Genomic DNA, 144,179 nt, shown 5'->3' on the forward strand with positions numbered 1-144,179 from the left:
TCAAACAACCAGAACCATTTAGAGTGTTAACAAGGCAAATGTTGACGCCGCACAACGCACGCCGGACAAATGACGATCCGGATCTCAAAAGCTCATCATAAGCACATTGTGCTCAGGTGAGCTGAAAAGGACTCGAAAATTACCAATTGTGAAGTTTCTAGTAAAGATCTCTCAATAAACATTTTTTTCCTGATGTTTATTGATATTTCTTGTTTCTATTCATGCGACAGCTGATAACGCTTCTGGAGTAGATCGAGTAACAACACTGAGTTCGTACCCTGCGTATAAATGGATATATTCGTTTCGCACCAAGCGCTTATAAACACGAACATAACTAAATGTTTTACTTAAAAAGGAAAGAATTTTCAGTGACTAAGTGTCATTTCCATCAGTTGGAAATAATGTTTTATTTTCGCATTGATATTTGTTCGGTTTACATTTGTTTTAAAATACTGTTGATATAATACTGAAACATAAGTACATAAGAACAAAAGTAACTATGCGAATGTCTAAATTTATATGTATCTAGCTGGTCTGTCTTTAGTGTCTGTATCTTTGTCCGTACGTCTGCTTGTCGTACTGTCCAACTGTCCTTAAACATGTTGTTATATTTCGCAGTGGCTCAGTGGGAATGGTGTCCGCCAAGCGTTCGTCATAGCTTTCTCAAGGACACAATATATAAACTTAAAATAGCCGTGTGTTATTGGTCTTTGTGCTGAGAATTGAAAATGGAGATTTGGACAAAATAACTACAACTCAAAAAAAGTGTTGTGGTTTTGTTTATCGCTTTAACATGATTTGGTTCCATATACAATCTCTATTGAGGATATATCTTAAGGAACTGTGGTCATTCTGATTTTTTATCAACTTTTAAATGAGATGCTCTGTCGGAAAAAGGGACGTAATGCATGTGCGTTAAGTGTCTGTCGTCCCAGATAAGCCCGTGCAATCCTAACATTCTGCCGGAAATCACTGACGACACTTTCCGAAACTTGATTTCGCTAAAAAGATACTTCTTGGAAATGAAAAATACATTAAAGCAATAACTGTCGTCCTAAATTAGCATGTGCGGACTGCCAATCTGGGACGACACTTAACCAACATGTATTAAGTCACATTTTCCCAGAATGCGGCTCAATGGGCTGAATGACCGACATAAAAGGACACGTATTAAGTGCTAAAACATGGTACTTTGAATGCTAAACAAATTATATAGTATTATACATAAGTACGTATATACATTGAATAAAATGCATAGAAAATCCACAAAAACTAATGCGACTGCACACGGTATTTCTTTCAAAAAGAATAGGCATTTCGTCAAAATGAAGTGAGTATATACAAATATTATGATATGGGTTTCGTTAAAAATTACTATGCTTTATTGTACTATATATGTATCACGACGTTAATTCTATTTCCAGTATTTCAAATTAAGATTAGAATAACATATTATTTTCTAAATCTAAATGTGTTACTTTTCATTTCAAGAAAAAGGATGTTAAGATTTTGTTTTTCTGTTTTGGTACTCCTGACAGAAATATCCTGCAGTATTTTTCCGACGAAACAATTGATTACATTTTAGTTAACAATGTGTCGTTTATTTTTTATTTAAAACCTAAGCTGAAGTACTTTAGTTGTCGACATTTACAAAACAGATTTATATGCGGAATATTATGCTAGTCAATTGTTCCAAGAGTTTGTATCAATCGAGTGACTTGTGTCATGACGTATCACACGAGATGCGAGCCTCGAGTGTGATGCGAAATAGCACAAGCCACGAGACTGATACAGTTTTACTTGAGCCACCAGCGTAGTAACATCATTAAATAGTATAGCGCCTATAAGTATGTGTTATTACTATGATTATTCACATGAGTGAAATAATACATTGAACACAAGTTTAATATCAACTACACATAACATCAAAACATAAAACAACTAGAAATGGCGCGGCAGAGGCCGACGCGTATCCCCACGCCGAATGTTTGACCTAGGTGTGCCCCAGGGTTGGTAATGGGGCCATGCATAGCTGAGATTGACCGTATTGTCATAAGAGAAGTTCATCATCAATTAGAAGTGAATTGGTGTAGAAATGAAGAAGTTATAGTAAAAGGCAATTTTGGGTGGGTGTGACATATGTGGGCAGGGCGCCCCAGGGTTGGTAATTGTGCCATGCATAGTTGAGATTGACAGTATTGTCATAAGAGAAGTTCAGTATCAATTTGAAGTGAATCGGTGCAGAAATGAAGAAATTATAGTAAAAGGCAATTTTGGGCGGGTGTGGTCTATGTGGGCGGGGCCCCAGGGTTGGTAATGGGGCCATGCATAGTTGAGATTGACCGTATTGTCATAAGAGAGGTTCAGTATCAATTTGAAGTGAATCGGTGTAGAAATGAAGAAATTATAGTAAAAAGCAATTTTGGGTGGGTGTGGTCTATGTGGGCGGGGCGCCCCAGGGTTGGTAATGGGGCCATGCATAGTTGAGATTGACTGTATTGTCATAAGAGAAGTTCAATATCAATTTGAAGTGAATCGGTGTAGAAATGAAGAAATTATAGTAAAGGCAATTTTGGGTGGGTGTGGTCTATGTGGGCGGGGCCCAAGGGTTGGTTATGGGGCCATGCATAGTTGAGATTGACCCTAATGTCATAAGAGAAGTTCAGTATCAATTTGAAGTGAATCCGTGTAGAAATGAAAAAATTATAGTAAATGGAATTTTTTGGTGGGTGTGGCCTATGTGGGCGGGCGCCTCAGGGTTGGGACTGGGGCCATGCATAGTTGAGATTGACCCAAATGTCATAACAAAAGTTCAGTATCAATTTGAAGTGAATCCGTGTAGAAATGAAAAAAATATAGTAAATGGAAATTTTTGGTGGGTGTGGCCTATGTGGGCGGGGCGCCCCAGGGTTGGGAATGGGGCCATGCATGGTTGAGATTGACCGTATTGTCATAAGAGAGGTCCAGTATCAATTTGAAGTGAATCGGTGTAGAAATAAAGAAGTAAATGTAAAATAACCTAAAAAAATGAGTGATAATTTCTGACGCGGCCCCACCACAACCGCTATAACTTTTGACCCAGGGGTCAGATCAAAATTCCAAATAGTGCAGGGTCGCACATATGCTCATAGCTACCATGTGTGTAAGTTTCAAGGTTCTTGTGCTTTTAGTGTAGGAGGAGATAGTGGCCAGGACGGACGGACAGACAGACAGACAGACAGACAGACGGACGGACGGACGGCGGAGATAACCACAATATCCCCACCTTTTTTTCAAAAAGCGTGGGGATAATTACTATGCATGAAATTAATACACTTTCTTATGACTGTATCCTATCATTCAAACTTAACAGAATATTCCTCTGACATCTGGGGAACAAATTAACTATTTAATATTGTTACAAAGTCTGCAATTTGAGACATTTCAGCACTTTTTCTGCCAACTTTACTGTATACCATGCATTGCACATTAGCAAGTATATTTATAAACAACGCTGAACATAAAAAGGACATTTTGGCAGAGTTGTATCCTAAATAAATATGCCATTATCCTGAAAAAAGTAAACAAACTTCAAACAAAATGTTCATTAACGTGAACTTTTTGTATCATGTAAAACTTTAAAAAAAGTTACTCTACAAAATACTCTATATGTACAATTATTTATATAGATCCGAAACTACATAATCTAGCAACAAATGTGTACAATAGACGGCAAGGATTTGCAAACTGTGCATGATCGCCAAAAGGTCAAGTTTCAGTTACTGAAAAAAGACATTAATCGGATACATAAATTTCAAACATCAGGGAGACTCTGATTTCCGTATTCAAGCCCCCTCCCTTCACAAATTACTGTTATATGGCCTGTGCAAAGCATTGAATTCGTAAAAAAAATCTCGTACAACATTATGATTTTTAACACTTGCTCTGAATAATGCATGTTTGCAACATAATCTGACGTATCTTATTTGCATCTTGGCCATTTTAGTTTTATAACAGTTTATATTACATCCCCGAAAAAATACTTTGATGAGTGTAGCACAATGTCTGCAACAATTATTTAAAAGTGGATACTAAGTAAGGTGTTTTCACCTAAAAACTTAACAACATGTTAGTGTAGTACAATCCAAATGCCCTGAACCAGATATTGTCTATTCAATCAATCTTTGTACTGGCGGGCATTAATATGTCTTGGTCTCAATGACTTATATGAATATTTTGTGCTAGCTTGATCAAGCAGCCACTTTGCATGAATGATTCAAATGTCAATGTTAAATGTTCAATAGGAAAACCATGCTTAATTCATGTAGTCTTTTCCAAACGAGAAATCTAGTCTGGGCAAACAATATCGTCCCTGATTAGTCTTTGTGGACTGCCACTTAACACACATGCATTAAGCCATGCTATCCCACAGACAGTCTATTTGCATTATACAAATAGCGGCTTGACTTGATACACGTTCATGAACCCTAACCCTACATTGAAATACAAAAAGCACCATCCTGCGTTTCGTCTGTCACTCCCTAAGTGCAACAACATCCACTATAAATGACTTCAACTCTAGCTGACACAGAGTGGACGACGGGGACTGAATTGAAGAAAATGACGCCCCCAGATAATCCGACAGAGAGTACCGTCCCTCCTGAGCAGTTCTGAACGAGAAGTATTGTTTCAGGACCTCCCAAACTGTCTCGCAGTTTAAGTCCCTGTCTCGGTTCAAGTCCTGGTTACGTGGCATGGTTTAAGACGGAGGGGTCTGACTTCTGGGTGGGGTGGACACGGGGCATGGTAGCAAGCCGCGGCTTGGTATCTTGGTGTTTTTGGTATCTCCATCATGGGCCTCTCAGCTGGAAAGTGGTTGTGTTTCAGATATTGGACCTGAAATGAATTATAAACATTAAACTTTAACTCTTAGTCATTTCAAACCGATGACCAGACAAGGGCAAGTATACATTTTTACACAATTATGCAATTTAAGATAAATTGTACTAATAAAAAAGAAATTATTAAACTTTCTGGTAACACTTGCAGCAATCTGATGCAAGGCAGATAATGAGTACAGGGAAAAAGTGACAACATTGCCACATGGTTAAATCAAAAAGCAGGATTTTACTTAACTGATTGAAATCCATAATAAGGTAAGCATCATTTTAGCTCTGACTTTCATTTGGGATTTATTATTTCATTAATAATGTGGTTCAATGTATTTATTTATTGAATAGTAATTGTTTTGCTTTATATTTTACTGCATTAACTCTTATTTACAAAAATGAAAGGTTGTGGTTCTTGTGCAAGCACATTTAGTCATTGATATCTTTGAAACCATGAAGTTTCATGTCAAAAGATTGTATCATATCTGAGATATAGCCATGAAAAGTAACATTATATAAAATCAACAAATGGCAATAACTCTTATATAAGACAATGTTGGGTTATGGTTCTTGTGCAAGTTACTTATCTTCATCTACTTAGTATTCAACCATAAAGTTTTATGTTAAAATCTTATATATTTTCTTAGATATAGCCCTAAACAGTTTGTGACAAAATGACATACAGAAAATGCCAAATCTAGATAACTCCGGGTGTGGCTGGGTATAAACAGGGGCATACATTATGTCACTTTCACAGAAGGATGATAACATGTGCACATATAAATAGGGGCCATCTACTGCCCATGGCGAATGCACATGTGAATCAGTCAATTGTTGACGGGTAATTGATTGGAAATGATTTAATGAAATACACTTAATGTGACAGTGACCTTGACCATTGACATAGTGACCCCAATTTCAAAGGGGTCATCTACTGCCCATGTCCAATCAGCAGTGGAAGTATCAAGCCAATCAGTCAATTGGTTGACAAGTTATTGATGAGAAACGATTTTGACACATATTCAGACAGTGACCTTGACCTTTGACCTAGTGACCACAATATGTAGAGGTCATCTACAGTCCAACGCCAAAGCACATGTGAAGTATCAAGTCAATCGGTCAATTCGTTGAAGAATTATTGATCAGAAACGATTAGAAACTTATTGTGACAGTGACCTTGACCTTTGAGCTAGTGAACCCAATTTAAATAGCAGGCATCTACTGTCCAAGGCTAATGCACATGCGAATTATCAAGTTAATTGGTCAATCCGTTGACGACTTATTTATCAGAAACGACTTTCACTCTTTTTGAGACAGTGACCTTGACCTTTGACATAGTGACCCTTATTTCAAAAGGGGTCATCTACTATCCAAGGCCAATGCACATCTGAAGTAACAAGCCAATCAGTCAATTTGTTAACGAGTTCATGATCGGAAACGATTCTCCCACTTATTGTCACAGTGACCTTGACCTTTGACTTAGTGAACCCAATTTCAATCGTAGTCATCTACTGTCTAATGTCAATTCACATGTGAAGTATCAAGCCAATTGGTCTGTTCTTTGATGAGTTATTGATCATAAATGATTTTCACCCTTATTGTGACAGTGACCTTGACCTTTGACCGCGTGACCCCAATTTCAATAGGGTCCATCTACTGTCCAAGGACAATACACATGTTAAGTTTCAAGCCAATCTGTCAATCCATTGACGAGATTTGATCGGAAATGAACTGGTCTACGGACAGACCGCCCGACATCCAGCAAAACAATATACCCCCTCTTTTTTGAAAGAGGGCATAATAATGCTTAAATAGTGTTCATATAGTAAAGTAGGTAGTAACAACTATCAATCTTTCAATAACAATCAATTTTATAGGAACTAAGCGAACAGACAAAACTCGCCTGTCAAACATCCCCATATCGCCGTGTCCTTGAACCTGAGCTTGACCCCCAAGCTATTACTGGGATGACAACAAGACGGGTAAGCATATTTTGACTCCATTGATTCAACACAGGTTGTTAGCGTGTGGCTATAATATTAATTAGTTAAAACATCATTTTGAATGATAAATAATCAAATTATAACAAAAAATAAAATTTTCTGAAAAAAAAGTTCAATATCAAAAATACATATAATGTATAAATGTATATATAACAAGGTTATTAACTCAAAATCACCCAAAACCGGGGTACATCGCTTTGAACAACCAGAACTTCATTAATTACCGGGTATGCAGCGATTTTCACAAACGTGGTCTTGTTCAATGCAGAAATGAATTTCCTTTCTGGAAAGGTACATATCTTGCAAGATTTTTACAAACGCTGGGTCAACGTTTAACAAACATCACGATTCGCAACACGCGTTACCTACTCGTTGTCAATCGGACCCGATCTCAGACTCTTTACGTAGTGAAGGGCATTTTCCCTGCAAAGTTCACGGACCTCGGCACCATAATTTAACAAGAGCACCGCCTTGCAGGTGAAGACCGCTCATCTTTTTTTTTTTTAAACGTGAAGGGGCCTATATCAATTTCAATCACAAAGGAGGGAGGGGTGGAGTGTAGAGGGGTGTATAGTATGGGTGTGTGGTCATTTATTACATTATCTTCCAAAAATGCAAAAAAAAATTTGGGGGGGGGGGGGTATTTTTGTTTGGGTAGGATGGTTGGACGGTATTTCAAAAATAAAGTAATAAAAATAACTAAAAAAAATTATTTTTTTTGGTGGGGGGGTAAAGTGTGAGGGTGTGGTGGCCATTTATTAGATGATCTTTAAAAAAAATTGAGGGGGGATTTTTGGGGGGGGGGATTCGAAGGGGGGCGTTGGGGATGGTTTGGGTGGAGTCTATATTGGTATGTCAGGTAAGAGTTGTTTTGTCATAGTATCAATCAAATCTAATCATAAATAAAGAAGATATGGCAATTTTAGCAAAATTAATAATTTGACCTTGAGAGTCAAGGTCATTCAAAGGTCAAGGTAAAATTCAACTTGCTAGGTATAGTACCCTCATGATAGCATAAAAAGTATTTGAAGTTTGAAAGCCATAGCCTTGCTACTTTAGAAGTAAAGTGGATCTAAACACAAAATTTTACCATATATTCAAAGTTACTAAGTCTAAAAAGGACCATAATTCCGTAAAAATGACAACCAGAGTTATGCAACTTGTCCTTTTACTGTACCCTTATGATAGTTTGCGAGTGTTCCAAGTATGAAAGCAATATCTATGATACTTTAGGGGTAAAGTGGACCAAAACACCAAACTTAACCAAATGTACAATTTTCTAAGTATAAAGGGCCCATAATTCCGTCCAAATGCCAGTCAGAGTTACATAACTTTGCCTGCACAGTCCCCTTATAATAGTTAATAAGTGTTGCAAGTATGAAAGCAATAGCTTTGATACTTTAGGAATAAAGTGGACCTAAACAGAAAACTTAACCAAATTTTCAATTTTCTAAGTAAAAAAAGGGCACATTATTCTGTAAAAATGCCTGTCAGAGTTACATAACTTTGCCTGCACAATCCCCTTATGGTAGTTAGTAAGTGTTGCAAGTATGAAAGCAATAGCTTTGATACTTAAGGAATAAAATGGACCTAAACAAAAAAAAAATCAATTTTCTTAGTATAAAAAGGGCACATAATTCTGTCAAAATGCATGCCAGAGTTATCTTACTTTGCCTGCCCTGTCCCCTCATGATAGTAAGTAAGTGTACCAAGTTTGAATGCAATAGCATTGATACTTTAAGAGAAAAGTGGACCTAAATGCAAAACTTAACCGCACGCCGACGCCGACGCCAAGGTGATGACAATAGCTCATTTTTTTTCAAACAAGGGCTGTTTGTAAAACATGCATGCCCCCCATATGGGCTCTCCGTTTTGGTAACAGCCATTGTGTGAATATGTTTTTTGTCACTGTGACCTTGACCTTTGACCTAGTGACCTGAAAATCAATAGGGGTCATCTGCCGGTCATGATCAATGTACCTTTGAAGTTTTATGATCCTAGCAATAAGCGCTGTTGAGTTATCATCCGGAAACCATTTAACTATTTCGGGTCACCGTGACCTAGACCTTTGACCTAGTGACCTGAAAATCAATAGGGGTTATCTGCGAGTCATGATCAATCTACCTATCAAGTTTCATGATCCTACGAATAAGCGTTCTTCAGTTATCATCCGGAAACCATTTTACTATTTCGGGTCACCGTGACCTTGACCTTTGACCTAGTGACCTGAAAATTAATAGGAGTCATCTGCCAGCCATTATCAATCTACCTACGAAGTTTGATGATCCTAGACATAAGCGTTCTTGAGTTATCATCCGGAAACCATTTTACTATTTCGGGTCACTTTGACCTTGACCTTTGACCTAGTGACATGAAAATCAATAGGGGTCATCTGCGAGTCATGATCAATCTACCTATCAAGTTTCATGATCCTAGCCCTAAGCGTTATTAAGTTATCATACGGAAACCATTTTACTATTTCGGGTCACTGTGACCTTGACCTATGACCTAGTGACCTGAAAACCAATAGGGGTCATCTGCGAGTCATGATCAATCAACCTATTAATTTTTATGATCCTAGGCCTAAGCGTTCTTGAGTTATCATCCAGAAACCATTTTACTATTTTGGGTCAACGTGACCTTGACCTTTGACCTAGTGACCTCAAAATCAATAGGGGTAATCTGCGAGTCATGATCAATGTACCTATGAAGGTTCATGATCCTAGGCCTAAGTGTTCTTGAGTTATCATCCGGAAACCACCTGGTGAACAGACCGACCGACAGACCGACCGACATGTGCAAAGCAATATACTCCCTCTTCTTCGAAGGGGGGCATAAAAATAGATGAGCTAGTAAAATGTACCAAAAAACAATCTTACAGTTCTTTATATTAGATTATGCATCAAAACTAACTGCCCAGCGCCATGTTAAACCATTGTTTACATATGTTTTAACTGGCTGACATTAAAACACACAAGTGATTTCAATGGTCCATTGTGGAGTGTGTCTTTACACCTGGCGATTTCATTCATTAACCGGGTCCGATCGACAATGAGTAGCTCACGCGAGTTGTGTATCCTGTTATTTGTAAAAATTTGAGACACAGGCTAACCACCTGTGATTCCACACTGTATGGCGGGTTGACCTGCTGTAAACCAGGGAGTCGCATGGCAAGATGAGAAGCGCATCAAGGCAACTATCCTGGATATAAACTCTGCTTAGTGATTATGAGGTACCATGTTCATTACCTACTCGATGTAGCCATGGCTTAGTATGTATGGTGTTCACGCAGGGACAAAGGGGTAAAGAGTTAGATCTTCACTATAGGAGTGTTTTTAGATCTACTCAAGATACACACAAAGTACTGGTTCTACCCAGAAAACGGACTCAATAGCCTCAGGCTTTCGATGCAATGAAGCTTGAATAAATATACTTTTAATTAATATATTGAAATATATTTTGAAACAAACACATGTTCCAATTTAAACCTTAAAATCATAACAAAATACAATTCTTATATGTACATTTTGACATCACAATCAACGCTTTATGTAAGTTTACATGATCCATACAAACGTAGGATAATACAAATGTAATATGCATAATTTGATATCACAAGGAATGATTCGTGGAAATTTGAAACATGCACGTGGGATATAAATATAAGGCTTGTTCTGGGAAAAGTGAGCTTAAAGCCTGTGCTTAAAGTGTTGGCCTAAATTGTGCAGTCCAACCTATGGTAATTAGGGAGGACACTTTCCTTTTGAATGGTATTTTTCGTTAAAAGAAAGTCTCTGGGACAACAGTTTACGCTCAAGCATAAGCCCAGTATTTTACATACTGAGCAAACGTTTCAATAAACTGCTGTCCATACATTTGAGATGGCTGATCCGCGTGATGTTGTTGTTGTTCCTGTGTGGATGGCTTTGTTGTTTGGATACTGTGGGCTCGCTGAACGAATAAAGCTGATTTTGCAACGTCTGAAGCTGAACGCCACCAGACAATTATAGGTGACCGTTGTTATAGTGTGATATCCCCTGCTGTGAAAGGAAGATAGAGATAAAAATCAATTGAACTCCACGAAAAATGACTTTTCAGAATTGTTTTAGGGACATTATCACAGTTTGATGAAATGACAAGTTTCAAAATAATTGGCATTATCACTATAATGTGATAACACTATTCAAAAAAGAATTTATTCATAATGTTTAAACAAGTGAAATAAGCACCGTGATGAATGGGTGTTAACATTTAACAAGCATTAAAAATAATGTTTGTTCTTAAATGGATAATCAACTTTCAAAATGGCAAAATAATACAGCATTTGTAAATCTTTTCCTCGATAATTTTGAAAATGCTATAAGAACTATTTTATTTTAATATGATGGACTTGGTTAAGGTTTCTTGTTGTGTTCTTAAGTTGGGAATATAACCATGTTAGCTGTATTCTTCAAGGGGATGACACCGATGAAGGTAAAATGCAATTGCTTAAGAGGAGTGGACAAAGTTTGTTCAACAAACTTATAACACAAAATGTATGCAGACCAACAGACGAAGCATTTGACAGCGACTGATTGTACCCCTTTGAACTTTTATTACCAGAGAACCATGATGTATTTATTATTTATTTAACATTTATGCTAAACCCCTAAATTGTTTGCGATAACTAAGTCCTCTATACAAATAGTAATGAAAGAGCAACAGTAGGCTTCTGTGGTCAAAATCATTGAATTAAACCGGCATCGTGCCCGAAACATGCATCCACAGCTAACCTGGGATGCCATGTTGTTCCACTGCTGCTGGAAGAAGCCTCGGGACAAACAGAGTTGAGACCTCGTGGGCATCTTGACCCCTTCCCAAAGGCTCACAAGGCTTGGACTGGGGGCGGCTGTTGTTGGAGCCCTGATTGATACTGGGGTGATATTGGTCCTAAAATTCTATTTCTCTGAAGGGTCACGTTAGTCGCATTGGCACTGTTCATTCCGGAAAGGGCACCATGTTCATTGGCAAGATGTCCTGTACAATTAAATATAAACACAGTATAACTCAAGTTGCATCTGTAGGAAATCATTCTTAGCATCACTAAAAGGTACTTCACTAAAATTAAGACACAGGACAAAAATAATACACAGCACTACAAAGTTTAGTGTATGAAATGTTGAGATAATGACGCCTTATTACATACATTCTGATGGCATTTTGCACTGACAAGGGGCAAGATTTCAGACGGCTTACCCAGTTGTTTAATCAAAACAAGAAAGCCAACAAAATACACTTGTTTAAAAGACTGGGTTAAATTGATCGTGAGTGCAATGGCAGAAAAGTTTATTTTGGTCATTTGTTTTTAGTTAAAAAAGTCATATTTTGGAAGTGCTACATGCATTCTGGCTTGTTACTAAACTGGTTCGAGATATTTTGACCACAAACATTATCAACAACTTTCATGATGATCCAAGTTAAACCAACCTTGCACACCTGGAACCATACGTTAACATCGCTCACCCCGACAATTAGCGGTGTTAACATTTCCCAACAGTAGACATTCATCCTGCTGATGAAGTCCGTAGTACACGGACGAAAGATACAGGTATAGCTTTCAATAACTAGTGTGTGTAAATTGACAGTTTAAAACTTTATTGGATTTAATGACCAACTTCAGGCTAACATTAAAGATTATTGGAGAAAGATTTTGTTTAAAATTGACGGAAATGTATTTGTGTTATAATCTTATGGTAAAGTCAAATATACTTCCTACACATAAAGGTTAATACGCTTATATTTTCCTTCTGAACACAAAATATGTAGACATACCCATATAATAAGAGTATTTCGCCTCCAGAGTAAAACAACCACCTTTTCTCTTGGAGATTACACCCTTCTGTGTACTTCTTTCCAGAAAATTAGTACCTTTGTGACAACCACCTTTTCTCTTGGAGATTACACCCTTCTGTGTACTTCTTTCCAGAAAATTAGTACCTTTGTGTATTTTTTAAAGATGACACATGTCCATCAAACATGATAAAAAATTCGTACACTTGGGACAACACAATATTTGTCTTGCAAAAAAAGTTCACAAGGTTTTTGGCATCAAACTTTCAGTACATCTTGTGATAAGCATTAATGGTTTGAAGAAAATGATGTAAAACCTTGAAAATTCTATCTTATGAAAATTTCAGAAGAATTTTCTTACAAAGTTTACACTTGGGACAAATTCTGACCACATTTAGTATTCCGCTGTTCAAAAGTTACATGAACAAATAATTGTATAAATACATGTACACATGTGTAGAATAAGCATGTGACATGTTAAAAGGACACTATTTGCCTATACATGTTGAAGCACTTTATGATGCCACCTCTAAATATGTGAAGAGAGGTGAAAATTGTGGCACAAAATTGCCAAGAACATCATTGTTTGAACACATGCTACAAGAGATGTCAACCTAAGCAAGACGCAATGTTCTATGTTTCTTAAAGTATATACATTTTCCTATTTATTAAATGATGGAAATACCTAATATTTCTTAAAATTTTATTTAAGTATAGATTTGAAAATTGCCTTTTACTTAAAATGTCACTCAAAACCAGTACACTTGGGACAATTATAAGAATATCTTTTAAGATATTTTGGTAATGAAGCAAGTTACGGAGAAGAATTTTCACATTTAAGTTAACCACATGGAAACGCTTCTGTAAGAAAGCAAAATAAGTCAAACATGCTTAATGGTTAGAAAATAAATGCATGTTTCATTTAGGCTTCATTATTTTTGAAATCAACAAAATGTATCTAACTGTTCAATAATTGAAATTAAAAATCTGAATTTTCCTTAGTTGTAAACAATTTAAATGATTCTTAATTGAAAATTATCTAATCGGTCTGTATTTACATGGATTTATTAGTAGAAGAATGCCTGAGGATAAGCTTGTGTTTACGAACAGACAGACTGAATGACAGACAGACATATGGTCAAGGTGATTCCAATATACTCCCTCTTTCATTTGTTACTGGGTAATAATGAACATACCAACAGGCACACATTCATATGAGAAGTAACCGACATAATGTCCAAGGTAACGCCCTTTAATTTGCTGCTTTTCTGCCCAAAAACATAAAACAAAATTGCCCTCACCTTTTATGATTTAAACTGTTTTGATGTAAATTTAAAAACACCCTTTTATAGCTTTTTCCCACAAAGATCAGAAGGAGGTTTATAGAACTATATGAGCCTTGTACTGGGAAAACATGCCTTTATGCATGCGCATCAAGTGTCAGCCCAGATGAGCCTATGCAGTCTGCAGAGGATAAACAAGGACAACACTTTCATGTGCATGAAGTGTCATCCCAGATGAGCCTGTGCAGTCTGCAGAGGATAAACAAGGACAACACTTTCATGTGCATGAAGTGTCATCCCAGATGAGCCTGTGCAGTCTGCAGAGGATAAACAAGGACAACACTTTCATGTGCATGAAGTGTCATCCCAGATGAGCCTGTGCAGTCTGCAGAGGATAAACAAGGACAACACTTTCATGTGCATGAAGTGTCATCCCAGATGAGCCTATGCAGTCTGCAGAGGATAAACAAGGACAACACTTTCATGTGCATGAAGTGTCATCCCAGATGAGCCTGTGCAGTCTGCAGAGGATAAACAAGGACAACACTTTCCACATTTATGGATTTTTTGTTTAAATGAAGTGTCTTCTTCGCAGAAAACAAGTTAAAGCTAATCTGGGAAGACACTTTACTCACATGCATTAAGCACTATTTTCCCAGACTCTGACTCAATGACTACTTGCATTTATTATTGTTGTTGCCACTGCTGGTACTGCTGCAACCAAGCAATAGATAGAGATGGAGCGAGTCCATACACTGACGGCGCCATCCCAAACTCGGCAATGTCCAACAACATCTGCTGCTGAATGGTGACAATATAAGTTTCATAAAATACACGAGATACAAAATGCTAATTTTTATTTGTTTGTGTCACAATATATTCCATTTTAATTTCCCACAACGATATCTATTCATGCAACACACTAACATGGTACATGAACCTGTGTTGAACATATTGTCCCACAAAGACATTTTGTATCTTATTAAAACAATGTTACCAGGCCAAATCTATCGTTGACATTTCGGCTATTGCTCTACGGAACACTGATTTTGTACGTGTGAACTTTACGTTTCGAAATATTGTTAGAAATATTCGATGATTTTGAGTGTCTATTGGCTTTTAACAACTTCTCTTTGCCTCAGGTTCAAAATATTTAAGAGTATTAAGGTCAGTGACGTTAACAAGTCACTCAGCACCTGCTCTATCTGTTAGATCAGATCATTTCCACTTAAGTGACAGCATTACAAAATTACTTTGTTGTAGTGTTGCACAGGGACTTTTGTATTACAAGTTAATGAAAAATACTTACACTTTTGGTTTACGGCTGAATTTCAGCCCAAACATGTATGGAAATATGTCTTGACTCTTTATAATTTAAACTTATATTAAATCAACTGTTATATGTATTTATTCACTCAGTTTGACTAATTTAAAAACACAAAATTCCCGATTAGTGACAGGTACTTTTATTCAAAAAGGTCAGAAAAAGAACTGATGTTACATGAAATAAATGTGAAACTCTAAACTCTTTAAACACTGGGCTTAATGCATGAGCCTAAAGTGTGTCCCAAAATAGCCTGTGCAGTCTGCACAAACTAATCAGTTATGACATTATTTGCTTTAATGGAATTTTTAGTTTAAAGGTTTATTCACAAAGTGTTGCCTCTGATTTGCCTGAGCAAACTTTACATGCTTTTCTGGGACAACACTATCCACATGCCTGAGCAAACTTCACATGATTTTCTGGGACAACACTATCCTCATGCCTGAGCAAACTTCACATGCTTTTCTGGGACAACACTATCCTCATGTATTAAGCCCCGTTTGCTCAGAATGAGTCTGAAATACTACCTGTTGTTGTTGTTAATGCTGCGGCTGCCGTTAATGGGATACAGACAGAGATGGTGCAAGTCCAGGTCATTCCCAGAATGAGGCTGAAATACTACCTGTTGTTGTTGTTAATGTTGCGGCTGCTGTTAATGGGATACAGACAGAGATGGTGCAAGTCCAGGTCATTCCCAGAATGAGGCTGAAATACTACCTGTTGTTGTTGTTAATGCTGCGGCTGCTGTTAATGGGATACAGACAGAGATGGTGCAAGTCCAGGTCATTCCCAGAATGAGGCTGAAATACTACCTGTTGTTGTTAATGCTGCGACTACCGTTAATGGGATACAGACAGAGATGGTGCAAGTCCAGGTGCCGAAGTCGCCACCCCAAGCCCGGTCATGTCACTTGAGGAAATCGTCTGGAACAAGTTGTCCATCGAATCGTTTCTAAGCAACAACAACGATGGGACGAAAGTCGGACTCATCAAGGCTCTGCGATTTGAAGTGTTGCTGTAGCCAACATTGGAGAAGATGTGGCGTGCTAGGCTGATGCAAGACGTCTTGCTACTTAATTTCTTGAGCAAGTTGTAGTATTTGTTAAAGAAGGGGGCGCGGATTGCCATCAACATTTACTTCAACGAGGTTTGTCTTGTTGGAAAATACTGTTTGCTGAAAAGGAATACTTAACATTTGAGATAAAAAAAACTTCAAATAACGGCCACCGGAAAAACTTTGCGAAACCGAAATTTCGCAAACTTAAGTACCCTTTTTCTTGAAGGTTTGCTTATTTGTGATAAAGTATAAGATAAAAGTCTAACTTGTGATTAATAATTGGTTATTTTTGCTTGTTAAATGCGTTTTCTTCACTATGAACTTTATTTGCAAAGTTGTGGGTCCCATGGGATTTTTGTATTTTCCCATGGGATTTTTCATTATCCCATGGGAATTTTGGTTTCTCCCATGGGATTTTTCTCCAGCTTTTTTATGGGAGAAAAAATCCCATGGGATTTTCAAAAACATAAAACACGTTCGTTTGTGCTTAGTTATCGATTTTAAGCATTGTTAAAGTATTTCTGCTTATTTTCGTTCAATTTACTTTGATAGAAAAAAAATCCCATTTTTTTATGGAAAAAAAAAATCCCATGGGATTTTTTTCTGATTTTTAGAGATTTAGTCATGTAACCTTCAGAAACACTACCTTTTAACAAATGATGAGCATTTCTCGCCATTTCAACGCGTTAAATCGTGTTTTAAAAAAAGAAAAAAATCCCATGGGTTTTTTTTCCCATGAGATTTTTTTGTCCCATGGGATTTTTTTTCCCATGGGATTTTTTTTCCAATGGGATTTTTTTTAAGGTATATGTTTCTAAAAGCTATATAATAATAATAATAATAATAATAATAATAATAATAATAATAATAATAATAATAATAATTATCGTGCTCAATATGATGAATTTGTACTTTTAAGCGACTAACATTTTTATTCGAGCCGATCTTCGAGTCCGAATGGTGAGTATAAGAGCAATTTATCAGTACAAATAAATCTCACTTGTGTAGAGAACGCTACCGTACTATAAAATAATCTTGATAATAAGTCATATCATTTCTCGACAGAAAATGAAAACAGTATCCATATTGATGTCAGCAATGTCCCCTGCTATGATAAATATTGACAAAATGAAAAACCTTGACAATAATTCCGTGTCGAATACGCATTAGATTATAGCAATCAAATTCATATAAGCATTGATAAGATAATATGCGAAAATGGGTCTTATGTCAAATACGGCCAGCGTAGCTCCATTCCATAATGTCCGGTATTAAGTCACGTCAAGTTTCGTGGTCGAATTATAGCATAATAATCATTTTCACATTACGCGAATCATATGAGTTTCCCTACATATATTGTGTTAACATTTATGTTACACTAATGTGCGATGATGAAAAGGTATTTCGGTAATTCTACATTCGCCCGCCTAGTACCGAAATCCCCATATTTACGCCTTAAAGGGTCAATAGGTCATCGGTATGAATGGTTTTTGACTTCACATGAATGTTAAGGTGCAAAAAAATGATATTTATTTTAATTATTAAGCACTCTTGACAGCATTAAGTTGCCTCTCAGTGGGGATTTCGGTAATTCTACACTAGAACTTAAACGCGCGCCGGTATCGAAATCCTGCTGTACAAACCTTCAAGTGTCAACAAAATTATTATAGTGTTTTTTTTTCATTAGCAACCAGTGACATGTATTATCTCCCATTCGGTTACTTCTTTTGGAAAATAATTAGCGGGGATTTCGGTACTGCTACATTCGTACGCCCAGAGCCGAAATCACCCATGTTTACGCCAATCCCCCATATTACGCCTTAAAGGGTCTATATGTCATTATGTTTGGGTTTTGGCTTTGCATTAATGTTGATTTGTACACAATCATATTAGTGTTAATCATTTAAACACTCTTATCAGAATATTTTTTCCATTATTAAATAGTTTATTAATGTGAAAAATGTGTAAACGAATGTAAAAAAAGGTAAAATGTACATTTAAAACATTGGTTACACAAAAGTATATGTAAATATAACATGACATAGTAATAATAAGTCTTCAGAAAGTATTTTTCAAACAAATTTGATGAAACAAATGATATCGTACTACCTTATTTACAATATGCTATACACTTTTGCAATTTAGCTATCAATGTTTAATCAAAGCATAAATCAGCATATGTTGCCTCTTAGCGGGGATTTCGGTAATTCTTAACAAGCACATAAACCCGCGCCGGTACCGAAATCCCCGCTGTACAAACCTTCAAGTGTAAAAAAATACTGATTTAGGTTTAAATAAAGGGAACAATAGTATTTTTGGCCACCAAAAAGCACTTCCGCGTCAACAAAACTATTGAAATTATGTCAGAAACCCAGCTTTTCATTGTATATATTGCAATACACCATCGGCCGCCGAGAGCGGAATACTGCGCTTGGCCGCTAAACAATGTGGATTGCATCAAATTAAATGTCAATTTTCAATTTTATTACAAAAATAAACACTGCCTTTTTATAAATATGTCAAGCACGTACACTTAACACAAAAATAGATATATCTTTATGTAATGTAGAAAAGTAAAGCGCTTTATATATAACAATGTTTTATAATGTCTCTCTGGTTGAGAAAAAAAACTAAACAAAACCATGTAGAACATATAATATGTTTTCATAATTAAACAAAAAAAATTTAATGATGCACGTGATGTTTTATAATTGATATAAGTTCACGTGTCATTGAACGAGTTAAGGGAGAGATGCGAATTAAATTACACATAATTAAAAACGGATACTATACTGTCAGCTTGATTTATAAATTGTGTTCCATCGCGCCAATATATTCATTGTTCCATGAAATTTTGTATAAAAGCAAAACGATTGAAATTATGTCAGAAATCCTGCTTTTCACATGAAATGATCTTTAACACTTTATTTATTCCAATCAGGTAAATAACAAATACAATAATAGGGGAAGTCTATACTGTGTATTAGAAACTTGTTGTGGTGATCCCTATCTTATCCGCTCAATACACATCCACCTGGCTACTGTACAGAAAAAATTAGATTTACTTCCAAAATAACTGATTTCATTAATTGCTAACTTGTTGTCTACATTTTAAATTAACAACGATAATGGATCAACATCACCGTTGCACAATTATTAAGTTCACAGTAATCTGTACTTTAAATAGATAGCCTAATTAAAGACGGTGCTAATAAAGAACAAAGCGTGAATGTGGATATTAAGAAATTAGATCCTTTTTTGCATGACACTGGCAGTATATCATTTTATCTTATATAAATAAGCCACATTTAAGACATGGATAAAATTAAAATAAGACACATTTGCATCTTTCATTTCTTGAAAAAAAAAAAGCACGCAGTCACATATAAATAAGATACATTGAAGACACAGACAAAAATAAATAAGACACATTTGCATCTTTCACTAAATTTTCTTGAAAAAACATGTGAAACTGAAGAAAAACATTTATTACTGACACATTATTCTAAAAGTCGACTGACAACTTAAGTTCAAAGAGGGATTTACAATTAAATAAGATCCATTTTCGCATGATGCTGGTTGTAGAGCAAGCAATACATTTCTTACTGACACATTATTCTAAAAGTCGACAGGCAACATAAATTCAAAGAGGGAACCACAATTAAATAAGATCAATTTTCGCATGATACTGGTTGTATAGCAAGTAGTCACATATTAATTACAGCTTGCATTAGTTGCAATAATTTTGTTAAGTGCGCGTGCTTCTGAACGTTGCGTTAAGCGAGAGTGTTGTCATTTTGTTAGTTTTATATTTTGGTATTATGTATGATTATTGCTTGTTTTGAATTTGAAATAAACGCTTTCTGGCAAATAAGCATCGTCTTAATTTTAATAAAAATAATGAACATTTGACATACAAAATGTCCAATAACATACCGGCAATAACATTATATATATGTTAATTTCTTTGCATGTTTATACCGAAATTATAGCCGACATCGGCAGTTAGGGAAATTTTGTGACACACTTTAACACATCAAACATGCATGATAGTTCTTTTTTCATATGATATTCCCCTGGTTGCTTAACGGTGTATTGGTGCAGTTGATAACCCCGCCGGGACTACAGTAGGGTGCTAATACACACGTGTATCGTGTTCAATACCCGATCCATGCTACAACGTGTAAGAACGGGAATTTCGGTAATTCTACCTTTTTAAGCTTGCGCACCTCTAATGGGCATATATCCAAATATAATTTAATTAATTATTTTCCTAATCAGCATCATTTCACTAAACTACATGCAAATTTGAAGGTAGGCTTTCCACGCTTAAAAAAAATAAACCGATTTTTTCAAAACCACCCTCACGCTCGGCTTTTGTCCAGTTTATTTTCACCCCTGGGGTATATAAAAGTTCCATAATTCATTCAAATTTCCAAATATGGGCATGCAGTTGGTGTGTACAGATGCAGTAAAGGTGTTTAAAGTTTAAACAAGATGAAATAAGTATTCTTTTACAGACATTATTTTTTTACAAATTTTAATCTATGGAATAGCGCCATGAAATGTAAGTGATTTCAGCCAAGTAAAAATTGGGTCGGTTAAAAACAAAGTGTCATAAAATTCAAAATAGTATCATTTAAGTTATATTTTAAACTAAGTTTTTATAGAAACACTATATACAGCAAAAATACCAAAAAATAGACAGATTTACCGTTTACTTTTTGAAATAAAAATAAAAATGCAACATGCATCATTCGTATTTTCAGCAGTAAATTAATCAATTTAGCCATAACGTTGTTTTAATTTTAAAATTGAAGGATGTGCATACAATTTTTAACATATTTAACAATAAACATAGCTTATGTGCTATATTAAATCAAATTACGTTAGAAAAGAAATAAAACGCGTCGCAAAAAGTATGCGATGTCTGCAGGAATCGAACCTGCGCGGGAAAATCCCAAAAGATTTCTTATTCATCGCCTTACCCACTCGGCCACGACAACTTCACATCTGTGTACCCTTAAATTAGATATATATAAGTAAACAGGTAAAAAGGCTCGCTCGATCTTTGAAGAAATCGCGAAATCGTATTTTTCAAATGATAATTGGATCAAAGTCAATATTTATAGTGAAAATAATGTAATCTAAATGAATAAGTTAAACATATATCAAAATTCGAAGTTTGAAAAAAATAAAATGCATCTCTCGGAAATAAGCGATTTGAAGATCGGCAATGGCTTATGTATGAAGTGAAAGGACAGTTGAGAGTTTCCATTTTGCACGTTAATGATTCTGATAATATGGTGACAAAGGCAGCAGTCCTATGTAGTATTGTGTTTGACCGGAGAGTAGCGTGATCTGTGTCGGTGTTGGGCGCTCTGAGGGCGCAATCCGGCTACATAGGTACATAGGAACCTCTTGTGGCTATAGTCCATGGATCGGGTTCGGCAGACAGGGAACATGTAAATTTTTATATGTATGTTTTATATCTTAATTACCTAAACGTATATTTATCCTGATTACTTATTTACTGAGGTTTGAGTTAGTCGCAATGATTGTAGATACGTTGTACTATATTTAGTAAGTATTTGGAGGACGAGTTGCACGGACACGCGCTTTATTATCACTTATGCAAGGAACGCGTTTTGTTTATATACGTATTTTTGATATTCCGATAGGCTTAAGGGAGGTAACTTATTCAAGTAAAACGCGATATTTTTTGCGATGCCTTTTTATAACTCTTGTTTAATTAATTACATACGAATATACAGCTAAATTTAAGATGATTTTAACCAGAAAAATTTTTCGGAGAAAGATATATTGAGATTTTGATATTCCATAGAATGCGAGTCTCCAAATATATTTTCTATTGCAGGGGAGGTAATTTAAAAATTTTAAAGTCTCCGAATTGGTCTTTGTTGTATCTATTTACGTTTATTTTCAAGCTAATGGCGATTAAAAAATTAATTATTATTAGTATGTGCTCACATGGATATTGGTACGGATATATCGTGTTCATATAACTGTTATTACATCCATTTCATTCATCATTCAGGTCGGGCTACACAAATCTCGTGAAGAGGCCAGGAGGACCTGTAAACAAACTCTCATACACACTCTTCACTCATCGTGGCGCTCTCGCATGTCTGAGGCGATATATAATACTGTTTTGCGCTGGTATTTTCGGTTGATATGTTTGATTGCTTAGGACGCAATGAATATAGTGTATTTATATTTAATGGAAGTGAGCTCATTGTTGTTTCTGGCGGTATTCAATTTCTGGTAATAGTTTCGCGATTAAAGACGTCGGTTCTCGGTTAGGTGTGGAATGTTCTTATTTGTTAATGTGCCAAGTGCTTAAAGGCGGTTTATCGCACTTTATTAGTCGGCGTTTCAAGAGAATGGGTAATAAATGCAAATCAGTAGGTGCTTAGAAGACTTAAGTACGGCAAGAACCACAACTCACTCTGCTAGGAACGATTACCACTGCCTGTCTGCAGCAGACGACAAATGATTCTGCTCTAGCAGTGAATGTATATACCAGCTTGTAAACGCCATTGGCCAGTCTAGTGTTTATCATTAAAATATGCACATATTGGCTGCTTTCATGGAAAACGAGGCTTAATGCACGTCAAATAAGATTAGCCTGTGCACAATGATAAGCATATGCAATGCGAACAAGCTAATCAAGGACGACAACAGCGAACAACTTCAGTGCCTTCAGCGCTTTGATTTATAATATACATTATGTCCTATGTTATATGGCGTATAGCTACTAATATATGTGTGTATAAAATATGTTAACCGTCTTTATTTTTTAAATAAATGAAATCATACTGAAACTCTACGAATTGAGGATTTACATGTTTTTATGAGCTGTCAAAGATTATTACGAACAACAATTATTATCTTTTTTAATGCAGACACTTTAAAAGACTGTGGGTGCGGACCCAGGATCCTGCGATAAATCAAACGGAAAGGTACTTTAGGTACTTAAGCTACGTTGAAGAAACTCGGACATTGTTGACGCCCTGTCTTCAATAAATACTGTTTTTGAGTGAGGTAAAACTTACAAATGTATTTGTTAGCCAATTGACGTGTATCGTGGTATTTTGAAATTATTTTTAAAATAACTGGGCTAAGCATTGGTTTCGGTAGAAAAGTACTGCAACAATTTCGCTAGATTTGAACACATTTTAACACTCCGCATTATGATATTTTGATTCAATTTTTCATATTTATACCAAGTGAGTTTTCATTTGACCGCCTTGCGGATACAGATCCATTAGCATGTGCTTGTGTATTATAATAACAATTAATGAGTTAATTTACTACTTACAGTATCGTTATTATCATCATCATCAACATAATCATCATCTCATCATTATCATCATCATCATCATTATCATCATCATCATCATCATCATCATCATCATCATCATCATCATCATCATCATCATCATCATCATCATCATCATCATCATCATCATCATCATCATCATCATCATCATCATCATCATCATCATCATCGTCATCATCATCGTCATCATCATCGTCATCATCATCATCATCATCATCATCATCATCGTCGTCGTCGTCGTCGTCGTCGTCGCCCTCGTCCTCGTCCTCGTCCTGCTCCTCCGCCTCCACCGCATCATCAGCAGCAGCATCGTCATCAGCAACAGCAGCAGCATTATCGTCACTATTACCAACAACATCGTTATGGTCGTCATCGTCGTGATCATCATCATCAGTGTCATCATCATCATCATCATCGTCATTGTTATCGTCGTTGTTCTCCTCCTCGTCGTCGTCATCGTCATCATCGTCGTCATCGTCATTCTCATCATGAACAATTTCAACAACCGTAAAACCTATCGCTCAGCTCATTTTTGCAGTGAATTCGGATGTTATATCAAATCTTTTTGATTAATAGAGTTTGCTGCTTAATATATTAATAACTAAATAATAATGTTGATAATATTGAAAATAAATGGTTTCAATTTTATTTATCCGTTTAAGATGCAGTATTTGACCAAGTCAATTTGTCTCTAAAAGTATTCATTACACATTCAATCCAAAAAGCGTTACGAGTTGCTATTGAAACTATAATCGCATTCCGATAAAAATGGTGTCTGTATTAGGGCCTGTTTAATTTCTACGCTTCATTGCAATTCATAAAAATATTTTTAAGGGTACCGGTATATCTAGACACACTCTGTTATCCAAACAATCCTTGTGATCATAAACAAATAAACAATGAAATATAAATAAAATTAGATGATAAAAAATGGTATCTTCCTTTTTGCTGTTGCTAGTTATCAACAGAGTAGCAAAACTTTTAAATATAAATTATATTCAATTCATAGCACGCTTAAAGATGTGAAGTTTATCTAAATCTATAAGCACAAACATATTTATGTTTGTTAATACAAAGCTGTAGCAGTTTTCTGATTGCGCTTGAAAAGATGTGATTGTTGTTGTTGCATTAATAGTATCATTAGTTTGTATTTCCAGATTAGGTATTCCACCATACATTTTGTTTTTAATCAGATGTCTTATAATTGGCATTGCAATATTTCAATAACGAGTAATCAACACAATTGACTTTATGTATTTTTAATTGTTTATCCATATTATCATTAACACTTGAGGGAAAAATAAGCTGTGTCATTTTTTATTTTTTATTTTACTTATGGTTCAGACAACTCTGCTTTTACTCTATGCCGTAATAATTATAAGTTTCCGTTCACTTAAAGATATTGTTTTTCGTGTTGGAAAATTTAAATACGAAAAATATTTAGAGACAAGTGTGTTATGTTTGTTTGTCAATTATTTAATTGAAGTAGAAATAATACATCAGTGTACATAATTTTATTGTGTTGTTCCCTTCGTTCTTTACTTTAAAAATACAACTTAACAGCTTTGCAATCAACTGAAATAATATATAAAAAGTAAAAACAATAAACGTTTGGCTTTCTTAATACGATATCATTTCAAACGCTGTTGGAAGGAACCATTGCTTATTAGAGGTTTACAAGGTAATTTACCCAAGTACGCAAATGTAATGGTCGATTGCCCTTAGGCATGATTCTGTTTTATTACTTTAATCCGGTTGTAAAAATGCATGACCGAAGGGTCATCAGATAAGCAAAAACAGGGCCAAAATCTGATAAAATAGCGCTGTTTAACTGACTGTACGAAAATCCGTATGTCCGAAAATTTAGAATCATGAAAACATAAATATTTTGGCTTAAAAAGGAAATGTAAGAAAATTTAGAATGTAAGAGAAAATACGGTGGTTTTATGGTGTTTAAATCGATTAGAAATAGCAAAACCTAAAGACATTATCTCAAGTGTGTTTTTCAAAAGATTTTATATGAATGTACACACACGGTAAAACTAGTCTATTAAAATGCAATACCTTCATTGGTTCTCATGTTTTTAATATTTATTAAACATAGGTATTTGTGAACACTTGTTGTTATATAATATTGAAATGTACACGCATACTGAACATAAAATCATTAGCATAACGGCTAAGTTGGTTTTTACTAAGATTGCAATAGTGTTTATTTTATTATTATGAATCTTATGAGGATAATTTTGAAAGTATGACACAGAGTATCTGAAGAAGATATATACATAATCACATATGTTGTTGTTGTTGTGGTTATTGTTTCAATATTTTTATGAGTATCAAACATTCAATGACGAATAGCTATTAATTTGTCATACAAACACCGTAATTATTATTGGATTGCGGAGATTAAACACATCGATTCCCTAGTAACTGATATAACTGATACATTTTTTGAGCGACAATTTAAAACTAAATCTAGTATTATTTAAATTTGATAATTTTAATTGCAGACTTTTTTTATTAACCCCAATTAATGTGTACGCAACGTTTCTTTTATTTAAATCGCTGAGTACGAAGAATCAAGCTATTTTTTAATTAATTGACAGTGATCTTTAATGTATGTCATAATATAAATTGAAATCAATCTTAATTAAAGCTTGAGTGGTTGGTTTGTAATAAGTTTTGTAAATGTTGCTGTAGGATATGTATGCACAATAAATACTAACACTCTGGCATATTTTGATGGTGATATGATTATATATTGCACAATGAATATGTGATGATGTTCTTGTGATAATATTGAGGCTATAATTAGTTTTTGAATTAAGCTAGCTAATTTCAAATAAGATACAAACACATCCCAATCCTAAAATTATCAGTAAGTTATAGTATTGTTTGCCTCTAGGCGCATAATTAATTGAAGGCCTAGTTTATCTGTTAATCCTCGCCCCATGTGGTGTCCCAGTGGGTACACTGATATTAATACACGATGTATTGGTCCACAATTAAATCTCTTATAAAAACATGTCTCTCAGGTGACTGAAAAATGGCTGTGTAGATACAACAAATACTACTACAACGGAGACTAAGATAACACATGTTACAATTAATTTGTCTTCCTTGCGTTCTTCTTATACGACAAACACTTCTAAAACAAAAAAGCAAAAAGCCGCTACTGCTACTGCTTCGGCTACTCTTACTGCTACTGCTGCCGCTGCCGCTGCCACTGCCACTGCCGCTGCCGCTGCCACTGCCACTGCCGCTGCCACTGCCGCTGCCAGTGCTGCTGCTGCTGCTGCTACTGATAGTGCTACTGCTACTGCCACTGCTACTGCCACTGCCACTGCCGCTGCTGCTGCTACTGATAGTGCTACTGCTACTGCTGCTGCTGCTGCTGCTTCTGCTGCTGTTGCCACTGCTACTGTTACTGCTACTGATACGGCTACTGATACGGCTACTGCTACTGCTACTTCTACTGCTACTTCTACTGCTACTGCTAGTGCTACTGCTACTGCTACTGCTACTGATTCTGCTACTGCTACTGCTGCTGCTGCTGCTGCTGCTGCTGCTACTGCTGCTGCTGCTGCTACTGCTACTAATGATAATAATTCTCCTTCTACTTCTCTTTCTACTATTGCTAGCGATGCTTCATAATTTATTTTTAAATGTATCATTATGTTAAAACAGGAAAGAACTGTTATATATATTTTCTTAAAGGTGTAAAGAATCTAAACTTTTCTGCGATTAAAGTTTTATTTAACTGGATTAGTATAGGCCACATAACAGACGCTATTGTACTGATTTGTACTAAACACCATTTTGTCATAATCAACAGTTTTAACATGCCGCAGTTTCCTTGGAAGTTAACCTTTGATTGGAGTTATGTATAAAACATTAACAAGGTATTTGTTGACAGTTTGTCCTGTCACAATTATATATTAGTTGAGCCAAACGTGTGATAAAGATCCCTTTTGGGGTGGCGATAAATACTATTTATATTGTTCAACAGTGGGAGACTGAGAAAACATATGTTACAATTAATTTGTCTACTTTGCCTGCTTCTTCTTTATATATTTTTCTTGCTAATCGTTTAAGTTTAGTTTTAGTTAAGTAGGTATATCAATTTACATTTTTTGATAGATATTTATTTGGATAGTAATAGTATGTTTTATTTGACTTGACATCATTGAACCGGTTTATTCATTGATAAGATCGGGATCTCCACAGGTGTTTAATCTCGATTGTTAGGTGGGGAGAAGGGTCCGAATGATAATGTTGTCGTCGGCTTACGAATCACATTTCACAAGTTTTAGACAAATATGCATACGTTATAAACCTAATTTAAGTATTACATAGATAATAACTTATCTTTATTTTGATGAACTACGTTTAAGGCATACAACTATAATTATCTATGTGTTGTGTGCCGCATACATACCATCTTGCTTTTTTAAATTTGATCACAACGGTCCGAAGTCATTAACATTCATTATGCATGGTTGCTAAAGCACAGTGTATACTAACTAACCTATGTTTATTGTTGTTTGCTAGGGTTATTATTATTTTTTTATTGGGGCGGGGGGGGGGGGGGCTTTTATAGAAGATTTCAACTAGTCCTTCAATTAACGAAAAAAAAATATTGGTATAGGAAATATAAAAGAGTAATAGACAGCTTCATTCATGCTGTTCTATTATGGTGTTTTAACGCATATAATTATGTATGGTTGATGAAGCACATTGTATGCTACCGATGTTTATTGTTGTTTGATGATGATGTTAAGTTGGTGTTGCTGTTGTTGTTAATGATGATGATGAGGAGGAGGAGGAAGAAGAAGAAGAAGAAGAAGAAGATGATGATGATGATGATGGTGGTGGTGGTAGTAGTGACGACGACGACGATGATGATGATTTTGATTATGATAATGAGATTTGAATTAAATTAATGCGCAAAGATTTTTCTTTTTAGCGGCCAAGTGCAGATATCTGCGCTCGGCCGCTGTAAGGGTTATGTAATATTTGCAATCTACATAGGAGTCAATAGCAGATACCAAGCACCATATGCTTATGAGAAACAAAAGCAAAATATTGGCAATCGCTGAAATCTCGAATATGACTTAATCATTTTATTAAATGAAAACCGGTAACTATTTTAAAAGGTTATTATATTGCAACAACTTAGCGTTGTTTATCCAAAAGACCATTGTTATAATAACAGGGACGTCAATAGGCCAAACTATTCAGGTAATATGATTTGAGTCGTCAAGGATAGATTTTGAGATCAATGTACGTCCGATGAGATTTAAAGGGAGTTGGAGGCGTAGGGACAGATTCGTTCGAGTACGCGATCATTTGAGAACAAATAATGTTGAAGCTTTATCGGAATTCCGGAAATTTGCGATCGGTACCGATTTTTCCTGGTTCTTTTTAATTGATTCTGATAAGTTAGCGGCCGGCACGGACATGAATATTAACTGACGAAAACTTCTTCGCTACTTTCCGAAAATCTTCGACATGTTGCAAATATCCGTAATATTCCGCATTGTACTCACCAGAAATTGCAACTAGAAAGACTACAATAAATCAATTAGCTACGGCTCGGGCGGGGATTTACCTTTTATCCCTGTAAGGGACCTAATGCCCCAGACTACCGGCTATTTTTTCCGGAATTCGAACTTGATACACTTGATATCCCTGAATTAAATATTTATATCCGCAATTTTGATCTCTAAAGTGCTGACTGTTAGTATTGTATTTGACTGGAATGACTGTCGATTATGTGTTTTTAAAATTAAAACAAGTTTACGAAGAACTTTGTGTTTGCTTTTTTGTACGCTTTCTTTTTAAAAATGTATTGTCCGCCACGGACGCAACAATTGACCAAATGTACCAGATTGTGGTCTCTTTAAAGTGCTATGTTTTTACTGCCGTGATATCTTTAACAAATTACACATTATTGATCGTGGACGTTTTATACTCTTATTGAATTTGTTTCCCCAAAATATGCTCTTCTATTAGTAGATGTTTAGGTGACGATGTTCTAATTATAGATCTTACACGGCCAAGAAACACTAGATAGGTCTTTGCAAAGAGAGCTGTTGGATATCGTGAATGCGTTCAATGTGGCCTGTTTATTTCAGAAAGCTATGTGCAATGTTTTATGGGGATTTCTATCAAATTGCCAATTGCAAAATTTGATTTAATTCATTCGGACCTACAAGCGGGAAACTTCTTCATTAAAATTCAATGGGCTTTTAAGAAGTTCGTTGAAAGGCCAAATTTGACGTTAAACAGCAACGCCGAAAAAATTGCTACTCAGTCTTATTTATCACTTTTTTTGTAAGATTTACCAGTAGACGTTCTTCAGTGAAATTAAGCAAACACACAGTGCCGACAAATATGGAAGGGTATTTAGGTAAAAATTACATCTGTCTTTGTGACTGTGTCATGATTCTTGATGGTACTTTCAATTAGTTTGTAGACACCTTTTCATGCTTGATGACACTTACATCTTGCCTGATGTCCAATGTCTATTTACATTCTGCTTAATGGTATCATGCATGTGTACAGATGCAACATTTTTTTTCGTTAATTGCATGCTGCATATGTGTATGTTGGTTTGTGCAGAGAGACTTGTGCAATAGGCGCAGTGCATAATGGAATCAAATAATAATGCGTTTAATAAATTAACGCGATGGTAAGATGTGAGTTTCACCCAAGCACAAAGCAACATACTATCATGCATGATACAATGATGTCAATTGACATTCATTCCGAAATGCTACGGAGGACTACGGAAATTTACGGCGTATAACGGAAATGTTATGTTATAGGAGAAGTTGCGCACCTTTGTAAGATATTTGCTACTGAACCGAAATTAACCGCGTGTTTGTAGACTTAACTTTTTTTTGGTTAATGACTAACCATAATTTTTGTACAGTAATTTACCTTCAATAACCAAAGAAAGTCTATGGATATATTTCAATATATGCTACTAATGCATGTATGCAGAGCTCCAGATAAGACGCTTAAAGGGGCCTTTTCACAGATTTTGGCATTTTTTAACTTATTCATTAAATGCTTTATATTGATAAATGTAAACATTGGATCGTAAAAGCTCCAGTAAAAAAATCAAGAATAAAATTAAAAATAGGAAAAGAACATTGCCCGGAGCAGGTTTCGAACCAGTGACCCCTGGAGTCCTGCCAGAGTCCTGAAGTAAAATCGCTTTAGCCTACTGAGCTATTCCGCCGAGTACACATACTTGACGTATTTTATACATTATATAAGCAATCGTCGTAGTTTCACAAAATTTAACGACAAAAACAGAACTCTCCAAATTATTCAATCGTTTCGCGTTGCAACGCTTTATAATTTTTAGGTTTTAAAATCGTCAAAAGATGCATATAATGGCTATATTAGACCATGGTAAATGTTCAGTATTACTGTTTCCTCACAAATATCATAACTAAAACGAAAATTTGCGAATCTGAAACAACTTTTTTCAATTTTGTCAATTTACCAAAGCGTGAAAAGATCCCTTTAAAGTCGTAAAAAATTGAATTAAATTTAGTAAACAAGTAGACTTAAATTCTGTGCGTACGGTTACACATTGGAAAAATAAAATAAGAATTCAAAATGTGTGATCATTCGTAAAACTCAATATCAATGCATATAATGTAAACATTTTATCAATGAGTTCCCACTCGTCTAGGCCCTCATTACAATTATGAAATCAACAGCACTTTAACGTTATAATGAATAACAGACCATCTTTACAACAGTCGAAAAGCCGAACGTTTTCCATTATCTGGTCCTTTTATCGCAAAAAGTCTGCTGTAACCCGGCAATTGTCATGAGCTCTTCTTAGACTATAAACCTAAATGCGGATGTGCCAAAAATTATATTTACCTGAAAAAAAAGAATTAATAATAGACTTTAAGGCTGGATTATTATAGAGTGTAAACCAAGATTTTGCTGAAAAAGTTATCTGGAACTTTGCATGTATGTTGAGAGGAAATCGATTACATAATTTCAAATTTACTAGAGTACTTTTATATTGCACCACATAAAATGCTATAAAACTATTATATTGAAGTGCACATATAAACTTTATTATAGATGGGTAGGTATTTCGTGTCAATCTCTTTCACATATGAAAGAGCTGTTGGTCATGCTGCTTTAAGTACATATAGATGCATGACACTATTTAGATTAAGCAAAATAAAACACTAGGTATTTGCCAAGAGTCAAATATATACGAGCAGTAAGAGCGTAATCGTGCACAGCGAGACTTACTCATGTAGAATTGAAACTCTTATTGCTTTCTTTCGAAATAATTTCATGTGTCCGATCTAATATGCAATATGCCCGGTGTTTTTTTTGCGGATTAATGTTCCGTTTTAGATCTATAATTAACGAATGCCTCAATATTTTCAAAAATTAACACCGGAATAATGTTCACCGACATTTTTTCATACAGATTGGATATAAATATTATAGAGCTTAACAAAAAATACATTAAGCCCTGTTCTCCCGGTACACGTGCTGGACACACAGGTGGTTAGCGTGTGGCTATGATAATAATTAGTGAAAACATCTTTTTGAATGATAAATAATCATATTAAAACGAAAAATCAAATTTTCTATAAAAAAAATCACTATCGTTTTATATATAACAAGGTATCCAACTCGAAATCATCCGAAAACGGGGTGCATCGTTTTGAGCAGCCATTACTAAATTAATTTTGCAGCGATTTTCATGACCCGGTCTTATTCAACGCAGAAATGAATTTCCTTTTAGGAAATGTATATATATATTGTTATATTTCTACACATGCTGGGTCAAATTTTAAGAAATAAAGCTATACATACTTCGCTTGACCCAGTTGTGATCGATCAGACCGTATTTATGAATGAAATCTCCAGTTGTAAAGACACAACTCCGCATTGGAGCAATGAAATCACTCTTGTGTTTAAAATGTCAGTTGGTTGAAATGTATGTAAACAAAGGTTTGAAAATGCTCTGGACAGTTAGTTTTGATGCATAATTCTACGGCAAGCACGGTAAGAATGTTTTTTTTCATACGTTTTATTGAATTATGGTATCGAGGTTCGTGAACTTTGCAGGGAAAATGACCTTTTCCCCGTGAAGATTTCAGTCATGAATACTGTCTGATCGATCACAGCTGGGTCACGCGAGTTGTGTATCGTGTTATTTCTTAAAAGTTGACCCAGTATTTGTAAAAATATTGCAAGACATATACATTTCCAGAAAGGAAATTTATTTCTGCGTTGAATAAGACCAAGATCGTGAACATCGCTGCAAAATTGATGAAGTAATGGCTGTTTAAAACGATGCATCCCGTTTTCGGATGATTTCGAGTTGGATACCTTGTTGAATATATATTTAACTTATTTTTTTTTAAGAAAAGTTGATTTTTCGTTATAATATGATTACTTATCATTCCAAAATATGTTTTCACTAATTAGTATTATAGCCACACGCTAACCACCTGTAGCTGGACACTTTTAAAAAACACTATACAAATTCAAGTACTTATGCACTTAATTGATTGTAAACAATGACGGTTGAAATCCGTGCGTGGGAATTTTTCTGGTAACCAAGAGCGACGTCAACGTTCATGACAAACCTGTTTATATGACATTTATTTATTGTTTTTTTCCAATTTGATTGAAAATTATGTTTTATGATATTTTAATACATGTAGATGAAGTAGTTGTTTTCTCAACGAGGAGTACAATAGTTGTACAGTACTAGACACGAGTACTTGTAACTTTCAGGTTTCTCTTTATACCACAGACATTATATAGTCATAAAATGATAAATATGTGTTTATAGAAATTGTAATTATAGCATGGTAAACAGACTAGAGAAATCTGAAAGTTTCACGCACAGGTCTGTGGCAATGGGGGTTTGGGCTACTTTATAAATATGAGGTCGATATGCAATGCACATCGGTAGATTACGTCTACTGTAATTATTTGGACTAGGGAAGGGCCACAATTCCAACACATCAGCCCCGTTATGTTCTGAATAAAATACATGTATAATTTCTTGAGTGCCAATTGCATCTTACAAATATCAAAAACATTCACGGCAGTCAATTCATTGTGTAAACCTACTGGTCTTCATGGCAATAATGAACGTATTTAGTTTAATGGAGATTATATAACGAAGGGAACTAATTCAGCTTATTCAGTTTACTAGTCAAAATGATTCGGATGTTTTCGCTTTTTTTTCCGAAAAGTAATTTATTCAACATACGGAAAATAAACGCGCGCCACCTGTTGTCATAATTTAGTAACTTGCATTCTGCTTACTGCCTGTTGCTAACTGCCGTTGTTAATGACGCTTAGTGGCAAAACCGATTATGAATGGTTTCAGGAATAATGAACACACAAACATTGGATAGTCACCAAGCATGTTGAAACAATCATCAAGTATAACCGATAGAGAACAAGCATGTTGGAACTGTCATGAAGCATGTTAGAATAAACATCACGCATAATGTAAATATTCATCATGAATGATGTAATGTTGCAGCAATCATGTACACTGTTTAAAAACTATAATTCATTTGGTCAAATATATATTTCAAGTGGACAAATTACAAATTAGTCGTTGAAATTTATTCACATAAATGTATACGCTCTTTTTCACACAATCTTTATTAAACACACATCACGGTTGATTGCGACACATACTTATCAAACCGAAAATGACACAGTAATACACGAAACAGTCATACGTCGGTTAAAGATATATATATATATATACATGTGGTATAGTGGTTGATTAATATGTATGTCGTAAAAGGGAACACTTACTTGATGCAAGTGTAAGATACCAATTCAAATGTAGATGTGGAATTATGTGACGAAATCAACATTTATATCGAGTTAACCAATTTAAGCCTAGCGTCTAGACAAAAGGCCCTGGCAAACAGCGTAGACCCAGATCAGGGTAGTGCTGGTTGCTTAAAAGAATTTCTGTAAACTTAACAAATAACGTGTCATTAAGCAGATTTAGTATAAGTTGTGCTCTCAATATTATTACACAGTAAAAAGATGATCTTGTTTAATACACTTACATGTTGAATATGAAGCGCCGTTACCATCCGTACTTCAGATATCAATAAAACTGTAATTGCTTGAGGAAAACATACTTGATGTTGCACATTTGGAGCAATTACCTCTATATAAACTTAATAAATATTACTTATAATTGCACGATAAGCATTATTGAATTGAGAGCATTTGACTCGAATTAAATGGATTTAATTTAAATGAATATGTAATTGTTTGCAAAAACATGAATTATATTTGGAAAGATCCAAATACCAACCGATGTATTGTCTGTTTATTACAAGTTAAATATAGCAATGACTAAACTTTGGATGGCAATGATTTTGTAAAATTAAAGGATATGTATTTGGTAAATAGTAGATAACCATGGTGAACTTACTGGTCGCATTTTTAAAAAATCCAGAACATGTAAACGTATTTCGCGTAACATATGTGAACAATGTTTAATTGGCACGGACATAAACAATTATACTTTCTAATACAAAAATAGGTTTCGCATAATATGACAATCGTGAAGATAAGACCCTATTCAAGTTTTAATTGTCAAATGATTGTTCTGTTTAAGTATTGATTGTATAAATGTAAGTGTACATTTTTGCGTATGGTCCTGTGTAAAATAAGTTGTAAACAGAATCCCATTGAGTAAATTTAAATGTTTATTTTGTTAAATTTAATGATTGTGTACATTAGATTTTACATTTGTTTCTGATATTCCTCTGTAATTGCTGTTCTTTAAAAGACAGTTCACTTCCTTGGAGTAGATGACAATTCTTTATGAATATCAATGGGTCGGTTCCTTTAACATATTTAATGCCTGTCTAGTAGTGTAAGCAGGCGCAACAAAAATGCAATAATTGTAGTACGTTATCATTCAAATAAACACTAATCGGGCGATCATCAACCTTTATCGACATTTCCTTGATATTATTCCTCGATTTTCAAACATAATATGCCCCGTGGTAAGTGTTTGAATTGTTTGATTAATGATCCACGCCCTACTGTATGGTCGGTTTAATGTCGCTTGGTTACAATATCAAGCTTGTTGAGAGACAGAATAAGTTCAAACTCAATTATTATATATAAAACGATTGGAAAACCATACGCTTATGCATATCCTACTGGCTTAGTTTCCTTAAGAGAACGAGCAGTAGGTGTCGTAAAAGAAGGTGTTAATGACGCTTCCATAGATTGGACGACCCGAACGACTTACGTACACCATAACCATTACGCCACTATTTTGTTTACGACAATACGTGGACATTTAATACCAGATAATCAGATTTGTCAATATATAGTACTAGACGTTATGAACAAGCATAAAACAAATTTAATGAATTGCTTACCGGCTGGATAATAAACGCACGTGCAAATTTTTTATTTCCCTGGAAAATTACTTGAACAAATCCCTTGCGCCATGAGTGCGTATAAACCCGGTTATTGTTAGAAAAATATATTTAAGTATGTATTTTACGTGTTTCCGAAATCAATGTATTTTGTTTTGTATAACCGATAGAATAATTTTGAATAATGCAGTGCCTTACTAACTTTGATTTTATAACAAGCATACAATTAAAATAATGTAATTTTGATCGTGCATTATTATTTGATTATCCATCGAAACTATTTAATCTTGTGCTTTAAACACACTGTTGACACACTCTTGCTATTATTTTTGAAGATGTTATGGAGTTTATACTAATATAATCTTCGTTGCTATTTAATATACAAATGGCGATAACTATGTAACTCCCATTTATTAAATCAACTCAACCTTCCTATTATTTTTCCAGTTCAAGTTGTTAACTATACACTCAGTGATATAATAAGAACAAAAAATCACGGGACAGTTACTGATCAATAAATATGATTATTGTTTTAAGCAGTCAGCATACTCTGAGTAAAATATAAATACCTTATATAAAGTATCAAACTGAAATCATTAAATATTGACACGCTAATCCATGGGTAATTGTTTGTAAAATCAACAAAGTGATATATTACGGGTAAAGGAGGGATAAGCGTTAAGGCTTTAAATAATATTGCAAGGAGAATATACACACGCTTCTAACATACTAGGCCTAATATGTAGCCAATTGATTCTGATGCAAACTTTATGTTATGTAAAGACAGACTCGCCTGATAATTATTTTTTAAACTTTGTATGTGCCAAATGCACGCGCCATGCGCTACTTTTGCCAATGCCAATTCGTTTGCCAATTCGTTTCGTTTATTTCAATATGCACATATTCACAACATGTGAATATAATGAGCAAATACACTTTATATAACATAATAACATAGTCACGTCACTTACAGGAAACAACAATAAATTACATCTAATAGGGTGTGTGAAAACCATAAAACATGCAGGATGAAATATCGGTTAAAGTTTGTTATTTATAGTAGCAAAATGGGCCAAGTTTATGAATAATAAGATGTTAACTTGTAGGTTATCATAATTAATTTATTTTAACTCGGATTCCTGAGTGTTTGTTTTTATAGTATAATGTAACCTTTTTTCATCGATTTAACACTTTAGTGTATTTTTACCTTTGCTCTCAATTAGGCGATACCGTCATGTATTGCGTGTAGTTGTATTGAAACACGTGTGTAACGGTTTTGTAAATCGGGGATTTAATCATTTAATTACGTATTTTGTAACCTTTAGGGCATAATTTACGATGGAGTACAGTGGATTTGCTTGTAAGGAGTTCTTCGTGATTCAGGGAAAGGTATTATGGCTATCATTTTGTTACGGTTGATTAAGGATCAAAGCATATCAAGACAATCAATACTCAAGCGAAGAGGAACATAATGTCTTTTTTCAGTTTCAGCGCATATTTCTGCATTAACATAAAGGAGAAAGAGCATATATACACATTAACATAAATACAGAAAAAAATAACAGCATAATTTATCATATATACAAATTTATAATTATTTACATGTGTGCATATTGATTAGATCTACATAAGTTTCAAATTTCAAGTGTCCGGTTATTTGCAATGATGTTTTAGCATGGTTTAGTTGTATTCCATTTAATAAAGATTTGATTTATTTAATTTTCAGGATATCAGATTTGCTGACAAACTTTACTATTCACCAGCCCAGCAAAAGTATTCACTTTGGACTGGAGATAGCAAGGTTGGTCAAATCAACAGACTGGCACTTTGACATGAGGTTGGAGTTTTAGGCTGGATGGGGTTGGGTTCGTTACATTTTTCTTCTTTTGTGTTTCCGTTAATTTATTTTTGTATAGGATTAAGTACCCCATTGTATTGTCTTAGCATACTGTAAGACTGCACATGGGGTAAGTCTCACTTGGTTTTTACAAATTTGCATATTTATTTGAGATCCCCTATCGAAATAAAATATAGGAGTCTCACATGCGTGTAATTCTAGCGTGTACGCGTCCGCTTAAAGTATTGTGTGATTTTATTGCAAAATAAGCTGAGATTCTTAAGGCATTTGTAATTTTCGCTTGATGCCAGCGAGTGAAATTTGATTGTATTTGGATTTGTATAGTACTTTCTTTTTAGATATTTTTCTCTTTCTGTAATAAATATTGGGCATTTGAATAAGTAGTGAAATTCATCACGTATGTCATCACAGAATGGGCATTTTCTCTCATGTATCTGTATATTTTGCCATCTTCCAGTTTCAATAGGTAGTGTGTGGTTTCTAGTGAAGAAGGCGATCAGGTTTTGGGTAAGTATCTGGAGTAATACTTTTAGGTACGAACCTTGCGTGAAAGTTTGTTTGATAATTTTGTAAGTATTTGTATTTGAAGTTCTGTCAAGATCTGCCTTCCAGCTCTGGATATAAATATCTTTTAGTTTTATTGTCAGTGATTTGTTAAGCCATTTGCCATTCATGAATGATTGGCTGTACCAGATTCCTGAGTAACCATGGTTACATAATATTGTTTTTATGTTTTCTATCCAAGGCGAATTTAATGAATGTTTTGAGTGTAGGTCTAAGAGTAAGTGATATATCTTGGAAGAAAGTTTTAATGTTTCGGCTGATTCTGTGTTATCTATTAGGCGAGTCCAGAATGCAATTGATTTCTTTTGCATATCTAGTTTTATTGGTGTGAGGCCAGTTTCACCATATATCATATATGAGGGTGTGGAGCTTTTTATGTTAAATATATATTTGAGGAAGCGGAGCTGCACTCTATCGATTATATCAACATTTCCCATTCCCCAAATTTCACTGGCATAAAGGAGTATTGGTTTTATGGTTTTTTCAAAGAGATCTATCTGCAGGTCATAAGGTAATGATAGTGCTTTTATCTTGCGGAGTAGGGCAAACATGGCCTTAGTGGCTTGTTCAGCAATATATTTTTTGGTTTTGACAAATGAACCGGTTTTTGTGAAATATATGCCTAGATATTTGTATTCATTTACAGTTTCAATATCTGCATTTCCAATTTTGAATTTATGTGTGATATTTCGCCTTGTGTTGCCTTTTTCAATGATCATTACTTGGGTCTTATTTAAAATAATGTTAAGCTTCCAGTTATCACAGTATGTTTTGAAATTATTTAGTGCGTTTTGTAGATCTGAAGGGTCATCACTGAATATCACTGTATCGTCCGCATAGAGAAGTAAAAACATTTTTAGGTATATTTGTAGACCGTTAACAGATATTTCGTTATTTAGTCCATTTGTCCCGCATGAATTTGGGTATTGGTGAAGATCATTTAGGAAGATATTAAACAGGAAAGGACTTAAGTTTTCACCCTGTCGTACTCCGACTAGGCAATCAAAGAAGGCAGTTTGTCCTTGGCTTGTTATGACTTGTGATTTTATATTATTATACATGTTGGTTATTATTTTAAAACATTTTCCATTTATTTTCTCACTTTGTAGTTTCTGCCAGAGGCCTTGTCTCCAGACAGAGTCGAACGCTTGTTTGAAGTCGATAAAGCAACAGTAAAGTTTCTTTTTGTTTGCATGTGTTACATCAATAAGTGTTTTGAGTATGAAAATGTTATCTGTAGTAGATAGTTTTTTGCGGAAGCCAGCCTGGGTTTCGTTGATTAGATAATGTTTTTCTGAAAATTTGTTTAATCTGTTGCTAAGGATGCATGTGAAGAGCTTGCCGAAGCAACTTAACAATGAGATTGGTCTGTAGTTTTCTGGGATAGGGGGGTTGCCTTTGTTTTTATAGATGGGTTTTATCTGGCCAATTGTCCAGTTTTCTGGGTTAATTCCATTATCAAATATTGCATTGAATAATTTGACATATATGGGCAACATGGTGGTAATAGATGATTTTATATGTTCGTTTACTATATTGTCGGCCCCAGGTGATTTGTTGTTTTTTAGCTGTTTTATTGCCTTGGTTATTTCTTCAGAAGTAATTGGTACATTTATTTCATAATTGTCGTTTTGTTGTGTAGATTCATTTTCGGGATTTATTTGTTGATCAAGTGTATCTTGATCGTCTATGTTTTCCGAATTAATTTTTTGGAAGAAGTTGTAGAAATCATTCAATGTTGCCTCTGATTGATTATTTTTGCTTTGTGTTGAGTTATTTATTGTTCTCCAATATAATTTTGGATTTTCATGTTTTAATGTTCTTAATTTTGAAATTTTTGAAGTGTTGTACTTGTTAAATGATGATTTCAGTGTGCTTTTGTATTCTTTGCTGATTTTTCTGAGGTTGCTTTTAAAATATGGTGTTTTATGTCTGTTATACATTTTTCTGGCAAAGTGGTATTTATTTCTTATATGAAGACACGTGGTGTTGAACCAAGGCTTTTTAAGTGTGTTATGCTTATAAGTCTGGTTATTTTTGTTTTTATGTTTAATTGTGCCAAATGATTCGTTTGAACATTTAATGAATAGTTGGGTTATATCATGTACGATACTATTTATGTTATTTTGATCATGTGGTTGTTCTCGATAAGCTGGTCTATTTTATTTTCTATTTGGATTGCGGTTGTAATATCGAAATTTTCATTAAATGTATCTGCTTTGGAGTTGTCCCATAGTTTGGTTTTTGGTATGGTGTTTATATGTTGCGTGTTATTGCAGTGGCTTTTATGAGAAGTTTTAGTTTTAATTTCAAGTGTTATTGGTGAGTGAACATCCGAGTACAAATCACAAAAGTCTAGGATTTCAAAATTACTTATATCCTTTAATACATTGGCTGTGCACAATGCATAATCAACAGTGCTAGAGTATCTACAGGTTAAGCGTGGGGTTTTACTATCACTGCCAATTCTACCATTCAGTATAAAGTAGTTACTATTTTTACAGAATTCAATCATTTTTGTGCCATAATTGTTAGTATTATAGTCTACAAATTTTCTGTCTAGAGGTATTTGATATTCTTCGAAGGTTTTTAATATCTCAGATTGTTCATTTTCCATATCTTCTAAATCGAATAAGTCAGTTATAAATCTATCAGTTAGAGAATAGTCACTCAGTCTACCACATCTTGAGTTGAAATCTCCTAACAACAAAACATCTTTGCAGTTGAGATTGTATCTAAATATTTCGTTTTGAATTGAAAAGTATGGGTCTTCGACAGCAAATCTTGTGCCTGTTGGGGGAATGTAGATTATACCGCATTTCAGGTCACTGTTATTTTGAGGGTCACCATATAATTGCCCTGAGATTGTGAACAATTTGATCAGATAAGATTCGCTTTTGTCGTCAAATTGTATAAATGGGCTGAACATTTCTTTAACTAGGATAGCTATTCCACCTGATTTATATCTAGATAAGTCCTTTGTATGGAATATATTAACTTTGAAACCTGGTACATTTATATTATCAGAAATATCAGTTTTTGTCTCCTGAAGACCAATTATGTCAAATTTGTTAATAAATGATACAAATTCAGGGCATAATAGACGAGATGATAAACCACAGACATTCAGAGACAACACATGTAAAGTAGTATTATTCCAGCTTATAGAGTTTTTTAGAACATGTTGGTCATTGTTAGTAATATTTGCTGGAATCTCATTTTCGTTGTTTCCTGTGGGTTCCTATTATTGACTGTTCTGATTGTCACCGAGTTTTAGTTCTACACCACTGTTGTTCCCACCGATTTCACTTACGGTATTGTTTGGGGGTGCTTGCGTTTGGTCAAAGATCTTGTTTGGGGACTGCATCGCTTCTGTGTGCATGGGGCTGGAGATCGGTTCTTGTGTTAAGTCTGTATTACTGTTTTCAATTTCACTGTCACTCGAGACACAATAGTGTTGTTTTTTAAAATGGTTCTCGCTATCGAGTGGCGATGTTGCCTTCTTCTTTCCCGCATGTTTCGAGAAGCGTGTTGAGGTCTCACCAATAGTGGGCGTGCTAAGTTCATTGAACTTATTGTGGATTGTAATGCCTGTATTTTCTATAAGTTTATGTTGGCTTTGGCGGCGGTAGAATGTCCTGCTCTAATGAGTTTCATCGACTGCTTGGGTATTCATTCGCTGTCTATTGTTGCTTGTTTGGTTCCCGTTGCTTCTTTTTTGGTTGCTCGTGCTTGTCCTGGTGTTTGTGTCGGCTTTTGTAGCGTTGTCTGATTGCTGTTGTGTATATACTTGTCCGTTTACAAAGAGTCACAAGAACAACTTTGTTGTCTTTGTTTTTTCTGAGTTCGTCAGCGATTTGGTAGAGAGAGCGTCGCTTGTCCTCCATTTCTTTTGGGTATTGGTCTTTGACCCAGTAGTCCGAGTTGGGGAGTTTTTCATGTCCTGCTTGTCTAATCATTTCTTTCTCTTTATAATATGTGAACTTTACAACTATTGGTCGAGGTCGGATGTGGTCTTTCCTGAATCTTCCTAGTCTGTGTGCACGATCTATTGATATTGGGCAATTAATGGCAAGTTCTTTTTTGATGAAATTTTGAATTTTCTGTTCACAGTTTTCTGAAACTTGGCAACACGGTAATCCAGGTATGTTAAGAATAATAATTAAACTGTGATAATAAGAATCAATCGCAGTTGTAATGACACAATACGCGTTATTTGAATCATAACATATGGTTAATTAAAATCATTTCGTTGCATGTTCCATTTATATTCTAGCAATTCGTCTGCGTATATAGAACAAGTCATTTTCGTTGTATACTTTTCGTTAGAAAGACTTGCCCGATCTTCTACTTCAGAGAGCCACATTATGCTCATGTTTTAAGAAAATTTGTCAGGATTTTTTTGACATGTAGGCCAATACCTGTGGTTTCAATGTTAATACATAGTTGTTTCAAATTGGACTTTTTTTCCAAATTGAATTTACTTACCCTAGGTAAGTTCATGCCAAAATACACAGCACTGTCCCCCATGGTATTACACGACTTACAAGGTATCGGGTTTCCTGGGGTGATACCGAAGCTAAATTAAAAAACAAAACTTTCTCTGTTTTAATCCCTATAAGCACCCATTATCTTATATGCATCTGAAATATGGGGAATGTACAGTAGTGATGAAGTTGACAAAAAGCATTGACAAGTTTGTACATTTATTCTTAGTGTGCGCTCGCAGACTTCTAATGCCGCTGTCTTAGGAGAACAGGGAGATTGGCAGATTTCCGTTGTCTACTATATGTAAACAACGGGCACTTATTTATTGGGATAAAAGCAAACAAAATCCCGAATCGCTTGTGCTCACTGTTTATAACGAACAATGTCATATTTACAATGATTCTATTGGGAATAATACAAGCAAAAATTCATCTATGGTGTGCAATTGTTAGAAAACACATAGCACAACTAGGGCACTTAATTTTATTTAATAATTGTATTTAGAACTTTAATTATTCTAACATAAACCAAAATTTATGATACCAGCTCATTCAAAGTGGCATGATACAATTTATAACCAACCGAAACCAGATTGCTTTAGAATGTTTAAGACTGAATTCGCGTATACATTGCATCAATACGAAAGATCACAAACATCACAATTTAGACTGAGTGCTCATACATTGGAAACATATCCTGGTTTATATAATTACATAACACGACGTCAACGCACATGCACACTACGTACTGCATACGCTGTTGCCAAGGTTTCATTACCGATGCCATGAAACTCTGTAAATAAAAATTAAAGCATTTGATTCTTCTAAAATAAATAGTGTTTGTTACACTAAATATATTGTCTATATATTACTTGCATACTCTTGTGTGTAGTTCATATGACACGTTTGTACAGAATATTTGAACACGTTAATTGTAGTTTGTGTTTATTTTCATGATTGGATTTGTATCTTACTGATGCACTTTGACTATACTTTGTTTGCTTGTCTGTATATCGTCAAATGCGATTTACCGATATTCCAATAAAAACAAATTACAACTTGATACCAATGTTGATGCTGCTGGTGTTTGTTTTTAAATATTGACTTTAAATAAGAATGTTGCAAAACTAGTAAATGTATAGAATACATAGGCACAATTTGTGTATTTAAAAGTGAGATGTTTTACTTATGTCTTAAACGCCGTGTATTAATTGGAAACTATTATGTTTAAGGAACAAATCTTAGTTTTAATAACCGTTTTCGTGTAATTAAATACGGGCGGCGTGGTGAACGTAAGATCAGAGATGATTATCGGTATAACAACAACGTTTTAACTACGTAATGAAAATGCTATAAAAACGTCGAAACCAATTCAGCATTCCTGGAAAGTCGGAGTTAACGCACGCCCAAATACTTATTTATTGGTAATGGTTATAAACGTTGAGCTCAAGTTTAATTACATTATAAAAACAAAACACAAACTGTAAAAACCGCAATTTCTTTACGAAAAAAAAGGTTGTGAATCTCGTAAAAGATTGAAAAGTATAACGTAGGACCTAACAGCAGTAAATTGAACTCGTTTATTTTGTATCGAATGCACAATGATGGAGAACACTTTTATAAATTATTTTCAATATTTGTTTTAATAGTTTTGCGGAGAATGTTTAGGCTATCAGTAATCGGCTTGAAATATAAAATAGTACACTAATTTAATGTCAACGATTACATTAATATAAATATGATAAACGGTTGAAAACTTAAATAAGTATGGCTTAACATATCAGAAGACTCTAAACTCCGTTGCCACACCATAATTGTTTAAGAACCACATGATACAAACAATAAAACGTAACATCTTTGGTATGCGTTACTTCCTTTGGCTGTGCTTAAACGAATATGAAATAAATATCATCCATATGCACTCACGGGAAAAAACATTTTACATAACACTTTTTTTCAAGGCAAGTAATTGATGGACAAAAAGACAATCAAACAATTAAAACACAAAACAATATACACCTATTTATACATTGATGGTTACTGCCTTGGCACTGACAGTTAACGGCACAGAAATTCGGGTTGAAGCGCAGTCTCACAACTCTCAAATTTAGCCAATATTGGTTTGCATAATACATGTTTGTGTAAATATTATTAACCCCATAGCATCAAGATGTAAGTCCAATAGCAATAATATGTTTTAGTTGTATAATTTCCTTTTCATTTTACCGCTTTGCCGTTTAGGAAAGAAGCATTATTATTGTTATATAATATGTATTGACTGTATTCATCTCTCATCAATATTAAAGTATTATCGCTAACCGCCTCGAAATGATATGCTTTTAAAATACTGACATTCCAACATGTTATATACCACCATTGTAACAACCCGTTGTGCAATAAACCCGTTTTGCAAAAGTTTTTTGCAAAACGGGTTGGAGTGTCTTATTGCAATTTAAATTTTTACAGCAAGCCGTTGTGCACTAAACCCGTTATGCAATAAAATCATCGCACACTTATTTGCAATATGTTTATTGAAAAACGGGTTGGAGTGTCTTATTGCAATTTGAAAATTTAATAACAACCGTTTTGCGATAAATTACTGGATTTCTAGCTTTAATTCGCTTAATCATGAAAGTGTTAAGATCACTGTTTATATACATTCTGTGTTTGTTTATCACATTTACTCATGAAATTTGTCACTTTCAATATCTGTTAGTTTTTGTTCGAATCTTACAACTCTGTCTTATTATATGTATACAAACTCCCTAAATACGACATTTGAATCTTTCTTTTAAGCGTTTCAAATCAATATAAATCAATAAGTTCATGTGTAATTATTTTATTGCAAAACGACTTTATTGCAAAACGGGTTGTTTAAAAAATGCACATTGCAATAAAACACTGCAACACATTTTGCAATAAAATTATGCACTTCTGGGTATTCTTCACTTAATTCCCGCATTGGTCAACATCACTGTATATATATATACATTCAACCTTGTTTTATCATATTTTCATTTGAGACGACATTTAAAACCTTCTTTATACCGTTTCAAATCAATATAAAACAATAAGTATATATGTGATGATTTTATAGCAAAACGGGTTGTTACACACAATTCACATTTCAATAAGACATTTCAACACGTTTTTCTATAAATTATTGCATGTGTGCGTTATCTTAACTTTAGTACTAAATTGTTTGAAATCACGTTCGATAAACATTCTGTGTTGTTTTATCGTATTAAATCTCAAAATTCATCACCTTCCATGCATTTTAATATAATTCAAAACTCAATTTTTTGTATATTTTCTAAAACAATTTTGTTTAAATACAACACTTAAAACTCCCTTTTAACTCTTCCAATCCATTTGAATAAATTAATACAAGAGTGATGATTTTATTGCAAAACGGGTAAAATTTTCATATTGCAATTAGACACCCCAACCCGTTTTGCAATAAGACACTCCAACCCGTTTTCAAATAAATTTATTGCAAAACGGATTTATTGCAAAACGGGTTGTTGTAAAAAATCAAATTGCAATAAGAAACTTGAACCCGTTTTGCAAAAAAAATATATTGCAAAACGAGTTTATTGCACAACGGATTGTTATACACCATCTTTGTCTGAATCTACATTAATCTATTATCTACCATATAATATTATATCTTTGTGCTGATTGACGTGTTTATAAGTCATTTATTATGATTGTATTAATCTTATCTGCAACTCTTTTCAAATTGCGTCAGGTTTGTTTATCAGAAAATATATCATTTAGCAAAAGCGTGCATGTACACTGTTTAAAAGCTATTATTCAGTTGGTCAAATATATATTGCAAGTGGATCAATTACCAATTATTCGATGAAATTAGTTCACATAAATATATACGCTATTTTCCACACATTCTTTATTAAACGCACATCACGGCTGGAATCAATCCACAAAGGTTGAATGCGAACAACACTTGAAACTCCCTTTTAACTCTACCAACCCATTTGAATTAATTAGGGATGGCAACGAATACCGATTTCGGTATTCGAATATTCGGTCACCCTTCCGAACGAATATTCGGATATTCGGTCAACATCTGTTGGAAAAAAGTCAACTTTGTTTACCGTACCATTACTCCATGAATTCTACTTTCGTTTTTACCGGAAGTTCACCGGAAGTGACTAAATATTGACACAGCGTTGCCGTCGCTAATTCGAAGCTGATTTTGTTGATTACTTTTTATTGTTAAAATTGAATGACAAAGACTGTTTTTAAACTATTAATATCGTTCATCAACAATAGAACGAGAAACATTATATTACAAGACGACAAAATAATTACATGACAAAAAAGTTAGATCTACATATAGTTAAAGCTAAACTTAAACGAATTATGTACATAGCCACAACACACTTTGAACATGTTTAACAGACTAAACAGTCAGTCTTTTAAAGTTGCCACGTTTAAAAGACAGTTGGATCGGCGACTTCTTATCGGATGATGTCGTGAAATACTTCCAAGCAGCGGAAGGCGTAGGTGGCATTTTGCTTGGACAGATATTTACTTTATGCGTGTAGCAATTATAATATTTTCAATTAAATGAGGGTGCAATTACAAAAACATTTCTTTTAGTATAATATCTGATTGAATATTGAGTAATTAATTAATGTTTGGACCATACGATACGCAAATACTCATTAGAGGTTGAGTAAATTATTTTCTTAAAGCTTTTTTGATTGGACAACGTGTTTATAACCATACGATCTGTTTTGTTGTTCACACCAACTCGGCTCTTTCTTTACTCATTTAATCTTTGACCATTTTAAATGTAATTCGAGTTATTAGATCATGACGGGTCGGTGTTTTAATTGCCATACGGTCTAATTTGTTTTTTTACACAAACTTGGCTTTTCCTTTACTCATTTAATCTTTGATAATTTTAAATGTAATTCGAGTCATTGGATCAATTGCAGGTCGGTGTTTTGATTGCCGACGCAATTTGCACCTATCATAATTTTGACACAAAGTGTCTGGCTTTGTTAGCGGGATTTATGACCGGTATACTGTCATCACCATAGCGACGCATTATCGCGCCAACCGGAATAAACATTATGACACGAGGAACAACTTTTTTGACAATGTTTGAACGATTTTTACGAATACAAATTCTTTGAAATTACTCGATTTTTTTTTCTTCCGAATATTCGATTCGGAAAACAGTATCCGAATATTCGGTCCGGGACCGAGTATTCGAATATTCGGATATTCGTTGACATCCCTAGAATTAATTAATACAATAGTGATGATTTTATTACAAAACGGGTAAAATTTTCATATTGCAATTGGACTCTAACCCGTTTTGCAATAAGACAATCCAACCCATTTTGAAATAAATTTATTTCAAAACGGGTTTATTGCAAAACGGGTTGTTGTAAAAAATCAAATTGCAATAAGACACTCCAACACGTTTTGCAAAAAAATATATCAAAACGGGTTTATTGCACAACGGGTTGTTATACACCATTTTGTCTGAATCTACATTAATCTATTATCTACTATATAATATTATATCTTTGCGCTGATTGACGTGTTTATACGTCAATTATTATTATTGTATTTATGTAATCTGCAACTCTATTCAAATTGCGTCAGGTTTGTTTATCAGAAAATATATCATTTAGCAAAAGCGTGCATGTACACTGTTTAAAAACTATAATTCATTTGGTCAAATATATATTTCAAGTGGACAAATTACCAATTATTCGTTGAAATTAATTCACATAAATATATACGTTCTTTTCCACACATTCTTTATTAAACGCACATCACGGTTGATTGCGACACATATTTATCAAACCGAAAATGACACAGTAATACACGAAACAGTCATACGTCGGTTAAAGATATATAGATATACATGTGGTATAGTGGTTGATTAATATGTATGTCGTAAAGGGGAACACTTACTAGATGCAAGTGTAAGATACCAATTCAAATGCAGATGTGGAATTATGTGACGAAATCAACATTTATATCGAGTTAACCAATTTAAGCCTAGCGTCTAGACAAAAGGCCCTGGCAAACAGTGTAGACCCAGATCAGGGTAGTGCTGGTTGCTTAAAAGAATTTCTGTAAACTATACAAATAAATGTACTAGACATCCCTAATTTTGGAAATAAAATGATGCATTATTTAGAAGGATGTGATAGTCAACTAGGCATACATGAGTTATGCGTCTGCTAAAGCAACATGTAAAGCCTGATCCGGTTATCTAACAGTAACAGACCAATAGTCATGCCTGTACAATCTTCAGGAATGGAAATAAAAACGAAAGTTTAAATCTCAAAGTATAATACAAAGTTGTACAGACGACGTTTCATTAAGCAGATTTAGTATAAGTTATGCTCTCAATATTATTACACAGTAAAAAGAAGATCTTGTTTAATACACTTACATGTTGAATATGAAGCGCCGTTACCATCCGTACTTCAGATATCAATAAAACTGTAATTGCTTGAGGAAAACATACTTGATGTTGCACATTCGGAGCAATTACCTCTATATAAACTTAATACATATTACTTATAATTGCACAATAAGCATTATTGAATTGAGAGCATTTGGCTCGAATTAATCGGATTTAATTTAAATGAATATGTAACTGTTTGCAAAAAACATGCATTATATTTGGAAAGATCCAAATACAACGGCCACCGGAAAAACTTTGCGAAACCGAAATTTCGCAAACTTAAGTACCCTTTTTCTTGAAGGTTTGCTTATTTGTGATAAAGTATAAGATAAAAGTCTAACTTGTGATTAATAATTGGTTATTTTTGCTTGTTAAATGCGTTTTCTTCACTATGAACTTTATTTGCAAAGTTGGGGTTCCCATGGGATTTTTGTAATATCCCATGGGATTTTTCATTATCCCATGGGAATTTTGGTTTCTCCCATGGGATTTTTCTCCAGCTTTTTTTATGGGAGAAAAAATCCCATGGGATTTTCAAAAACATAAAACACGTTCGTTTGTGCTTAGTTATCGATTTTAAGCATTGTTAAAGCATTTGTGCTTATTTTCGTTCAATTTACTTTGATAGAAAAAAAATCCCATTTTTTTATGGGAAAAAAAAATCCCATGGGATTTTTTTCTGATTTTTAGAGATTTATTCATGTAACCTTCAGAAACACTACCTTTTAACAAATGATGAGCATTTCTCGCGATTTCAACGCGTTATATCGTGTTTTAAAATAATAAAAAAATCCCATGGGATTTTATTGTCCCATGGGATTTTTTTGTCCCATGGGATTTTTTTTCCCATGGGATTTTTTTTTCCAATGGGATTTTTTTAAAGGTATAAGTTTCTAAAAGCTATATAATAATAATAATTATAATAATAATAATAATAATAATAATAATAATAATAATAATATTAATAATAATAATAATAATAATAATCGTGCTCAATATGATGAATTTGTACTTTTAAGCGACTAATATTTTTATTCGAGCCGATCGTCGAGTCCGAATGGTGAGTATAAGAGCAATTTACCAGTACAAATAAATCTCACTTGTGAAGAGAACGCTACCGTACTATAAAATAATCTTGATAATAAGTCATATCATTTCTCGACAGAAAATGAAAACAGTATCCATATTGATGTCAGCAATGTCCCCTGCTATGATAAATTTTGACAAAATGAAAAACCTTGACAATAATTCCGTGTCGAATACGCATTAGATTATAGCAATCAAATTCATATAAGCATCGATAAGATAATTTGCGAAAATGGGTCTTATGTCAAATACGGCAAGCGTAGCTCCATTCCATAATGTCCGGTATTAAGTCACGTCAAGTTTCGTGGTCGAATTATAGCATAATAATCATTTTCACATTACGCGAATCATATGAGTTTCCCTACATATATTGTGTTAAAATTTATGTTACACTAATGTGCGATGATGAAAAGGGGATTTCGGTAATTCTACATTCGCCCGCCTAGTACCGAAATCCCCATATTTACGCCTTAAAGGGTCAATAGGTGATCGGTATGAATGGATTTTGACTTCACATGAATGTTAAGGTGCAAAAAAATGATATTAATTTTAATTATTAAGCACTCTTGACAGCATTAAGTTGCCTCTCAGTGGGGATTTCGGTTATTCTACACTAGAACTTAAACGCGCGCCGGTACCGAAATCCTGCTGTACAAACCTTCAAGTGTCAACAAAATTATTATAGTGTTTTTTTTTCATTAGCAACCAGTGACATGTATTATCTCCCATTCGGTTACTTCTTTTGGAAAATAATTAGCGGGGATTTCGGTACTGCTACATTCGTACGCCCAGAGCCGAAATCACCCATGTTTACGCCAATCCCCCATATTACGCCTTAAAGGGTCTATATGTCATTATGTTTGGGTTTTGGCTTTGCATTAATGTTGATTTGTACACAATCATATTAGTGTTAATCATTTAAACACTATTATCAGAATATTTTTTCCATTATTAAATAGTTTATTAATGTGAAAAATGTGTAAACGAATGTAAAAAAGGTAAAATGTACGTTTAAAACATTGGTTACACAAAAGTATATGTAAATATAACATGACATAGTAATAATAAGTCTTCAGAAAGTATTTTCCAAACAAATCTGATGAAACAAATGATATCGTACTACCTTATTTACAATATGCTATACACTTTTGCAATTTAGTTATCAATGTTTAATCAAAGCATAAATCAGGATAATATGTTGCCTCTTAGCGGGGATTTCGGTAATTCTTAACAAGCACATAAACCCGCGCCGGTACCGAAATCCCCGCTGTACAAACCTTCAAGTGTAAAAAAATACTGATTTAGGTTTAAATAAAGGGAACAATAGTATTTTTGGCCACCAAAAAGCACTTCCGCGTCAACAAAACGATTGAAATTATGTCAGAAACCCAGCTTTTCATTGTATATATTGCAATACACCATCGGCCGCCGAGAGCGGAATACTGCGCTTGGCCGCTTAACAATGTGGATTGCATCAAATTAAATGTCAATTTTCGATTTTATTACAAAAATAAACACTGCCTTTTTATAAATATGTCAAGCACGTACACTTAACAAAAAAATCGATATATCTTTATGTAATGTAGAAAAGTAAAGCGCTTTATATATAACAATGTTTTATAATGTCTCTCTGGTTGAGAAAAAAAACTAAACAAGACCATGTAGAACATATATGTTTTCATAATTAAAAAAAAATATTTAATGATGCACGTGATGTTTTATAATTGATATAAGTTCACGTGTCATTGAACGAGTTAAGGGAGAGATGCGAATTAAATTACACATAATTAAAAAATGATACTATACTGTCAGCTTGATTTATAAATTGTGTTCCATCGCGCCAATATATTCATTGTTCCATGAAATTGTGCATAAAAGCAAAACGATTGAAATTATGTCAGAAATCCTGCTTTTCACATGAAATGATCTTTAACACTTTATTTATTCCAATCAGGTAATTAATAATAATAGGGGAAGTCTATACTGTGTATTAGAAACTTGTTGTGGTGATCCCTATCTTATCCGCTCAATACACATCCACCTGGCTACTGTACAGAAAAAATTAGATTTACTTCCAAAATAACTGATTTCATTAATTGCTAACTTGTTGTCTACATTTTAAATTAACAACGATAATGGATCAACATCACCGTTGCACAATTATTAAGTTCACAGTAATCTGTACTTTAAATAGATAGCCTAATTAAAGACGGTGCTAATAAAGAACAAAGCGTGAATGTGGATATTAAGAAATTAGATCCTTTTTTGCATGACACTGGCAGTATATCATTTTATCTTATATAAATAAGCCACATTTAAGACATGGATAAAATTAAAATAAGACACATTTGCATCTTTCATTTCTTGAAAAAAAAAATAAGCACGCAGTCACATATAAATAAGATACATTGAAGACACAGAAAAAAATAAATAAGACACATTTGCATCTTTCACTAAATTTTCTTAAAAAAACATGTGAAACTGAAGAAAAACATTTATTACTGACACATTATTCTAAAAGTCGACAGGCAACATAAATTCAAAGAGGGAACCACAATTAAATAAGATCAATTTTCGCATGATACTGGTTGTATAGCAAGTAGTCACATATTAATTACAGCTTGCATTAGTTGCAATAATTTTGTTAAGTGCGCGTGCTTCTGAACGTTGCGTTAAGCGAGAGTGTTGTCATTTTGTTAGTTTTATATTTTGGTATTATGTATGATTATTGCTTGTTTTGAATTTGAAATAAACGCTTTCTGGCAAATAAGCATCGTCTTAATTTTAATACAAATAATGAACATTTGACATACAAAATGTCCAATAACATACCGGCAATAACATTATATATATGTTAATTTCTGTGCATGTTTATACCGAAATTATAGCCGACATCGGCAGTTAGGGAAATTTAGTGACACACTTTAACACATCAAACATGCATGATAGTTCTTTTTTCATATGATATTCCCCTGGTTGCTTACCGGTGTATTGGTGCAGTTGATAACCCCGCCGGGACTACAGTAGGGTGCTAATACACACGTGTATCGTGTTCAATACAATCGTCTTAATTTTAATACAAATAATGAACATTTGACATACAAAATGTCCAATAACATATCGGCATTAACATTATATATATATGTTAATTTCTTTGCATGTTTATACCGAAATTATAGCCGACATCGGCAGTTAGGGAAATTTTGAGACACACTTTAACAAATCAAACATGCATGATAGTTCTTTTTTCATATGATATTCCCCTGGTTGCTTACCGGTGTATTGGTGCAGTTGATAACCCCGCCGGGACTACAGTAGGGTGCTAATACACACGTGTATCGTGTTCAATACCCGATCCATGCTACAACGTGTAATAACGGGAATTTCGGTAATTCTACCTTTTTAAGCTTGCGCACCTCTAATGGGCACATATCCAAATATAATTTAATTAATTATTTTCCTAATCAGCATCATTTCACTAAACTACATGCAAATTTGTAGGTAGCTTTCCATGCTTAAAAAAAAATAAACCGATTTTTTCAAAACCACCCTCACGCTCGGCTTTTGTACAGTTTATTTTCACCTCTGGGGTATATAAAAGTTCCATAATTCATTCAAATTTCCAAAAATGGGCATGCAGTTGGTGTGTACAGATGCAGTAAAGGTGTTTAAAGTTTAAACAAGATGAAATAAGTATTCTTTTACAGACATTTATTTTTTACAAATTTTAATCTATGGAATAGCGCCATGAAATGTAAGTGATTTCAGCCAAGTAAAAATTGGGTCGGTTAAAAACAAAGTGTCATAAAATTCAAAATAGTATCATTTAAGTTATATTTTAAATTAAGTTTTTATAGAAACACTATATACAGCAAAAATACCAAAAAATAGACAGATTTGCCATTTACTTTTTGAAATAAAAATAAAAATGCAACATGCATCATTCGTATTTTCAGCAGTAAATTAATCAATTTAGCCATAACGTTGTTTTAATTTTAAAATTGAAGGATGTGCATACAATTTTCAACATATTTAACAATAAACATAGCTTATGTGCTATATTAAATCAAATTACGTTAGAAAAGAAATAAAACGCGTCGCAAAAAGTATGCGATGTCGGCAGGAATCGAACCTGCGCGGGAAAATCCCAAAAGATTTCAATTTCATCGCCTTACCCACTCGGCCACGACAACTTTACATCTGTGTAACCTTACATTAGATATATATAAGTAAACAGGTAAAAAGGCTCGCTCGATCTTTGAAGAAATCGCGAAATCGTATTTTTCAGATGATAATTGGATCAAAGTCAATATTTATAGTGAAAATAATGTAATCTAAATGAATAAGTTAAACATATATCAAAATTCGAAGTTTGAAAAAAATAAAATGCATCTCTCGGAAATAAGCGGTCATTGAAGATCGGCAATGGCTTATGTATGAAGTGAAAGGACAGTTGAAAGTTTCCATTTTGCACGTTAATGATTCTGATAATATGGTGACAAAGGCAGCAGTCCTATGCAGTATTGTGTTTGACCGGAGAGTAGCGTGATCTGTGTCGGTGTTGGGCGCTCTGAGGGCGCAATCCGGCTACATAGGTACATAGAAACCTCTTGTGGCTATAGTCCATGGATCGGGTTCGGCAGACAGGGAACATGTAAATTTTTATATGTATGTTTTAAATCTTAATTACCTAAACGTATATTTATCCTGGTTACTTATTTACTGAGGTATGAGTTAGTCGCAATGATTGTAGATACGTTGTACTATATTTAGTAAGTATTTGGAGGACGAGTGGCACGGGCACGCGCTTTATTATCACTTATGCAAGGAACGCGTTTTGTTTATATACGTATTTTTGATATTCCGATAGGCTTAAGGGAGGTAACTTATTCAAGTAAAACGCGATATTTTTTGCAATGCCTTTTTATAACTCTTGTTTAATTAATTACATACGAATATACAGCTAAATTTAAGATGATTTTTACCAGAAAAAAATTTCGGAGAAAGATATATTGAGATTTTGATATTCCATAGAATGCGAGTCTCCATATATATTTTCTATTGCAGGGGAGGTAATTTAAATTTTTTAAAGTCTCCGAATTGGTCTTTGTTGTATCTATTTACGTTTATTTTCAAGCTTATGGCGATTAAAAAATTAATTATTATTAGTATATGCTCACATGGATATTGGTACGGATATATCGTGTTGATATAACTGTTACTTCATCCATTTCATTCATTATTCAGGTCGGGCTACACAAATCTCGTGAAGAGGCCAGTAGGACTTTTTTTTATGAAAAAGAAAAAAAAAGGCCAGTAGGACCTGTAAACAAACTCTCATACACACACTCTTCACTCATCGTGGCGCTCTCGCATGTCTGAGGCGATATATAAGATCGATGTCATATATAATACTGTATTCGCTGGTATTTTCGGTTGATATGTTTGATTGCTTAGGACGCAATGAATATAGTGTATTTATATTTAATCGAAGTGAGCTCATTGTTGTTTCTGGCGGTATTCAATTTCTGGTAATAGTTTCGCGATTAAAGACGTCGGTTCTCGGTTAGGTGTGGAATGTTCTTATTTGTTAATGTGCCAAGTGCTTAAAGGCGGTTTATCGCACTTTATTAGTCGGCGTTTCAAGAAAATGGGTAATAAATGCAAATCAGTAGGTGCTTAGAAGACTTAAGTACGGCAAGAACCACAACTCACTCTGCTAGGAACGATTACCACTGCCTGTCTGCAGCAGACGACAAATGATTCTGCTCTAGCAGTGAATGTATATACCAGCTTGTAAACGCCATTGGCCAGTCAAGTGTTTATCATTAAAATATGCACATATTGGCTGCTTTCATGGAAAACGAGGCTTAATGCACGTCAAATAAGATTAGCCTGTGCACAATGATAAGCATATGCAATGCGAACAAGCTAATCAAGGACGACAAGAGCGAAAAACTAAAGTGCCTTCAGCGCTTTGATTTATAATATACATTATGTCCTATGTTAAATGGCGTATAGCTACTAATATATGTGTGTATAAAATATGTTAACCGTCTTTATTTTTTAAATAAATGAAATCATACCTAAACTCTAGGAATTGAGGATTTACATGTTTTTATGAGCTGTCAAAGATTATTACAAACAACAATTATTATCTTTTTTAATGCAGACACTTTAAAAGACTGTGGGTGCGGACCCAGGATCCTGCGATAAATCAAACGGAAAGGTACTATAGGTACTTAAGCTACGTTGAAGAAACTCGGACATTGTTGACGCCCTGTCTTCAATAAATACTGTTTTTGAGCGAGGTTAAACTTACAAATGTATTTTTGCCAATTGACGTGTATCGTGGTATTTTGAAATTATTTTTAAAATAACTGGGCTAAGCATTGGTTTCGGTAGAAAAGTACTGCAACAATTTCGCTAGATTTGAACACATTTTAACACTCCGCATTATGATATTTTGATTCAATTTTTCATATTTATACCAAGTGAGTTTTCATTTGACCGCCTTGCGGATACAGATCCATTAGCGTGTGCTTGTGTATTATAATAACAATTAATGAGTTAATTTACTACTTACAGTATCGTTATTTTCATCAACATCATCGTTATCAACGTTATCATGATCATCATCATCAACATAATCATCATCTCATCATTATCATCATCATCATCATCATCATCATCATCATCATCATCATCATCATCATCATCATCATCATCATCATCATCATCATCATCATCATCATCGTCATCATCATCGTCATCATCATCATCATCATCATCATCATCATCATCATCATCATCATCATCATCATCATCATCATCGTCGTCGTCGTCGTCGTCGTCGTCGTCGCCCTCGTCCTCGTCCTCGTCCTGCTCCTCCGCCTCCACCGCATCATCAGCAGCAGCATCGTCATCAGCAACAGCAGCAGCATTATCGTCACTTTCACCAACAACATCGTTATGGTCGTCATCGTCGTGATCATCATCATCAGTGTCATCATCATCATCATCATCATCGTCATTGTTATCGTCGTTGTTCTCCTCCTCGTCGTCGTCATCGTCATCATCGTCGTCATCGTCATTCTCATCATGAACAATTTCAACAACCGTAAAACCTATCGCTCAGCTCATTTTTGCAGTGAATTCGGATGTTATATCAAATCTTTTTGATTAATAGAGTTTGCTGCTTAATGTATTAATAACTAAATAATAATGTTGATAATATTGAAAATAAATGGTTTCAATTTTATTTATCCGTTTAAGATGCAGTATTTGACCAAGTCAATTTGTCGCTAAAAGTAGTCATTACACATTCAATCCAAAAAGCGTTACGAGTTGCTATTGAAACTATAATCGCATTCCGATAAAAATGGTGTCTGTATTAGGGCCTGTTTAATTTCTACGCTTAATTGCAATTCATAAAAATATTTTTAAGGGTACCGGTATATCTAGACACACTCTGTTATCCAAACAATCCTTGTGATCATAAACAAATAAACAATGAAATATAAATAAAATTAGATGATAAAAAATGGTATCTTCCTTTTTGCTGTTGCTAGTTATCAACAGAGTAGCAAAACTTTTAAATATAAATTATATTCAATTCATAGCACGCTTAAAGATTTGAAGTTTATCTAAATCTATAAGCACAAACATATTTATGTTTGTTAATACAAAGCTGTAGCAGTTTTCTGATTGCGCTTGAAAAGATGTGATTGTTGTTGTTGCATTAATAGTATCATTAGTTTTTATTTCCAGATTAGGTATTCCACCATACATTTTGTTTTTAATCAGATGTCTTATAATTGGCATTGCAATATTTCAATAACGAGTAATCAACACAATTGACTTTATGTATTTTTAATTGTTTATCCATATTATCATTAACACTTGAGGGAAAAATAAGCTGTGTCATTTTTATTTTTTATTTTACTTATGGTTCAGACAACTCTGCTTTTACTATATGCCGTAATAATTATAAGTTTCCGTTCACTTAAAGATATTGTTTTTTGTGTTGGAAAATTTAAATACGAAAAATATTTAGAGACAAGTGTGTTATGTTTGTTTGTCAATTATTTAATTGAAGTAGAAATAATACATCAGTGTACATAATTTTATTGTGTTGTTCCCTTCGTTCTTTACTTTAAAAATGCAACTTAACAGCTTTGCAATCAACTGAAATAATATATAAAAAGTAAAAACAATAAACGTTTGGCTTTCTTAATACGATATCATTTCAAACGCTGTTGGAAGGAACCATTGCTTATTAGAGGTTTACAAGGTAATTTACCCAAGTACGCAAATGTAATGGTCGATTGCCCTTAGGCATGATTCTGTTTTATTACTTTAATCCGGTTGTAAAAATGCATGACCGAAGGGTCATCAGATAAGCAAAAACAGGGTCAAAATCTGATAAAATAGCGCTGTTTAACAGACTGTACGAAAATCCGTATGTCCGAAAATTTAGAATCATGAAAACATAAATATTTTGGCTTAAAAAGGAAATGTAAGAAAATTTAGAATGTAAGAGAAAATACGGTGGTTTTATGGTGTTTAAATCGATTAGAAATAGCAAAACCTAAAGACATTATCTCAAGTGTGATTTTCAAAAGATTTTATATGAATGTACACACACGGTAAAACTAGTCTATTAAAATGAAATACCTTCATTGGTTCTCATGTTTTTAATATTTATTAAACATAGGTATTTGTGAACACTTGTTGTTATATAATATTGAAATGTACACGCATACTGAACATAAAATCATTAGCATAACGGCTAAGTTGGTTTTTACTAAGATTGCAATAGTGTTTATTTTATTATTATGAATCTTATGAGGATAATTTTGAAAGTATGACACAGAGTATCTGAAGAAGATATATACATAATCACATATGTTGTTGTTGTTGTGGTTATTGTTTCAATATTTTTATGAGTATCATACATTCAATGACGAATAGCTATTAATTTGTCATACAAACACCATAATTATTATTGGATTGCGGAGATTAAACAAATCGATTCCCTAGTAACTGATATAACTGATACATTTTTTGAGCGACAATTTGAAACTAAATCTAGTATTATTTAAATTTGATTATTTTAATTGCAGACTTTTTTTATTAACCCCAATTATTGTGTACGCAACGTTTCTTTTATTTAAATCGCTGAGTACGAAGCATCAAGCTATTTTTTAATTAATTGACAGTGATCTTTAATGTATGTCATAATATAAATTGAAATCAATCTTAATTAAAGCTTGAGCGGTTGGTTTGTAATAAGTTTTGTAAATGTTGCTGTAGGATATGTATGCACAATAAATACTAACGCTCTGGCATATTGTGATGGTGATATGATTATATATTGCACAATGAATATGTGATGATGTTCTTGTGATAATATTGAGGCTATAATTAGTTTTTGAATTAAGCTAGCTAATTTCAAATAAGATACAAACACAACCCAATCCTAAAATTATCAGTAAGTTATAGTATTGTTTGCCTCTAGGCGCATAATTAGTTGAAGGCCTAGTTTATCTGTTAATCCTCGCCCCATGTGGTGTCCCAGTGGGTACACTGATATTAATACACGATGTATTGGTCCACAATTAAATCTCTTATAAAAACATGTCTCTCAGGTGACTGAAAAATGGCTGTGTAGATACATCAAATACTACTACAACGGAGACTAAGATAACACATGTTACAATTAATTTGTCTTCCTTGCGTTCTTCTTATACGACAAACACTTCTAAAACAAAAAAACAAAAAGCCGCTACTGCTACTGCTTCGGCTACTCTTACTGCCACTGCCGCTGCCGCTGCCGCTGCCGCTGCCACTGCCGCTGCCACTGCCGCTGCCGCTGCCACTGCCACTGCCGCTTCCACTGCCGCTGCCAGTGCTGCTGCTGCTGCTACTGATAGTGCTACTGCCACTGCTACTGCCACTGCTACTGCCACTGCTACTGCCACTGCCACTGCCACTGCTACTGCCACTGTCACTGCCACTGCCGCTGCTGCTGTTGCTTCTGATAGTGCTTCTGCTACTGCTGCTTCTGCTGCTGTTGCTGTTGCTACTGTTACTGCTACTGATACGGCTACTGATACTGCTACTTCTACTGCTACTGCTAGTGCTACTGCTACTGCTACTGCTACTGATTCTGCTACTGCTACTGCTGCTGCTGCTACTGCTGCTGCTGCTGCTACTGCTACTATTGATAATAATTCTCCTTCTACTTCTATTTCTAATATTGCTAGCGATGCTTCATAATTTATTTTTAAATGTATCATTTTGTTAAAACAGGAAAGAACTGTTATATATATTTTCTTAAAGGGATCTTTTCACGCTTTGGTAAATTGACAAAATTGAAAAAAGTTTATTCAGATTCGTAAGTTTTCGTTTTAGTTATGATATTTGTGAGGAAACAGTAATACTGAACATTAACCATGCTCTAATATAGCCATTATATGCATCTTTTGACGATTTTAAAACCTAAAAATTATAAAGCGTTGCAACGCGAAACGATTGAATAATTTGGAGAGTTCTGTTTTTGTCGTTAAATTTTGTGAAACATTGAGTTATGTATAAAACATTAACAAGGTATTTGTTGACAGTTTGTCCTGTCACAATTATATATTAGTTGAGCCAAACGTGTGATAAAGATCCCTTTTGGGGTGGCGATAAATACTATTTATATTGTTCAACAGTGGGAGACTGAGAAAACATATGTTACAATTAATTTGTCTACTTTGCCTGCTTCTTCTTTATATATTTTTCTTGCTAATCGTTTTAGTTTAGTTTTAGTTAAGTAGGTATATCAATTTACATTTTTTGATAGATATTTATTTGGATAGTAATAGTATGTTTTATTTGACTTGACATCATTGAACCGGTTTATTCATTGATAAGATCGGGATCTCCAAATGTGTTTAATCTCGATTGATAGGTGGGGAGAAGGGTCCGAATGATAATGTTGTCGTCGGCTTACGAATCACATTTCACAAGTTTTAGACAAATATGCATACGTTATAAACCTAATTTAAGTATTACATAGATAATAACTTATCTTTATTTTGATGAACTACGTTTAAGGTATAAAACTATAATTATCTATGTGTTGTGTGCCGCATACATACCATCTTGCTTTTTTTAAATTTGATCACAACGGTCAGAAGTCATAAACATTCATTATGCATGGTTGCTAAAGCACAGTGTATACTAACTAACCTATGTTTATTGTTGTTTGCTAGGGTTATTATTATTATGTTTTATTTTTTTTTATTTTGGGGGGGTGGGAGGGCTTTTATAGAAGATTTCAACTAGTCCTTCAATTAACGAAAAAAAAATAATAGACAGCTTCATTCATGCTGTTCTATTATGGTGTTTTAACGCATATAATTATGTATGGTTGATGAAGCACATTGTATGCTACCGATGTTTATTGTTGTTTGATGATGATGTTAAGTTGGTGTTGCTGTTGTTGTTAATGATGATGATGAGGAGGAGGAGGAGGAAGAAGAAGAAGAAGAAGAAGAAGAAGAAGAAGATGATGATGATGATGATGATGATGATGATGATGATGGTGGTGGTGGTAGTAATGACGACGACGACGATGATGATGATTTTGATTATGATAATGAGATTTGAATTAAATTAATGCGCAAAGATTTTTCTTTTTAGCGGCCAAATGCAGATATCTGCGCTCGGCCGCTGTAAGGGTTATGTAATATTTGCAATCTACATAGGAGTCAATAGCAGATACCAAGCACCATATGCTTATGAGAAACAAAATCAAAATATTGGCAATCGCTGAAATCTCGAATATGACTTAATCATTTTATTAAATGAAAACCGGTAACTATTTTAAACGGTTATTATATTGCAACAACTTAGCGGTGTTTATCCAAAAGACCATTGTTATAATTACAGGGACGTCAATAGGCCAAACTATTCAGGAAATATGATTTGAGTCGTCAAGGATAGATTTTGAGATCAATGTACGTCCGATGAGATTTAAAGGGAGTTGGAGGCGTAGGGACAGATTCGTTCGAGTACGCGATCATTTGAGAACAAATTATGTTGAAGCTTTATCGGAATTCCGGAAATTTGCGATCGGTACCGATTTTTCCTGGTTCTTTTTTATTGATTCTGATAAGTTAGCGGCCGGCACGGACATGAATATTAACTGACGAAAACCTCTTCGCTACTTTCCGAAAATCTTCGACATGTTGCAAATATCCGTAATATTCCGCATTGTACTCACCAGAAATTGCAACTAGAAAGACTACAATAAATCAGTTAGCTACGGCTCGGGCGGGGATTTACCTATTATCCCTGTAAGGGACCTAATGCCCCAGACTACCGGCTATTTTTTCCGGAATTCGAACTTGATACACTTGATATCCCTGAATTAAATATTTATATCCGCAATTTTGATCTCTAGAGTGCTGACTGTTAGTATTGTATTTGACTGGAATGACTGTCGATTATGTGTTTTTAAGATAAAAACAAGCTTACGAAGAACTTTGTGTTTGCTTTTTTGTACGCTTTCTTTTTAAAAATGTATTGTCCGCCACGGACGCAACAATTGACCAAATGTACCAGATTGTGGTCTTTTTAAAGTGCTATGTTTTTACTGCCGTGATATCTTTAACAAGCTACACATTATTGATCGTGGACGTTTTATACTCTTATTGAATTTGTTTCCCCAAAATATGCTCTTCTATTAGTAGATGTTTAGGTGACGATGTTCTAATTATAGATCTTACACGGCCAAGAAACACTAGATAGGTCTTTGCAAAGAGAGCTATCGTGAATGCGTTCAATGTGGCCTGTTTATTTCAGAAAGCTATGTGCAATGTTTTATGGGGATTTCTATCAAATTGCCAATTGCAAAATTTGATTTAATTCATTCGGACCTACAAGCGGGAAACTTCTTCATTAAAATTCAATGGGCTTTTAAGAAGTTCGTTGAAAGGCCAAATTTGACGTTAAACAGCAACGCCGAAAAAATTGCTACTCAGTCTTATTTATCACTTTTTTTGTAAGATTTACCAGTAGACGTTCTTCAGTGAAATTAAGCAAACACACAGTGCCGACAAATATGGAAGGGTATTTAGGTAAAAATTACATCCTTCTTTGTGACTGTGTCATGATTCTTGATGGTACTTTCAATTAGTATGTAGACACCTTTTCATGCTTGATGACACTTACATCTTGCCTGATGTCCAATGTCTATTTACATTCTGCTTAATGGTATCATGCATGTGTACAGATGCAACATTCTTGTTCGTTAATTGCATGCTGCATATGTGTATGTTGGTTTGTGCAGAGAGACTTGTGCAATAGGCGCAGTGCATAATGAAATCAAATATTAATGCGTTTAATAAATTAACGCGATGGTAAGATGTGAGTTTCACCCAAGCACAAAGCAACATACTATCATGCATGATACAATGATGTCAATTGACAGTCATTCCGAAATGCTACGGAGGACTACGGAAATTTACGGCGTATAACGGGAATTTTATGTTATAGGAGAAGTTGCGCACCTTTGTAAGATATTTGCTACTGAACCGAAATTAACCGCGTGTTTGTAGACTTAACTTTTTTTTGGTTAATGACTAACCATAATTTTTGTACAGTAATTTACCTTCAATAACCAAAGAAAGTCTATGGATATATTTCAATATATGCTACTAATGCATGTATGCAGAGCTCCAGATAAGACGCTTAAAGTCGTAAAATGTTTACATTATATGCATTGATATTGAGTTTTACGCATGATCACACATTTTGAATTCTTATTTTATTTTTCCAATGTGTAACCGTACGCACAGAATTTAAGTCTACTTTTTTACTAAATTTAATTCAATTTTTTACGACTTTAAGCGTCTTATCTGGAGCTCTTCTTAGACTATAAACCTAAATGCGGATGTGCCAAAAATTATATTTACCTGAAAAAAAAAGAATTAATAATAGACTTTAAGGCTGGATTATTATAGAGTGTAAACCAAGATTTTGCTGAAAAAGTTATCTGGAACTTTGCATGTATGTTGAGAGGAAATCGATTACATAATTTCAAATTTACTAGAGTACTTTTATATTGCACCACATAAAATGCTTTAAAACTATAATATTGAAGTGCACATATAAACTTTATTATAGATGGGTAGGTATTTCGTGTCAATCTCTTTCACATATGAAAGAGCTGTTGGTCATGCTGCTTTAAGTACATATAGATGCATGACACAATTTAGATTAAGCAAAATAAAACACTAGGTATTTGCCAAGAGTCAAATATATACGAGCAGTAAGAGCGTAATCGTGCACAGCGAGACTTACTCATGTAGAATTGAAACTCTTATTGTTTTCTTTCGAAATAATTTCATGTGTCCGATCTAATATGCAATATGCCCGGTGTTTTTTTTGCGGATTAATGTTCCGTTTTAGATCCATAATTAACGAATGCCTCAATATTTTCAAAAATTAACACCGGAATAATGTTCACCGACATTTTTTCATACAGATTGGATATAAATATTATAGAGCTTAACAAAAAATACATTAAGCCCTGTTCTCCCGGCACACGTGCTGGACACACAGGTGGTTAGCGTGTGGTTATGATAATAATTAGTGAAAACATCTTTTTGAATGATAAATAATCATATTAAAACGAAAAATCAAATTTTCTATATATAAAAAATCACTACCGTTTTATATATAACAAGGTATCCAACTCGAAATCATCCGAAAACGGGGTGCATCGTTTTGAGCAGCCATTACTAAATTAATTTTGCAGCGATTTTCATGACCCGGTCTTATTCAACGCAGAAATGAATTTCCTTTTAGGAAATGTATATATATTGTTATATTTCTACACATGCTGGGTTAAATTTTAAGAAATAAAGCTATACATAATTCGCTTGACCCAGTTGTTATCGATCAGACCGTATTTATGAATGAAATCTCCAGTTGTAAAGACACAACTCCGCATTGGAGCAATGAAATCACTCTTGTGTTTAAAATGTCAGTTGGTTAAAATGTATGTAAACAAAGGTTTGAAAATGCGCTGGACAGTTAGTTTTGATGTCTAATTCTACGGCAAGCACGGTAAGAATGTTTTTTTCATACGTTTTATTGAATTATGGTATCGAGGTTCGTGAACTTTGCAGGGAAAATGCCCATTTCCCCGTGAAGATTTCAGTCATGAATACTGTCTGATCGATCACAGCTGGGTCACGCGAGTTGTGTATCGTGTTATTTTTTAAAAGTTTACCCAGTATTTGTAAAAATATTGCAAGACATATACATTTCCAGAAAGGAAATTTATTTCTGCGTTGAATAAGACCAAGATCGTGAAAATCGCTGCAAAATTGATGAAGTAATGGCTGTTTAAAACGATGCATCCCGTTTTCGGATGATTTCGAGTTGGATACCTTGTTGAATATATATTTAACTTATTTTTTTTAAGAAAAGTTGATTTTTCGTTATAATATGATTACTTATCATTCCAAAATATGTTTTCACTAACTAGTATTATAGCCACACGCTAACCACCTGTAGCTGGACACTTTTAAAAAACACTATACAAATTCAAGTACTTATGCACTTAATTGATTGTAAACAATGACGGTTGAAATCCGTGCGTGGGAATTTTTCTGGTAACCAAGAGCGACGTCAACGTTCATGACAAACCTGTTTATATGACATTTATTTATTGATTTTTTCCAACTTGATTGAAAATTATGTTTTATGATATTTTAATACATGTAGATGAAGTAGTTGTTTTCTCAACGAGGAGTACAATAGTTGTACAGTACTAGACACGAGTACTTGTAACTTTCAGGTTTCTCTGTATACCACAGACATTATATAGTCATAAAATGATAAATATGTGTTTATAGAAATTGTAATTATAGCATGGTTAACAGACTAGAGAAATCTGAAAGTTTCACGCACAGGTCTGTGGCAATGGGGGTTTGGGCTACTTTATAAATATGAGGTCGATATGCAATGCACATCGGTAGATTACGTCTACTGTAATTATTTGGACTAGGGAAGGGCCACAATTCCAACACATCAGCCCCGTTATGTTCTGAATAAAATACATGTATAATTTCTTGAGTGCCAATTGCATCTTACAAATATCAAAAACATTCACGGCAGTCAATTCATTGTGTAAACTTACTGGTCTTCATGACAATAATGAACGTATTTAGTTTAATGGAGATTATATAACGAAGGGAACTAATTCAGCTTATTCAGTTTACTAGTCAAAATGATTCGGATGTTTTCGCTTTTTTTTTCCGAAAAGTAATTTATTCAACATACGGAAAATAAACGCGCGCCACCTGATGTCATAATTTAGTAACTTGCATTCTGCTTACTGCCTGTTGCTAACTGCCGTTGTTAATGACGCTTAGTGGCAAAACCGATTATGACTGGTTTCAGGAATAATGAACACACAAACATTGGATAGTCACCAAGCATGTTGAAACAATCATAAAGTATAACCGATAGAGAACAAGCATGTTGGAACTGTCATGAAGCATGTTAGAATAAACATCACGCATAATGTAAATATTATTCATGAATGATGTAATGTTGCAGCAATCATCAAGTATAAACGAATAGACAACAAGCATGTTGGAATTGTCATCAAGCAAATTAGAATAAGCATCAGTCATAATGTAAATATTCACCACGAATGATGTAACTTTTACCTATATATCCTTCCATAGACATGTGTTGTTACTAAAATAGACATAGAGATTTGAGCATTGGGAGTGACCTAATCATACTGTGCTTTAGCAGTATTACGAAATACCGTTAGTGCCAGCGTGGTTACACATTAAAATCCAGAGGGCGAGAACGCGAGAACGCGATAGTACGATGGCGACAATGTGACAATACGATGATGACAGGGTGACAATACGATGGCGACAATGCGATAGTACGATGGCGACAATGCGAGAACGCGATAATACGATGACGACAATCAGACAGTGCGATGACGACAGTGCGACAATACGATGGCGACAGTGAGATAGTACGATGGCGACAATACTACAGTTCGATAGTGCGATAATACGATGACGACAGTGCGAAAATACGATGACGACAGTGCGACAATACGATGGCGATAGCCGACAGTGCGATAGTACGATGGTGCCAATGCGATAACGCGATAGTATGATGGCGGCAATTCGAAAATGCGATGGCGACAGTGCGACAATACGATGGCGACAATGCGATAGAACGATGGCGACATTGCGATGATACCACGGCGACAGTACGATATGACTATCGCATTGTCGCCCCCGTACTATCGCACTGCCGCCATTGTATTGTCGCACTGTCGCATTGTCGTCATCGTACTAGCGCGTTTTCGCAATCGTACGAACGCATTGTCGCCATCGTATTGTCGCACTGTCGTCATCGTACTTTCGCGTTCTCGCATTCTCGCCCTCTGGATTTTAATGAGTAACCACGGTGGCCCTAACGGTATTTTGTACAGTAAAGTGCGTAAAATCTGGTTTGGAATAACAATTTTTATGCCGAAAACAGATGTTGAAAACCCGACTTTGTTTTATAAGTAGTAGTCTAAATATACAATGAGTTTTCCGAGCATTAAATAAACATATTAAAATAAAATTCATGTTCGTATCAGTTGAAGTTCTTGTTAATAGTAGAAGCAAAGAACACAATAAAACGCTGATTGGGCTTACTAATTTGAGGCAAGAAAAAACACATCGCGCTATTATATATAACATATAACGCGCATCCGCAAAGTTCGAGCGCCCGTCTCGGTGCCGTCGTTTCCGGTGAAAGTTTCGCACAGGAGCTACCGAGTTTGGATATGAGACCACGAATCATGGCTTGACTTTATATATCAGTCAGCGTAGTACCTGACCAGACTGCGCGGTTGGACAAGCTAGGATGGACCAACTTCGGCCGCATATGACATAAGACCCATTTTCGCATGACGCGGGTCATCTGACCTTTATAATGTGTATATAGCTTTGAATGGAATTTGCACATAGTTTTTGGCATGGACTTATTGTTATGTTAATGTGTTGCACGCTTTCAAAAGCAGAGGGCATATATAAGATCAATTATACTACGGAGTTCATTTTCTGTTGCAAAATGAAATGCAATAAAGATTGTTACTCCGCGGTGTGTACAGTATGACAGCGTTGTCTGTCTGCGATGCATTCATACTGGTTCTAAGCTGGCATACTCACCAATTGGACTCAACCATCTGCTCGAACAAGAAATGATAAGTTCTACTAGCATAAACCTTTAATTGTAACTCATTTTAAAAATATTCATGTTATTTATATTATTCAATTTATTATTCAAAATTATAATTATTATTTCCTTTATTGTTGTTTTTCGCATTAAGAAACTTATTCGGCTTACGAAACTGAAAAATCCCATTGGAAAAAAATCCCATGGGAGAAAAAATCCCATGGGAGAAAAAATCCCATGGGATTTAAAAATAATCCCATGGGATTTTTTTTTTAAACACGACTAAACGCATTAAAATATCGTAGTTGTTCATCATGTCATAAAATATGATGTTTCTGAAAGTTTCATGAATAAATCTCTCAAAATAAGAAAAAAATCCCATGGGATTTTTTTCTCCCATTTTAAAATGGGATTTTTTTATTACTAAATATTTTTATATATAATTGGCATAAAACCAATATACAGTCCTTAAATAACGTTAAAATACTTGCAAACGCAAATAAAACACGTTTTTTAAAATGTTCAAAATCCCATGGGATTTTTCTCCCATTTGCAAATTATGGGAGAAAAAAAATCCCATGGGAGAAAAAATCCCATGGGAAAATCGAAAATCCCATGGGAAAATGCAAAAATCCCATGGGAACCCCAACTTTGCTTATAAATTTCATAGTGAAGAAAACGCGTTTTTTGAGTGAAAATAACCAATTATTAATCAACGATAAGACTTATATCGCATACTATGTCTCAAAGTAGCAAATCTTTAAGATAAAGGGTACTTAAGTTTGCGAAATTTCGGTTTCGCAAAGTTTTTCCGGTGGCCGTTAAATGTGAGACTGCATTACTTTTAAAGGGGCAGTCCAACAGATTGGTACAATGACATAATTAAAAAAAGTTGTTTCAGATTCACAAATTTTCTTTTTTCATGATATTTTTGAGGAAATAGTAATACTGACAATTAACAATGCTTTTAAATGTCCATCATATGCATCTTTTGATGATTTGAAGACGAATTATAAAGCGTCGTGCGACGCGAAACGGTTGAATAATTTGGAAAGTTCTGTAACAGTTGTTGTAGTTATATTTTGGGAAACTACGAGGATTGCTTATATAGGTAAATATACATCCGCTCTGAGCATAAACATGGATGGTCGAGTGGTCTAGGCGGGAGACTTTTAACTCCAGGACTCCAGGGGTCAGTTGTTGGAGCCCTGTTGAGGGTTATTTTTTTTTGCCCCACCACTATAGTAGAGGACATATTGTCTTTGCCCTGTCTGTTGGTCTGTCTGTTGGTCTGTTGGTTTGCTCCAACTTTAACATTTGCCATACCTTTTGCAATATTAAAAATAGCAACTTCATATTTGGCCTGCATGTGTATCACAGAGAGCTGCACATTTTGAGTTGTAAAAGATCAAGGTCATCCTTCAAGGTCAAAGGTCAAATATATGTCACTTTTGAAATATTGAAGCTAGCAACTTGATACTTGCAATGCATGTGTATCTCATTGAGCTGCACATTTTGAGTGGTGAAAGGTCAAGGTCATCCGTTAAGGTCAAAGGTCATATATATGAGGACATGTTTTTCTTTTTTAAAGTTGTATTCTTGTGTGTTTTTTCTGGAGATATTTGGGTCAAATGTTTAAATTTATCAACATAAAGCATTTAATGACATGCTTCATTCAATGCATGCCAAAATCTGTTGCATGACCCCTTTAATATGAGATTGAGCAATACAATTTTAAATGTGACACTACACAACTTAAAATGTTAGACTGTACCCCTTTAAAAGTGAACATATACAACTTTACATTTGAGACTATAACAACTTTAAATGTGTGACTAAACAAATTTAAATGTTACACTGTACGCCTTTAAAGGTGAAACTATACAAGTTTAAATGTGAGTCTATACAATGTAAATATGATACTTTTTTCAACTTTAAATGTGAGACTATACAACTGTATAGCATATCTTATGAAACAAATAGATGTGAGTTGAATACTGTAAGTGGATGAGTACTTGATCACACACGTTTGGCTATGGATTAGACACAGATACAGAAATACAGATGGATGTCTGTGGTGAATTCAGTGTACCACATTCTATCTTGCTACCTTGCTACAGGGGACTTTTATACTTTTAATAGTCATTATTGCCTATTCTGGTTAAAACTATGCAATATAAGTGATATTGTAAAGATACAACATGTAGTTATACAGTGTATCTACATTATATGCCATCTTTTTGTAGGACACACCTTAGATTTAAAGTTTCACTTCTAGTGTTGAAATTGTGTGCATTGGGATATAAAAGCAATATAGCGCCATTGTTTCTCGCAAACATCTGGGCTCTGATTTAAACTATAATCAAATCCAATTACAATCCAAAAGCTGTATCGAAAACATTGACTTCACTAAGGTACTATAGTAATGATTAGCGTTAATTGTTTACATCTGTATTATCCGTTGTGTGTTTTTCAGGTGTTGCAGGGAAGCGGCGGATCTGGATCAAAGACAATAACGCTTTATGCTCAACAACTGACTGATATACATTCTGAATTTTAATAACAAAGAAATAAAACAAGTATTAATGTGTGTTTGATTGTTTGCGTTTACCTTCATTTACTATTATCTAATGTTTGTGTATCAATTCAGATTTGTTTAATTCATTGACATTATTGTCTGATATACATGTAGTTAAACATTCTGTCATAAATTGCCATAAATTATATTCAATTATAGGATATGAATGAAGCTGATTGGTGGGACTGAATAACTGTTTACATACCATTTTTCTAATATTAATATATGATATATTAATATTAGAAAAATGGTATGTAAACAGTTATTCAGTCCCATCAATCAGCTTCATTCATAACAATGAACTTGTTAATGGCATACAGTAAGGAAGGGCTAGTAACGACAGTGACCAATAACAAAAAAAAATTAACCTGATAATAAAAGACTAGTGAATTTACATGTGCTAAACATGGTCTACCTCCTGCAAGTTACTCTCAAGGGTTTTCCCATTTTTCCAACCGCAATTTATCGCGGAAATGTACTAAAAACAAACTGGGTATTTACTGACACAAATTTGTTAATTTTGTTTAATCATAAATTAATAAATTGAAGTGCTGATGAAATAGTCATTTTTCTTCAACACACAATTTCGAGCTGACGAAAATAAATGGTTTCACAGTTTTTGTGAAATAAACAACATAAACAATTTTTAAAACATCTATAACATCAAAATAGTAATAACTTAGTGAAATAAGAATATTAAGCGTGTAATTCTTCTAAAAGACTTAGACATGTGCTAGAACTAGGGGCTAGCTCTGTGAAAAGTGTCCTTTTTTATGGCAAACTGTCAATTGGGAATTTTAACCAGTAATTATGTTAAAATATAGATGTTTTGAGATTAGAAATGGGACTGAATAATCCGCCCTAATTTTCAATATAAATAAAACTGTAAGGTCGTACCTGAGGCTGAAGAAGGTGAGATGACATGCTGGCCTCGCTGATATTGATGAGGGCCGAGTTTGAGTTCTACCTTATGTCGGGTTGAGAGTCAAAGGGCATACTGGACCACACAACAAAACTGCTGTTCTACCTTATGTCAGGTTGAGAGTCAAAGTGCATACTGGACCAAACAACAAAACTGCTAGCCTCGCTGATATTGCTGAGGGCCGAGTTTGAGTTCTACCTTATGTCGGGTTGAGAGTCAAAGGGCATACTTGACCACACAACAAAACTGCTGTCATTTTTCAAGCTTTATCTAGTGTCTATTCAATGCGAGGCCGTTTTGTCTTGGAGTGTGAAGTGCTCGTAACAAACCCTGATGGGTGCACCTTAAGCACCTTGTTAACGATGATGGGCAGAATTTGCGCCTGAACAACACCCTATGTATTCATCATGCTATGAGTGTTCATAACAAAGTTTTTTTGTCAGCAACTGCGTAAAAAGCACGTTCATCTTGAACATTTTGGACGCAATAGAGGACAAATCAGGATGGTCCATTATGCTACTACTATTGAAATCAGAAGTAGCCCCCCGTTGATAGCTTATGCTTCCAATTTTAACTCTTCAACTATTTCTTGATTTTCTCCCATTATTCGCTGTTGCTTTGTTAGTCCCACAAAGCATGTAACAAGTTATCCAACTTTTTATTTTTCAGCACTGGAGCTAAACAAACTACTCAGGCTCGAGTGCTTATCAATCTACACAGAGACGGCAGTTGTGAAAACTCAACATGCTCAGACATTCCAGCAGAATGGTATTGTTCAACGAAGCTTTGAGGCAGGAGGTCAAAGGGGTGGAGCTATGGGTCATGGGAGGGGAAGGGTTGTCCTGTTGTTGAGAACAGCTTGTGAAAACTCAACATACTCAGACATTCCAGCAGAATGGTATTGTTCAACGAAGCTTTGAGGCAGGAGGTCAAAGGGGTGGAGCTATGGGTCATGGGAGGGGAAGGGCTGTCCTGAACTGAGGCTCCTGGAGGTCCGACTGGTGCCGTTGCCGCGTCAACTCGATAACAATGCTCATGCTCACCTGAAATCAACAGCACCATGGGTAATATGAAACATTAACAAAAAAGTTCATAGAACACTATAACAAACTATGCCTCTTTATTGGATAGGATGTGAAGGTTTTCAACAGATAAATTTCATTCTTATCAATTTTTAATCAGGCATTTCATTGGTTCCTTGCCCAAAAAAGCATGACAATTTATTCAATCAAACCATTTCGTATTAAATCATTAAAAGTGTTGGTCAATGTTATATTAACCTGTGAATTCATAATAACGATTTTTTTCGCAACTTGAAGAGATGTTATTTCGTTAACCAATATGCAGCTCATTAATATTAATTGTTGTCATCTCAGATAAGCATGTCAAGTTCACATCAGCTAATCAGGTAGGACACTTTCCGACTAGACTGGAGTTTTATAAAAAGGACAATTCCTTTCAACGAAAAATACCTTTGAAGAGGAAAGTGTTGTCCCTATTAGTCTGCGCACTGCGCAGACGAATATGGAATAACAATTCGAGAACATGCATTAAGCCCCATTTTCCCACAGCACGGCTCATTTATTTATGTTTGCCAGTTTTGTCCTGCATAACAACACAAACATAATGGAAAATGTAATGTTTTCTAATGGTACTTATTCAATTAATCACTTAGCTTTTAAAACGCCCCAAAGATGTTTTATTTTAGATATATGTTTCAATAGACAAACATTTAAAAGTAAATCAACAAACAGTGGTTGACATAATTGGAGGGCAACTAAAGAGCAACAACTCACTGCTTGTGCAGATCTTCAGTTATATCCCTTGTTAGTGTCAGTTTCATAAACTTAATAGCAACAAGGGCAACAACTCATTGTTGTTGCAGATCAAAAGTTCTCTCTCTTGTTAATGTCAGCTAAATTAATTAAACAGTAACTTCAGATAAACAACTCACTGCTGTTGCAGATCTTCAGTTCTCTCCCTTGCAAGTGTCAGTTAAAATGTCTTTCATGATGCGATCTTAAGACATGGAACGACCGCATCATCCCCCCACATCACTGGACTGTGATACGGCTTAGCCTTTCGTCAGACAGTCATCTTCAGTACTGAGCAGTTGCTGTAATTTGGAGGAAACCAATATGAAATATGTTGGCCTAGTCAGCCTTTTGAACTACATGTAGTACGTAAGTAAAAGTCCAGCAAATGTGTTGGGTCAGATTGGCTGAAGTCCCTTTATGACATCAATTAGGAATAATTACTGTAATTACTGTGATTATTAATGACATTTGCAAAATTCTTAGATTTTTTTTGTAATTTGGAAATAATGGGTTGTTTTGATTGCATAAAACTTAATTGCACAAACCCATCAAATTATTATTTTATATGCGCTTTTGCTAATTTAGTTTAAACCTATTTATTTTAGCTCGATTGCATCGAAAACCTAAGGCTTATATAAACGCTCTCGAGTCCATTCCTGGGCCTAGAACCAGTACTTGGTGTCTTTGGGGAAGATCTAAAGAACGCTCCCACGATGGGGATTGAACCCATGACCTCCCGGTTGCTAGGCGGACACCATATCCATTACACCACAGCGACCTGCAATTTTGCTAATTTGCAGTGTCATTGCCAATAAGCCCGCAAGCGTTTAAGCAAATGCCTTGAACGTGTACTTTATACAGAAGGAAATAAATGGCTGTCCATATTCACCTGGGAGTAAAATTCTGTTACAAACGTCTTTATGTAAATATGTGGATTTTTTATTTTGTAAAACGAAGGAATTTGTACTTGATTTTTTGTTATGTTTGTGAATTTAATTTGTGTATCAGTAAATCCATGAAATCAACACTTATTAATGTCCCACAAATAAAAACGATTTTAAAATTCATATATAACATTTTCTGCAAAAAGTGTTTGTAATGCTTTATTTTATTTATTTTTAATTTATATATATATATATATATATATATATATATATATATATATATATATATATATATATATATATATATATATATATATATATATATATATATCGTTTCTTAGTCAGGTGTATTCCTTAGTTTTAATACAATCTAAATATTTATTGCTGATTATTATAATTAGTAAAAATTTGCCATTCTACTAATCTGTGAACAAGTCCTAATACATGAATAGGTTCTCTTCATACATTTTTTATTGTACATGCATTATTGCATTTTTTTCAAATAAATTTTGACTTAAGAACTCGAGCCTTGTTCTGGGAAAATTGGGCTTAATGCATGTGCATATAGTGTCGTCCCATATAAGCCTGTGCTGTCCTCACAGGCTAACCTGAGACGACAATTTTCGCCTAGATTTGATTTTTGTTTAGAAGAAATTTCCTTTAAACAAAAATTCCTCAAAAGCGGAAAATATTGTCCCTGAATTAATTTGAATGCATTAAGCCCCCTTTTCACAGAACGATGCTGACTTTGAATCCCATTTTGAAATTCTCTGTTACTCAGGTTTGGAAAGCCCCGATCTGAAGAAGGGTTTGCGTTATGGATCCTCAAGTAAAATAAGCCATTTTACCTTTTGTGAAATCATATCAGTATTGTCCAATTCATCTTTATTATTCTTAATACGGAGGTACACAGTCAAATCATTATTATTATTGGGACATTATTGTGTATTGATTGTAAGGCTTTACAGATCCACAAATTTAACACAAACACACTGACACAAATTCCTCATTTATTTGTCCAAACTGAGCAATCCACGCATAAACTACTGTGTCCACGAAAGTCTTTTCAACCAGGAAATTTCATGCAGACAAATATAAATGGTTTACAGTTTACAAACAATTAAAGAGGATAGTTTACCTTATGTAAATTCATACTGTTCTTTTCCACCTCATTTGTTTTGCATTCTTAATACATAGGAAATAAAAAAGCATGCATTTTCCTTGTACATTTATGGGTAAGTGAAACGGACCCATAAGAATAGCGTTTTTCTTTTTTTAATAAGTGCCTTATGATTAATATATCTCAATTATATTTCAATTAAATCTAGAAAAGTATATTACTATCATACTATGATTTTATTTTTACAATTTGAAGTATTAGAAAGAGTAATATTATATTAGTTTTGCTGAAATCAATGGACTTTTGGCACAAAAAATGTCAAAATCCCAAAATTGCATTTCTTTCCCAAAGTGGCCGAGAAAAGGCCTGACAATTAAAACGTCTTTTTTACCTTCTGCGTACTCAGGTCATTCTTGTCCACCACATCCTAGTCATTGTTGTCCTGACTCAGCAGCCACTGGAGGAGCAGAATAGATTGATGTATTTATTGTATTTATATTTAGGACTCACACATATTTATATAAATGTAATGAAAATCAATAACAAATGTTCAACAGCATAAAATACGACAAATTAATAAATCTCACATTTAACAAGGTCTGTTTGTAAAACATGCATGCCCCCATATGGGCTGTCAGTTGCGGTGGCAGCCATCATGTGAATACATTTTTTGGCACTGTAACCTTTAACCTAGTGACCTGAAAATCAATAGGGGTCATCTGCAAGTCATGATCAATGTACCTATGAAAATTCATGATCCTAGGCATTAGCTTTCTTGAGTTATCATCCGGAAACCATTTTACTGTGTCAAGTCACCTTGACCTTTGACCTACTGACCTGAAAGTCAATAGGGGTCATCTGCGAGTCATGATCAATGTACCTATGAAGTTTCATGATCCTAGGCATAAGCATTCTTGAGTTATCATCCGGAAACCATTTTTCTAAGTTGAGTCACCGTGACCTTGATCTTTGACCTAATGACCTGAAAATCAATATGTGTCATCTGTGAGTCATGATCAATGTACATATGAAATTTCATTATCCTTGGCATAAGCGTTCTTCAGTTATCATCCAGAAACCGTTTTACTATTTCTGGTCACCGTGACCTTGACCTTTGACCTAGTGACCTGAAAATCTTTAAGGGTCATCTGCGAGTCATGATCAATGTACATATGAAATTTCATGATCCTAGGTATAAGCGTTCTTGAGTTATCATCCGGAAACCATTTAACTATTTCAAGTCACTGTGACCTTGACCTTTGACCTAGTGATCTGAAAGTCTATAGTGGTCATCTGCGAGTCATGCTCAATGTACCTACAAAGTTTCATGATCCTACTGCGTAAGCGTTCTTCAGTTATCATCCAGAAACCATTTTTCTAAGTTGAGTCACCATGACCTTGACCTTTGACCTAGTGACCTGAAAAACAATTGGGGTCATCTGCAAGTCATGATCAATGTACCTATGAAGTTTCATGATCCTAGACCTAAGCGTTCTTGAGTTATCATCCGGAAACCATCTGGTTGACGGACGGACATACGGACATATGTGCAAAACAATATACCCCCTCTTCTTCGAAAAGGGGCATGAAAAGTGTTACTTTTCTGTAAATATTGCGAAAAGTATCAATATATACTACTCGAAAGATTACTTAAACAATTTCATATTTTATAAATAAAAGTATTCATCCATTTACATTTCTTACATGGCATGGTATTTATAGAAATGAAAGTCTAAAAATAGCCCTAGTTGCTATGTACATGTGCATCTATGTACAAATAATAAATTTTCATTTGAAATGCTTTGTTTTTTTATGGAAAGTTTACAAGAACTAAATTTTAGGACCATAATGACAAAAATGTTATGCCAACATAACATAATATGCAAAAAATCTAATGTTCAAACAAAACCCCTCACAATGTGTAATCAGCTAAGAATATGTGTACATAAATTATTTGTATCTTTAAATACACACATATGTTGTATTGTAACATCACACACTACTATGTTCGTATGCTAAACAACACATTGTCATTGAAATACTAATCACTAATAACAACAACTAATACATACATGTACACACTATTCCACTCTGAACACCAGGATGTTGTTGCCCGACTGTCCCACAATGATTGATAATGTGGTGCTGCTGTAGCAGACTGACAATGGCCTCCACACTCCATCCTCCTTAGTGGCCAGCGTAGCCAGCTTACTCTGCCCCTCCCAGCCCACCTGTAGTACAGTGTGGGGCCAGTGTCCACAGACCAGCACCTGGCCTGCAGGGGTCACATGTAGACCACGTGGCCACTCTAGTGCTGTGTCTGTGTATGTAGCCAGGAGTGTGCCATCCCTGGCCAGGGTGAGAAGCTTGTTATGGTACCTGCTGGTGATGTACAGCCTGTCTCCTGTGGGACTCACAGCACACTTGTATACTGCAAAACAGAGTAACATCAAGATATTGAATTACTGTCAATGTTAAATAATCTTATTAAACATACTGCAGTGATATTGTATTACGCATATGTTGTTAAAAATAGGCCTTAACACATCTAAAATATATGCATACATTCCAATAATTGAATCATAGATAAGTGTGACAATAAACTTCAGTAGCAGGGATATTGTGTTAACGTTTGACATGTTGAAATGAGACTGGTGAGTTAGATATGAATTGAAGCAAAATACACAGATTGAAAAAAATACCCATACAGAAACAATTGCACAGTTCAATCAACATGTTTATACCATGTTACTATGTGCAGCATGAATAGATTTCCCACACATGTATACATGTGATAACTATGTACTGAAATGAGTGAAATTGACCAAAGCAGACATAATTCATACATGTGCCTTGTTACCACGTTATTTGTGTTTTTCAAGTGTTTGTAACAAGAAAAATAATATTCAAAACGACAGTTATTGACACTTTTCTATTTAGTTTGTTACCGAACCAATTTCAACAGCAAAATGTTTAAATGAATATACTACTATAATTACATTGTAACTAATACATACATTTGAACACTTCATAAAAGAATACATCCACAAGAGTACCTTTGTTATATGGTGTTATGAAATTGTTCAATCTATCAAACATATTGTACATGTACAATCATTTTACAACCACAAAATTAAGACAGGGTCAGAAAGTGTCTCACTGCCAGGAACACAGTTTCTATTTATAGACATGTCATGTAGTGACAGTCAAAATACTGCATTACTCATGTTTATAAATCAATATTTCTGAATCTTGTTTTGGCTACAATGTACTGTACATGTAGTATTCAAAGGGCACATATGAATTATAGGACAAAAATTTTATAATACATCAGCGGGTTTTCTGCTATGACATCTGAATTTTATTTTATTTTCATCTCACAAAGTATATAACTATAATTTATATAATTTAAAAAAAAAAGATAAAGGCCTTATGGGTCAATATCTGTTGATTAAAAAAATAAATCCCAATTCGGTTCATTTAGTCAATAAAAATTCCCAAATTTGTCATTGCATGGATTTAAAATAACACAATTTGACTAGACTCCTTTTCCCACAATGGCTAGAAAAATCCCTGTACATAATAAAAATATTATCAGGATGGATTCACCATGATTCTTACCTGTATTATAACCCAAAGCTTCATAGAGTCTGCAGATCAGTTTGCCATGCAGCGTGTATTTGTACAGTTCTTTACCAGAGGTGACAAAAAGGTCTCCATTTTGATGGGCAATACCTCTACATTCATGTTGTAACTGAAACTTCCTGCCAGGAACAAGCTTTCCCTGGTTGACAGTAATAAACTGGACCTCATGTATGTTGCTAGCATTCACAGTCACAGCAACCTCACTCGGTGCGATCAAACAAATGTCAAATGGCCAAGCATTCACATCCAAGTGACTCACCACCTGGTACTGCTGGTTCAGCAGCTTGACATTCTTATTTGTCCAGTCTACAACCAGGACCTGTCCATCTGGAAGAACACATATGCCTGAGATATCAAATGTAACTGAATCACTTGGTATTCTCACATTGTACTCAGACTTCCCCTGGACCTTAAACACCTTGCCTGACTTTCCAAGCAGAGGCAATGCCTGCTGTATTATATGCTTACATTTTATGCTGGCTATAAGGCAGAGCTCCTTATTATCTCCAATTTTCTGAACGATTTCAAGTAATTGCAACAAGTCATTGTGAAGACTGGTGCATTTATGAATAGAACTTGTAATTGACCCTTTTATGCTTATAACTTCATCTTTCATCTTATTTAGTTCCTTCACAGTAATATTATCAAATTCATTCAAGATAGAAAGAACACTCCAACATATTTCTTCTTTTAAATTTTTGTTTGATGTACCCACAGAACTATTACAACACTTATCTATATAAGTATTTAAATTGCCATGCAATTGTTCTATTATGACTGCCCCATGTTCCTTGTATGTTCTCTGCAATGACTGAATACTGGCCTCCTGATTTATCTGTAGGCTTTTGATTCCCGCCATGACAGTTTCCAGCTCCTCTGACAGTCCCTGTAGGTCTGTGGGCTGGGAGTTGGTCAGCTCCGAAATCGGGGTCACTTTACTGCACTTGCTGAAATAAATAATTAATACATGTACATACCAAGGAATAGTCAGTAAAATAATGTAATGCTTCAAACAAGTATACAGTGTCAAATAACAAGAGCTGTCAGAGGACAGCGCGTTTGACTATTCGAGTGCTTGACAATATAACATAAGCCATCATGGGGAAATTGTTCATAATCAATAATTTATAAGATGAACTTTCAAAAATAAAAAAAGGAAAAAAACATTTATTTATTTTTTTTTGGGGGGGGGATTGAGATAGGGTATAATATGGGGTGTGGTCATTTATTAGACAATCTTTCAAAAATAAAAAAGGGGGTTGGGGGGGGGTAGGGGGGTAGGGGGTGAGAGTATAATGTGGGGTGGGGTAATTTATTAGATGATGTTTAAAAAAAAATTGGGGGGAGGTTGGGGAGGGGGAAGGGATTCTCAGGGGGAGGGGTGTGGGGAATTGTTTGGATGGAATCCATTGTGGTATTCCAAGTGTTGTTTTGTCAAAGTAATAATAAAATGTGATCATAAATAAAGAAGTTATGGCAAATTAAGCAAAATGTTCAATTATCTAAGTGTAAAAGGGGCCATAATTATATAAAAATGCTTGATAAAGTGGTCTGCTCTTGTTTATAGGTTGGGGTCATGTTGGTAAACAAGTAAGCAACATATAAAAGCAATATGTCAAAGGATATAGGAAATATTTGGGGTAGTACGCAAACTTGAACATATATTTATAAATAATATGCATATTCTAAGTATAAAAGGGGCAACAATTATGTAAAAATGCTTGATACAGTGGTCTGCTCTTGTTTATAGCTTGGGGTGATGTTGGTAAACAAGTATGCAAACAAGGGCTGTTTGTAAAACATGCATGCCCCCCATATGGGCTCTCCGTTGTAGTGACAGCCATTGTGTGAATATGTTTTTTGTCACTGTGACCTTGACCTTTGACCTAGTGACCTGAAAATCTATAGGGGTCATCTACAAGTCATGATCAATGTACCTATGAAGTTTCATGATCCTAGCCATAAGCGTTCTTGAGTTATCATCCGGACACCATTTTACTATTTCGGGTCACCGTGACCTTGACCTTTGACCTAGTGACCTGAAAATCAATTGGGGTCATCTGCGAGTCATGATCAATCTACCTATCAAGTTTCATGATCCTAGGAATAAGCGTTCTTCAGTTATCATCCGGAAACCATTTTACTATTTCGGGTCATCTTGACCTTGACCTTTGACCTTGTGACCTGAAAATCAATAGGGGTCATCTGCGAGTCATGATCAATCTACCTATCAAGTTTCATGATCCTAGGCCTAAGCGTTCTTGAGTTATCATCCGGAAACCATTTTACTATTTCGGGTAACTGTGACCTTGCCCTTTGACCTAGTGACCTGAAAATCAATAGGGGTCATCTGCTAGTCATGATCAATCTACCTATCACGTTTCATGATCATAACCCTAAGCGTTCTTGAGTTATCATCCGGAAACCATTTTACTATTTCGGGTCACTGTGACCTTGACCTTTGACCTAGTGACCTGAAAATTAATAGGGGTCACCTGCGAATCATGATCAATCTACCTATCAAGTTTCATGATCCTAGGCCTAAGCGTTCTTGAGTTATCATCCTGAAATCATTTTACTATTTCTGGTCACCGTGGCCTTGACCTTTGACCTAGTGACCTCAAAATCAATAGAGGTCATCTGCGAGTTATGATCAATGTACCTATGAAGTTTCATGATCCTAGGCCCAAGCGTTCTTGAGTTATCGTCTGACAACCACCTGGTGGACGGACCGACAAACCGACAGACCGACATGAGCAAAGCAATATACCCCCTCTTCTTCGAAGGGGGGCATAAATATGAAAGCAATATGTCAAGGGACATTACAAGGGACAAAATTGTCACAAAACCAGGTTTTCATTGTGAAAAAAAAATCTGATAAAGGGAGAAAACTCAAACTGAACTTTTGAAATGACCAAAAAAAATTAACCCCCTTTGTAAGTTTTTTTTTTTTTTAAATCTATTTTTAGTCGTGGCGACCTTGACATTGGAGATATTGACGTGATTCTTTTGTGGGACACACCGTCCCATGATGGTGAACAAATGTGCCAAATGATTTTAAAATCTCACAATGAATGACATAGTTATGGCCAGGACAAGCTCATTTATGGCCATTTTTGACCTTTGAACTCAAAGTGTGTGACCTTGACCATGGAGATATCGACGTAATTATTTCGCGCGACATACCGTCCAATGATGGTGAACAAATGTGCCAAATGATTTTAAAATCTGACGATGAACGACATAGTTATGGCTCGGACAAGCTCATTTATGGCCATTTTTGACCTTTGAACTCAAAGTGTGACCTTGACCTTGGAGATATCGACGTAATTATTTCGCGCGACACACCGTCCAATGATGGTGAACAAATGTGCCAAATGATTTTAAAATCTGACAATGAACGACATAGTTATGGCCCGGACAAGCTTATTCCGCCAGCCCGCCAGCCAGCCAGCCCGCCAGCCAGCCAGCCAGCCCGCCCGCATTCGCCAATCTAATAACCAGTTTTTTCCTTCGGAAAACCTGGTTAAAAAATATTCGGGGTAGTACACAAACTTTAACATTTGCTGCATATTATAAGTGGAAAAGGGGCCATAATTATGACAAAATGCTTGATAGAGTTGTCTGCTCTTGATTATAGGTTGGGGTCATGATGATTAACAAGTATGCAATATGAAAGCAATATGTCATAAGGCGCAATGAAAATATTTGGGGTAGTACAAAACTTTAACATTTGCACGCTAACGCTAACGCAGATGGTAATGCCGACGCCAAGGCCAGGGTGAGTATGATAGCTCCACTATATATTTGATATATAATAGTCGAGCTCAACACAATCATGGAAAATAAATGAATGCTTTTTTCATTGGCTTAATAGCTAGGGGTATATAGATTTGCACTCTTCCATCCATACGTGTGACTTTTCTGTCGTATATAACTCAATACGTATTCCTGAATTTTACGGGTACAGTAACCAGGCATGTGAGCTTGCGCACCTCTATATTTTCGTTCTGTTTTTTATTTCATTATCCGCACGCTTTTTGAAAAGCATGGGGATGTTGTGGTTATCTCCACCGTCCATCTGTCTGTCCGTCCTGGCCAATATCTCCTCCTACACTTAAGCACTAGAACCTTGAAACTAACACACATGGTAGCTATAAGCATATGTGCGACCCTGCACTATTTGGAATTTTGATCTGACCCATGGGTCAAAAGTTATGGGGGTTTGGGCGGGCGGGTCAGAGATTTTCACTCATTTTGTACGTTATTTTACATTAACTTATTCATTTCTGCACCAATTTACTTCAAATTGATACTGAACCTCTCTTTTCACAATACGGTCAATCTCAACTAATTGCATGGCCCCATTAACAACTCTGGGGCGCCCCGCCCACATAGACCACAGCCACGCCAAATTGCCTTTTACTATAATTTCTTCATTTCTACACTGATTCACTTCAAATTGAAACTGAAATTCTCTTATGACAATACGGTCAATCTCAACTATGCATGACAATACAGTCAATCTCAACTATGCATGGCCCCATTACCAACCCTGAGACGCCCCACCCACATTGGCCACACCCACCCAAAATTGCCTTTAACTATAACTTCTTCATTTCTACACAGATTTACTTCTTATTCATACTGAACTATTCTTATGACAAAACGGTCAATCTCAACTATGCATAGCCCCATTACCAACCCTGGGGCGCCCCACCCACATAGGCCACACCCACCCAAAATTGCCTTTTACTTAACTTCTTCATTTCTACACCGATTCACTTCTAATTGATACTGAACTTCTCTTATGACAATACGGTCAATCTCAACTATGCATGACCCCATTACCAACCCTGGGGCACCCCTGGGTCAAACATGCTGCGTGGGGATACACGTCGGCCTCTGCTGCGCCATTTCTAGTTATAATTGTAGCAAAGTCTAACTTTTTATAAAAAAATTACATTTTAAAATATGTGTCGATTGTAAAATAAACAGTATTGCTACTAGAGGACTGACAATTTACATCAATATTTATTGTCATGTAATTTTGCCCACGTGCATGTCCCTTTAACCAAACAATCATATCTTTTTCAATTGTGATAAGCTGACTAAAAAGGATTGATGATACATGGATACGTCTACAGTAACATATTAATCGTCAGGGAAACTCGTGCAACTCTGTATGTTTGTTCGTAATTTTTGACACTTTTGGGACAAATTCACGATTGCAGAGGTATTCATGTACTAAGAAAACATATCTAGTTGTTTACATTGTTTTCACTTTTGATATTGTAAACCTTGACAACACTATGCATAATAATGCAAGAAAAGATCATTAATGTTCTTCCACCCCACAAAACAGGCATGACTTCCAGATTTTTTTTAATTGGCCAGCAATGAAAATCATATAAATTATTGTTTAATAAACCGGCTGGGACTGTTTTTTGCAAGCACCTGTCTAAAATGTTTTAAAATTCAATCAGTGAATGCATTTATTGATGGCAGTACTGTAATATATCTGTACAATGCCTTATGTTACTACATAGTTTCATCATAATTGAAAATCTGCTTACAAGATTTTTATTATGTGTATTAAATGTTCAAAACCTGACTACTACATATACACCATTATAATTTCGTGTTAATAGGTTGAACTATTATCAAGATGGATTGGCCTCTTAATCTTCCTCGATGTAACCATAAAACATTTTGCATGGCTGTAGGTCAAAGCATTCCCTAGATATTGTCTAGAAACAATTGGTCTACGGCAAACCGACAAACGGACCAAAGGACAGATGCAAAGCAAAATAACCCCGAATCTTAGAAGAGGTCCTCTATTTCTAAATAAAGTCTCTTAAATGAACAATCTAGCCTGTGATGAGTGGCTTATGAAATGCAACCTGGTCTACTATCTCACAATATGTTTTGTTGTTATTTAATCTATTGTGATTATTTTGCTTTTGTTGTTGTCACTTGATCTATTCGTGGACAAGAAAAGACGCCATTGTAAAATATTTTAAAGGAGAATCCAAGAGATTGGTCTACTGTTTATTCATGTGTGATATTGACATTTCATACAGTATCAAGCCTAGAGTCAATGATATTTTAAAAATTGGGAAATAAGAATAGAATTATATTTTGCAATTTACTTTATACTACACACAATGAGAAAAAGTGTTCTGCGGTCAGAGGCATATGCCCCCCCCCCCAAACAGGGCTTTTAACTAGTGATCCCAATTTCAATAGGGTTCATCTACTGTCCAAGGCCAATGAGCATCTGAAGTATCAAACAGATCAGTCAATTCATTGATGAGTTATTGATCAGAAACAATTTTCACACTTATTGTTGCAGTGACCTTAACATTTGACCTAGCGACCCCAATTTTGACAAGGGTCATCTACTGTCCTAGGCCAATGCGCAACGGTAGTAAAAAGCCAATCGGTCGATTCGTTGACGAATTATTGATCAAAAACGCTTTTCCCACTTATTGTGCCGGTGACCATGTCCTTTGACCTAGTGACCCCAATTTCGAGAGGGGTCATCTACAGTCCAAGGATATTTTACATGACAAGTATCAAGCCAATCGGTGAATAAGCTGACAAGTTATTGATTAAAAAACTATTTCACACTTACTGTGTAACTTATTTCAATTGGGTTCATCAGTATACTGTCCATGGAAAATGTTGATGAAAAGTATCAAATAGGATAGTGACCTTGACCATTGACCTAGCAACCTCAATTTAGATCGGGGTCATCTACTGTCCAAGGCCAATGCACATATGAAGTATCAAGCTAATCAGTCAATTCGTTGACGAAGTATTGATTGGATGCCACTTAATGTGATAGTGACCTTGACCTTTGAAGAAGTGACCTCAATTTCAATAGAGGTCATTTACTGTTCAAGGCCAATGCAAATATGAAGAATCAAGTCAATTTGTTGATGAATTATTGATTGGAAACGATTTTCACACTTAGTGTGATAGTGACTTTGACCTTTGACCTAGTGATTACAATTTCAATAGGGGTTATATACTGTCCAAGGCCAATGCAGAAGTGAAGTACATGTATCAAGCCAATAGGTTAATTTGTTGACAAGTTATTGATTGTAAATGATTTTCACACTACATGTAAGTGTGATAGTCACCTTGACCTTAAAGCCTTGACCAAAACCTTGAAGGTCACCTTGACCTTAGCTCTTAAAACCTTGCATACAGACTGATTCGACTCTACCAAATGTTCTTGTTCGTTATTTGTCCTTTTTTATAATAGTATTTTATTTGTTTGAATTGCACACGTGATTAACAAAATAATCCAAATAAAACTGGTATTACTATAACATATAATTCCAAGTTCTTTATGTGTTCATGGTCTAAAATCAACTGTTCCTTAATACTGAAAATTGCTAGAAAATCTGATGTCCGTATTGTCTGTATTATTTCAAAAAGAGATACTGCATTGACATTTTCTCTGATAAACAGAGATCGTAGAAATGTAATCATTTAACGCTAGAACAAAGCAACAAAGCCAATTAATCAAACATGGGAAAAAACTAAACAAGGGCTGTTTGTAAAACATGCATGCCCCCCATATGGGCTGTCAGTTTAAGTGGCAGCCATTGAGTGAATACGTTTTTTGTCACAGTGACCTTGACCTTTGACCTAGTGACCTGAAAATCTATAGGGGTCATCTGCGAGTCATGATCAATGTACCTATGAAGTTTCATGATCCTAGGCGCAAGCGTTCTTGAGTTATCATCCGGAAACCATTTAACTATTTCGGGTCACCGTGACCTTGACCTTTAACCTAGTGACCTCAAAATCAATAGGGCTTATCTGCGAGTCATGATCAATCTACCCATGAAGTTTCATGATCCTAGGCGTATGCGTTCTTGAGTTATCATCCGGAAACCAATTTACTATTTCAGGTCACTGTGACCTTGACCTTTGACCTAGTGACCTCAGAATCAATAGGGATCATCTGCGAGTCATGATCAATATACCTATGAAGTTTCATGATCCTAGGCGTATGCGTTCTTGAGTTATCATCCGGAAACCATTTTACTATTTTGGGTCACCGTGACCTTGACCTTTGACCTAGTGACCCCAAAATCAATAGGCGTCATCTGCGAGTCATGATCTATCTAACGATGAAGTTTCATGATCCTAGGCGTATGCGTTCTTGAGTTATCATCCGGAAACCATTTTACTATTCTGTGTCACCGTGACCTCGACCTTTGACCTAGTAACCTCAAAATCAATCGGGGTCATCTGCGAGTCATGATTAATCTACCTATGAAGTTTCATGATCCTAGGCGTATGCGTTCTTGAGTTATCATCCGGAAACCATTTTACTATTCCGTGTCACCGTGACCTTGACCTTTGACCTAGTAACCTCAAAATCAATAGGGGTCATCTGCGAGTCATGATCAATCTACCTATGAAGTTTCATGATACTAGGCGTATGCGTTCTTGAGTTATCATCCGGAAACCATTTTACTATTCCAGCTCACCGTGACTTTGACCTTTGACCTAGTGACCTTAAAATCAATAGGGGTCATCTGCGAGTCATGATCAATCTACCTATGAAGTTTCATGATCCTAGGCCCAAGCGTTCTTGAGTTATCATCCGGATACCACCTGGTGGACCGACAGACCGACCGACATGTGCAAAGCAATATACCCCCTCTTCTTTGAAGGGGGGCATAATAAACCAAAGTTTATCATAATAGCAGCCAGCATGCTGTGGTAAACAGACTTGCATGCATTTCAAAATACTTTACTGTGACTTTCCCGCTTTTGAAAATAAAATTATAAGATCAATGTTTGCAATCAAAATGCACTAATAAGCAAACAATTAAATGATTATCTTATAATTAAGAAGAATGGTTCTATTGCATATTTATATAGATTTTAATACAAATACCATATTCAAATAAACATTTGACAATTTGACATTTTAGTAAAACTGAAGCTGTCAATTCAGCAAATAAACTAATCAAAGAATCAAAGGACTGAGTGGTATTAATGACAAAATGACCATGTATATGCCGTTTCAAGCTCATTCTGACTTTGAAAAGATACACTGATAACATAAATTTATCCTACACACTATATTTAGTCAGTATATATATTTATTATAAATGTATATTGTTGTTACGGTAAATAAAAGCAAAAATTGTATTATGTCAATGCGCACCTTTATATTTTGTTTCTGTTGTTTTCATCATAATTGTAGTAATGTCTCCTATTTATACAAAAAATGACATTTTAACATATGTGTAGAGTGTAAAGTAAACAAGGGCTGTTTGTAAAACATGCATGCCCCCCATATGGGCTGTCAGTTTTAGTGGCAGCCATTGAGTGAATACGTTTTTTGTCACCGTGACCTTGACCTTTGACCTAGTGACCTGAAAATCTATAGGGGTCATCTGCGAGTCATGATCGATGTACATCTTAAGTTTCATGATCCTAGGCGTAAGCGTTCTTGAGTTATCATCCCGAAACCATTTTTCTAAGTTGAGTCACCGTGACCTTGACCTTTAATCTAGTGACCTGAAAATCAATAGGGGTCATCTGCGAGTCATGATCAATGTACCTATGAAGTTTCATGATCCTAGGCATAAGCGTTCTTGAGTTATCATCGGGACACCATTTTACTATTTTGGGTCACCGTGACCTTGACATTTGACCTAGTGACCTGAAAATCAACAGGAGTCATCTGCGAGTCATGATCAATGTACCTATGAAGTTTCATGATCCTAGGCAATACATTTTTGAGTCATTATCCGGAAATCATTTTACCATTTCGGGTCATTGTGATCTTGACCTTTAACCTAGTGACCTCAAATCAATAGGGGCATTGGCCAGTCATGATCAATGTACCTATGAAGTTTCCTGATCCTAGGCATAAGCGTTCTTGAGTTATCATCCAGAAACCATTTACTATTTCGAGTCACCGTGACCTTGACCTTTGACCTGGTGACCTCAAAATCAATAGGGGTAATCTGCGAGTCATGGTCAATGTACCTATGAAGTTTCATGATCCTAGGCGTAAGTGTTCTTGAAACCATCCCATGGACGGACATATGGACGGACATACGGACCGACATGTGCAAAACAATATACCCCCTCTTCTTCGAAGGGGGGCTTAACAATATACAGGGCTCTTAAACCAGGCAATCACTATTTCTAGGTAATCGAAGTTATCTAGGTAATCATAAGTAGTTTCTTGACAGCTTTAATTTCTTATTGCAGCTGGATAGAGATTTCTTCAATATTGGCAACAAAACACTAGACAAGAATTCTAGTACACATAAAGGTAGTCTTGTCTAAAAGGCTTGTGAGAATTGCTCATGCAGTGTGACTGGTTTGACAGTGATTATAGAGCTCATAATTTGTGTTGAATGCACTTAGTTTTACAAGTTAAAACAATACAATCATAAATCAAACATGAGCTCTACATTGGACAAAGAACTCAGTGTATAATGTAAATCTATTCTATAATAACTCCAAGCTAAAAGACCTCCCATACCTGAGCATTTAATATATACTTAAATTTAGTTCTGTACTGTTTGAATTGAAACCCACCTTCAAACTTCTTGTTTTTCTGGTGCATGACTATTAAGGACACAGGTTATAAATACCATCACAGGAAATATTAAACTCCCATGAAAAAGAAGGAAATTTCTTAATTATACAGTATTTCTGTGAAAACATATAACAAGTCCAGAAAAGAAACAATTTCAAATTAATTTCAAAAGTAATTTCCAAAAATTTGAAAGAAAGTGTAGTCGTAAAATGTCATTGTATTTGATACTTTTCACAAAAGATTCAGGAAAAAATGTGTTTGTTAAAATACTATAAATCAATATTGCAAACTTGACAATACATGTACTTAATTGTCATTAACATTGTGACATTATATAGTTCATTGATTTCTAAACACGTTTATGTGCCAAAGTATTTCAGAAATACCTGTGATCATTGAAGGCACACTTTGTGCAGCACAACTGACTGTGGTCATCACATAACATTTCAATTTTGTGGTCCTTGTGCGCTTGACACTTCAATAGAAATTCCTCCACCTGTTTCGAAAATGGCCATTTTTTCATGTCATTCCTTCCATAAGCTGAATGTTTTTTAAACTACTTATCATGCAACTGAATACACAATAAATCGCTTTTAACAGCCATAACTTCATCAATTGTAAAGAGATGTTCATGGACTCGTTCTCAGGGGTGGCGAAATCAAATGTCCGAGTTGCCCGAGTCGTACATTTGCTTGTCTGGGCAACTGACTTTTCAATTAAGTTGTCCGTTGACAACAGGTTTTTTTTTTAAAGTCGCGTCCAGGTATACAAAAAAACATTGTATTAAAGCCGTAATTAAGTTTTACAAAACCGGATGTTGACACGCGATTACATTGTCAGTGCTATTTGCGGGCAAATCAAGCTAAAATACGTGCACTTTCCTGCGCAGTGATCTCCCTTATTCTATATGAGACCGGGAGCATGCCGCATTTTCAACATTCGGCCTGACTGTTAGACAGTGTACATACTGGTTTCTTTATTTTTACAATCAGACGGAAATAAAAAGTATCAATCTTAGATAATCAAGCACGGTCTACCTTGTTATGTAAGACGACTTTAATGGTAAAGATGAAACTTTTTTTTTTAATCTTCAACAACGGAGCAGAAACCCGAAGCTTTGAGCAGCCCACCTCCCAAAAAACTAATAAAGATTATGATAAAAAATATGATCTAAGTAAACGCACCAGAACTTTTCAAGAAACTTGGCTAACCGATTTTCAATGGTTACCAGTTTATATAATCAAATTGCTAACAGCTGCGGAGCCTCAGTCTGATGAGGTCCACATATTGGACTAGTTTAATTTGTTAAGATTACAATGTACTTATGTTCAGCACATGTTTTAATGACACTAGCTTCGCAAGATTTTAAGTTTGAGAAAGTCTTTATATTGTTTATAATATACTGTTATAATGAATGTACCATTGAAATACAATCATAAACGAAACAAGCAACTCATACTCATTTTGATATATTCCACATTATTTAACATTAATCAATAAATGCGTTTATAATTTATATAAACATTAACGGACAAGTGTAGTTCAGCAACGGGCAAGTAAAATTTCCTCAATGGTTGTCCGTGGACAAGTATAGTTTTTTTAGATTTCGCCACCCCTGGTTCTTATTCAACGCAAAAATGAATGAACTTTGATAATAAATTCAGTAATTGTTTGTTGTTATGTACAGGTACCTTTTTGAATTTCATTTGTATAAATACTATGGTAACCTTAGTACATCTTTATTATATTATATATGTCATTCCCTAAATTACCCAAATGAGTTTAAAAAACGGGGGCTAAAACTCTATTCAATTTACAAAAACCCTACTGTTGTCAAAAACAGGGAGTGAATTACCCAATATACGCCAAAAGTTATATTTTGCCTTATGTCCAAATATGTGAACAAGTCCCTTTAATTGCTGATCGCAGTGCATTTTAAATTGAAATTTTCATATATTGGTTTCATAGTGCAACCATTACTAGTCAAAGGCTTTGAGTGACTTGTCAGGTATGGTATACAAGCAATTCAATGGATTGTAGAAAATTGCCTGACAGGATTCTACACTCACACAAAGAGATTTGCGGAGCAATTATATCTAATTTATATATTACAATTTACAGGTATTCACTGGGTAGGGTTATTTCATTGTAGGAGCTATTGAAGCATGGGTACTGAATAATTTTCAAAAGTCATAATTAGACCCAAAAAACATTTTAAGGTATAGCATTTCCATTTTAAATATTCAAGTGCGTTATCATTTCAAATGATCAATTATGCAATGTCAATTTTGTGCCATAAGTATAGTCACTGAAGAGAAATATGTTAATAGATCTGTTATTCAGCTTTTGAACATTTCTTTAACATTCCAACAGACCTATAATATTGTTAAATGAATATACTCTATGGATCATTTCTGTTTTGCAAAATTTTTTTTTAGCTATTGAGTTGGTCATAAGTGATAGATTATCTTACGCAACTAAATTTCTTGATTTAATAATCATACTTCAAATATTTATATTTAAACAATTAACTGATACTAACATTAAATGATTGTGTTAACAATTATTTATCCATGTAAAGTCTTTTTATGTATTGAAAGTTGTAGAGTCAATCTTGTGCAGCCTCTTTACATTAATGTACACCAATCAAGGACATAAACAAGGGCTGTTTGTAAAACATGCATGCCCCCCATACGGGCTTTCCGTTGTAGTGGCAGCTATTTTGTGAATACGATTTTTGTCACTGTGACCTTGACCTTTGACCTAGTGACCTGAAAATCAAAAGGGGTCATCTGCGGGTCACGATTAATGTACCTATGAAGTGTCATGATCCTAGGCAAAAGCGTTCTTGAGTTATCATCCGAAAATCATTTTACTATTTCGGGTGACCGTGACCTTGACCTTTGACCTTGTTACCTTAAAATCAATAGGGGTCATCTGCAAGTCATGATCAATCTACCCATGAAGTTTCATGATCCTAGGCGTAAACGTTCTTGAGTTATCATCCGGAAACCATTTTACTATTTCGGGTCACCGTGACCTTGACCTTTAACCTAGTGACCTCAAAATCAATAGGGGTCATCTGCGAGTCATGATCAATCTACCCATGAAGTTTCATGATCCTAGGCATATGCGTTCTTGAGTTATCATCCGGAAACCATTTTACTATATCGGATCACCGTGACCTTGACCTTTGACCTAGTGACCTCAAAATCAATAGGGGTCATTTGCAAGTCATAATCAATCTACCCATGAAGTTTCATGATCCTAGGCGTATGCATTCTTGAGTTATCATTCAAAAACCATTTTACTATTTCTGGTCACCGTGACCTTGACCTTTGACCTAGTAACCTCAAAATCAATAGGGGTCATCTGCAAGTCATGATCAATGTACCTATGAAGTTTCATGATCCTAGGCCCAAGGGTTCTCGAGTTATCGTCTGACAACCACCTGGTGGACGGACAGACCGACAGACCGACCGACAGACCGACCGACAGACCGACATGAGCAAAGCAATATACCCCCTCTTCTTCGAAGGGGGGCATAATAAGAAGTACATTTGTTAAATTTATATCCCCACAAAAAAGAGTGTTTATGGATGGGTGCTTATCTCTTGATATACAGTATAAACCTTAAATTAAGTAATTATGTGTACGGTAATTATTTTCATGCATAGCAATTGTCCTTATTGATTTCTACACACCCTTGAAGTTTCATTTTTAAATCTTGTATCATATCTGAAATATAGCCCTGAAAAGTTACATGATACAAACACAGTCAATCACTCTTATTTAAGAAAGTGTAGGTTTATGATTCTTGTGCATAGAACTTCTAATTGATATCTACATACAGTGACACATGAAAGTTCATGCTACAATAGTGTACCATATCTGAGATATAGTCCTGAAAAGGCACATCATACAAAATTTACAACTCTTGTTTAAAAAGTGGATGGTTTTCGTTCTTTAGTACAAGGCATTTCTCCTTATTGATATCTATACACCCATGAAGTTTCATGTAGGAATCTTGTATGATATGTGAGATATAGCCCTGAAATAATACATAACAAGAGGGCCAAGATGTTTTGTAAGATTTGACCAGGTGACCTATATTTTGACCCCTCATGACAAAACATCACACTGTGCTTACAGAAATAAATATTATGACCAAGATTAATACAATCTGAATCAAAAATGTGACCTCTAGAGTGTTTAAAAGGATTTTGTATAATATCATGAAAATTTTCACAATCTAAGGGCAATAATTGTGGCATTTATTCTGTGATTTTGCTCATATCAAACTTGACTGAGATCTTGTGGCCATATAGCTTCTCAGCAACTTTGATAAAGAATGCTTGAGAAATATGAATGCTAGAGTGTTTACAAACCAAATGTGGACGGACTAACAATGGACAAAGACAGATCCTAAAACCTCACCTGCAGTCTTGGACATAACCCATTCAACTGTCGACCGAGTCGAGTGATTTTTGCAATGGTCGAGTGAAAATTCCAAGCCGGTAGCCCGATCGGTCAAGAGCAATTTTTTGTGTCCAAACTTAGTAACAAGTCCGAAATAGATTCATATAGACGCTTATTCAAAACTGCATTTGTTACTTCCCTTGAGCACTCATTGATTAGACGCTTATCGAACAATGTTGTAAGTCAATCTCATAAGACGCTTAGAAAACTATTATTGTTACTGGATGGAGAACTCGCAGTGATACATTTATTTTAATGTCTTTCCTGCATAATTTTGAGGGTGCAACACACGAACATCAACTGCAAAATGAGAATTAAGATTGCGACAAAAAATATGAACAGTAAATGAAATGAAACTTCCAATGGTCATGGAAAAATAATCGGTCATGGCTTCGTTTGATGTCTCCAAGTGGGGACTTTGATTCTAAGCCTACATTGCTGACTGGCTGGTATGTACATTCCATACGTAATGTAAAAAAAACAACATGCAATTAAATAGCATGCACTAACTTGCAAGTGTAAATAAATCTGTCAAGGAACAAACCCTGCCTTTTATTCAAATGTGTTCTCATACTGTCAAGGAACGAACCCTGCCTTTTATTTAAATGTGTTCTCATACTGTCAAGGAACGAACCCTACCTTTTATTCAAATATGTTCTCATACTGCATTTTAGATGCTGATTCAATGGCCACAAACCAGATGTGGCTTAGGTAATGAAACTACTGCTACAAATGTCGTTTTAGATTAAGAAGACTCAGAAGGGCAGAAAAGTTACCTTTGTGTTCTACTTCTAATGCACAGGCATTATTGCTTGTTTGAGATTTACTTTATTCAGATATTTGAGAGGAAAATTTATATCATAACATTGTTTTTTCAGGCCGCCTTTATGAGCATACCTGACATGTCAGACCTGGATGACGGTGACTGAGACAATGACCATGATGGAATTGAGATGTATGGAGACCTTGTGTTAATTATTTTGTCAGACATTTACTGTGAATATAAACAAAATCAAGTTTTTTTTTGTTTTATCTTAATTATGCTATGTTTTTTCAATACAAACATAGGTACAAATGTAACATAATTATAGCTTTTATTTCAGGCTAGTTAAAATTGAGTCGGGCTATTGAAATTTCCAAGCTGGTAGCCCGATTGGGCTAGTGCTTAAACAAAATACGTGCAAGTACTGCACCTGAGCAATCAGGTGAGCTAAAAAGTGTTGTTTTTTTAACCAATCTGAGCCATTTACCAACTTGTCTGAGATATCAATAAAACCAATGTCTTGACTTAGTTTCATGATGATTAGGTACAAAATTTGACTTCTAGAGTGTTCACAAGGTTTCTCTATAGTCATATAAGGAAAACTGCCCCACCCCCAGGCGGCCATGTGACCGATCTGAACCAATTTCGAACTCATCTGAGATATAAATAAAACCAATCGTTTCACCAGGTTTCATGATGATTGAGCAAAGAATGTGACTTCTAGAGTGTTCACAAGCTTTTTTAACTGTATAAAAATAACGAAAAAAATGCCCCCCCCCCCCCTGGCAGCCATTTTCTTCAAAGACCGGAACCATTTTCAAAGTCAACTCTCATATCTAGAAAACAAATGTTCTGACCAAATATCATTGTGACATCTAGAGTGTTCACAAGGTTTCTCTATAGCCAAATAAGGAAAATTGCCCCACCCACTGGTGGCCATGTTTTCCAACAGACCGGAACCACTTTTGAACTCAACTAACATATCATTAAGACAAACATTTTGACAAAGTAACATAAAGATTGGGCATAAAATGTGACTTCTACAGTGTTTACAAGGTTTTTCCTTTTTTTTCCTGACCTAGTGACCTAGTTTTTAACCGAGCATGAACCAGTTTCAACCTCAATCGAGGTATCATTGGGACAAATCTTCTGACCAAGTTTCATGAAGAGCGGACAAGAAATGTGGCCTCTAGAGTGTTTACAAGGTTTCTCTATAGCCAAATAAGGAAAACAGTACTGTCCCGCCCACTGGCGGCCATGTTTTTCAACAGACCAGAACCACTTTTGAACTTAACCAGCCTATCATTAAGACAAACATTTTAACAAAGTAACATGAAGATTGGGCATGAAATTTGACTTCAACAGTATTTACAGGTGTTTTTCTTGTTTTTGACCTAGTGACCTAGTTTTTGACCCGGCATGACCCAGTTTCGAACTCGACCAAGAATTCATTGGGACAAAGCTTCTGACCAAGTTTCATGAAGATCAGACAAGAAATGTGGCCTCTAGAGTGTTTACTAACAAATGTGGATGGACGGATGGACAGACGACAGACAAAGTCCAATAACAAATGCTCACCTGAGCAATCAGGTGAACTAAAAACAAGAAATATCTTTAAAAAAGATATACGGCGTTGATTGTGGTTGCAGTTAATGAAAGGTAAAGACTTCAATGAATGAGATCAAAGATAGCGAATGTCTTTTTCTGTGCAGTTCTTAGCTGCAGCAAACGCAGTACGGGATGATACGCGGACTTTTCGCGGCTTATTTTACATTATTACATATTGCTGGTCATAAACGTATAGATACAAAACAGAAAACCAAAAGAAGAATAGAAGTGAAATTTAAACATATGAGTCAACCGGCCACACGCGAAGTATCCGTATATATTTTAAATATTTATACGCGCGTTCTTCGAACAAACCTGTTTTAGTGTTTTTTCTGGCGTTGCTATTTGATTCGATTTTTAACAGTATCGAGAATCATTGCACTCACGCTTAATTCATTACTGACATTAGTCAATATGATGGCATAATTCTTGTTAAATTAATTAAAAATAATATTTATCATGGTATTGTTGTAAAACACATTAAGAATCTATTATTGACATACCAAATGATATCGCTAGATATCTTCATTTAACATCTGTCTGGTCTAAAGAAAATTCCAGTTCACCTAGTTCACGCTATAGCGTCTTTATTATGTAACGATTATTTTCCTGGCCGCGAACTCCGATCAGCACATAGGGAAGAGACGCAGCGATGAACTGTATGTAAACTCTGACATTCACACACAGTGGCCGCAAATTGACCCGATATACCTCGCGAGTTGAAATGCATTGCATTAGAGTGAGTCTTCGCTTCCACTGCTCTCTTTACTTTAACATGTTAATATGTTAACAGGAATATGGAAGTTAGTACTAAATATGAGAAAATAGCCTATAAGTGCAAACGTTCTCGCGCTGAAAATCTTCTGAAAATAAAAGGTGGACGCACAAACTGTATTGATGTCGAGATTGAGTGTAAAACTGCTCTATCTATTAAGCCTTTTAAATAGATATAAAATTGTTTTATGCTGAACACGCAGTAAAACAGTGTTACAAAGACGCGGACATGTTTCCAATGTTTTGGTCGTATTCTCAAATCAGCCAATGCAGTCAATGAAGTGTATTCATCTGTACTTGGCCGCGGGAAGTTTTATTTGAATTCTGTTGGACGTTACCCGTCTGTAGATCTGCCGTGGAATCATATGGAATTCTATGGAAATCGTTAGATGGAATTCCGTGGAGTATTGGCACTAACTTTCCATCCGATTCCATGCAATCAATGGAAAAGTGAAAAAAAAACAGAAGGGGGACTTGATGTGGGATGGAATTCCATAAAATGCCGTGGAATTCCATAGAATTCCGTGGCATTCCATATAATGCCGTGGAATTCCATAGAATTCCGTGGAATTCCATAGAATGCCGTGGAATTCCATAGAATGCCGTGGAATTTCATAGAACGCCGTGGAATTCCATGGAACGCCGTGGAATTCCATGGAATGCCGTGGAATTCCATAGAATGCCGTGGAATTCCATAGAATGCCGTGGAATTCCGTGAAAAGCTATGGAATTTAATAAAAAGCTGGAATAAAATAGAAAAAAACAACAGATTATAGATCAAAGGCATTTTATTGATTTTGAAAAACAAATGCGAATGTAACTAAAGGTTTCATCATAGAAGTTAAACAAGAACAAGATCTGGTATCAATCATTAACCACACACATGCAGTCACAGTACATATTCAAAAATGAGTGGTTTTACATTTTCATAAAGTACCAACTCTCTTAACCACAGGCATGCATGCACACATTCAAAAACACATCCATAAACATGCACGCATATACAGGTGAGAACAGAAAAACTTATAAAAGGCACAATATAAAACATAGAAGTAGAATTTTACATTTATCTTATGACAAGTATACTTCCTTTCTCACATATGTTCATAAACACACACAATTACATGCACACACACATCACGCACAATTGTTCTAGATTTTTTTCTCATAAATTTTAACGTTCAACAACTGTTCCTTATTAATTCTAGAACACTTTCAGTACGATTACAGAAGTTCAGTTCTAGTTGATGTGTTCCAGTACAATTCTAGAAAAGTTCCGAAGGTTAACTTCAAATATTTAAGTCTGAAACCAACTTTCTAGAAAACAAATTCCCATGCAGACAGCCAGTATTCAAGTACTGAGCATAGTTAATAATAATACATAACAAATTAACAACTGTTGTAAATTTGTTATTTATTATACTATGCTCAGTACTGTTGAACACGGACTTAATTCAATTATCCAAGTTTCAAATTCCTAAATTAAAAAAACAACAAATAAATTAAGACAAAAAACAAACACAAAATACAACTCACAAAATAAATAACTGGTCTTTTTTATACAAGAAGTAACCAAAATAAAACATGTCACCAGCCACAGACTGCCAGGCTTAACACAGAGGCTAAAAATGTTTGTCCAAGTCTTCCACTGCCATTTTCCTTTTCTTCTGAGAATATTGAACACCAGTCACTGCCTCCGGGTTCTTTTTGGTATGAGGTACATTGTATACTGCTCACATGTGCTCTACAGAATAAAAAATCATAAAAATGTCTAAAGCAAAGAGTTATTTACATTCAAACTATAACGAGAGATTGCAAAGCAATATGGTCCCCTACCTGTTAAACTTCACTATTTTAAGTTTGTTAAATATATTTGTTGCCATAGCAACCAGAATTCTTGCATTATAAACAACATGAAATGATGTGCAAAATGTCCTTATTGTCATCTGTTCATGTTTCAAGTTTCATGAAAAAATACTTAGAACTTTTAAAGTTATCCCAGGATCCAGAAAAGTGTAAATGACTTAGACTAATATATTGAATTCCAAAAAGACAAAATACTTTCAGGTGGTTAACATTAAATAATTTATCTAGCCCAGGGCATGACAATATTTACCATGAATTTTTGGCCCTATAAGTCCTCTAGGTAAATGCGCTTAAAGAGCCGCTTTGCTGTTGGATTATTTCCCTGCCAAACTCTGCAGTATCTTCCATCAACTGGTCAATGGTAATTAAAGCACATAATGAAAATGTATAGGGAACGTAATTCATGAATTGTTTTAAATATTAAGTTGTTAAATGGTCTTTAGAAAGAGAACTAAAAACGAAGTGAATACATCGCAAAGCACTAAGCATAACTTAATTTGTTGGTATGATTAGTACAAATTTATTATTGCTATAATTAGAATGATGTGTTATTCTATTGGTATGAAAATGCACACTCAGATACCTAAAAACCAATTCCATTGGTTTAATTTTTTATTTACAAGCAAATACGTTGAATTGATATCCCCCGCCAACAAGCTTCTGGACACATAAGTATTATATTTGACACTCAAACAAGCATTTTTAAAGATACAAAGGGCCATAACCCCGTTTTTAACAGATGGTGTACAATTCCATTTGGCGTGCATCATCCTCTTATCCATATATATACTCGAACCAGGTTTCAATGAAATCCGCCAAAGCACTTCCAGGATATAGCCTTGGACACACAAAAAGCATTTTTTCAAGATACAAAGGGCCATAACTCTGTTATTAACTAATGGTGTACAATGCCATTTGGCATGCATCATCCTCTTATCAATATACATACTCATACCAAGTTTCAGTGAAATCTGCCAAAGCACTTCCAAGATATGACTACGGACGGATGGAAAGACGGACAGACGGAAGGATGGAAGGACGAACAGACAACGCCAAAATAATATCCCTCCGCCTATGGCGGGGGATTGTAATAAAGATTAACACCATTAATGAGCATTGAGTGCTCAACATGCACAGTAAAAAACTTCCTTAGCCTGCAGTTCCATAACCTTGCATGATAAAATTCCGATACTACATTCAACGTTATTAATTTCTCCACATAGGTCTTATTACTTCCTTTTTCAACCTGCAAACTCCACTAAGTGAAAATTTGGGTGACAGCTGCTTTTAAACTAATATTTGCCATACTAAAACCTCAAATATCACATAAAAAGGTCTACAATAACGTCATAAGAAGATTAAATTTAAAGGAATATTTAGAAATAATAAAAATCACAAACCTTCAGTTGTTGTTCTATTCCTAGACAGACTGCTCAAACACTGTATGCATCACTCTTTAGCAATATTTCATGTCACTTTCCAAATGATATAAATACATAAGTATTTTAAGAATGTGTTTTTAATGGAAAAACTAATGACTCTTCTGTTTGTTAAATGTCTTTAACTTTATTTTAACAAGTTAAACCAGTACAGTGTCCACCATGTTTCATGTTTCAATCCAACAGGTAAACTTTCTGTATTTGAATTCAGCCAATTAGAAAAGGCTGTTATATCTTATAACCAATAGATTTGCAGCAAACATACCCAACATCTAATGTACAACACATGCTTGGCTTATCAGATAGATTGTTATTTGACAACCTGGACTGGCTGAGTTTGATATTGAGAAAAAACAGTGTGTATACCACTTGGACAGGGTTAAGGAATTTAAACTTGTAGAAATTGCTTTGAAAGTAACAACTACTCCTACTTCTGCAGAACTACTACTTTAATTACTACAGCATCAACAACACCACCAACAACAACAACAGCAACAATAACAGCAGCAACAACAGCAGCAGCAACAACAACAGCAGCAACAGCAGCAGCAACAACTGCTACTACAGCAACAACTGCTACTACTGCTACTTCTATTGCTACTACTGTTGCTACAGAAACTGTTAATGCTACTACTTCTACTACTACTACTACCACCACAACCTCTACTGATATAAAAAACACTACTGCTACTACATCAATTACTACAACAACAACACCTACTACAACAACAACAACTACTACTACTAATACAGCTACTACAACTACTACTACTACTGCTGCTGCTGCTGTCCCACTATGAAGTCTATTTGGCTATTTGTAAGTGTAAGGTGTTCTATATGTGTTCTTATTCCCCATAAGAACTTTTGTAGAACTTACTGGTTCTTAAAGCGTTCTAGATGTGTTCTAGAACTACATTTTAAAACATTTTTAGAAATTTTTAACCATATTTTGTCCTTGAAATGTTCTAAAAAGGTTCTTGAAATTATTGGAACAGTTTCAGTCCTAAGCCATTTTCCACAAATGTTCTGGATTTATTCTAAACAAACTGTTTTGGAACAATTCCAGAACATACATTTTAGAACACAAATATGGAACAGTTCCAGAACTGTTCCAATTTCTAGAACAAATTTATAATTATCTTTATTGCATTTTCTTTTAAATACAAAATACATGATGCAAATAAATTCATACATGTATTAAACTACAAATACATTTCAGACAACCAGCGAAAATTTTCTAAGTTATTTTCCATTGATTTCCATCCAAGAAAATGTATAAGTTATTTTCCATAACGATTTCCGTTGAAAAAAATGGCTAAGTCCAACTTTCCATGGTGTTTTCCATACATTCCGTGGAAATGCATGGAATTTTAGTCAAGATTCCGTGGAATTCCATAACAGCTTCAGATGGAGAATTGGCAAGTGGATGGAATTCCATCAAATTCCATGGATTTCCATCGATTTCCGTAGAATTCCATAATATTTTCTATGGAATTCCATAGAAAAGTGCTTATGACTATGGCAGATCTACAGACGGGCAACAAAGGTCAGGCTAAGGTGAAAAGCTGGCTTAATGCAGCTTACGCCGAAAAAAGGCAATAACTCTATTTAAGAAAGTGCAGCCCTACTAGGGTTATGGTGCTTTTGTATGGCACTTCTCCTCACTGATATCAATACACAATTGAAGTGTTATGATGGTATCTTATTTTATTAGTTTCTGAGATTTAGCCCTGAAAAGAAAGTGACAGACGGACGCACCGACAGACTGAGGCACAACGCCAATTCTATATCACACCACCTTTTGCGGGGTACAATAAATGAGTAATGACAAAAAATAGCCAATTGTTTCCATAAATACTCTGTTTTGAGGCTGTGAAGTACAAAGGTACGTTTAAAAACAGTTTAAAGTGGTACATGATAATAAGAATGTTAACTGCATACAAAAAATAGCATAGAGAAAATTCTCTTACTGGTTATTACAACACCAAAATAACTGTAATTTTCACAAAATATTCATACTTTATTAGTACTTTTGAACCCAAATTAATTGTGTGATTTCTCATATAACCATAAATGATGGAATTGCAGAAGATGGGCTGGTTAATATGTAACGATGTGTGACTGATCAGTGATTTTTTAATGAAATATTCGGCGTTATTCGGCCCCATTACCCCATCTTTAGAGTATATATTTTTCCCCCAAATATTTTTAAAATTCCCCTCTCGGAAGTGTTATTCAATTTTAATCAATACCTCATTTAAATACTTCTTTTGTTACGAATTTACTACCATTTTCCTGAACTGCATCCGCGTGTTTACTTTATTTTAGCCTTTACCGCAAACCGTACGTAGTTCACTATCACGACTTTCGCTTTACGACATCTACCTCAAACCATATGAATTTCATCATGTCGCACAACAACAAAAGCTATCGTAAAAAAATTGACAAATCTGTTTTAAATTAAAAATAAATTGATATTCTTTTCAAACAAGTACAACTTAACAGTCAGTCTTCTTCAAATGCCGGCAATGAAACGTCAGAAATGTCCGGTCAAGAGAGTGTTGAAAGACTGTTTAGTTTGCTCAACCTGCTTTGCACGCCACAGAGAAACAGGCTTGGGGAAGCTACACTGGAGTCCCTGATCAGACTTTGTCTGCACACGGAGGGACTTGGTGAAAAGGAGGTTACGAGAATAATTGATAAATTCGCTGAAAAGCCCAGAAATGTTGAACTTTGAACATGAACATAAGATGATTATGAATAAAAGAGAATTATGTTTTTCTCCCTCTGTATGGTGAATTATAGTGTTAAAACTTGATTTTGTACTGTAACTAGCTAAGCATAAAAAATTCCCCCTTTTCCCCTTTTACGCGCGAATTTTCCCCCAAAACTGAAAAAAAAACACTGCCTGATGTATTAAATCTGTTTGATTCTTAGTGTTAAAACATTATTATATTATTAGCATATTAAATATGTTTTTTGCTTATTAATAAGTAAAGACAGGGCATTATTGCAAGATATTTCTTCTGAACAAAAGTCACTTTTAGTTGATTTCACCTCTTTTTAATTTGTAAACACATAAATATAACATACTGTAAATGTACTTTAACTACTGTTATAATTCCTTTAGTACAATATATAGAGGATATTTGTTGGATTCGGTGGATTATCGATTTTAATTCACGAGTGATCATAGAAAATAATATTTTCACGAGTGGCGCAGCCACAAGTGAAAATATATATTTTCTATGATCACGAGTGAATTAAAATCGATAATCCACCGAACCCAACAAATTTTCTTTTTATTTAATGCTTTTTTTTCACAGTTTATATACATTGTTAAAGAGTTTAACTAAAGAATTTCGCTGGGAAAATAAGGTCATTTCGTCAAAAAAATGACGTCATTTAACATAAACAGTGAAAATTATCGATAATTTTCACTGATAATTTTCATTGTTTGAAACAGTGAAATTATCAGTTTTAATTCACTGATATTTCTCTATAAACCACCGGAAAGCATAAAATAAATAGTGTACAACCAGTGTTAGTGTATCTGTATTTATCAGTATATACAAATCAAGACAACCAGATCCAAGACATGGATAAGAATACATAAATAGCAGCTTGTCAAAGTATTGATAAAAACCCTCAATGTTGAAAGTCCAAATAACTGAAAATAAAAAGAAATTATCAAAATTAATTGCCACAGACCAAGAATTACACTTTTTGGCCATGTGGTTTCAGAGGAAATGAAGTTATTTTGTGATACAAATTTAGTTAAAACATGTACAATAGAAAACCTCCACGGTGTTGCAAGTGTTGTCCCCAGGGTAAGGATTTATTGGAACATAGTAGACAGCCACTCAACCATGTTACATAAGCCCCAGGAAAGTGATTCATTTAAGTATACTGGGGTTTCACTGACCCCCAAAAAGTTGTCGCCATTTTATCGCGACGTGAAAACCTTCAGTTAATCTGACTTTATCTTTCATGACAATCATTTTAAAAAAAACTTACAACTATATTTAATGTCATTGATTATGTTATAACTTAAATAACTATAATTTCCTATATTTACCCAAATTACAAGAAGTAATTTTAACAAGGGCTGTTTATAAAACATGCATGCCCCCAATATGGGCTGTCAGTTGTAGTGGCAGCCATTGTGTGAATACGTTTTTTGGCACTGTGACCTTGACCTTTGACCTAATGTAAGTTATCATCCAGAAACCATTGTACTATTTCGAGTCACTGTGACCTTGACCTTTGACCTAGTGACCTGAAAATCAATAGGGGTCATCTGCCAGTCATGATCAAGGAAGGAGTGAGAGGGGGGTATAATGTGGGGTGCGGTAATTGATAAGATGTTTAAAAAAAAAATTGGGTGGGGGTGGTGGGTGGGGGTTGTGGGGGGTGGGGTGTGAGAGGGAGGTATAATGTGGGGTTGGTAATTTATAAGATGTTTAAAAAAAAATTGGGGGTGTGGGTGGGGGGGTAGGGGGGGTAGGCGGAGTGAGAGGGGGGTAAAATGTGGTGTGTGGTAATTTATTAGATGTTTTTTTTATTTATTTAAAAAAAATCCCGTAAATCAATTTATTAAAAAGTGTTGGCCTAATCCATATGCTTGAACTTTGAAATGTTATTTCTAGCAAACACAAATTAAAGCTCAGGAACAAATTGCACACATGAATGATGAAATGATTTGGAAATACTTATATAACTAACAAATTAAAATGGATGATGGTAATTGCATACTGGTAATACAATGCAATAATTTATACTGCAATAATTTATACTGATATAAATTATCAAAAATAAGATACATGTACCTGTGATTCAGCTCAACACATTTAGAGCAGCACAGCTGACTGTGGTCCGCGCAGTACGTTGTCAACTGTTCATCCTTGTGTATGATACATGCTAAAAGATAATTCTCCATCTTCTTAGAAAGTGGCCACTTCATTATTTTATCCTTTCCATAAGGAGATTTTTTATAAAACCACCTACCATGTTGTCTGTGGGAGTTTATACATGTTCTGCAGAAGTATTTAAGACATTTTTTACAGTAAAAATCTGCATCTACTTCTACAGACCGCTCTGTCTCGCAGATTGTACAACAATAATATTTAACCACATTAGAATTTCTAGAAATTCCAGATGTTGCCATTTTGATAATTCACTTTTATCAAACAAGATTTTACAATCTAATATCAATTTAAATATTTATGTCCAAGCCTATGTAAAGACTTAATATCCCAGAAAACACACACACAATTATTATTAAACACAGGCAAGTAATAAGAAATTTCGAACTGAACAGCAACCAAGTTAACTGTCAACTGGCGCTATTATGATAGGAGTAAACAGTGTAACTATGTATACTGTCACCTGACTATTGGGTTACAAATGCGTGTAATGATTACTTTAAACTGCACAAAACAAGCTTTGTGAATAAAAACTTTAAACCAGAGTCTTTAACACACCACATTTTTAATTGTTTTAATAAATAACATGTTATGAACATGTTATTATAAGTTTAATACAGTAGCTAGGTTCTAACATCAACCAATGTTATTACAATATATCAGATCCTTTTCCTTAAACAGTATTTTAAACTGATAGTTTATACTTGGTCATAAAAATGCAATTGCGCTCATTGGCTAGTGTGAATATAGACCAGTTCATTGTTATTGTTTTGATTCTTAATTTTAGCGCATGCGCAATCCACTGGTAGGCAAAAGCATGGGATACAGTAACGCAAAACAAATACAAATACATTTCACTTATATAGCGCAAAAATTATAATAAAACTATTCTATTGCACTTCACAAACACTGCACATTGGTTATCCGTGAAATAGATTGAACAAATTAGTTTTAAGTCTTGATCTAAAACAGCCCTCATTGTCAATGAATTTTAAGTGGCTTGGTCCATTGTTCCACCACTACAACAGCTAAAGATCTATCCGCCATCTTAGTTTGCATCCTGGGAATAACAAGATTACAGTCACTTTGTGATCGAAGTCTATACCGACTGTTTGCTAGGACAAACATTTCTTGCAAGTAACCAGGAGCATAACCATGGACAACATGAAAGACCATAACCAGGACTTTTTACATGATTCTAGCTTTTACTGGTAGCCAGTGGAGTTGTTTCAAGAGTTTAGCACTTGGTTGATCAAATGACGCATTCAGGACCACTCTTGCGGCTTGATTTTGAGTCCACTGAAGCTTTTGAATTTGGTAAGCTGGTAGATCGGTGAATAAACCATTGCAAAAGTCAATATGGGAGTGTACAAGACCATGCACTAACATCTCTGCTGACTTGTGTCAAATGCCTGCGTATAGCTTTTAAATTACGCAATTGCATTTGGGCAATTTGGCACTTCTTGGTGATGTGAAGGTCAAAGTTAAGAGTGTTGGTCATTGTAACACCAAGATCTCTCACACGGTCTACTAACTTAACAATGCATCCTCCAACACTCACAATTGATATGGACATTTTAGATAAGTGTTGCCTTGTTCCGTATAAAATGATTTCTGTTTATGATTGGTTCATTTTTAGCTTGAAAGTTGTCATCCAGTTTATAATATCATTGAGACACTTATCAAGTTGTTGTATAACGTATGCTTCATTTTCATGATTTTCAAAACATATGGATAACGACACTTGTTTAGTAAATAAATCAATAAGAAGCTCTGAAAAAACAACACCTAAATAATATTTCAAAAATATAATATTAAGTGTAAAAAGAATTTATTAATACATTTATTTGCATCTTAAAACAACGCGCCATTTGTATCAAAGTAAAGATTTCTTAAGACTGAGTCAGACGGACTATTTGACACAACAAAGAGCTCTATGCATAAGCTGTATTATTTTTTGCATAAAAGCTTTAATAAATTACCATAATAATACATTTAATTATAAAATAATAATTATCAATTGCATGAGTACCCTAGTGTGATAAAAATGAGTGATAGAATGTGTAAGGGGTGCATTGAAAATAGCGTACTTCAAAGCCCTATCATAAGCAAAGTGCATGACGGTATTTACATGTAATTTTAATTTTGATGGGTTTTGTACAGAGAATGACACTTTTGAGGAATATATAACATACAGCTGAAAAACACAACTTTACATGATGCGAATTGAGCTGTGTATTCACGTATATTGAAAACTGGTTACTAGTGAGTATGCATGACACATATCTAACATTTTAACACACATATATCTATATACATATTTTTTTTTTTTAAACATTATTTACACCCGTTGGTGTCAAACATAATTTCTTGTTTTTATGATGTCGTTCATCCATTGCCGTAACATTAAATCATCATACGGAATCATTTCGAATGACGTAGTTTTAATTAACCCACTAAATATGTTAAATGTTTTCTACGTAAATTATATAATTATTGATTACTTTTTTTTATTAAACGGGCTAATATCTTTACAGTGTAAAATTTCTGATAATCCATATTGGACATGACTTTTAATTTGTACAATATGTAACACATCTAATTTAAGCAACTGTTAAGTATTTTGGCAGTAAATTATTTAACCAAATGACTGCTTAATACTTCCAGAAAGAGAAGGCATGGTGGTATCCTCAACTGTGTTGAATGACCGGACTGTCATCTGCCACCTAGTGTGGTTTATGACACCATATTGTTAGTGAAGTCTGGACAATATCTGATCAAAACGAGATAATCGGTTTATGCAGTACAAAGGGGCAATTAAACACCGGAATACAAAGGCTTACACGATTTTAAGATTGATGCAAACAATGAAATGAAAAATATTGCATTTAATTTAATTAAATGTTTATTTAATGTGTCAATGTGTTAGTTTTCCAAGACAAATACCATTTTGGTTAATTTTTATATGTTGTATAATTGGAATTGATCTATTTATTGCTTGTTTTTAATCTATGTTTCAGTAAAATGGAACAAATGGTTGGCATGTTGAAAAATAAAATCTATATAAAATCTTTTAAATAAAAACGATCACGCTCTATTTCTTCCTATTGATTGTGTCTTTCTTTTGCCTACCAATGTAGTCCGGATGTAAACACGCAGGTGCGCCTGACGTCACCCGTAAACTGATCTATTGCAATATGAAAAGCAAAAGCGTTAGTGATACAACTTCTGTTGTAAACACATGTATGTATTTAATTGACAACAAATGTGTTGGATGCATTAATAATTAGTTGTGGATGGGTCATTCAGTTAGCTACTGAGGAAGGTGTGACCTTAATATTTTGTTAAACAATCAACATACCTGAAAGATTTTTACAAATATGTCCAACTGTTTTTTTTTATACTTTAATCACATGTTTATGGTTCCACTGCTTGGGTCATTTAAAATATGGTACAGACAATAACTACCACTAAATAAACATCTTGCAGCAGACAATTACTTACTACAAACATTCATTGTTGTAGTTGGGTTGAATGCAAAATCTCTTAAATCTGTATACATTCTTTTGATGTGAATGCCAACTAAAATTGGCTAAATGGTGAGTGGCAATCGTCAAATTAGATTAAGTCCCAATCTAGGAAACTTTATCTAGGCAGGACGAAGGTCAGTACAGGTCCAGTGTCTGGCCTTAGCACCATTTCAGCTGCTTACTCAGGTTAAACATATGTACATCATCTATACATGCAAGTAAATATCAGTAACAACATTTGGTTGCATAACAGTTATGCAAACTCTAGTACACAATCAACAATACATGATATAAAACATGTATGCCCTTTCACAAGTGAAAATAATAATGCCCCTTCACAAGTGAAAATAATAAAGTTTTATTAATACTAAATGTTGCTGTAACCTTGACCTGTAATTGATCTGTAACTCTCAACATTGCTGGGGTTCATATTTTCTTCAGCCTTACTAATATACTAATTTATATGGTCCTACCCTTTAGTGTTTTCTAGAAAGTGTTTTCATGCTTCAACAGTGCTCCAGCTAGCAATAAATAGAGGGGCGCTGCGCCCCTCTAAAATTTGCCCACTTAAAAAGCGCCCCTCTATTTTTCTGTCAAATGCCCTTTTAATCTCTATTTATTCTAATTCCTCCTTTCAGGCCGTATTAATCGCCAGAAACATCGACATGAATACACAGATAACACCCTTACATGACTGCCTGGGGTGTATTAAGTCAACACATTGTGAACAAACAAGCCCCAAGGGCATGGTTTGTTATCAGATCACCTATTAGCCTTTTGTTGCAGACGATAGTAACAGGCTGTGAAAGATTACAGTATCTCGGAGGTCATGCTTGGTTAGGCACAATCACACTGAATGAAATCAAACTCAGCACTATTGATTTTTTTAAACTCTGAATTCTTTGGCTATAATTTTTTGTTGGCAAAAATAGTGATTTTTAATTCAAAATACCTATTAACACTTGAAAATTAATCATCTTTTTTTAATACGAATATGCGGTTATTTTTAAGTCCCAAATTACGGAATGGAAACATATTTGTGTTTGGATTTTATTTCTGAACTTTAAAACACTGTCTGTCCTCAATCATGATGAATTTAAAATGAATAGGGGCAGACAGTTGTTATTTCAACAAATAAAGAACTTGTTTGGAAGGAGAATTTATCACTCTGCAAGTAAAATGTAATGTTGATATTGTCATATATTTTCGCGACCTAACAAAACTGTCAACGTTGTTGACATTAGTTGAAATAACTTGTTGTGAAATAAATATATCCTATTATTAACAATAACAATGTTTCATTTTAATCTCCAGACTGGATGGTACTTCATGGTGACATTGATCATTGTTTAGACTTTAAATTTGTCAATATAGATTTTTGTTTTAATTAATATTATTATTGTGGACAAACATTGGCTCAAAGTTATTTAAAGCAACGAATTTAAGTAGTGACAGTTACAACGTTTTTTTGACCCAGTGAAACCCCTGAATTTATTTCATGTTTTCTTCATTTCATTTTCTTCTAAAAGGCCACTGATGCTGAAACTGGAACCTGAAAGATTAACATGCAGTTCAATGATGATAGGTGATAAAAAACATCAAAATTCCCCCCCCCCCCCCCCCACACACACACACAAGAAAGAAATACTATATCTACATATCTCTAAAGCGTGAAGTCGGATGCTAGCCCAAGTCGGTTAGGAAATTGGCTCCTTAGTTGTTTTCCTTAGCGCAAATGTAGATAGTTATATATTTATTGTAATTTCATTACACAAAATGAGGAACAGCATACAATTGGTGAAGTCATCCAATGCACTAGTGTTTACAATTAATAAGTATATATTATAACCAAAGTATATACTTCAGTATATGTATAACCAAATGCCCTATTTTGCAAAATTACGCGTGAAATGTGCCTTTTTTGGGGAAGCTCCCCTCTATTTTTAAAAGCTGGCTGGAGCACTGACTCAAGCAACTGTGACCTTCACCTCTTGTCGGTGTATCTAAAACTGAATGGCTTCTCCTTTCCTCTAAAGAACTCAGATAACTTACTTTCAAGATCGTAGAAGAAAGCACTCTCAACATATAATCTGCTGACAAAAACTGGTCTTAGGTTACAAGCAACTGTGACCTTGACCCATCTGACAAGTGACATCAAATTTGATAGGCGTCTCGACTAACCAGCATTTCAATTAAGTTTATCATAGAAAACAGGGTTTTTGATATATCGTGTATAAACACATTTCATTTTACAAGCCTCTGTTACCTCTTAACCTAAAAATAAATAGGCATATTTCTTTCAAGCAACCAGAATACCAACATAAGCTATCTTAGGTCAAATTGTCTACTTAATAATAGATGAAATAGACAGTCTACTGATCAAAAGAAGGACCTTCCAACGAAAAGCCAAAAAGACTCTTCTAAAATTGGGAGCAAATTCTTTTTACTTGGGTTGTTTATTTAATTCAATAATAGTCAGTCATGTTCAGTGTTAAGTTAACCAACAGTACAGATATTGTGTACTTTAAACAAAATCGCCTGTCAGCGGTGTTCACTTTTCCAGATGGGTGACATTTCACAGGTGGCGGACACGTAACTGACCGCGGTGTTCGGTGAACTACCGAAATCGCCGCGAGTGCACAATATCGTTAACAGGAACACAGGGTTGAATTAAAAGTTTTTTTATGAATATGAATTTCAGTAACAACCAAATCAAGAATTTCTATTGTAAACAAGGGCTGTTTGTAAAACATGCATGCCCCCCATATGGGCTGTCAGTTGTAGTGGCAGCCATTGTGTGAATACGTTTTTGGCACTGTTACCTTGACCTTTGACCTAGTGACCAGAAAACCAATAGGGTTTGCAAGTCATGATCAATGTACCTATGAAGTTTCATGATCCTAGGCGTAAGCTTTCTTGAGTAATCATCCGGACACCATTTTACTGTGTGAAGTCACCGCAGGGTTTTTTTTAAAGAAAGGGGAAGACACTGGACGCTTGGTGAAAGGGGAAAAAAGAGTGCGAAAGAGACATTTTAGGGAAAAAAATAAAAACTGTTCATTTCAATGTCTATAATTCATCAAAAGAGGCTTGTCTCTGTCCGTTTTGTTCCTTAAACAAGTTGCAGGTGTAGATCTAATAATTGGAAATGTTTTCAACTATATTTCTGTACTGGGGCCGGGGGACGATGTCAATTTTGTGATTTCAATTTCATGATGAATGGGTTTACGATCTTGATCTGCTACAGTATTGGAAGGGAAAGGAGCGGCAGCTGCCGATTGTCTACTTTCACTTTCACAATGTTCGATGTTGATTACCTCAGAATCCTGCTGGGTTAAAACGGTTTTCGATGATCCTTTTTAAAAAAATGCCTCAATGCGTTCAGTATTTTCCAAGTCCGAATGTTTTATTTTGTTTGTGTAGGAACGCCAATTGTGATACATTTTTTTCTGTTTTCATGTTTATATCTTGGCTTGCACATAGCCCGGATGAAAATTCGACTGGTTTCCGGTAATTAATTGACGAAACACCCTTCTCGCGCAAGACCGGTATCCAGTAAAATAGTCACATGATTATTACGATTAGTTGCCCAGTTTACATGAGGTAATTTAAGAGCTATATTTAGAATAACTGGGATTCCCAGATTTTTTGTGTTCGTCTGGAGAGAGAGAGCGAGATCGTTGTACATGGTGCAAATTGGATAATTGTCGAATGCTCAAAGGAAAAATAAACATTTCTTTGAAAGAAAATATTATAATTTGGTGAAAAATGATATTTTTGGTGGGGAAATTGTATTTTGAGGGGAAAAATTCTGGTAGGGGAAGACGCCGAATATCGGCGTCACTTTCTTAGTAAAAAAAACCCCTGCACCGTGACCTTGACCTTTGACCTAGTGACTTGAAAGTCAATAGGGGTCATCTGCAAGTCATGATCAATGTACCTATGAAGCTACATGATTCTAGGTGTAAGCGTTCTTGAGTTATCATGCGGAAACCATTTTTCTAAGATTAGTCACTGTGACCTTGACATTTGACCTAGTAACCTGAAAATCTATAGGGGTCATCTGCAAGTCATGATCAATGTACCTCTGAAGTTTCATGATCCTAGGCATAAGCATTCTTGAGTTATCATCTAGAAACCATTTTACTATTTCGGGTCACCGTGACCTTGACCTTTGACCTAGTGACCGCGGGCGCACAGGAATTAGGAATAATAACTAATCGATTCGTTTTGTAAGTCGGTAAAATAATCGAGTGAATGCGTAATTAGAATGAATTATTTCATTGGACGTGACGTCATTAAGCATCCAATGGTTTATTTACTTTAATAACACTTTATTTCATTGGTAAGTGGAGATTATAAAAACCAATCAGATATCAGGGAAATGTCCACACCTATCAAAATGGCGGAAAGTAACCGGCCAAAGAAAACAAAATCCGTTTTGAGTTTTTTCCTCCAGCAAGTAAAATAAGAAAATATTATGATAATAATAACACCACAACAGAGTGTTACCAAGTCCCAACATCGTTTAGCAATGACGACAAAAAGTCTGCTCCTAATAATAAATGTACATTCCAAGCAAATTGGCTTCAAGAATTGTCTTGGTCACTGTTTCACAACAACAAACTGACATGCAGTTTGTGCATAAAGCACAAAAACGAAGACGCCTTTACTATCCGTAATTCTACATGTAATTATCGAACAAGTACTTTGACACGCCATGCTGAGTCCAATGACCATTAATCTGTTTAGAGTTCTGTAAATATGTTGACAATTGTTTGAAAGTTTTTAAAATGTTCAAGTTTGAATTAGAATGTTACATCTTGTGGACTGGCTGTAAGAAGAAATCAATCAAGTTTAAGATTTCAAGTAAATGTAAATTAATAGTTTCTGAAAATTTAAATCTGATTCAAATATATTTCTGTATCCCCAGATTTTCCCTTTTGTCCCCACTTTTTTAACCTTAAAGGGTCCCTGTCCCAAACAGTAAAGATTCATGGCAGAACACTGACACAGGTAATTGTGAAATTCCCGAAAACTGTCAACAACAACACAAGCGTTACAGTTACCTAACATACACAAGGGCTGTTTGTAAAACATGCATGCCCCCCATATGAGCTGTAAGTTGTAGTGGCAGCAATTTTGTGAATATGCTTTTTGTCACTGTGACCTTGACCTTTGACCTAGTGACCTGAAAATCAATAGGGGTCATTTGCCAGTCATGATCAATGTACCTATACAGTTTCATGATCCTAAGCGTAAGCATTCTTGAGTTATCATTCGGAAACCATTTAACAATTTCGAGTCACTGTGACATTGACCTTTGACCTAGTGACCTGAAAATCGATAGGGGTCATCTGCCAGTCATGATCAATGTACCTATGAAGTTTTATGATCCAAGGCATAAGTATTCTTGAGTTATTATCCGGAAACCATTTTACAATTTTAGCTACCGTGACCTTGACCTTTGACCTAGTGACCTGAAAAGCAATAGGGGTCATCTGGTGGATGGACCAACGGCCGGACCAGCGACCGACCGACCGACAGGTGCAAAACAATATACCCCCTCTTCTTCGAAGGGAAGCATAATAAATAAACACAAAAACATCTATTTACTTGAATTACAAACTTGCTCTTAATGGAATAAATAAAGTGAAGCTCTCAGAAGTACATTATTAGATTAGGAATAGTTGAGTTGATTTATTTATCAGTGGCATTAGTTAATATCGATATTAAATTGTTTATAATTATAATAATATAAAAATATTGATTAAAAATATAATTTTTGTCTATAATCATCACTTTCCCTTTTTGGGCTTGAAATGATCAGTCCCGGTCGGCAATGGCTGCATGATTATTATAAGGACTTCCTGGCAGGCAATACATTATAATGTTAGGAAGGACTGTAAACTAATCAATATATGAAAGATAATTATGGACCGTAATAAAGTAACAATTTAGGGAGACTATATATTTGAAAACCTATTTAATGCCAAGTAAACATTGCTCATTTAAAATGTACTCAAACCTATTGAAAGTCTCAGTGATTATGACATAAATTTGATTGTTAACCTTCAATTTTGTTTAAGACACATCACATCTGGTCAACTCTGTAAAAACAAACGTTAAAACAGCAACAACATTCCTAAATACTCAAAATAAGGTGCTGCATTTGGAATCAAAGAAACCACTTTTTCATACACAATTTATCCCGCCTCACACTTACGTTTTATGCATGTTTTTAGCGATCAATATTTCAAGAAGTGCCGTTTTTATAAATTCTCGAAAAATTCTCAAGATATGCTGAGAAAAATTTAATGTGACAATCTCGAGCGACCTTGACCTTTGACCTGTTGCCCTCAAAAGTTATCGGAACATTATTGTTTTCACCATAAATGTCATAGCGATTTGTGTGGTTTAGGTCAAAGCATTCTCTCAATATCCTGCAGGCACTATTAAAGGTCTTCCAACAGAACAGTCTTTAAAAGGACAATATTTTAAGCAATTGACAGCCTTGAGTTGATTTTAAAGTTTTTATGTCCCCCACTATAGTAGTGGGGGACATATTGTTTTTGCACTGTCTGTTGGTCTGTTGGTTGGTCTGTTGGTTGGTTGGTCAGTTGGTTGGTTGGTTGGTTTGCGCCAACTTTAACATTTGCAATAACTTTTGCAATATTGAAGATAGCAACTTGATATTTGGTATGCATATGTATCTCATGGAGCTGCACATTTTGAGTGGTGAAAGGTCAAGGTCATCCTTCAAGGTCAAAGGTCAAATATATGTGTCAAAATCGCTCATTTAATGTACACTTTTGCAGTATTTCAATATTCAACATAGCAACTTGATATTTGGCATGCATGTGTATCTCATGGAGCTGCACATTTTGAGTGGTGAAAGGTCAAGGTCAAGGTCATCCTTCAAGGTCAGATGTCAAATATATGTTGCCAAAATCGCTCATTTTATGAGTTCTTTTGCAATATTAAAGATAGCAACTTGATATTTGGCATGCATGTGTATCTCATGGAGCTGCACATTTTGAGTGGTGAGAGGTCAAGGTCAAGGTCATCCTTCAAGGTCAGAGGTCTAATATATGTGGCCCAAATCGCTAATTTTATGAATACTTTTGCAATATTGAAGATAGCAACTAATGATATTTGGCATGCATGTGTATCTCATGGAGCTGCACATTTTTAGTGGTGAAAGGTCAAGATCATCCTTCAAGGTCAAATATATGGGTCAAAATTGCTCATGTAATGTCACTTCTGCAATATTGAAGCTAGCAATTTTATATTTGAAATGCATGTGTATCTCATGGAGCTGCACATTTTGAGTGGTGAAGGGTCAAGGTCATTCTACAAGGTCAAACATCATATAGGGGGACATTGTGTTTCACAAACACATCTTGTTATAATTATGAATTTCAATAAGATGCAGTTCAAGAATTTCTTTGTCAAAACTAAATTTTCACAACAATATGATTTGCAAATCGCACAACAAGAAACAATATTACGTTGAAAAGGTTACATTTCTTATTTGAATGGTTTAAGAAGACAATAATTATTGGCAAATTTTCTAATGGAAAATACTTCAACTACTGTTGACTTACGCATAACCTTGTATACCAAGGTTTACTGTTATTTGAACATTTCTATTTCAAACAAAGGAATTTGCGGGAGAGGAAAATATTATTTGCTCAGCTATTTGAAATCTTTTCATGTGTATTGAATCGCTTTCAAACATCATTTAAACTTGTTGGGCCATAGAACCTGTACATTGTATTTTCTTTCCTATAATTTTATTTGCATTTTTCGTCAACTGAAAGGATTGCAGTAGCATAAGGATATTATTTCCCTCTCAATATAGACACTATTTAACCCTTTCCTTGACAGGTACGCGTTTCTACGACCCTATCGATTCCCTGTCAAATACGCTTATCTACGCCTGTATCGATTCCCTGTTATCTACGCATTTCTACTACCCTATCTATTACCTGATATATACGCGTTTTTACGCGTCACGATTTAATTTGCTATTTAAATGCTTAAAATGACGTTTTAAGTGTAACAGAAATGCATATACACCTGCGTTCATCATTTTTCTAAACTGTCGAGTAAACATCCGGTAATGTTGCTATTTAAAGTTATGATGCAATTGGCGACCATTCAAGACGAGGGTTTACCATTTGACATGCGTAAATCACGTTCCGGGATGTGCGCGCTTCAGGCATTTCGTAATGTCCTAAAATAACTGCTATTCTCGAACCATATTTAATTTGGACATTTTCCGAAAACGTATCAATAACTCGTTAAAAATGTCGCAAAAATAAACACGTCCCATAGGGATATAATATCATTTGGGTGTAAATCGATTTCATTCTTATTGTTGTTTGATTCCATTATATCGTAAATGTTTGTTTCCGAGATCATATACGACTATTACATCGATATGTTAAATGGCATGTACACTAAAATGTTTTTACAAACGACACGTGCTTATCTTTGTTTGTGTTTCGTAATACACAGGAAATTGGATTATCGGTGCTTGATTGGGCAATAAAACAAAGACGCAGTCGGCGGTCTTCAATATGCCTTTGAACTGACCAATAATAATTAATAGCGCACATGCTAATCTAACATTTAGGGATAAGAAACACGGGTTCTAGACACTTTGAATAAACATGTTTACCGGACGCAGCAGTAGTCTTCAGATGACATTGGCGCGCGTGCCATGTTACCTTGGCGTTTTGTAATTTGGTACACAAATACACGGGTTTGTTGGCGACTTCTGGGTTATAAAGTTATATGTCGGCGATCAGATAAACTGGAGTATTTGATAATAAACTTAAAATTTTGCAAATAAATACACAAATTGAAGACTTATTGAAGACGCCGACATTGCCGGATTTCGATCGGTAATAAAATGCAAAATGCAAATTAATTATATGAATATTCATGGCACATTATGCAACATCCAATTAAATTTTTACCGGTATCTATAAATGTTTATAAATCATTAGGTGAATTAATGTAATAGAAATACCAAGTATCGTACGAATTTTATAAGAAATAATACAATTTATTTTGAAAATGCATGAAGTTGTTTGAGAAACTCTGTGTTTTTCTATAGTTTATAAGAATTTACATGAATTTTGAGGCTTGCAGAATGATTTTATAAAATAAAAAAATCTTCAAGAAAGAAGAATTGTAGTTTGGAAAGTAAGAAAAAAAAAAATATTCCAAAATATAATTATTTGTATTTGATTCAACACACCAGCTTCGCAAAGTTTCTATATGAGCTGGAAAGAGATTTGCATTTAAATGCAGTAAAACACACAACGGTCAACTTTGCATGACTATAACTGACCAATAAATTAAGGTATAAACATACAGTTTACACCACAGGAAAGGAAATTTTATTAGCTTCAATAATATTTCAATTTTTATGAGAATATCAGGTTTAAAAGCAATGAGGGTCATAAAACAGCGTTTTTCCAATAATGCCTGTAAAGATGGGGTACTGATATTGATAAGATGGCTATCAGCCACTGGTCAGCAGGCAGCTAGGTCTTGTGGTAACTGGAGAGGCTTATATTGGCTAAATGGCTGTCAAGGAAAGGGTTAAGCAATACATATTACATCTTTTCAAGCAGAACTTTATCATTGAAAACAATATTCAATTGATTAAATGGTTGAGACAAGAGAACCAAGAATGTCCTTGATCACTCCCCTGTGTGATGGGGTGTGTCAAAATTCTGCAATTTCACTGCAACATGGAGTAATAACTGTAACAATATCTTTAGAGGATTACTATCTGATGTCATATACCAAATGTCAAAGCTGTAGACATCGCAGTTTAAAAGAAGGTTTTAACAAGAGATGTGTTTGTCAGAAACACAATGCCCCCTATTGTGCCACTTTGAAGCCATATATTTAACCGTTGACATTGAAGAATGACCTTGACCTTTCACCACTCAAAATCTGCTGCTCCATGAGATACACACGCATGCCAAGTATCAAGTTGCTATCTTCAAAACTGCTAAGGTTAAAGTTTTAGGTTAAAGTTTTGATGACAGACAGAATGACAGACAGACAGACAGGCCAAAAACAATATACCCCCAATCATTCGATCCGGGGGCATAACAATTATTATGCTTATTAATCCTATCCAAATTGTGTGATACTTGCAGCATAACCAATTTTGACCTAAACAACTTTGTTCAAGACTTACACAATGTGACATACCAAATACAATATAGCAACCAGAACTTAACATTTTGTAAAGTTGTAGGTCTTTATCAATCATGAGATCACTGAGGCGCGCCCAGTTTTGACTGCAAGGGCATGGTTTGAAAAAACTTTGTAGAGGACAATAAGACGATAAATATCAAAGCTATGTTTTGTTTCAAGGATGAAGATCTTTTAATTTATATAAATAATATACGTCTATATAAAGCAATTGACCTGTTTGGCTTGGTCAGTTTGGACAGCAAGGTCAATACATACAAATGCGATATTCTTCTTTTACATGGTTTAGGTTTTGTTTGCTTGACTGATGACCAAGCAAGATGACATCATATGTTTTATGAATCACAGGATGTGTAAGCCACACATGGTCTGGTCATTAAAATAATAAAACTTATTAAAATGAAAATGTTTTCAAGCAGGTTTATGCTATAAACAAAAATGTATGACCTTAAACCATGACCTTAAACTTTAACCCATATTATTGAAGTGTTTTGCAACACATTGTCTCAGGTCATGGGAAATATATAATATGAAGTAACATTAAAATCCTCGAAGGTATGTAAGCTACAGAGCTGATACCAAATTCAGACATAATTCTCTCAAACACACACACACACGAACACAGGAATATAATGACTGAGTTTTACTTATATATTCCCTCCTTCATGGGCCTGAACAGGCAAAAATGTGTGCACAAGTCCCTTTAATTGACGATCATCAGTGAATTCTATATACACAATTTCAGGTATGGGTCTCATATTACAGTCATTTCAACTAGTCCAAGGCCTGCATTGATTTGGCAGGTATGTAAAGGCCCAGTCACACTGAGGTAACAGACGAGAAATGCACATAAAATCATTTTATCTGTTCGTGTCTGTTATTATCCGTTTAATGTTCGTGTCATATCCGGTGAATACGCTCCTTGTTTGGCGATGTCCGGTGACATCGGTTCCATCTGTTGGGAAGTTTTGAGCATGTTCAAAATCTTCCACCCGATAAAAAGGACAGAGATCTCCGTTTGATGTTCGGTCTTCATACGTTAGTTTACGGTTTGTTCGGAACTCGTGCGTTACACCTCCTGTACGTATCCAGTTGATGTTCGTTTATGTCCAGTTGTCCTGGTCCGAACGCATTTTCAACAGATAATAACGGACAGCTAACATATAAACAAGAGGGCCAAGATGGCCCTAGTTCGCTAACCTGAGAGGAGTCGGTTCATTCAATCTTTACCAAATGTCAAACTTGACCTAGATATTGTCCAGACAAACATCCTGGTCAAGTTTCATCCTATTGAACCAAAACTCCGGCATATGGAGTGATTTTATTTTTGTAAGATTTGACCTGGTGACCAATATTTTGAGTTGACCCCCCTTACCAAACATCAAACTTTGCTTACAAAAAATGAATATTATGACCAAGATTCATAAAATCTGAAACAAAATTGTCACCTCTAAAGTGTTTACAAGGATTTTGTATAATATAATGAAAATTTGGACATTCTAAGTGCAATAATTATGGCATTGATTATGTGATACATATAAAACCAATCTTTTCACCAATTTTCATGATGATTGGGCAAAAATGTGACTTCTAGCGTGTTCACAAGCTTTTTTTTACTATATATAAATATAAGATAACTGCCCCCCCCCTCCAGCAGCCATGTTATTCAACTGACCGGAACCATTTTCGAACTCAACTCTAAATCAAGGAAACGAATGTTCTGACCAAATTTCATGAAAATTGGGCAAAAAAGGTGACTTCTAGAGTGTTCACATGTTTTCACTGTATACATGTAGAGAAAAATGCCCCCCCCCACTGGTTGCCATGTTTTTGCATCGATCTAGACCATTTTTTAACTCATCCAAGATATCAATAAAACCAATGTTTTGACCAACTTTCATGATGATTGGGCAAAAATTGTGACTTCTATAGTGTTTACAAGGTTTCTCTATAGTCAAATAAGGAAAACTGCCCCCCCCCCCGGCAGCCATGTTATTCAACTGACCGAAACTGTACTCAACTCTCATATCAAGGAAACAAATCTTCTGACCAAATTTCATGAAAATTGAGCCAAAAACGTGACTTCTAAAGTGTTTACATATGTTCACTATATACATACAGAGAAAAATGCCCCGCCCACTGGCGGCCATGTTTATTCACCGATCTGGACCATTTTCGAACTCGTCCGATATATCAATAAAACCAATGTTTTGACGAACTTTCATGATGATTGGGCAACAATTGTGACTTCTAGAGTGTTTACAAGGTTTCTCTATAGCCAAATAAGGAAAACTGCCCCCCCCCCTGGCAGCCATGTTATTCAATTGACCGGAACCATTTTCAAACTCAACTCTCATATCAAGGAAACAAATGTTCTGACCAAATTTCATGAAAATTGGGCCAAAAATGTGACTTCTAGAGTGTTCACATGTTTACACTATATTCATATAGAGAAAAAAGCCCCGCCCACTGGCGGCCATGTTTTTTCACCGATCTGGACCATTTTCAAACTCGTCCGAGGTATCAATAAAACCAATGTTTGACCAACTTCCATGATGGTTGGGCAACAATTGTGACTTCTAGAGTGTTACAAGGTTTCTCTATAGCCAAATAAGGAAAACTGCCCCGCCCACTGGCGGCCATGTTTTTCAACGGACCGGAACCACTTTTGAACTCAACCAACATATCATTAAGACGAACATTTTGACAAAGTAACATGAAGATTGGGCATGAAATGTGACTTCTACAGTGTTAACAAGTTTTTTCTTTTTTTTGACCTAGTGAATTAGTTTTTGACCCGGCACAACCCAGTTTCAAACTCGGCCGAAATTTTATTGGGGCAAAGCTTTTGATCAAGTTTCATGAAGATGTGACAAGAAATGTGGCCTCTAGAGTGTTTACGAGCAAATGTTTACGGACGGACGGACATACGATGACAAAGACCGGTCAGAAAAGCTAACCTGAGCAATCAGGTGAGCTATAAAGTGGGAGAAGTGTGGCAGAACAAAACATATTGCCTGCAAATGTCCACCAAGATCCGGGTCTACGTATTTTAACTACAAGAAGTACTTCTCCGTTTGCATGCTCTGGTGGATTCTGACTACAAGTTTGCCTGGGCTGACATTGGAGGCCGTGATGCTAAGAATCATCCGTTGCGCATTTGTGGAACGAGTCAGGCATGAAGGCAGGAGCTGATAACAGAGACCTTGACCTGCCAGAACCTGAAGCTTTGCCACATGATACTGAGGTTGTACCCTTCTATTTCATTGGAAAGAAAATATAAAAGTGTTCGACTGACCAAGATTTATTTATTTATTTTATTTTTGGCGTAGTGTACATAACCATTCATAATACAGAAACAAACAAGCATATGCATTAAAAACAAGGGCTGTTTGTAAAACATGCATGCCCCCCTATATGGGCTATAAGATGTAGTAGCAGCCATTGTGTGAATACATTTTTTGTCACTGTGAACAACGGTGGTGGTGGTGGTGGTGGTGGTGGTGGCGGTGGCGACGGCGGTGGTGGTTATTGATACAATGCATTACAAAAATGCAGTTAGCCTTACATTTGGTAAAATTTAAATATATTACAAGGGAGGCAAATGCTGTAACAAAAAAAACATGCATAAACGGTAGTTGTTTCCCTTGTTTGAACCATGCTAAATTGTTAAAATGCCTATTTTCAGTAATTGTGACCTTCACCTGTGACCTTGACCTTTGACCTAGTGACCTCAAAATCAATAGGGGTCATCTGCGAGTCATGATCAATGTACCTATGAAGTTTCATGATCCTAGGCCCAAGCGCTCTTGAGTTATCATCTGACAACCACCTGGTGGACAGACCGACAGACAGACCGACAGACAGACCGACCGACCGACTGACATGAGCAAAGCAATATACCCCCTCTTCTTCGAAGGGGGGCATAACAAATCAAATCGAAATTATGATATCTTAAAATATACATAACGCATGACATAAAATGACCGTTTTTTCTACGATGATGTTCGGTACTTTTCCGTTTCTCTCACGTTGGGAGAACTTTTTGTCCAGTACTAATGCGCTACACTGCCGTTTTATCCGGTAGAAGTCCCTTACTCGCACAGTAATATCCGTAAGCCGACCGTTAATTATCCGGTACATATCTGTTCAACGTACGTTTATTTCCGTTACATCACCGGTACTTAATTGTGCAGTCATTTTGTTTTTTCTACGCTTCACACACCGATTGCGAGCGTCTTGAGCGGCAGAGCAGGTAAATTTCATCACCGGATAACAAAAATCTGCATATTTTGTCTGTTTACTCTCCGTTACATATGCGTTAGTCAGTCTGACCGAGCCTTAAGCAATTCAATAGATTTCAAATGCCTGACCCTGCACTCTCACACACAGTGTTTTCATTATTAACCGATTGGCGATCCATATCATCGGTTGAAAATCTCACAAAATCGGTTGTTTTTTATCTGATAGTGACATAAAATTTAGTGGTGTTACACCACACCGTCTTTATGAAACATCCTTATCGATTCGTTGGTCAAAACCAAAGAGCAAATCAGAAGCCTTGTCACACAAATATTTCACACCGCGCCGTTTTTATTAAAATATCGTTGACTTTTCGTCAGTCTCAAACGAAAGAGCCGATCAGAAGCTTTGTAACAGAAACTGACGTAAATTCAGCATGGAGTCTGATCATGAAAAAAAATAAAAAAATTTGGATTTAACGCTTAATCTGGTTAGAAAGAAAATAATACAGTTGATTTTTCTTCCTGTTTATATTGTTAGTTATTGTTCAATAACTATCTTTTATATTTGTTTTAGTTCTCATTATCTTTTTTGCGCTGTTTAAGAGATCAAAGCAGCTATTAAGACATTTAACTCAGAGCAGGGGTTTTTACCTGATTTTGGGGAAAGGGCCTGGCCTTTTTTTCCCCTCGGAATTTTTTTCCCCTCAGCAGGTAAATTTTCCTCCAGACTTCATTTTTTTCCCCTTTAAAAAAAAAGTTGTTTTTTTTTAACTTTAAATACATAAGTTAACCTGATACAGTGTAGAAATAATAACAAATTGCATAATTAAATTATCTGTTGCCTTGAATTTGTTTTAAAAACAGCAAAAAATGTTGAATTGATTATTTAAGACTTTCCTTATTTTCTCCAAAATGGCGTTTAGCGTGATTTTTTCCTTAAAATCCGGAATTTCGCCCATTGTTTTTCCCCTCAAAAAAAGGCCAGGCTCTTTCCCCAAAATCAGATAAAATCCCCTGCTGCATATTCATATTTTTCTCCGCCCCCCCCCCCCTGAACCCCCTACCAGGGCGTTGCCCTTGACCCACAGCCAGCCTTGGCGGCCCCCTTGATCCCCGGCCTAATCTGATGCTTTATTAAAAATATCTGTTGTTTCAAATAATAATGCAAACACTGCACACAGAGATTTTAGGAGCAGTTATATATAATGTATACATATCAATTTACAGGTATTCACTAGATAGGGTTATTTATATTTTTCTTGCAGAACTTTCAATGCCATCCCCGCATGCAAGCTATTTAGAAAATAAATATCGTAAACCAAAAAGTTTATGTTTTTTTAGAGTCATAAACAATGTTCCTGGCTGAAAACCATGAAATATTACTTTTAAATCATTAATGTATTTGTATTTAGAAAGAAAGTGGTAGAATATTTGTGTAAAACATAAGAATTTTGATTCAAACTTGTGTCTTCTACAATTAAACGAGTGGTTATGGAAATTACCGATTGGACAGATCTATCGACAGACATATTCCAAACGACAGAATAGCTTTTATTTTTCAAGTTTATCAGCCTTGAAATCACCAATGTATCAAATGAGAATCAACATCATTAATTTATCAACCAGTAAATTTCACTAACACCAAAATCTTTGGGCGCAACCATCATGTTTTTGGAAACCACCACATATTGTTTTTCGGAAACCACCACATATTGTTTTTCGTAAACCGACAAATGGTAATTTCCGTTACCACATGAAACATTTCAGCTGACAAGTTTTCGTTTGTTATGTTTTCCTCAAATATTCGACCACAAAACACTAAATTGTTGTATACCATTACACAAATGAATAACAAGTAGTAGTTCTTTGAATTTGGTGAGGAACTGAGTGACTGTCTATAAATGTTATAAGTACGCCTTAAGGCTCAACTTCAGTGCATAAAATATAGCAAAAATGCATCATATTTTAGTTTATCTTTCTATCCGATATGTTCATCAATTCCCATAGCGTAGTCACTTAATTATTTTGGAAATTATGACCAATATCTGGTAAAACTTGTATTACGGTACTTTTTTATCTTGAAACTTCTATTACAAAAATGTTTGGGATTTTTTGGATAAAAGTCGACAATTTTATGTATAGTTTGAAAAACATTAAGGCACTGATAACGCATTTAATATAAAATGCAAATAATTTAGAAAATATTTCCTTTTAATCAGCACGTTGGTTTAATAAGTCAATAACAATAGTTCATTTAATTGTTTAAAAGTTATAACAAATATTAAAATGTTTTCCGATAAAATGATTCAAGACACATATAACAGATTGATAGGAAGATATGAACTTATCAGGGTTACTAGGTTTCCAGCCAAGAATTGTCATGTTAGTATTAAAGTACTTGATATCTTACTTTATTACCTTTGGGTGTCTTTAAGACATTAAATATTTAATAAAATGTCTCATAGTGTGGAACATGTTTTCATTTAGTAAAAGAAAGGCAGCATACCTCTTTAAGTGGCTGAAAATAACTTGTGGCTAAATAAAAAGGAAAAGAGGATATATGCTTGTTGACAAAATACACATCATTCTGTATGAATTTTCCGATGAAAAGTGGTATTTTAAGTGAATAGAGAAGAAACATTTTCAAGATGATGCAATATTATTTTTATTTTTAGTGAAGTTGTGCATATCATTCAGTATTATCATAGTACCAGTTTGAGGTAAAAAAAGTAACATTCTTTTTGAAAGTTTGTAACACCTTGTTGCCAAAACCAGGTCATCATTTATTGAAACATAGTAGACAGCCGCTAAACCATGTTACATACACTCCAGGGTCATGATTTATTGAAGCATTATGGATGGGTTTCACTGGCCCAAAAATTGTCGCATTTTTTCCCCGACGAGAAAAGCTTCTGTTAATCTGACCTTATCTTTACTGGCATTCATTTAAAAATTAATTTACAACAAAATAATGTTAGTGACTATGTTATTACTTTAATAACTATAATTTCCTATAATAACCTAAATAACTAGAAGTCTTAATACGCTTTATTTGTATATCATTATGATAGACATCACAGGTGACAAAAAGAATAAAATAATGTTAAGTTGAGACAAGCTAAACGTTTAATTGACTTCAACAAAAGAGAAGGCACTGACTAGGAAGGAGTCCTTGGACACCATGGAGTGGTCCACTGCAACAGCAATGGTCTTTTTTTTCTCCAGACATGTGATGAGCATGAACTTCTGATCACAAACACTATCTTGCCCCTTCACACCAGTTATGTCATGGATGCACCCTTGCTCAAAACACAGGCATCTTATTGACCATGTTATCTTGAGAAAGACTTAAAGGCAGGATGTACAGGTGACCAAGTCAATGTCGGTTGCCGAATGCTGGACAGATCACCGCCTCATCATTACCAAGCCCAATATACATATTCAGCCCAAACAACATTGGCAAAGAAAGAAGGCCCCTTAACCTTTGAACATTAATAAGTTAAAGACTGCCAGCTGCAAGCTGACTTTGTGAATGCTCTGGAAGAGCATTGGATTGGGTATTACTCAGAAAGCCACAGACACCTTTGGGGCAAGAAACACAAGGACTGGTTTGATGAGAGGACATAAAGCAGTTATTGAAAGAGAAACACCACCTCCACAAAGTCTACCTCAGAAACACCAAGGCCATAGCCAGGAATAATGCATTTAACAACATGAGTGTAAACTTTGTCAGATGCAAGATGCTTGGATCAGAAAAAAAGGTGTCGAAAGCTATGCCAATAGGAACAATTCTAATACATTTTAGTAATGGCGTGTTGAAAGAAGTGTTCAAACCCACTATGTTTGCTATCAAGTTTGCATAGGCATGTGCATGGGGTCAACACTTAATGACCCTTTGTTATTGAGTGTTGTGACTGTTGTATGATATATAACAGACACCCATGTATTTGAAATAGTACGAGTGAAAAGAAATGTTTTCAGGAAACAGTGTTTTTTTCACCTATAGGGGAATGGTGGCGGGGCCCGTCCATATTACAGTACAGCCAAAGCGGAACAAACGTATTTCGCGATCCGCGGCGGCAAGGCGAAACGAGTCGATGCCGCGTCAGTCGTTGAAGCCGCGTCAGTATGCGGCGGCAAGTCGCATTTCGCCGCGAAACTTCGCATCTGTCCGCCGAGGCATGCCGCGGTCCGCGACATGATGCCGAGTCGATGCGATCATGAAATTTTTTTTTTGTTAATTATTAGTTACATGTAGTTAACAAATTTTAAAAGAACAATTATAATAATAATTAAAATCATAATAAATTTATTGTGCGCGGATTGTATTAGCATATACATGTAAGCATGGTTAATGTGTCTGGCCAATTATTAAGTTTGTTTCCCGCCCGTAGCGTATGTATTTCACACATAAACAAGGTCACGTAATTATGTTTTCGCACATACAAGTGGTCAAGGCTCCAGCATATGGTGGATTTATAAATTAATTGCATGTTGATTCCGCTATTATATTTTAGCTGAGAAAATTAGCAGTTTGAAGCCACATCAATAATCAAGACGGTGACGACGTATTTGTAGTTTTGTTAATTATCAGCTTATTATAACTATTGTTTGAATATGCGTATATAAACACGTTTTATTTTGTTCATATTATACAGTTAATATCGCTACTAATTACCCGATAATCCCTGTCTACATAATTTTCGCGCGCTTTTTATGAAACAAAGGATATTTTAGCACTGTTTATTTGACGCTAGAATTTGCCAAAGGACGCGTTAGCATTAAAATTCGGAAGTGTGTTTCGGATTACAAATTTAATAATGATAATTGAACGAAACATTAACAGTTGCGCGTAATTAATTCTACGCTACATATACATATACATGTATGTACATGTAGGTGGATATCTTTTCACTCGATCTGCCGCGTACGAATGCGGCGGATTTACTCCGCGAAAGTACACGAGGTTAATACAGACTTGACGTCGTTGCGCGGATCAATGCCGAATGCCACATCGATACGCCGCGTGAACACACGATTCGGCCGCCGCGTACTAATAATCTGGCCGTGGCGTAGTCGCAGATTATGTTTGTGCCGCGCTGGCTGTACTGTATGCAAAATATGAAAGCAATATGTCCAGAGACATAGAAAATATTTGAGGTGGTACTCAAACTTTAAAATTGATTTATCAATAATATGCATATTCTAAGTGGAAAAAGGGCGTTAATTCTTACAAAATGCTTGATACAGTTGTCTGCTCTTGTTTAAAGGTTGGGGTCATGTTGGTAAAGAAGTATGCAACATATGAAAGCGATACGTCAAGGGACATAGAAAATATTTGAGCTGGTACGCAAACTTTAACATGATTTATCAATAATATGCTTAAGTTAAATGATTTTTAATAATTTTCCAAAAAGTGAACTTTAATTGGCTATTTTTGACAAAAAACTGCATATGCCGTCTGGCCTAACCTGTTATCATACAAATTAAATGTTACCCTTTATTTTTACATCTTCTCACATTGACACTAAATCCCGAAAGAAATTATTGTGGTCAAAAGAATAAACGTTTTTGCCGGGTGATTCTAAACTGGTTGAATGACTGTATGCAGAGCTCCAGATAAAAATTTGGTCAAATTCTTATTTACGTCCTATTTTAAAAATTAATTCTTATTTTACACCCTATTTATAAAATTAATTCTTAACAATATATTACCAAATATTATAGCCCGGACAAGAATTGCACAATATGTACAGTTTATAGAAAATTTCAAAGGGCTATAACTCTGTGAAAAATCATCCAACCATAACCGGCTGATAATATGCACATCTCCTGTTAGTAGTGAAGCTTCCCATAAAGTTTCATTGAATTCCCGTAATAAGTTGCTGAGAAATAGCTCGGACAAGAAGTGCATTATATGTACAATGGAAAATTTTAAAGGGCCATAAGTCTGTGAAAAATCATCCGACGAAAACCGGTTAAAAATATGCACATGTCCTCTTGGTAGTGAAGCTTCCCATTAAGTTTCATTGAATTCGGGTCATTACTTGCTGAGAAATAGCCCGGACAAAAATTGTGTTGTCTCACTCTGTTGTTTGGCTGGACATATACATTGACTATGTGTTCTTTTGTACGTCATATGTTTTACAAAGTTTAAAAACTTTGTCATTAACAATTGTGCCATGTCACATAGGATTCTCTACACATAACAAATATTTACAATGTTTGAAAATGTAATGCATTTCATAAGAATGAAATTTAATCAATTTGAATAAAAATGAATCGAACTTTAAACAATATTAACGCATATACATGGATACAAATACAAAAATCAACTCCTGGTTGCTGCACTTGTCTCGCAATTTCCCTTCACTTAATTACTTATGGGTTTTTACTTTTGTCACATGATCTTTCTTATTCAAGCTATTTCCGTTGTAAAAGTGACTGCTTAAATCTTACTGTGATTTCATTAAAGTGACTGCAGACTTGAACAAATCTGCATCTGCGCCCCATTTTGACTTTTTTTAAACAAAGGATATCAAGTTTCACAATACACTTTACTTATTTTATAATGCAATGGTGAGGTTTATTAGCCCATGTTACGTTACTAAACTGTTTTCACCTGTTTCATACTTTTATTTCCGTTACTACAAGCAAAATCGTTGAATTGATATCCCTCGCCTTCTTCTTATATCTATCTATACACCTATGTGCATGAAGTTTCATGTTGAAATTTTAAATAGTTACTTAGATAAAGCCCTAAAAGTTTGTGACAAACAGCCAGATGGATGGACTGATTATTAAGGCGGACTGATAAAAAAAGCATAGCCCTCCTCCTTTGGCGGGGAATACGTATAATCCATTAAAACAAGCAGAGCCCGTTACCTGAGTAGGAAACCAAATTTGCGAAATAAGAAATAAAAACAAAAAACAGCATCACAAATTTTACCTTTGAATATAAAATGTCTGTTTAAGGTCAATCAGTTTATAAAATCTGTTTTTTTTAAATAGTTTGGATATTTTAGATTTTTTGAAATGCTGGCGTCAAAATTGTGAGATGGCTGACCCAGGCTACATGCAAAGAAGAAAAAACAGCCCTGCAATATTAACAGGAATCTTTCATTTCATAATTTGTCTACAAAAATAGGTACAAGAGGTGGTAGAATAATTATTAACAAGGGCTGTTTGTAAAACATGCATGCCCCCCATATGGGCTCTCCGTTGTAGTGACAGCCATTGTGTGAATATGTTTTTGTCACTTTGACCTTGACCTTTGACCTAGTGACCTGAAAATCAATAGGTACTGCCAGTCATGATCATTGTACCTATGAAGTTTCATGATCCAAGCCATCAGCGCTCTTGAGTTATCATCCGGAAACCATTTTACTATTTTGGGTCACCGTGACCTTGACCTTTGACCTAAAAATCAATAGGGGTCATCTGCGAGTCATGATCAATCTACTTATCAAGTTTCATGATCCTAGAAATAAGCGTTCTTCAGTTATCACCTGGAAACCATTTTACTATTTCGGGTCAGAGTGAACTGAACCTTTGACCTAGTGACCTCAAAATCAATAGGGGTCATGATCAATGTACCTATGAAGTTTCATGATCCTAGGCATAAGCATTCTTGAGTTATCAACCGGAAACCATTTTACTACTTCGGGTCACCATGACCTTGACCTTTGACCTAGTGACCTCAAAATCAATAGAGGTCATCTGCGAGTCATGATCAATGTACCTATGAAGTTTAATGATCGTAACCATAAGCATTCTTGAGTTATCATCCGGAAACCATTTTACTAATTCAGGTCACCGTGACCTTGACCTTTGATAAAGTGACCTGAAAATCAATAGGGGTCAACTGGGAGTCATGATCAAACTACCTATCAAATTTCATGCTCCTAGGCATAAGCATTCTTGAGTTATCATCCTGAAACCATTTTATTATTTCGGGTCACTGTGACCTTGACCTTTGACCTAGTGACCTGAAAATCAATAGGGGTCATTTGCAAGTCATGATCAATCTACCTATAAAGTTTCATGATCATAGGCCTAAGCTTTCTTGAGTTATCATCCGGAAACCATTTTGCTATTTCGGTTCACGGTGACCTTGACCTTTGACCTAGTGACCTGAAAATCGATAGGTGTCATCTGCAAGTCATGATCAATGTACCTATGAAGTTTCATGATCCTAGGCCTAAGCTTTCTTGAGTTATCATCCGGAAACCATTTTACTATTTCGGGTCACCGTGACCTTGACCTTTGACCTATTGACCTGAAAATCATTAGGCGTCATCTGCGAGTCATGATCAATGTACCTATGAAGTTTTATGATCCTAGGCATAAGCGTTCTTGAGTAATCATCCGGAAACCATTTTACTATTTCGGGTCACCCTGACCTTGACCTTTGACCTACAGTACAGCCAAAGCGGAACAAACGTATTTCGCGACCCGGGGCGGCTAGGTGAAACGAGTCGATGCTGTGTCAGTCATTGAAGCCGCGTCAGTATGCGGCGGCAAGTCGCATTTCGCCGCGAAACTTAGCATCTGTCCGCCGAGGCGTGCCGCGATCTGCGACATTATGCCGAGTCGATGCGCATCATGAAATAAAAAATCTTTTAAAAATTATTAGTTACATGTAGTTATCAAATTTTGAAAGAACAATTATAATAATAATTAAAATCATAATAAATTTATTGTGCGCGGATTGTATTAGCATATACATGTAAGCATAGTTAATGTGTCTGGCCAATTAAGTTTGTTTTCCCCACGTAGTGTATGTATTTCACACATAAACAAGGTCACGTAATCATGTTTTCGCACATACAAGTGGTCAAGGCTCCAGCATATGGTGGATTTATAAATTAATTGCATGTTGATTTTGCTATTATATTTAAGCTGAGAAAATAAGCAGTTTGAAGCCACATCAATAATCAAGACGGTGACGACGTATTTGTTGTTTTGTTAATTATCAGCTTATTATAACTATTGTTTGAATATGTGTATATAAACACGTTTTATTTTGTTCATATTATCCCTTTCCTTGACAGCCATTTAGCCAATATAAGCCTCTCCAGTTACCACAAGACCTAGCTGCCTGCTGACCAGTGGCTGATAGCCATCTTATCAATATCAGTACTCCATCTTTACAGGCATTATTGGAAAAACACTGTTTTATGACCCTCATTGCTTTTGAACCTGATATTCTCATAAAAATTGAAATATTATTGAAAAATACACAATATGAAAGTTTAAGCTAATAAAATTTCCTTTCCTGTGGTGTAAACTGTATGTTTCTACCTTAATTTATTGGTCAGTTATAGTCAAGCAAAGTTGACAGTTGTGTGTTTTACTGCGTTTCAATGCAAATCTACCTCTTTGGAAACGCAACCGTCATTGCCTTTAAACCTGATTTTCTCATAAAAGTTTAAATATTATTGAAAAACACTCGATATGAAAGTTTTATCTTATAAAATTTCCTTTCCTGTGGTGTAAACTTATGTTTCTACATTATTTTATTAATCAGTTATAGTCATGTAAAGTTGACCGTTGTGTGTTTTACTGGGTTTAAATGCAAATCTCTTTCCAGCTCATATAGAAACTTTGCGAAGTTATTGTGTTGAATCAAATACAAATAATTATATTTTGGAATATTAATTTTTTTTCTTACTTTCCAAACTACAATTCTTCTTTCTTGAAGGTTTTTTTATTTTATAAATTCATTCTGCAAGCCTCAAAATTCATGTAAATTCTTATAAATAACTATAGAAAAACATAGAGTTTCTCAAACAACTTCATGCATTTTCAAAATCAATTGTATTATTTCTTATAAAATTCATACAATACTTGGTATTTCTATTACATTAATTCATCAAATGATTTATAAACATTTATAGATACCGGTAACAATTTAATTGGATGTTGCATAATGTGCCATGAATATTCATATAATTAATTTGCATTTTGCATTTTATTACCGATCGAAATCCGGCAATGTCGGCGTCTTCAATAAGTCTTCAGTTCGTGTATTTATTTGCAAAATTCCAATTTTAAGCGGCTACTTTATTATCAAATACTCCAGTTTATAATCTGATCGCCGACATATAACTTTATAACCCAGAAGTCGCCGACAAACCCGTGTATTCGTGTACCAAATTACAAAACGCCGAGGTAACATGGCACACGCGCCAACGTCATCTGAAGACTACTGCTGCGTCCGGTAAACATGTTTATTCAAAGTGTCTAGAACCCGTGTTTCTTATCCCTAAATGTTAGATTAGCACGTGCGCTATTAATTATTATGTAGGTCAGTTCAAAGGCATATTGAAGACCGCCGACTGCGTCTTTGTTTTATTGCCCAATCAAGCACCGATAATCCAATATCCTGTGTATTACGAAACACAAACTTTAGATAAGCACGTGTCGTTTGTAAAAACATTTGAGTGTTCATGCCATTTAACATATCGATGTAATTCTCGTATATGATCTCGGAAACAAACATTTACGATATAATGGAATCAAACAACAATAAGAATGATATCGATTTACACCCAAATCATATTATATCCCTATGGAACGTGGTTATTTCTGCGACATTTTTAACGAATTATTAATACGTTTTCGGAAAATGTCCAAATTAAATACGGTTCGAGAATAGCAGCTATTTTAGGACATTACGAAATGCCCGAAGCGCGCACATCCCGGAACGTGATTTACGCATGTCAAATGGTAAACCCTAGTCTTGATTGGTCGCCAATTGCATCAGAACTTTAAATAGCAACATTACCGGATGTTTACTCGACAGTTTAGAAAAATGATGAACGCAGGTGTATATGCATTTCTGTTACACTTAAAACGTCATTTTAAGCATTTAAATAGCAAATTAAATCGTGCCGCGTAAAAACGCGTATATATCAGGTAATAGATAGGGTAGTAGAAATGCGTAGATAACAGGGAATCGATACAGGCGTAGATACGCGTATTTGACAGGGAATCGATAGGGTTGTAGAAACGCGTACCTGTCAAGGAAAGGGTTATACAGTTAATATCGCTACTAATTATCCGATAATATCCTTATATTCCAGTTTTAAAGCAAATGCTGGTAAATATTTACGATACACAAACATTCTCGATATTTCCTTAAGTATCAAATACATTTTGGCATTTGTTACTATTTATAGAGATGATGAAATAACGTCTAATCGGGGCGTTTTTTTTTCCCACTGAACACGCGATTTACGCCTGACGTGATGTTTATGTATTTATACAACACAAAATACACCCAAAATTTCCAAACGACGCTCTACATGTCTGCATAATTTTCGCGCGCTTTTTATGAAACAAAGGATATTTTAGCACTGTTTACTTGACGCTAGAATTTGCCAAATGTCGCGTTAGCATTTAAATTCAGAATTGTGTTTTGGATTTCAAATTGAATAATGATAATCGAATGAAACATTAACAGTTGCGCGTAATTAATTTTACGCTACACATACATGTATGTACATGTAGGTGGATATCTTTTCACTTGATCCGCTGCGTACGTATGTGGCGGATTTACTCCGCAAAAGTACGCGAGGTAAATACAGACTCGGCGTCGTTGCGCGGCTCGATGCCGAGTGCCACGGCGATACGCCACGTCAACACACGATTCGGCCTACTACTAATAATCTGGCCGTGGCGTAGATGCGGATTATGTTTGTGCCGCTTTGGCTGTACTGTAGTAACCTGAAAATCAGTAGGGGTCATCTGCGAGTCATGATCAATCTACCTATTAAATGTCATGATCCTAGGCCTAAGCATTCTTGAGTCATCATCCAAAAACCATTACACTATTTTGGGTCACCGTGACCTTGACCTTGACTTAGTGACCTCAAAATCAATAGGGGTCATCTGTGAGTCATGATCAATGTACCTATGAATATTCATGATCCTAGGCCCAAGCGTTCTTGAGTTATCATCCGGAAACCACCTGGTGGATGGACCGACAGACCGACCGACAGACTGACAGACCGACAGACCAACATGTGCAAAGCAATATACCCCCTCTTCTTCGAAGGGGGACATAATTAAAACAAAGTTTAAAATGATAATGTTGATTGCAGTGGAATTGCAAACTTGTTAAAAATCAGGTAATGCTACAATTCGAACTAAAACATTTGTTCAAGCCTTTTGTATAAGGCAAAAAGGAAATTATTGCTTGTATCGAGGTATGAAAACCATTGGAATAAATGATAACAATATATGCAGTAATATGTAAGTACTGAACTGTCATTGATGGTCTAGGAAAAAACATAGCACATTGATATATTCTATGTTTAAATACACATGTCCATCATTAACAAATAATGTGCAAAGTATCTTGTGGAGCTAATGTTTAAAATTGCATAATAAGAGTACGAATTGAATCTTCTAAAAACAAATCTATTAAACTATTATAATCATCCGAAACCATTTTACTATTTCGGGTCACAGTGACCTTGACCTTTGACCTAGTGACCTCAAAATCAATACGGGTCATCTGCGAGTCATGATCAATGTATATATGACGTTTCATGATCCTAGGTCTAAGCATTGTCGAGTTATCATCCGAAAACCATCTGGTGGACGGACGGACATACGGACGGACCGACATGTGCAAAACAATATACCTCCTCTTCTTCGGGGCATAAAAAAGTAAAATATGTTCAATTTTTTATTTAAGACTTTCCTTATTTTCCCCAAAATCCCGCGTTTCGTGCGATTTCTATTTCCTCAAAAAAGGCCAGGCCCTTTCCCCAAAATCAGATAACAAAACCTGCACTTATCACATATTTTCATAATATTTTGTAAAAATTTAATAAAATATTTTCAAAATAGTTGTCATTTACCAGTTAACGGCTTCTTTGTAATATAAGAAACACTATTTTCATGCGATTATTTTTCCCAATTGAGCCAGTTTTGCGATTATTTTTTTTCCCAAAATGGGATTTTTCACGACGCAAAATTCCCAAAATTCCAGTGTGGCGTTTTCCCAAAATGGAGCGGAAAAGGCCTGATGATTTAAAAAGGGACATAAAAATATTCGAGGTGATATGCACACTTGAACATTCCAATGCTCACGCTCACGTCGAAGCCGGGGTGAGTAGGATAGCTCCACTATATATATTTCATATATAATAGTCGAGCTAAAAACAAATGCAATTATAATGTTTTGTAGTGCCATATTTGTGTACTTTTTTGTCATTCCCAGTGCTACAACTTGCCATTTTCATATGTTCTCATTTTACAACTTGGTAACATTATGTCAACATGTTGACATATTTATACTTAGTAATCTTATTAATTCAACATTGGACTGTAACTGTGACTATTTGAATAGTTATCCCCACGCTTTTTGAAAACAAGGTGGGGATATTGTGGTTATCTCCGCCGTCCGTCCGTCCGTCTGTCTGTCCGTCCGTCCTGGCCACTATCTCCTCCTACACTAAAAGCACTAGAACCTTGAAACTTACACACATGGTAGCTATGAGCATATGTGCGACCCTGCACTATTTGGAATTTTGATCTGACCCCTGGGTCAAAAGTTATAGCGGTTGGGGTGGGGCCACGGCAGAAATTATCACTCATTTTTTAAGGTTATTTTACATTTACTTCTTTATTTCTACACCAATTCACTTCAAATTGATACTGGACCTCTCTTATGACAATACGGTCAATCTCAACCATGCATGGCCCCATTCCCAACCCTGGGGCGCCCCGCCCACATACGCCACACCCACCAAAATTTCCATTTACTATAATTTTTTCATTTCTACACGGATTCACTTCAAATTGATACTGAACTTTTGTTATGACATTAGGGTCAATCTCAACTATGCATGGCCCCAATCCCAACCCTGGGGCGCCCGCCCACATAGGCCACACCCACCAAAAAATTCCATTTACTATAATTTTTTCATTTCTACACGGATTCACTTCAAATTGATACTGAACTTCTCTTATGACATTAGGGTCAATCTCAACTATGCATGGCCCCATTACCAACCCTGGGGCCCCGCCCACATAGACCACACCCACCCAAAATTGCCTTTACTATAATTTCTTCATTTCTACACCGATTCACTTCAAATTGATATTGAACTTCTCTTATGACAATACAGTCAATCTCAACTATGCATGGCCCCAATCCCAACCCTGGGGCCCCGCCCACATAGACCAAACCCGCCCAAAATTGCCTTTTACTATAATTTCTTCATTTCTACACCGATTTACTTCAAATTGATACTGAACCTCTCTTATGACAATACGGTCAATCTCAACTATGCATGGCCCCATTACAAACCCTGGGGCCCCGCCCGCATAGACCACACCCACCCAAAATTGCCTTTTACTATGATTTCTTCTTTTCTACACCGATTCACTTCTAATTGATGATGAACTTCTCTTATGACAATACGGTCAATCTCAGCTATGCATGGCCCCATTACCAACCCTGGGGCACACCTAGGTCAAACATTCGGCGTGGGGATACGCGTCGGCCTCTGCCGCGCCATTTCTAGTTATAAATTGAAGGAATGGATACACTAACAAGTGATTTGGACAAATATGTTTTTGCCTTTTGGCAAATATTTTAACAATAAATTTATTAGATATGACTCTTCTAATCTGCACTAACTGAGTCCCGGCTTTGAACCAAGAGTTTGTTACAATAGAAGTGTTCGACAGATGGGATTGTTTTACTGTGCTCTTGTTTTATCTTTCATTCAAATCAGACATTATTAACAATGACAAGAACATCAGCTATGAATTGTTGAGTATTTCACACAATGGTTAATATGATGTGCTACTCTGATAGCAATCTCGAAAAAACACCCAGTTAGAGAATTCATTTGTATTCAAAAAGAATACATGTACATCGAAAACAGGGATGTTGTGTTTTGTTTTGTGATTTAACAAACACTCAAACAGGAAGTTTTGTATGCGTGTTTTGCAAAGTTTCAAATGATAGAGATCTAGACATGCAATCTGAATATTTCAATATGGACTAGCTAACCACATGAAACAATGAGAGCGCCGATGGCGTTAAAAGCATAGGTGCAAGATACAGGGAAGTTGCTGCTTAAGTACTGTAAACGTATAGAAATTCGTCGGTATGAAATTTCTTGGTTTTATAAAAAAAACAACTAATTCGTTAACATGTAATTTCGTGGATTTCAAATTTTTTGGGAAGACTGACCGTGATAAAAATTAAACTTTTATTAAAACAACAAGAGTAATAACGAAGCATAATCTTCTAATCTGTGTTGACAGCATGACTTGAGTTTAATGTGCACTGAAGCATGAAAGTGTTGCCGATAATTGTCAATAAGAGCGATAAAGCGTCGCACTTGTTTGTCCCCGCTCGCTAATTGCCATCGATGTTGTTTCGACAATATTTGCAATTCTAAGCGCAATCGATCACTTAGTAGTAACAATTGAGTAATAAGGTCCCCATAATAACGTGTGAAAACCGTTGTCTCTTTTAACTTTAATTGGCCCTTAAATTGACATATGTAATACATCTGCAAACTGTTAATTTGACAACGTCACCTAAAAGAAAACAATCGTTGATGCACAGTTTAAATACCGTGCTTGATTTAAAAGTATAATTACCCAAACACTTATCAAGAAAACAACATATTATATTAACTAGCATAGCTCAATCAAACAATGTCTCTTTCAAAATGGTTGAAAACGGGAACAGTTCAGACACGTACTCCTACTAAAGCACGATTGCCCGACATGACAAAACGAAATGTCCGATTTTGGATTAAAAATGTATAAATAATCGTTGGTACTTGAATTCGTGGTTCAGCGGACCAACAAAATCCACGAAAATTCGTACCACACGAAATTTAATGGTTTTACAGTAAATGTTAAGGGAACAGTTGACTGAATGAAAAACTAAAAGGCTATCAAGAAAAAAAGTTATTTTTAAGATTAAGTACAAATATTGAAACAGGAAGTGAGGAAATATTGCAAATCTTCCTATAACAGTCGGAACATAAGGAACACGTATTAAGTGAGCTTGGTATTTTGCAAGAAAGAATTAATAAAATGCCCGGATGTAAATGTTATTTTTGGCTGGACGTTTATTTCTGTTGTTGTTTTAATTTGGACAAAAATATTTTCCTACAGATATGTCCGTTGTTTGTGTAATGAAAAGATGAAGTAACTCATAACAATTACATGCAGTTTCTCAGTTACCAAAATGGCGTCACGTGGTATAATGTAGTTCGATATCGCCATCCGCGAATTTCTCAAATCAATAATTTCAACCAATTACCGACTATTTAAATAGATAATCTTTCCATTTTCATCAGTGTTTGAAACGCTTATGAAAAATAATTACCCAAGCCTTTCAAAATTTAAGCACTGACAGATCTGTATCGAACTATTCTTTTCACAAATGAAAATAGACGCTACCCTATTCGTCTGCTTCAAGAATTTGTCTTAAAAATTGTGGTAAGCGTTAGATGCAGACGTGCACAATAGATTTAGTTCTGAATACAGATTTCTGAATGCAGATTTTTATAGAAACTCCTCACAGCAGTTACTTCCCTTGCTTCGCCCGGTCAGTAACTTCTAGTATAAGGGAGACCACTGCGTAGGAGATTGAGATTTATAGTGCAGATAGAATTGTTTTACGAACGAAATTTGTTTTTGTTATAAGAAGATTGTTTGACATAAAACGGTTTTAGAAAAATTCACTAAAAACGGTGTCAGCAATATTCTTGGAAGAAAACGTTAGAAAAATGTTTCCAAATAAAAAATTGTAGAATTACCATATACTATATTAAATAGAAATTTCGTCTGATTTTTGATCAGGTAAGGCTTCATAATGGTCAACCGTATCATGTGCATTTTCGTAATGTAGTATATACCTTAAGCATAGGTGCGTTGCACCTATGCTAAAAACTGCATATCCCTGCACTAAAATAACACCTTTTGCACTATGATATCTGAAGCATAAGGAAGTAAACATTAATTTCTTCAGTTATTTGTTTTACAATTTGAAGTTATGCTCATCAAAAGAACAAGCATACGACAATAACCCTAATAACAGTACATACAGAGTTATGGTTCTTGTACCCTGCCCCTAGTCTCAATTTATGTGTGTTTTTTTTAAATACTTGTGACCTAATGACTCTGAAATCAATAGTTATCTTCCTTCTCTCCCAACAACATACCAATGGTCATGATTTTAAGTACAAGTGTTCTGTAAATATTTCTTTATTACAAATAACACCTGCTATGCAATTATTTATCAATTTTGGGCAAAACACCAATCAAATGAACCACTATGATTGCTTGTTTCAGTCGCCGCGAAACATGGCATGTACAATTTTGTACGGTCCAACATGTCAAAAACAAATTTGTTGTTGATTTGTTTTATTGCTTAAAAACTTTTACACGTTTTTAAAATAATGACAATGTCTTTAAAGCAGTGTTTTTTAGCATCAATGCTCTTTAAGCTGGCAAACATGATTTTTAAATGAAAGACAATAAACAAGAAATAACGGTATTCAGCGAAAATTAAAAAAACAACAATCCAATGAATGACGGAAATCATAAAAAGGATGTATGTGTGTCACGGAGAATACGTTTTGGATACAACATATTTTTTTGAATGTCATAGAACGAGTGTTTGTTAAAGGGATTCAACTTGCAAATAATTCTTTGTTAGTTGTTTATGAAAGAAAATTGAGATATAATAATCATGAGACACTCATTGCTTTTGGGATCTGGTCCGTTTTATGGACTTTTTTAATAGTAGAAAAAAAAACTCAGGAGTATTAAATATTGTTTTTCAATGTGGTTATATGAACTGACCTATAATGCCAGGTGACAAAGTAATCCAAGTTAACGCTAAGTCAGTTTGGACTGAACATAAAATACAATACTTAAAAATGTTTCAATGTATCTACATATAATATGTATATATAATTGTCATAAGTGCATGACAGCTGAGACCAATGCTCAACAAAAGATAATGTATGATAAGAAGTAGTTCAATGTAGTACATCTAGTAAGTACAACAGTATAATATCAAACATGTTAGTGCATCAAATGAAACAAGAAACTGTTGTTTAATAGGAGAACACAGCCTCTTAAAGAGTAAAGGCTCAGGTTCATGGACAATTGTGTACACATAAAATGGAACACTAAAAGTGCATTGATTTTGATAGTTGAGCGTGAACCGTAGTTTTCACTTAATAATTATATTCTAGATACAATAGTCTTGCATTAAACCCTTCCTTTACAAACTAGTTCACAAAGTGTTTATGACATTTATGTGCAATTATTTGAAATATTAATTGACTTGAATTTCCTCACCACATGTGTATTGATGACAGTTAAATGACATCCCACTGGACAAACATGTACAATGACCTACGTCACTGGACATACAGTCATCACACTAGACATACAATGGCATACTGGTAATACAGTCATCATACTATAGACATACAATGACATACTGGACCTACAGTCATCACATAAGACATACAATGACATACTGGACATACAGTCATCACACTAGACATACAATGACATACTGGAAATACAGTCATCACACTAGACATATAATGGCATACTGGACATACAGTCATCACATAAGACATACAATGGCATACTGGACATACAGTCATCACACTAGACATACAATGACATACTGGACCTACAGTCATCACATAAGACATACAATGGCATACTGGACATACAGTCATCACACTAGACATACAATGACACACTGGACATACAGTCATCACACTAGACATACAATGACATACTGGACATACAGTCATCACACTAGACAAACAATGGCATACTGGACATACAGTCATCACACTAGACATACAATGACATATTGGACATACAGTCATCACACTAGACATACAATGACATACTGGACATACAGTCATCACACTAGACATACAATGACATACTGGACATACAGTCATCACACTAGACAAACAATGGCATACTGGACATAGTCATCACACTAGACATACAATGGCATACTGGACATACAGTCATTACACTAGACATACAATGGCATACTGGACCTACAGTCATCACACTAGACATACTGGACATACAGTCATCACACTGGACAAACAAAGACATACTGGACATACAGTCATCACACTGGACGCACAAAGACATACTGGAAATACAGCCATCACACTAGACATACAATGACTTACTGGACATACAGTCATCACACTAGACATACAATGAAAAACTGGACATACAGTCATCACACTGGACAAACAAAGACATACTGGAAATACAGTAATCACACTAGGCATACAATGGCATACTGGACATACAGTCATCAAACAAGACATACATTGACATACAGTCATCACACTGGACAAACAATGACATACTGGACATACAGTCATCACACTAGACATACAATGACATACTGGAAATACAGTCATCACACTAGACATACAATGGCATACTGGACATTCAGTCATCACACTGGACAAACAAAGACATACTTGAAATACAGTCATCACACTAGACATACAATGACATACTGGACATACAGTCATCACACTAGACATACAATGACATACTGGATATACAGTCATCACACTAGACATACAATGACATACTGGACATACAGTCATCACACTAGACATACAATGACATACTGGATATACAGTCATCACACTAGACATACAATGACATACTGGACATACAGTCATCACACTAGACATACACTGACATACTGGACATACAGTCATCACACTAGACATACAATGACATACTGGATATACAGTCATCACACTAGACATACAACAAAGAC

General features: G+C 35.1%; 3 long non-coding RNA genes across 3 annotated transcripts; all 3 read right to left on the reverse strand.

Moving 5' to 3' along the window:
• Window positions 1-6,769: 6,769 nt before the first annotated feature.
• On the reverse strand, window positions 6,770-13,791 carry LOC127880606 (uncharacterized). The gene is made up of 4 exons (XR_008049640.1): window positions 12,794-13,791; window positions 11,644-12,724; window positions 10,746-10,911; window positions 6,770-6,899 (listed from the first exon to the last, which is right to left on the reverse strand). It is a non-coding gene; the product is annotated as an uncharacterized LOC127880606 (long non-coding RNA).
• Window positions 13,792-16,225: 2,434 nt separating this feature from the next.
• On the reverse strand, window positions 16,226-78,340 carry LOC127880607 (uncharacterized). Its single transcript, XR_008049641.1, has 7 exons — window positions 78,294-78,340; window positions 76,809-76,919; window positions 76,613-76,678; window positions 72,506-73,443; window positions 72,376-72,445; window positions 71,348-71,398; window positions 16,226-16,480 (listed from the first exon to the last, which is right to left on the reverse strand). It is a non-coding gene; the product is annotated as an uncharacterized LOC127880607 (long non-coding RNA).
• A 3,233-nt stretch (window positions 78,341-81,573) lies between these two features.
• Window positions 81,574-87,986, reverse strand: LOC127880615 (uncharacterized). The gene is made up of 2 exons (XR_008049651.1): window positions 87,951-87,986; window positions 81,574-82,174 (listed from the first exon to the last, which is right to left on the reverse strand). It is a non-coding gene; the product is annotated as an uncharacterized LOC127880615 (long non-coding RNA).
• Window positions 87,987-144,179: the final 56,193 nt, after the last annotated feature.

The sequence above is a fragment of the Dreissena polymorpha genome, chromosome 5, assembly GCF_020536995.1.
Source record: "Dreissena polymorpha isolate Duluth1 chromosome 5, UMN_Dpol_1.0, whole genome shotgun sequence".
NCBI classification, from domain to species: domain Eukaryota; kingdom Metazoa; phylum Mollusca; class Bivalvia; order Myida; family Dreissenidae; genus Dreissena; species Dreissena polymorpha.